Source organism: Motacilla alba, chromosome 2, assembly GCF_015832195.1.
Source record: "Motacilla alba alba isolate MOTALB_02 chromosome 2, Motacilla_alba_V1.0_pri, whole genome shotgun sequence".
Lineage (NCBI taxonomy): Eukaryota > Metazoa > Chordata > Aves > Passeriformes > Motacillidae > Motacilla > Motacilla alba.
The window spans coordinates 71,206,042-71,350,220 of NC_052017.1; the positions used below are offsets into that span (position 1 = coordinate 71,206,042).

The 144,179-nt window shown below is 39.6% G+C and overlaps 1 protein-coding gene across 5 annotated transcripts; it reads right to left on the minus strand.

Annotated features, from left to right (window-relative positions):
- Positions 1-6,861: 6,861 nt before the first annotated feature.
- CDH6 (cadherin 6) lies at positions 6,862-110,387 on the minus strand. 5 transcript variants are annotated; one of them, XM_038127393.1, is made up of 14 exons: positions 110,174-110,387; positions 66,017-66,133; positions 64,214-64,317; positions 58,607-58,963; positions 37,023-37,317; positions 35,521-35,640; positions 33,404-33,571; positions 31,714-31,901; positions 30,132-30,385; positions 24,268-24,404; positions 19,683-19,804; positions 18,243-18,360; positions 17,904-18,155; positions 13,604-14,094 (listed from the first exon to the last, which is right to left on the minus strand). In XM_038127393.1, the coding sequence occupies exons 4-14, from the start codon at positions 58,832-58,834 to the stop codon at positions 13,604-13,606; spliced, it is 2,373 nt and encodes a 790-aa protein (XP_037983321.1). In that variant the 5' UTR covers positions 58,835-58,963; positions 64,214-64,317; positions 66,017-66,133; positions 110,174-110,387. The 5 variants fall into 5 exon arrangements, with proteins under 5 accessions (XP_037983318.1, XP_037983321.1, XP_037983320.1 ...); XM_038127392.1 differs by lacking the exon at positions 66,017-66,133; XM_038127395.1 differs by lacking the exons at positions 64,214-64,317; positions 66,017-66,133 and adding an exon at positions 81,161-81,184.
- Between the last annotated feature and the right edge of the window lie 33,792 nt (positions 110,388-144,179).

The following is a 144,179-nucleotide window of genomic DNA, read 5'->3' on the forward strand; positions in this document are numbered from 1 at the left end:
ACAGGTATGTCAGTTTTAGGTTCTTCAGGTGCTTCAGGTTCTTCAATAGGTTGCATGAAAGGGCTATAAATGTTTCAGTAACACTAAATATTTGGTAAAATCAACATTTTTTTTCTCTTTGTAAATTAGTAAATAGTAAATTATTCCTTGGCTTGCTCTGTTGTTCTGCACAGATGTAGTGATTACACATACTGTAATAGGAGACCAAGGACTGAATTTCCTTCTCTTCTTTTCTTCTTAATAAACTAACTCTAAGAACTTTTACAGCCAGGATGTGCCAAAGTGTCATTTATTCATTTAAACTGTGCAGCCTAGTGTAACTTCAATGTAATTACTGTAAATCAGAACAAAGCTAACTTCATAAAGCCATGACATGGCAAGCAACATCTGATTAGACAAGCATCCTCCTACAAGTGCAGAACCATTGGCAGCAAAGGAGGGTACTGCATTAATCCCAGGACAATAATAGCAATTAATGCCATATTTACAAACTTGCTCCATCGGAGGGGACAGCTACAGGGCTCATTTCATTGAAATTGGCCTAATACAAAAGTACTGGTGTACCCCTCTGCAATAAATGACAAAATTATGTTCTGCTTAATTTCCTATTATGTCCTAGAGCATATTCACATTTGTGAGTTCTCTCCAAACCTTCTTGCTCTAGGTATTCTTATTCTGACTTTATAGTAAGTGATTTGAAGTTGCTACAGCAAACAGATGAGAAGTCTGATGTAGTAAAGCAGCAGGGTTTCTGAGGCCTGAAACCAACAGTATGTTTATTACAAGTGTACGTTTAGTCACAAGTACAACTCTCATACCTGAAGCATATCAGCATATCTTCACCAGTGTGGAAGTGTTTTTTTTAAAGTGACAGACTGATTAGAGTTTGAATCCATGTTCCAGACATGAAGAAAACAGTGCATGAATCTTGCCCAGATTGGTGTACGTTTCTCACTTTACGCACCAGGACTAGTGCCTTTAGTTTCCCTGATCAGACAGACTAAATAATCATCATATGCAAAGAAATTTGAAGTCAGTTTCTGAGCCTCCAGGTTATAGAAGCAAACATCACGTTTTTTGGAGCAGTCTTTAAATCTCTGAGCTCTCCTTGATCCCCCCTTCCCCTGATGGTTTATGGGAGAGATGTAAATATGGCCACTAACACTTTATGACAGTCCAAGCTCTATTTCTGTCAGGAACAGTGTTTCTCTAGCTGCCCCTTAACACTCCTTTAAATTTCCTTCAGTGGCAACCCTCTTTGTACTTAGGTGAGACAAACAAAGACTCTTGTCTCCCTCTTCCATGGCTGATAGTAGGGGAATGGAGGGGTAGCAAGAGAATACTAGCTGGCTGCTGTGTGCATAGGAAAAAGGTTTTCATAAAGCTACTTTTTGGGTCTTCCTTTCAGTGTTGGAGGAATGATATTTGTGTCTTAATTTCCTAAACTCAACACCCCTTACACCAAACAAAAATATGTGCCTTATTTGCCAAGGAGCATAGAAAGTGTTCTGGTGGCCTCTAACCCACTGCTGTTCCAAAGAGATTGGGCAGTGGGAAGGCAGCCTAAATGGGGAGCTGTTTTTCCCTTGAGTAATCAACACATCTTCTGCAGTTAGCATTTTCTCACTTCATCACAACATTAGTTCCAGCAATGACAGGAGTAACTTGTGCTGACAGTACTGGACATACAGAAAAGGGCTTTTGGAGTTTACCAGTTATTAAAAGGTACTTAGTGAGTGCCCAGAACTATCTGCATCAATGAAATGTGAATAGTCTATTCACACTTGCAGAGTGTGGGCAAAGCAGCTGTCTGGATTTCAAAAGACAGGAGAAAGTAGGATAAGACTGTGCAACCATTAGCATAACTTTTGTATATAAATAAATAAATAAATAAATAAATAAATAAATAAATATATATACACATATGGTGTAAGTATTTATGAAAGTATGTAGGTTATCCTCATAAGTATGAGGATAAAAGAAAGGAGATGCAAGAACAAGAGCTCAGTGAAATAAAAGTTTGAAGTTCAGCTTTGGTCCAGTTGGTCTGGAGGCTGGGTATGCAGGAGGGGTGACCAGAGCTGGCACAAAGCAAGCACTGCCTGCAGGAAAGACACGACCTTCCAGTGGAGAAGAATTGAGAGAGAGAAAGCAGACAGCTGACAGCTGACAGGGTTTGATGATGTTTCAGCTGACTTACAATGAAAGTTTTGTTTTGGTTTTGCAAGGTAATGGTTAATGGGCAGTAACATGGAGTTCTGAATGTTTGGCACAATGTTATATATGTCATGACCTTCCTGCCAGAGATCTTTGTTCACATGTGTTTATTTTATTTCACAGTCTTCAGAAGCAACATGTGTGATCTAAGTCCCTTTTTGCCCTCTGCTGCACTTCGTGGTGGTCATCAAACAGTTAATCTGCATTGCGTTTCAGGAGTCCCATCTCCCTTCTGCCAGGATCAATGATAAAATTTTGACTGTGAAAGTGAGAGAGCCCATGGGCCAGATGGATATTTGGTAGCAAAACATTTGAAAGGCTCTTTTTGCAATAAAGAGCTACACAAAGCACTTGCTCTAAAGACAAGCACCAATATCTTGTCTCCACGGTATTTGTAATCAATATTATATTACAGGTTGATTAAATACCAAGATATTAGAGCGGTGAATCTCAAAAGTGTATTTTTGACTTTTCCTTGATTCTCAAAAACAACTGTAGAAATTATTTAGAGAAATGTTGACAATACCAGAAAACAACAAAATCAAAATAGCTTCATAATCAATATCTCTGAAAAGGCAACCTTGGCAATGGGGAAACATCATTGAATCAGTACCTGGCAGGTGCTGCAGGTGGGCAAGAATATTATAACTTCATGGCCTAAATGTTTGGCCCATTTATCCTGTGCAAATAAATAGTATAACATGTGGAATAATTTCTACACATAGCTTCTTAGACTAGTATCCAGTGTGTGCATAAAAGGTGGACGCCGCTCAAAAAGGTGATTACATCCCTGGGAAGCCAAATAGAATGCTGTTAATCCATTGTCTTCACAGATGTGTAATAAAGGATATGTCTGGTGTGCATTTGACACTGGAACATAAAAACGGGCAAGCAAGAGAGTGAAGGCCATGTGAAGAGCCACGGCTAACCAAGCCGTAACTCACAGCAGGAGCAGGTGGCTTGGCCCTCTTGTCTCTGGATGACTTTTCCCTTTAGGCTGTTTGTCTTCAGAAACAGTCATTAAGTCGATGTCTGTTTGAAAACAAGCGATAAAGTCTGGGAGCAGTGTGAGAAGGAGGAGGCAGAGAGAACCTGGCTCTGTACTCGAACAGTCCAAAAAAGCTAGGCCATTCACAATGCCCAGCAGTGGCAAAACAAAGATGCACCTGCCTCCATTTTTTGTTCTGACAGCTCCACCTTGATTTGTGGGGATAAAAGTATGTGAAGCAGTGCCAGGCTGAGGAGTGCTCCCTCTGTGAGCTTGCAGAGAACAGACTTAGGGGAATGCTGTGTCAGAGACCAAGCCAGTCAGACGCACACTGTCTCCTTACATTCCTGTACCAGCTTACTCACTTTTGCTTACCAGAGCTCTTTTACTCAGTCCTGTCTTCAATGTTTTGTTACCAAAGTTTAGGTTTGTTCTTTGGGGCCATTTTTGGGTTTATTTTATTAGAGGAGGTTTGAGAGTTTGTTTGTTCTAATAAGCTGGAGCTGTAATTGGGAAATGGGTTAAGCTTGCTTCCAATTAAGATAATTGACATGAAATACCCAATTGCACTCTGAGAGAGAGAGAAATAAGTTCCCCAGCTGAGCTGTAGAAGAGAGCAGCTTTGCTAACAATGAAGGTAGAAGCAGATGTTTAGAAAAACATGCAAAAGCAATCAGGAGGGGATTTATACATTTGGTTATTAATTAAGATGCATGCATGAGCAGCCAGCCAGCCGAAGTTCTGAGTTAAGAAAGGCAGAATTCCAACAAGGGGTACAGCGAAAGCCATATTTAGGAGATTCCTGGAGTTTTAGTTTTTTTTGTTTGTTTGTTTGACTGGGGGTGGGGAGGGTGTTGGCTTGGGGTTTTTGGGGTTTTGGATGTTTGTTTGTTTTTTTCCTTCTGTAAAGGAGAAACAGCCCCAAAGGTTTTTGGACTTTTCAGGCTAGCATGTCCCCTTGCATACAGTCTTCCTTACTCTGTTCTCTTGATCATGATAAGTTTGTTTCTCTTTTGCTTAAATAAAGTAGGATATGATTATAAGGTCCTACCAGGCCATAAGTGTCTCCACAACTAGTAAAAATATAAATGGTTTTGTGTGCTCTATGGTTTGCCAAGGTCAAAAAATTTGTCATGAATATTGGAGCAACTAGAAATAGTGAGTGACTGGGGATTCTGATGATGCTCATGTTTACTTCTGTGTGGGGAATAAAGGAAGTGGAATCAGCCTTTCTGATTGGAGGGACAGAGGTGCTTGAGGATTTATGTGGAGATAGACAACTGCTGAAAAGCTGTTGTAGCAGTCAGTTTGGAGAAAAACACAGAGAGAGGGTATTTGCTAGTAACTGTCTGTACTACAATCCGGGAAAGATGTACTAGTGTTGGCAAGAAAGAGGAAAAGCTTCTAAGACATTGGATAAGAATATGTTGGTTTTTTTGGGTTTTTTTTTTGTTTTGTTTTTTTTTTTAATTTGTGCCTCATCCAACAAACACAAATTTCCTTTACAGCATTGAAAAGAATGTATGAGAGTAAGATTGGAAGAACCAACACTGAATTCACTTGGCCGCTTATTTAAGAGATCATTCCTGCAATTTTTATGCAAGAATTAAAGCATCTTAAATGTTTGCTCTTTTCTTGGTTTCTGTGGTTCGAGCTGTCCTTGAAATTCATAGACTCACTGAATAGCTTGGGTGGAAAGGGACCTTAAAGATCATCAAGTTCCATCCAAGGGGGACACCTTCCACGAGACCAGGTTCTCAGAGCTCAATCCAGCCTTGCCTTGAACACTTCCAGGGAAGGGGCATCACAACTTCTCTGGGACACTGGTGCAAGTCCTCCACCACCCTCACAGTAAAGAATTTCTTCCCAACATCTAACCTAAACCTACTTTCTTTCAGTTTGAAGCCATTCCCCCTTGTCCTGTCACCATCTGCTCTTGTAAAAAAATCATTTTCCATTTTTTTTGTCCCTCCACCTCCCTTCAGGTCCTGGAAGGTGGCAATTAGGTCACATCTTCTCTGCTCTAGGCTGAACAATCCCAATTCTCTCGGCCTTTCCTCCCAGGAGAGGAAGTCCATCCCTATGGTCATGTTGATGTCCCTTCTCTGAACTCACTCCAACAGGTCAATGTCCTTCCTGTGCTGGGGATCCCAGAGCTGGATGCAGCACTCCAGATGGGGTCTCACAAGACTGGAGCAGAGAGGCAGAGGAGGAGGTGACAAATTTAACAAGTACTTTAAAAAAGTAAAAGGCTGTTGGCTTTAATGGCTTGTCTAGCTGACTTATCTCTGTGACGACTTTGGTAGTATTAATGAAAGATGAATATTTGCGGGGGGTTGTAGTTGGTGCATTGCTTGTTGTGGGGGGGAGTAATTTTACACAGATAAACCTAGTAAATTAATGTTGGAAAACCAAATACATTTTTCCTAGCAGAAATGCTACCCTTTAGCTGAATTTTCTTTATGACTGAAGTAGTCTTTGACATAGTAAATCAAATAAGAAGTCAAAAAATATGACAGATTCCTCTATCATGTGAATAAAAGTGGTTCTTCTCTCAGCACATGTGAGAGTCTGGACCACCTTTCAGCAGGTGAACAACCAGGATGTCTTCTGCTGTTACTGCCATTATTTAGAAGATGACAAGCTCAATCTGATGTTTTGTGAATCCTGTAGTGCCTCTCTGATGCACAAAGTAACAGAGATGGGGGTCACTGCAGCCTCTCTGTTCTTGCACCTGCAAGTGTGTGTGTGTGCCCCTGTTGAAGGGAGTGGGTGAGCAGTAGATGCATCCTCCTGTACAGTGCCATGCTCAGTTTCCCTGGTTTGGTGTTCAGACAACGAGGTAAATAAAAACTGTGTAGACTTTTGTATTTATATCCTTGTGATCTCCTATTGCTTTTAAAAGCTGGGGGTTTTTCGGCCATTCATACAGAGGCTTTCTTCTGGAGCTTCACCAAAGATTGCAGGTGGATATTTGGGCTAATTTCTCATCAGTTACAGAACTTAGTCCTTTCATAAACCCTATATGGGTTTCAGTGCTAAACGGTTTGATTTTTGTGGTACACTCTAATGCTTTTAATGAAATATTACTTTGCTGTGACCTTTTCCACTCCTTCTTTGTCCTTGTCCTTTAAATATGATGGAATTTCTGGAGATATAGACAGCTCTTTTATTTAGGGAGTATTAAAATGAAGAATTTTCTCTGGAGGTTGTTCTTCTTACGTAAAAAGATACTGCAAATGACATTTGGACTCTCCATAACTGCAATGAGACTAAATTTTTTTTTAATCTCACATGATAAAAGACAAATAGCCGAACAGTGCTATTATAAATTATGTGATCTTTATATGCTTAAATAAAGGCATTTTGCACGCTTTACCTTGACAAAGCTTCTGCTGCCCTCCTGGGAAACCTTGGCTAGTCACAATTAGGCTTGTGATCACAGACTAATATCTTACTTGTGGATGATTCCTTCTGGAATTACACCACTCTTGGGAGGCCTCAATGATCACAGAATAGTGATCCTACTGCTTTTATAGCATGGTGCACACCAGACACTTAAGAATGGAATTTCAAAGACTGAGTCAATTTCGCCCTTTGTCTTAAAGTGATTGGAGAATCTTTTCAAAGGTTTATCTTTATGATAGTGTTGTAAATACATAACATAGATTGAGAGAATTAGAAAAAAAAACCAAGTTAGAAAAAACAATTTATTAAGTAATATCATATAAATAACTTGTTACAAAAATCAATTTGCAAAAAGGCAAATTCACTCTGTCTGTGAGAAATTGTTGTTCAAATTGGTTTCTCATCATATCCTTAAATTTCATTTCCCCTGCCCTCCCCAACCCCAAAAAAGAAGCCAGTACAGTGAACAGGAAATATAAGGGAGAGAGTGCACACTTTCCATCTGACAAAAACCCATCCATGCTGCAGAAGAGATAATCATTCCAGCATGGGTCCCTCTGCAACACAGGGAAGTTCTAGGTGTAAACCTCTTGGATGACAAAATTGTCACCCACAAATGTCTCATTGCTCTCTGCTGAGCAATGACAGATCCATCCAATGCTGAGGCTCCCTTGGCACAACCAGGGGATGACATCATGAGAGACTGTGTGGCTGGAGCATGCCAGCAAGTAAATCTTCCCAGGTGGAGGCATCATTTTCAATTTATGCTTGGAAGTATTTTTAATTTAAAAAAAAATCAATACCAAAAAGCATTTATTTTAAAGGGTTTAAAAAAATCACAAATTGCAATAGGAGTTTGCCAGATTGATTTCGCTCAGTAACACAGTTAAGATGCACATAGCATTTATTATAAGGCCTTTCTTTAAAGTTTAATTTTTCCAAAGCAATGAAAGTAATCACAGAATTAAAACAGTACAGTGATTCTGAAGAGTTTTTTATGTGTCAAAATGCAGAACGATTTTGTGTTTGCAGTGTTCTTTCTTTGTTGTGTTCACCTGAATGCTTAATAGTTCTATAAGTTTGTATCTTTAATAAACACTAAAGTAATAGATCATAGAAAACTAAAAGCTTATAGAAAGTGTCTCCAAGTATATTTACATAAATAGTGCAGTCTCATAGGAAAAGTCAAAAGCCCATGGGAATGGAAAGGATTTCTCTTTATGCTGGACTTATGCCTTATTTGTCAAATCAACTTCATGGTAGGAGAAATTTAAACATAGCAGCTCCTTTTTTTTCTTTTCTTTTTTTTTTTTTTTTTTTTTTTAAAAGCCAAAGATACATGAAGATAAAAGGATAAGGGCAGGTTCTGTAAAAACTCCTTTGAGATCCAGTAACTCTACACATAAGATGATAGCTTTGTGGCTTTTAAGTGCCATGGGCCTGCCTTGCATATGACTGACTACCTCCCCTCACCCCCCATGCAATTCACCTCCTGCTCCTCTTCCTGTAATGCTCAGGTCTCTGCCACTTGTACTTCCTACCACGGCTCTTGGATGCCTACAGCTGAATTTTATCAACCATTCAGGAAACTGTTTTTGTGTATGACAAACACAAGTCTGGGCTCAAAAGTGTAATATTGCAAAATGATGGGCAGGATCAAGATTGTTTCAGCTGGCTTAAATAAAACTGCTGAGGGCAGAGACTGGTATTAAAGCATTGTGTTGGAGTTCTGTGTTTTTCTCTCTTTCTGGAGCAACGCATGAGTCTGTAGACATTAAATATGCTTTTGTTCCTCTTTAAGTACAGAAACAATCTCTGAGAAAAGAACTCTTTCTAAAGACTGAACTGAAAGCAAAAAAAATTGTGGTTTTGACATTTATTGGATGAGGCTGCTGTTTCAGAGGTGTAGATGGGTTGGAAAAATCCTGCCTTTCACAGCTTATGACACTTCATCCTCACTGGAAGCAGCGTAATGACTGTTACTTTGTCAGCTCTCATTTGATGAGGCAGCTCAGACTGCAGAGTTAATCGAAATGCAAATGGGCAGGGGATGGCAGCATCCATTTGGGACAGTGGTCTTCTGAAACACCTCAATGCTTCTCATAGCCAAAGGAACCATGGAGAGACCTTTCTAACAGATGGTGGCAGGTAGAACTAACACAGTGGTGCTTGCAGAGCACCTGCTCAAAACCACTGTCAGACCTGCTCAAAACTGCTGTCAGGAATCACCCTGCAGAAGACCACCAAGATAGTTCTGCCACAGAAATTGAACATGTGCCTTTCTTTCCGAGAGATCTACCTGGAAACAGCCTGGATTTAAGTTGCTTGGTGTAAAAGAGACGTCTTTCTCCCTATCCATGCAGATCTCCCTCTGGTGTGTCAGGAAACCTGAAAGTGTTGGAAGTCCACTGCTGGTTCTGTTCAACATGGATAATTCTGCTTTTCAAACTGTACATGTGTAGACATACATTTCTAAAGCCATTTCTCTCTACTATACTTCTCTATGTTCTTCTGGGTTTTATGGTACTGCAGATTTTAATTCTCTTGGTTTTGTGGGATTTGTTTTGTTTTGTTTTCATAACAGAGAATTGGAAAAGCTGTAACTTGTAATGTAGACTGCTACTTCCTAAAGTGGATGTTCTGAAGGTTGCCTCTTCCATTCACATTTAACAGTGAAGAAACACCTGAAGCAAGACCAGACAAATATGTTTCTTAGGAAATAATTAGAACCATTTCTGTTGGTATGGGTGACACATTTTTTCTACTACCTATCTTTTCCAGCACATTTTTAACAGATATAACTGAAAAAAAATATAAACAATTTGGTTTTCTCATGGTTAGACACAATTCCATCTCTGTCAGGTTTGGGAACACATCTCAGTCCCGTGATACTGCTGGTAGAGCCTTGTGCAGAGCTCTCTGCAAGTCTTTGCCTCAGCTCTCTTCCAAGCACTTGTCTGCACAGAGAGATGTCCTAAAACAGCTGCACTGGAGGCACAGGCTGCTGTGTCTCCCTACACTGGTGCTGCTGTAGGATGGAATTGGATTTAACCTGAAGTAGTTTTCCTGGGGTACAAAACACCCCAGCAAACACCAAACAAAAACAACTCCCCACAACTCCCCAGTTTTCTGGGGAAAAGTGACTCTCTTGGGAGTTGAGATGAAACAGCTACTGTAGAAACCTTATTCAATTTCAAGTGTAGAGATGTTATTGTTCTTCAGTAGCATGGCTGGCATAGCCTACCAGATCCCTGTTTCATATTGACTCCATTGAATTCCTTGGCATCTTTTAATATGTTTCCTGTTGTTAGGTCAGATGATTTCCCAAATTAAAAGCCAACTGCATTTTTATCTCTCTACCTGGCTTAGCTAAGCTGCCTAATAATATTTCCTCTTCTGTGGTTGTAAGAAGAGCAGGCTTAAAACAGCCTTGAAAACCACTTCATAGCCCATAGTCTAACAACTGGTTATCTACAAATGACAATTGTAGCACTGTGTGAAAGCATTGTTAAATACTCATTTCTATCATCTAGCACGCCACCATGCAACAAAGTGCAAAGAAATACTACTGCAAAGGTTTGTATTCACTGCAATATGGCACTTTCAATATTTAGAATGCAGTACTGATTTTATAAATTGCACTTTGTGGTACTGCCAAGCAAGAAGAAAAGAAAGAATGAAACTCTCCTTGCTGTGTGAGAGATGCTAAATCTGTTTAATTTGCAGGAAAAAAAACAGACCTTAAAACCTAGATGCATAAACAATAATTTGGATGCAAGTTTGCCTCAAATTTTCTTAGAAGAATGCATTTGCTATTCAGGCACCATATTTTTGGTGACATAACATAATTTTATATATATAATATATTTACATAACAGGCACGAGTAGCCACTCTCTATTATTTACTGTGTCACTCAATGGACAAGCTAAAACCAGCTTTGAATTAAAAGGAAAAACCAACAGAAAACTTGCGCTTGGACTGCTACTAACAATCACTAAATCACTGTACAAACATAGGAAAATAGTTACAAGGAGTTCACTGATCCTGCTGTCTCATTATCCCACCCAAGAAGTGACTAATGCAGGCTGCTGACTTGCAGAGTGGCCCAGCCCCTTCAGGGCACCATAGCTGTCTTCAGCCAAGTGCCACCAACTCCCTCTTCCCGGTGTGCTGGAGGTGGCTTGTGGGGCTGAACAACATCACAGCCACCTCTGCCATCCCCTCCACACACCAATCTGTTTCCTTGAGCTTAAGGAAGGGAAGGGACAGCTCACTGGCTCACTTCGGGCATCCAGCTGGATTCTCAGCTTGGGGCTATTTGCTGGAGGCAACCCCAGAGTGAAGGGTGAGAGAGAGATGTGTTAGAAAGCCACTGGTGAGAGCCCCTGGAGGGATGTGCTGGCCCCACTGACACTGTGTGAGGGGAGCAGCCTAAAGCGAGGGACCTGTGGCAAGTGGTGCTGAGCATCTGCTGCTCCTCCACATGTCTGAAATCCAGATGGTCTCTCCTGTCTGCCAGAGCCAGCTTTTGGACAGATAGCTTCCTAAAAGTTCCAATTTCAAGGAAGCCATGAAGAGCTAGGCTTATAGCATCTTAAATTACTTAGGGGCCCTGAAGAGGATGTAATAAGGCTCTAGCCATGCCATTGCCATTATGATGGGTGCAAAGGCTCAGCACCCCACCAAGTGATGGAGTAGGGAACCATTTTCAGTTGAACTTAAACACTCTGAGAGGCTTCTACCAGGGAGGCTCTGGACCCTTGGAAACTCTGGGGCCCTCTGCTCCGAAAGTATCCAATCTATGGTGTTGGGCATCTGCAAGCCATTAGCTGCTGTGCCATACACCTACAGGTGTGTGCTGCTCAATGAGTCCTTTCCTGCCCAGCCAGGGCCACAGCATGGCTGGCTCATCCTCTTCACTCTGAGCTGGTCCACAAAATCTAAAATTCTGGTATTGTGGTTGTAAAAGTCTAATACTTGGGACTTTTACTGCTCCCATTAACTCATAAGGAGTAATGAATTCTAGGGATTAATTTTTATTGCCCTTAGTTTTCTGTTTATTAACTTTTTTTCCTTATTTCTCTTTATTTCTGGAGTAAAATGAAGCTGTTTAATTTTCAAAATGATTCACTTAAAATTTGGGGGGGAAGAAAATAGATTCATTCCTGTAATTGTGGTATTAAATACTGTTTCATGAAATAAATTAGAATAATTACACATGAGGTATTTTAAAAATAGTAATTCCTTCTTTCCTTGGCACAATGCCATGGGCTGCTTCCCTACTTTGGGACACAGGGCAGTGTTTAACTCCTGGAATCGGATGTCCCCATGGCAGACCCTTAGGGTTTTCTCCAGAGAGCCTCTCCTAGATGTCTTTGAAGAGCAGCCAATACATGTCTGAAAAACCAACTGAAATACTGAGTGGTGTGCAAGCTATAAAGAAAACTGTTTTGGCCCAAGATTATGGCAACTTCCCCCACTCCACACCTGGACAAATATTACTCAGCTTGGCAAAGCAGATAAATACACACAGAGAAACTTGTGGTTAAAATTTTACCTTTCATTGAAGTCTTTAACAACCCTGACTGAGTAGTTTATCTTAACTCATTTTTAAAAATGAGTTATAATTACACCCCCCTCCCCCTTTCATGCCATTCACTGGAATGACCATTATTTGTTTGTTCAGGGCTTGAGTCTAGAAGAAAAAAAAAAGGAAACAACTAAAAAGCATGAAAAGTTACTTCCTGTGGCAGAATGCCAGTTTTCCATGTCTAAAGCATTTTCCAAATGTCTTACATAGTTCTTGCAGCATCCTGATGAGGTAGGCATTATTTCCCCATTTTACAGATAGCAAAACTGGGCAGAGAGTCAGTCAGGAATCCACCCTGGACATCCAGGCAGAGAAGGTCAGGACAAAAATAAAAAAAAGTTCTTTCCTCCTCTGAAGTTGCTCCTTCTGCCCCAGAGGGCTGCAGCCACCTTGAGGTCACTCCTCCCCACCTGCACATGAGAACAGGCAGGAGTAGCTGGATAGGAACACCCTGACTACAACGTCTCCAGGACAATGGGCACCTGAACTGATGTGCAGGTGGAGGCCAACTGAGGAAGTGCAAGCAAAAGCCCAGTTATAATCTGTCCCTTTCTCCAAGTCATGACCTTATCTGGAACTGGATTTGATGACTTTCCCTGTATCACAAAGCAAGCCTTGGTTAGAATGAGTAAACCATCTAAGAATTATATACTGGGGCTACTGACCACACACACGTGCACACACATACATCTCTCCAGCAATGCTAAGTCCAAAGAATATATACAGAGCAGTCAATGAACTATATATATGTGTGTGTTAGTATGATTCAGTGCAATGGGGAAATGGTGAGTTCTAGAGAAACACTCAGGTTTAAATGACCATTAAGCCTCTCTACCCTCCTCATGAGTTAAATGCGTGCTTGATGTTCTTTTCTCAGCTTACTCTACTTGTATAATAAACCTTCATTCCATCACCACTACTTTTGACTATAATACATAGGGTAAACTAGGGTACCTCATTACATTGGGATGTGCAATACACAATCGACAGAGCAGTCGTCTGAGCTGAATAGTCTGAATACAAGTAAAAAGCAAGTGAGCTTAAACAGTAATATACTCCAATTTACAATATAAGCAGAACAAGAAAAAATATTGCTCCCCATCTGATCCTTTTTTTTCCCTCCACTACTGCTGTGCCTGTAAGATTGGCTTGGTAAACTGGATGCACTCAAAAAATAAGGATTTTGCCTCTTGGAAGCTCATAAAATGATACTAGAGAAAGTTTACTCATGGCTAACCCACACAGACTGCAGTCATTAGACAATTCAAATGGGTAGAATAGAGAACCCTTTCAAACAGCTGTGGAGAAACAGAAAGAAATAGCCACTTCACATATCCCAATGCTGTTTCTGGGAATGAGGAACAGAAAAAAAAGAGAAAAAAAAAAAAAAGACAACGTATTAAGAGTCTTTGTCACTGTCCATTGAGCCATACATATCTGCCAGCTTTTTAAACCGAGGTCCCCAGTCACTGAGGTAATCGTAATCCTGATCTCCGTCCGTAGTCACCGACTCCAACGAGCTGAGGGACTCGGCCACAGAACCATTACCTTCGTATGCGTAGGTTGCTAATGAGTCATACGGGGGTGCTGTTGGATCTGTATCATTCTCCTTTAACCTTTGGTTAATGAAATCTCTGACATCCGTGTTATCTCGCGCTGTTGCAGTCCGCCGCGGCAGAAAAAGCGTTTCTGGCACAATGTCTCTGCGTAATTTATTATCATCTATGGCTTCGGGATTCCTCAGTGTGCCAATATCAAATGCCTGGGTGTCTTCCTCTCCACCACCTTCATCGTTATAACTGACAATGTTGTCTCTGATGTCTTCTTTGGAAATTATCAAAGGCTCTTTTTTCCGCTGCCGTCTCAGTGCTGCAAACAGCACCACAGTAACTGCAAACAAAAACAACAGTGAAAGAGAAAGGGAAAGAAGGTTAATCCCCAACTCCATTAAAGCCTGGAGGAAATGCTGTGCCTCTGCTTGAGCTTGAAGTTTGAGAAGACGTTTTGAGAAACTGAAAACGTGCACATCAGATTTTCAAGCTGCGCTTGCTCTGCCTGTGCGTTATTTGGGAGATAAAATGGCGTGGATGCACAGAGGAAAGGAGATGTCAAGCTCGTAGAAGGCAAGCAGAGTGTCTTTTTGCTGGTAGGCACTTTGTTACCCAGAGTCATATCATAATTTTTGTCACCTTGAGAACAGAACTAGTTTCATGATAGCTAGGAAGGAGGAAACACTTTCTCCAGAATAAGTAACATCAGATATTTTTTATGTTGAACCCCTTGGACAATATGCGACTTCTGCTATGGACAAGGATGGTATCTACTGATCTTAGCTAAGCAGAATTTCAAGATAAGTAAATCTATGCTCCTCTGGGAAAAAAGCTTGGAATATGGAGCGTGTTTTCAGTTGGCACAAACTATGAGTTTTATTAACTTCCCTGGAACATTTTTACAATGTACATTGTCTTGAAAAGTACACAAATTAAATAATGGACTGATGAGATATGATAAAAGTATTTTTTTAATCTGACAAAGGCGGATTTCTAGAAGATATTTTATGCCCTTCATTTTAAAGTGTGTGTTTCCATACACATATTTTTCATTTATTTGGAGGGAAGGAATTCTTTCCATGATCCTGATGCAAATTTTAATGTTTTTACTCAATAATGATCTTCAGTAGTGACAGAGAAGCAGACACAGAACGTGGAAAGGGATATGGTCAACACTTTCCTGTAGAAGCTAGTTTCAGATTTCTTAGCTGTATTCTACATTAAGATGTAAATGGCTGAATATTGACAAATGAACAGTAGCAAGGAGCAGGGATGTATTTCTGCTGTCAGTGTTGCTTTGGTAGTCTGAGGTCTGCAGTGCCTAGCATTTCAGCTCTGCTGTGCAAACTCCAAGGAAGGACACATCTTGCTGTCTTTACAGTTTTTCATAGCAAAGCAAAGCAGAAATGCCTAAACTCATAGATATGAGATGATAAGGTGGATCACAATGATCCTTCATGTCAGTTTTGCTTCTGAAATGGCATGTGAGTCAAGCACAGTAACTGGTAACGAATTTTTCTTTTCAGTTCTTTCCTCAGTTGTAACCTTTTAAGGCCAACATCAAGGACTAAGGGTGTCCCCAGCCCAAAACTTTATTCCATTGAACTTTATAATTCTTAGTTTCCTTTGACAGGCAAATTCTCGTGGGTTTTTTTCTTTTGGTTAGGGAAGGTGGTTGTTTTTTTGGATTTTTTTTTTGTTGTTTCTTTGTTTTGGTTGGATTTTTGGTAGGTTTTTTTTGGTTTGGGGTGGTTTTTTTTTTTTTGTTTGTTTGATTTGGTTGCTTGTTTTTTTTTAATAATGAGTTCCCCTGCAGGATTGCTTAGAGCAAAATACTGTCTGTAGGTGTGCCCGAGCATCTTGTAGATTGACTATGGAATGTCACCATAAAGACTGGATAAAGTAGGAAAATGCTATGTTTTACCACAGGAATACTGTGAATAAGAAAGAACAGCTGTCAATATGAGTTGAAAGGAAATGGATGGTGAAGTTGAAGAATTAGGAGAGGTGGTTCAGATTGCATTAGGACCTCAGTCTAATGATGAGGATTTACTTATGGCATCACAGAAGGGTCCTAGTTTGAGTGATACTTCTTTGTGCTGCTATGCAAAAATGCAGTGAGAGATGACTGTCTTCCTCAAGAGCAAAAAGCAGTGGCACTGTGTGGAAGGCTGGTGAAAGGTGTGTATGAAAGAAGAGAGAAAATGGGAGAACATTTTGGGAACTTGAAAAACACAATGTCAGTTTGGAATGGGCTTCTGGAACAGTGACTGGTAGAATGGTCTGAGAAAGCACAGGAACGATAGATTTTACATCAAGGAGTTGCTGAAGTATCACATTACAAAACCACTGTTACACAGAACATGCAAGGATGAGACTTTGATAAATACATCACATGTCTGATATGTGGATTTTACTACTTTGTGCTGAACTTGCAGGAAAAAAACAACCCTCATAAGCTACATGTTGAAGTACATGACCTTTATTTGCATGTCTGTGTTCAGCAGTATCTGAAACCTCCTGATAAGATGATAAACTTATTCAAACTGCATATAAACCTAGCAATTTACAGGCACTTTTTGTTGCTGCTAAACTTTGAGTTGTGGTTCAGGTCTGCCCAGAGTATTGTTTTTCACTCAGTAGTGGTTGCACATTCAAACCCTGCAACCAACCTGAAAATAGAAAATTATATAGCTGAGTTAATTGAAAATCTGCTTATGGTGCATGGTGGCATGAGCAGTAATTGACATAAAGTGCTGCTTAGCACACAGAATCAATTATTTTCGATTGACATATAACAGGAAATCGTTTAATGTCAGATTGATATTAATGAGCACAGTTGTACTAACGAGTGCAAGACTACCTGCAGCATTACATTACTTTTTCTGGTAAGGAACTTAATACAAAGTGAGTTCAGCCCTTAGGGGTAATGATACCATGTTTTGAAAAATGAATTTAATGGTGAATTAAAGATCAGATTGTTATTGTGGGAATCTTTTCTGAAAATGGGATAGAGTTATTTAAGCAAGCCATGACTATATTGTTAGAGGCTGAGAACCATGGCCTCATCTTTGACTCATTACTGGAGAGGGAAATTTTGTTAAAAGAAAAGATCAGGACGACCCTGCAGTGGTGAGAGGTCCAAGGAAGATAGGAGTATGGTAAAAAGAAGTAGAATCATGAAGGAAGCATTTTGTTCCTGGCCCAATCCTACTGCTGTAACATTGGTCTGACTCCCTTCTTTTCTTCTATCATCCTAATAACACCTCCCAGAGAACAGCCTATGTTGTGTTGTACAGCTGTCCCCAGATGAACAGGTACAGATAATGGCCACGTGACCAACTATCTCTGTTTGCGGTACAAGAGGGGTGGAAGCTGGCAGGTATGTGAGAGTGTGAGAGATGTTGCAAACTGTCCATATATATATATATATATATATATATATATATATATATATATATATAAAGTTGACCACCTGTAAGTGCCATAGCCAGAGGCTTCTGCACATCCTCCACACTCAGGATCCAGCCTCTTTCTAATGGTGGCTGAAATGGAGGACACTGCAGCCTTTGAGAGAGTCCCTCAGTATCACTCAACATCCTTTTCCAACAGAAAAAAAGCACCGAGACTTTTTTCTCCTCAGTTTAGAAATGGAGAGGTAATTCTTCAAAACTTCAAATCTGTGCTCTTTCCATGGGCAACAGAAAAGGATGGACACTTGGAAAAGGTTATGAGTAATGTGTCTGGTCCTCCTCAAAAACCTCAATAAAGGATGGGATGGGATAGGATGGGATGGGATGGGATGGGATGGGATGGGATGGGATGGGATGGGATGGGATGGGATGGGATGGGATGGCATGGGATGGGATGGGATGAATGTCTCTCTCCAGGTGTCTCATTCCATTGAACAGAGTGTGGAGCCCAGCTGTCTCCTCTCCCTCATTTATTGCTAACTTTTAGATAACTAAGGTTAGATTGGTTGTGCCCTATACACCCCATCTGTAGCAGCCCTTAGAAGAAGAAGTACAATAATATATGTAGAGTATAAGACAATGATGTCTTTACTTTTCCTTTTTCCTAGTCTAGGAATAATCATTACAGCGATGCAAAATGACCATGAAAGGAACAAAATGTCTCTGAGCTACTTACCAAGTAATATAATGATGCAGAGAAGAATGGCAATAAGAGCCCCAGTGCTAAGACCAGTAGGATGAATCAAGGCTTCTGCATTACAGGACAGCATCTTTCCTCGATGGTCACAAGCACACACTCGAATAGTCACCGTTTCAGTGCTGCTCTGGATGGGGTAATCATTGTCTGATATTACCACTGGCAAGAAGTAGGTACTTGTTTCATGCCGGTTATATCTGGTTTTTCGAGTGAAAATCCCTGCTGTGTTGTCTGGAAACACAAAGCATGCATTAAATCTTCATCTGAAGACTGAAAGCAAGGATAAGATAATAAAGAAAAGTCTTCCTAGAAATTCACCTCTGTTGTCCTGTAGTGTAAAGTTTGAGCTGCTGGCTGCCTCAGGAGCTAAGGAGAATGAAAACTGATGTCCATTGTAAGAGTCATCTTTATCAACAGCACTTAATGTTTGTATCAGCTGAAACAATAAGAACAAAATTATCTCCTAAGTCAGTGAACTTTATATTTATTTATGTACTCTAAAAAAAACTGTAAAAGCAATCTTTTTATATTAATTTTTTTCTTCGGCTTCAAGGCAGATGATGTTGCTATGGTGAGCTCAAGAAAAGTCATTCACATGCTGCTGATGCTGTTTGGGGTCACCATACTATTATATCCTATACCATCAGGGAGTGACATCATGAATTTGAAAGCTGGCGGGAAAATCCTGTTGATTTCACCAGAAGGCCTGGGTTAATGCCACTGCAGATGGGTAGGAAACCTTTGCATGTGACAAGGAATAGAGATGAAAGGTGAGACAGTCCAAGCTGAATTTATATTTATCTACCCAAATCTCATGTCACAGAAATTGTTTGGCTGAATCTTCCAAATCATCTGCAACTCTGAACTACTTCACAATAGGAGTGGTAGACTGTTGTGGTGTGTTTTGTCCTATTAGTATGATTATTGTTTGATTTGTAATTTCCTTATGCTGCCTTTTGGTCTCTACCCCTTTTCCCAGAACTTCTTTTACTCCTCCTTTCATGAAATGCCAATCTCTCTATAAAAACTGCCTTCTCTCTCGAAACTTCCCTGTCAGTTTTGTACTTCTTTAAACTTCATTAGTTCACTGAAACTGTTCTTTTCTCTTGGGATTCTTCATTGGTTGATATTTGAATGCCCACCTTGTACGTCATCTCTAGTTTCTCCTGATTTGTTGAATTTTGTATCCTCCCCTATGACCCTCCCTTGGTATATAAACTATTGTCTGCCCTGAGATCAGGACCCTGGAAGAACTGAAAGGGGAAGCTGTAACATCAAATAAACTTATCCCAGGATCCGTGACTGCTGCCTCTGTTTTTGCGCTGTGCCTTTCCTGGCAGCTGGGGATCAGCGGAGCTGAGAAGGAACTGTAGCTCCTGTCATCATCTAGCCTGGACAAGCAACAGTAGACTGAGAACTATCTAGCAGGATACAGTTGTATCACAGACAGGACCTGTAACATTTACAGACATGAAATTGTTTTTGAAGGAGACAGTGGAGGCGCCTGGATAAAGCAAAGGATGAAAGAACAAAAATAAATCAGGGGTAACAAGGTGCAGTACAGAAAATAACATTCAAAAACATACCATCATGTCAGCTGGAAGAATACTGAGTGAAATCAGACACTGTGCAGCCACTGTTTAATTTTGCAATTAAGTCTGATGCAATGCAAAGTACACCGCTTGATGAGGTAATGCAAGAGTAGCAGCAAAACTCATTTAATTTGGAATATTTTCTTAGTACGAGCAGGCAACACACCTGTTCTGCCTTTGCGTTTTCACAGACGAAGGTCTCGTAAAACATGGCAAACTCTGGAGCGTTGTCATTTACATCCAAGACCTTAATGAACACGGGGACACGGCTGCTTTGTTTTGGGTTGTCTGAAATGACAAAACCAGAATGGAGATTTTATTTAGCCCAGTTACTGACTCAGGACGAAAAGGAGAGACTTGGTGGCTCAATTCTTCTCACTTTTAGAGCACTTCACTTATGTTCTGTTGATTTCTGCTGAGTGCTTTATGGGATAAATGTAGTATCATTACTCTAATTCTGTGTAAATATAGAGTTATGATGGAGCAGGAGTCCAGGATTTAGAAATTCCTTTGATCATTCCAAATGCAATTATGAATGTATGTGCGATATACATAAATATAATACTGGAACTAAATTAAATCTATTTATTAGCCTGACTCATACTGTTTGGTGGCAGTGAAGTATCTAGAACATATTCCCTTCCTTAGCTCTCTCACAGGAAGAGTCATGAGGATGAGACTGAGTGGGTTTTTCCTCCATTTGTTAAATACAATACTTTGTGCCCTACAAATCTTGTGGTACAGTTCCTTAAGCTACCATGATTATCATTATTTTATAGAAATAGTAACTGCAGCTGTGATCACAGATGCTTTCTAACCTGTTGTGAATTGTTTTGTCTGATGTTCTAGAGTAAATACTGAAGTGTATCAGCTGAAAAACATAAACTCTATATAAAACCTGCAGGTCCCCCTATGTAAACAATCTTTTTTTTAACCTATAAGGACTGCATAGTGCCAAGAGACTGAAACTGACAAAGATATTCCTGAGCACAGAATATTAGTGAAAATACTGTCATCTTTCTGGATAAAAATATAAACATCTGGAAGCACATCATACTGTATAGACCATTCCTTTTCCTGCTGGGAGAAGACAGGCTTTAGTCAAAATGATACACAGAATAAGGAAGAAAAGCAGTGGCAGTAACCTTGCCTAGGGCCATGCATGGTGAAATAGGCAAGATTCTGAGGCAAAAAGTCACACCATAACAACCACTGACTCCTAAAATGGACAAGATCTGGTCCCAAAGAAATTTGTCATCACTAATTGAAAGAAATCCAAGAGACACTGCCATTGATCTGTCTCCTTTGTGCTGCATATCACACAATATCTACCTAGGATTATGTGGGTATGGGAATGTGAGAGAGAGAAATATGAGGAAAAGAGTGTGATTGAGATAATTTTTTTAAAAATAAATACCTTCCCCTCTCCTGCATGAGGGTTCACACTGAATTTCCTATGTTGATCTCCTACCCATGTTAATATGGTTTATCAATGCATTTTAACCTATCATTCAAGTGAAAAAATAGTGCAATAAAATATAGCAGATCTAAGACTCTATATTCTTCTACAAGCATTCCTTATAGTAGCTTGCTGGTTTTATTATTATATTCATTCATTCTAGCAGCTTCTATTTATTCATTATAGTAGCTTGTTGACTTTTATTAAAGTCCTATTAATGTGTTTATCATCCTTTTACAAATGTGAAAATGCTTTCTCCAAGATTGGCATTGCTTATTTGTATTACAGAGCTCTGTCATTTGGACAAAATATTGTGCTTTAAGGCTCCACAGTCCCATTGAAGTTAATATGATTCCATTAGGCATAAACCTCTTTCTAATATCAGCCATTGGGCTAAATTCATTCGATGTATAAAATAACAGTTTATGTATAATATGGAGTGAGCTTAATTCTTTGCTAAAATACATCAATAAAAGTGTTGAATTTTTATAACAGGCAGAAATCAAAGGCATTCATTTGAAGTCACAGGACTATTGGCAAGACTATTTTGTAGGGAATACTTTTCAAACAAATATATTCAAATATATTGACAAACAAGTTTCTTCTCCTCTAAAGAAGGGGAATTGTTTTCTTTCCTGCTTTTTAAACCTAAACCTACATATTTTCATTTCACTTCTAGGTGCTTAAGGTTCTCACAATTTAAAACCATAATAAACAGAAGCTTGATATAAACTGAATTCATAGAATTCAGGCTCTATGAACATATGGCTCTTCTCTGATTTAATGGAAATCAATATACATTGTCAAGTCTTTTTTTTTTTTTTTGGATATTTTGTGTCATCATCTTTCAAATTATTTGTGCAAATTAATTCATTTAGGTTCATTTGTTAGCATTATCCCTTAATTACTGCTGGGCTCTATCACCATAGACACAAAAAACTGCTTAAATCTATTTCTTTGCACAGGCATATGTTTTCTGCTGAGCCAGCAATAAAACTGTAACAGAGGTGTTTTTTTTCCAAAATACAGCCTCATAGTCCTTCCAATGTTTGACTTACCCATAAATGTTAAGTAGCAAATATTAAAAATACTCTGGGAATTGTCTCTAGTAAATCAGCTGTAATTCTGCAGCTGTGACTCACTAGCCCTGTGTCCCCTGTTTTAATGCTGGTTTGCTGTCTGGATGTGGTAGATGTACTGACCTGGGATTTCACCAACTATTTATGTGCAGCAGTCACAGCATGATTGATTCTCTGGACTGCTGAGCAATTGCAGCTCATGCTGGTGAAAAAGGAGAACATTTAGAACTGGAGCAATCTACAGTTACTGATAATTCTAGACAAAGGGAAAACAACTTCTGTATTTTTTTTAACTGTAAAGTCAAATCAAGAGCAGTCATCACTGAAAGGTGTTTCTCTTTATGACTTTATAATTATTTTTTTCCTATATCAAAGGGAGCACCCACCCATTTGAAGGCATATCCTGCCTGTAACCTGACTAGATTATTTTTAGATTACTTCAGTGAAATATGTTTGGGGCTTGATGAGATAATGTCACTGAGAGTAATAAGTGATTCTATGGAATTTAGTGGAATGGGACTTAAAACAGCCATGCTAGAAATTTTTGGGTTTGCCAGAAACAATAAGCAGTGGTACTTTCCAGTTTAGTCTCTTGAGACTAGAATTTGTGAAGTGTCCTGGATCAGAAAAGTACATTTTGCCAAAAAAAAATTGCCTTTGGAAGACATATACCCTAGTTATTCCAAATTTTGTCTAGGCTTAGTAAAGCACACCCTGGGAAACAGGTTTGTTGCAGCCTGAAAGGATTCAGACTAAAGAGGAATAGTAATTAAGACAGAAGCCTGTGTCTGACACAAGAGGTTAAATTAAGAAGGTTTGGTGTGGTAGAAGGTCTGTGCTTAGAGGAGGAAGCAAGAAAGCAAATGAGTACTTCCTACCGATGCTAAGCTGGTTTTTGGGCAGTTTTCTATACTGCATGTTATTTCAGCCCAGCTGGGGTCAATGCAAGTGTTCTTGCTATTGTTAATGCTAAATGTTCTTGCTATTCTTTCCTTTTTAGGCATTTATTTTTCCCTTCTGCTCTACCTACAAGCTGCCTATAGTGTACAATTTTTGACCCTAGAACCCACCTTCAAGAACTTAACAGAAACACAGCCACGTGACTAACATTCAGTGTTTGGTGTGCTGAAATCCTATACCCAGCATTAAAAGGTGCAAACTTTTATGAGTAGGAGAAAATTATTAATGTCCTGTCATTCCTATAGGCTTATATCCACTACTCCTTCATTTAACCCCATTTGCTTACCTCAGTAACATTGTTTTATACTGGTTTTCAGTTTTAAAGAAGATTTATACAATAAAGATAGTTGAGTCAAGTAATTTTGAGCTTTTTACACTCTTTTCACTGTTAAGCAGGTAAATTGAACCATATAGACATAAAAAAAAGAAAGTAGAGCTTACATTATCTCAGAAAAAAATCAAAAGCTTTTTAGCCTCTGAGTTGCAGAGAGGCATTGTAACAGTCACAGAACTGGTGTTTATATTAAATTTATCTACCATTTCACCATAAACATAGGCACTGTGACTCTGCAAAAGCAAACAGAATTGCATTCCCTGACATTTGAGCATGTGATGCACTTATAGATAATGTATTAAAACAAAGCGGATTGTTTATTAAGGCCATCTCGAACACATGTCTTATCTTAGACCCCTGGCATTTCGACTTCTAAAATCAGCCTGTCTAGTGTTATCACAAGATCACTACTTTGGAACAATACTAAACTAAGTGACAGACTGATCTGTAGCTGCGGCTTGTAATCTCAAAAGATGCACACAAAAAATTGAGATGCATAAAACTGACTTAGATCTGGGTACCCAGCTCAGCCAAGCCACTTCAGCCTTATTTGAAAACATCAAGTCTGAAGGAGACTGAATTCAGCCAAGGAATGCAGTTTGGCTTTAAATCACCTGTTTTGCTGCATACCAGTTTCAGAATTCAACGACCACTTTCAAAAATTTAAAGTGGCTATAACTGATCAGAGAACACAGAACTGCCACCTTTTCTCCCTGCTAAGAGAGGTTACCTCTTCATGAACTGTGTCCCTAATAAACACAAAACTGCAGACGACCTCTTGCAGAGTTACTGCTTCTTCATTAGTATTGAGTGGGCTATCCATAAACCTGACATGTGCCCAGCTGCGCTTTCCACACACTCAGCTAGAAGGCTGAATTCATTACATCAGGGACAGGAGTCATATTTAGGTTTAACTTACTGATCTCTGCTGCTATTACTGTAATGTTGTGCCACAGCAGTGTTTCCCGGTCAAGGGGTTTGGAAGTGAATATCGAACCATTTCCTGAATTGATGTTGAATACTCTGTCCATATCAGTGTGACGATCTACAGAGTACCTGCAAATACAGAGACAGGGGTTAGAGGAATGCTTTCCTTTTAATTTCTAGGTTCTAAAACCATTTTCTATGACTAGACATCAAACAGCTAGTAAATGGGGTTTCCTTTTGTTTTCAGCACAGGCTTCAGAGTCTTTATGCAGTCACACAAAGAGCTAGTTCTGAGCTACTGGATAATGACACATGGGAGGCTTGATTTAGAAGGTGGAGTATTGTCACTGAATAAATGAATTGTTGTGGAATTTACATACCTCTGCGAATCATCAAAGCTTTGTTTTTAGTGAAAAATGTGAAGTCTGTGTCCTGAAAGATACGAAGTTTATTTTAAGGCTGAGTTCGTTTTTCCTTTATAAAACCCTCTTTTTATGGATTGATATTTCAACTGTTCCAAATCATTTCTGATACAAAATGTGACAGCTGGGGTGCATTTTTACTTTTCAATTCTCAGCATTTAAAAAGGTTGCCCTCCCAAACCAAGTCAGCACAGAACAGAAATTCATTATTTCACATATCACAAAAAGGTTTGTTGTAACTCATTAAAACTAACATTCTCAGCCCTGCTTGATGGTATCTATATGTGAAAAGGAATGCTAACAAGCTCTGGATGAGCTCAGAGTCTAAATACAGATTCAAATTTTCAATTTGAGCTTTTGCTTTTTCAGCTGAACTAAATCCAAGTTTAAAAGTAGAACTCTCCAATTCCCGGGAGAGAGCACTACCACCTTGATCCAAATGCTGTGACTTGGTTTCATCTCTCCTGAAGGGAAAATTCTTGCATAAATTATGGAGGTTTTTGACAGAAATATGTCTCTGATGTTGCCAAAGCAAGAATGCAATTGCATTATTCTGCTCTTGTTTCCAGCCCAACTGTGTGCTCATGTACAATGCAGGACAGATCCTTAGGAAGCCCAGTGTGCTCCCTTGGTCTCCTTGCACGCCACATTGATGGAGACAAGGCAGCTACTGCTGTCCCTTGTGTCCACACAAGGGTAAACACAACAGCTGAGCTGGTAAGCAGTCAGATAAAAACTGGGCTAGGAGAATGGCTGGCAGAGGTCACCGCCACCACAGAATTCAGGGGAATGCAGAGGCTGAAGAAAAATTTCTCTCCCCTGCTCTGCCCTAGAAGCAGCGCAAGACATGTCCTCCATTCTGTACAGATTTCCTATTTCCTAGTGCCTGTGCAGTGTCTTTTAAATTCTGAGAAACACCTTGCATGAAGAAGGAATGAAAAAGAACAAACTAGTTGAAATGTGGTTCTGCCAAAATTTTTAAATGAACTAACTTGTTAATTGTCTTGTAACTTTATTCTTTGCAAATAAAATGTGGGATATAATGCCTACAGAAAATTAGACTTATTAGGTCTTATGCCCAAATAAGAATTTAAGTGAAGCCTACCTTTCTAAAGGAAACAATGGCGAGTATTTTTATTATTTGCACTAAACTGTGTTTCTTTTTCCATGGTAATTCCTAGGGAAGCACCCAAATGACATTCAAAGGTACTAGCACAAAAGGCTAGCGTATTTTGGTAGGACTTGCATGGGCAAACTTTGCTTATTCTTCAGGAGTTCAGATTTAGTTTTCATTCATTGCTGTCACTTCACTGACAGTACTGCAGTTTTGGCTGTAGGAAGTCAGCTGTGGTGTCACTAACGTAGTTCCTTTATGTAGCATTGTGACATTACCATCAGCTTGAAAAGTGCTGCTTTGTCTAAATCTAAACAGCATGTGTAAAATTGTTGACGTGGCTGAAATACTTAATGGGAATAAGTTTATACAAACTGGTCTGACTCTTTTATATTTTGACTAAGTATTTGATATGGTAAACATTCATTTTAACTTTCATTCATTCGGGCTTTTATATAATATTATGTTGGTATCTTGTGAATTCAATTATTTTCAGATATTCTGTAGCTCATTTCCACACCTTTCAGCTGAAATACTTTGGTATTTTGCAGTTAAATCTACATTCTGTATTCTTCTTTGAAATGAAATATCAGGATTTTCCACAGTTTAGCTGTTCCAGCTAACTGTAATACTATGTTTCAAACTCTTATTCAGCAAGACATTTAAATAAGCAACTAGCTTTAGGCATGAGCTGTCTGTTCATTGGGGGTTTTTGCTTCAATTTTACTTTCACTCCAGCTTCATATTTTGAATGCACTTAAAAAATCTTACTGTCTTAGCACATTTTAATGTCTTGCTATATTGCAATCACTGTCTTTGAGAGATTTCCCAAATTCAATCTGTGGTACAGTATCTGGAAGAAAAAAAAAAAGGTTCTGGACTTTTTCTAAGATTATCAGGGCTGTAACACTGAGAGCTTCTTCTTCAAGATATTAAGGATTTTAAAGTACAAATATTTGTAAAGCCATATGTATATTCATTCATTTGTAAAGTGGAAACTCAAACTCATAAAAAAAAACCCAGCAGAGACAGTTTCTTAATGGAATGTTAATTTTATTTCTTCATATCCCGAAGAAAATACATACAAGGTCAGTGCATTTAAAGTATATTCCAATTATACCATTAAATCTGCTCTAGAAGGATGATTTTAATAAGCTAGACTGTCACTTCTATTTCTCAGTTTGCATAATCCAGTCTCTTTTGATCAAGGATTTTTAATTATCTTGAATTGGTGCTGATTCTGACTTCTGGATCACAACCTAGTAAGAATTAAGTAGACAACATCAAACTAATTTTTACATTTATTTAATGAAATTATGGGTGTGTATTTGTCAGACTTCAGGACTTCATCTCTTTCAAGCTCTGAGGAATTGACAAGCTAGGAATTTAAGAAGTATCTGTGTAGACTCCGGTCTCTCCTTGTACACAAGAGGAAGAAGGGAAGGGTAAAAGAGAGAATCTAACACATGCAAATACGTTGTCAGTAAAATACACAAACAAAATTTAGCCTTACATTTGTTTGCAGATCATTCTCATCTGGGGTACTTTAGTAAATCAAATCACAGCAGGAAGACAGTTGCAGTGACTGATGAACTTCATTATGCCTCTGAGGAGTTACTATAGCAAAAAAACTCAGCTAGCAATTTTAAAAGATCTGATGTACAATACAGCAGTGCTAGTTTCAGCATTGTTTTTTTATCAGTATGCAGAGGTTCATATTATTTTATGTGTAGATCAAACACAAGTAGAATGCAAAAATTTTTTTATAACACCTCTGGACTGTAGAATGCTGCTTGGGAGCATCTTAATGTTACTACACTTGGACACATATTCAAATATAGCCAAACATGTACTGGTGTATTTTTGTATTTTCTTAATGTCATATCAGAGCAAAACTTACTTAGAAGACTTAGACTGATGCAATTTAGCTCTGCCAATACACAGGTCACAAATGGTTCTGCAGCCTTGCAACCAGGGCAGATATCCGCTTTATATTTTGCTATCGCTTCATTGTCTTCTGATGCTCAGCAGCTTGCTGTCTAATGCAACCACAAGCCAGGAAGATTTGTGGGTCAGGAAGGGATGTGTGTGTGAATTTTTCATAATGCATTTTCATAATGATATTGTGAAGGTTTCCTTTAATGGAAGATCAAAGGGACTTTCATCTAACAGAGTTAGGGCTCAGTTTGTTTAAAAAGAGAAATCTTCACTCGAGTAGAGGAGAAAATGGAAGGTTTTCATTGTAATATCAAGTGTCTAAAGATTTTATTTTTAACTGTCAAGAAAAATTGACAAGCAAGTGACAAGTCATATATATACAGTCTAATTGCATCTTCCCCAAAGCTCAGAGTGAAAATTGGATTTAGCATCTCTATTGCATGATAGAAAAAAAAATTACGCTGTCTAAAAGATGCAGACTCAACCCATGCCCCTAAATTCTAGCAGATACCCAAGATATTAGCACCATAAAATTACATTTATTGCAAGTTAACATCTCTCAGGCTACTGCTCTCTGCTGATTTCCTTTCTCTCTTACTGATTCTCATGTTTTTTCTTGCTGTGTTTATTTCTATTACTCTAACCTCTTTCTGATTTTTATTTTTCTTCTCCTTGCACTTGGCTGTTGCATGCTCTTAAGGTAAAAAGTAGACAAGCTTTCTGCTGCACTGCATCAGTTTTGACATTTCTGCTAAATTTTGCTCAATAACTATCTGATACTAAAATATGCAAAGTACTTATACGGTATTAAAGAAGTGCCCTTTGAAAGTTAGATAAGTTTTAGCACACACATTCAATTAATAGCAAAGAGCCGGTAGGCAGTACTCAACAATGAACAGCATAGTCCCTAACCACTGTAAATCACTTATAATTAGGAGTTGGTGCTGGTGTGAAATGCAAATGGTTGTAGTTATCACCACAGGGAAGGAGGGAAGCACTCCCCTTACACTCCAGTGCCATTAGATATAAAAAAGCAGGTTCCTATGAAGACTGCAAGGGGCCTGGATGTCACCCCAACCAATTTTTCATCTTCATGCTAGCATGCCCATGTCCATGAAAATGTGCTACAGAAGATGTTCATTCTGTCCTGGGGCTTCACCAAAGTCAGCAAAACATTATGCTGCTTTTTAAATGACTATGCTCTGCTGGACCAGAATGCCAGAGAATTGCTGCATGTCATGATAGAAATTTAAGAAAGCTTTAATTAAAGTTAGAAGGCTTAGTCCTGAAGAAGAATTCATGTATAGGGTATGCTATGCAAACTGAAGATAGTTTCTGTCCAGAAACATTTTGGATTTAGCTTGTTCATCTAGCAAATAACCATTAAAATATTTACTCTGACAAGATGAGCTAAGAGCTTAAAACTTACTCATTACTTTAAGAAATCTTGATGAAAAATAATTGCTTGCACAAGTGTAAAGAATTGATTGACAAGATTTTTATTAAACCTGCACTGTTCTATTTTGATCAAAGGCTACTATTGAATTTTCAAGGTGCCCAACTCAGAAACCTGTTGAAAATTGACCTGGATTTAATATTGCTGCACTTTTCAATTCCTCCTCTTGCTGCCTTGTCAGTAGTAATTAACTTTAATTAAAGAACACAAATATTTAGAAGGTCTTTAATATTCTATCCAGTATGACTTAAGTACTCGAGTATGCACTGAAACAATACACAATTCACAAAAAAAGAAGACTTAGGTATAGCTACTCCAACCTTAACATTTCCTCCACTTCCTCTTAGAACAGTTTATTGATTCATGGCAAATTTAATTTATGAAGCTCATGACACTGACTCTTATCTTACAAGCCTTGCACTGATACAGGTAAGATCAGAGCCTGGGTGTTCCCATGAGCTGTTTTTGAGGCATTTCTACTTGTGATTTAGAAAAGATGAATGCGGCCTCTGTTAAACAGGTCTGGACAGAAGACAGAAGAAAAGGCTGTTGGATCACCCTCCTGTCAAATAGCCAAGAGGATGCACTGCAGTGCACTGGAAAATGTTAAAGGTGGAAGGAAAACACTAAGATTTTCTAAGTGGTCTTTTTGCAGTAAATTGTTTCATGGTAGAAATAACCACATACATTAGTTACTGAAGAGATTAGGATATAATTCAAGATGCCAAGGCCATGCAAACATATTCACACATACCTAAATACGTTCAAGCATAAGAGATCATTTACCATGTACAATACCCCATATTCAAGCATGCCCTACAATTCACATTGTTACAAGTGAGGAATTTTTTGTGTGTGCTGACATGATAGAAGTAAAATCAAGGCTGTAAAAAATTTACAGGCAAGTTGAAGTAGTATATGCTTACTTGACAGGATTCTTGGCAGCATCTGGATCCTGAGCAGTTACTGTTCCTATTACACTGTTTAATGGAACATCTTCTTTCACTTCCATTATGTATGCTGGTCTGCTGAACATGGGGGGTTCATCTACATCCTCCACCTGAATTCGGACTGTAGCCGAGTCCTTGAATGGCCCCAAGTACAGGAATCGAGGGTCCACATGAGTGTTGGTAGCTTCCACTTTGAGAATATACAAGTTTTTGCTTTCGAAATCCAATGCCTGGGAAGGAAAAAATAAAAAAGGTTTAGGAAGTCTGTGGAGATTGCTGTGATTCTCAGCCAGATGAGCAGGATGAATGGTGGGAAGTCATGGAGAGGCCTGTGCTAGATAACGGGAGCTTGAACTGGAATTAAAATGCCAGCAGAAAGGAGAAAGGGCTATATGCCCAGATAATACATTAGGAAGAAAACCACTTTTTTCAAGGAATTCTATGCCTGGAACTCCTAAACACCAAGCAGTTTTCTCATACAGCTTTACCTGTTCATGCCAGTTATTCTGTCATTTTTGGCATTTTGATGATTCATTACCTATTTCCTGCCCATAGGCACCACACACTAAAGGAGGGAAGATTTTCTAGGCGTTGCTTGTTTAGATACTGGCCTTCTGTCACAGAAATGAAACACAGTGGCATCTAGTGTCTGGATATCCAGGACCACTCACAAAGCCAAACATGATTTTATGATAGGCACACACTGTTAAAACTACAAAGAAACAGCATTTAGAGACTCTTTGTTACTACTTGGAGAAATGTGGGGACAGAGTAGTCACCCCATTTTTCCATTACATTGTAGAAAATTCACAGTTTCTGTCAGCAACAGACAGAAATATAAACAGAGTTAGACTGATATCATAATCAGACCCTGGAAGGCATCTCCTAAAAAACAAGTAATGACAGGTGTCGTACTGATATCAACAAGCAAGTGCGTGTTTGGAAAATCTACACAATGTCTATCTAGTGATGACTGAACTTGAATTGATGAAGGATGATATCTGTAACCTTATCAAGTTTGCCTGATAACCCACTGTAAACAATATTTCTCAAACCTTTTCTGACAACCAATGTGCAACCTAGTAGATGATGTCCACTGTGATCTCGCAAGGCACTGATATTTTTTTTCTAAAGCAAAAGCATGCTGATAGATATATTAAATTTTTACAAGTTGTGAGCCAAAAGAAATTTGTCTACGTACTTTAATATATTATAGCTGCAAAATCAACATTCTCTCATAAGGAAAAATAGGCAATGTGATACTAATTATTTCTGTGGTCTTAACACAGTATCATCTACTAAGTGAGCAAAACCTGTAAGCATCATAAGGAGAAAATCACAGCTGGATGGTAGAGCTTCCTTGAGTTTTTCTGTGAGTATATTCAGTCTGCAGAATTTTTCTTCAGTTGCACCCCACTTCCTAGGTAATTTACTCTCTCAGGTCCTCCAAAGTTTGTGCATTGCTTCAGTAAAGAAGGTACAAGAGGAAGGATATTTGCTTGCATAAAAGAAAGTTTACATATGTAGCGGCTGGGATTAAGTGTGTTAAGATGTGTACCTTTTTCACGGTTATAATTCCTTCCTGTGTGTCCTTGTCTGTGGTAATTCCAAACATGTCATATCCATCCCCCTCAGTGATGCTGTATTCAATCTCTGCATTTTCATCCACGTCAGCATCATTAGCTTTTATCCTGCCAACCGGGGAGTCGAGCGGTGTCGACTCAGGAGCTCTGAACTGGTATGTGCCTACAGCAGACAGAGAGGGAAATCTGGTTAGTCAGTCTCAAGGTGCTTTGGACACCATCTCTCAGTCCACTGTCCATGCTGGGACTGTGCAGGTGAGTTAGGAAGTTGCTGGGTCTTCCTGGGCCAAAAGCCATCAACTTCTGCCGTACTTTCATGTGGGTAAAAGTTACTTATTTTTCTACCTGTTTTCTCATACAGAGGATGGGCATTTTGCTTTGCTATAAACATGCAACTAGAGCAACAGTTGTCCCTTTTTGGATGTTCTCATGGTCTCTGTTGGCTGTATCAGAAGCGTGTACGAAAAATGTCTTAGGCAAATATTAAGAATTGTCAGAAGCTAGTGCAGCTTAGTAACACTAAAACTGAATCCAGCTCAAATACCTATTAAAAATGTACTACATTGAATTTTTTGTCAGAAAAACTTCTGCTTTTGGAGTGTTGACATTATGAAGCTGTATCTTTGCTTTTTAAATTGAAGACACTTATGTACAGAGATGTATAATTAACTCATTGGGTGCAGAGTGTTATATTTCTTCTTAAGTTGCTCTAATTTAAATGGAAACTCTTTGCCCACAGCTAAGAACAGACTTTGAACCTAAATGACAAGTTGCTTCCAATAACTTTCCCAGTGACTTAACTGCCAAAGCTCACTGATTTGTCTGATAGTATCTGCAATTATTTTCTCTAACAGCTGCTCTTGATTTTGACACACACTGACACAGCGATACATACACATCATACAGAGAGCAGTGGTTAGACAAAGTAAAAACGGAAAAAAATAGAGAGAGAAAGAAGGAAGTAAAGAGAGAGAAGAGGATGAAAGCTGTATCACTTTGAATCCCTTATGGCATTGAATGGTCATTAATAGAAATTACTTTCTAAGGGAGCTTGAGCAATTGATTCCCATAAGCATCTCACAGATATCTACTGAATTATTTGAGAGAGGGGAAGTGAATAGGCAGAAACACCTGGTATATTTATGTACATGCTTTTGGTTCTGTATGCAAAGAATATAGGAAAGGTCATTGTAGCAAATGCTTTCAAGTTATAAACACTCCTTTCTATAGAATTGTTCTTGGGATATTTTTGCATACTTAAATAAATTTGTTTCAAAACTTCAATGTATTAGATTACAACAGATACCTTAAAATGCAATCAGTCACAAAGTCTGAGAGAAATAGTAGTGAAGAGGAAATACAGATTATATTGATCAGTTATTTAAAAAGTAGGAAAAATAGAAGTTGTTTCTGCACATTAATTCACCTCTCAGACTGTCAATTGCAACTGGAGTAAAAATATTAAATATTCATTTCCCAGTTATTGCAATTAATCTTGGCATGATGCTATTGCTTAGTTATGTGTTCTCTTTTGCTTTCCCGAAGGAAGTTTGATACTTGGTAAATTCACAATAGAAGAAACAATATCCAAGGTGAACAAAAAACAAAACAAGAATCATTTTTGTCCATTTTAATGTGAGAACATAGAATGTAAGTATTCCATACTCTGTGGGAAGCGAGGTGGATTGTCGTTGACATCGGTCAGTGTGATGTTCACGGTGGTGGTTCCTGATAATCCACCCATCTGGCCTCCCATGTCTTTAGCCTGGATGACCACTTGGTATTGCTCCCTGTTTTCACGGTCCATATTCAGTAAAGCAGTTTTAATAATGCCTGTAAACGTGGAAATTAAACAGTGGGGAGTTCACAGGTCGTGACTTTGATGGAAATTCTTATTAAAAGAACAAAAAAAAATCTCTGCGCAGTAAGTAAACTTTGCCCAGTACAAATATTTACTGTTATGAGATGGTTCATTAAATTACAGATTTGTCATGTCATATCTCAGGCTCCTGCCTATGTGACAAACACAGTATAAGTGGTACCCAGAGAAAAATGTTCTACTTATTTGTGAGCACTGTTATTTTACATGAGTATTTACCCTCTTTCAGTTCCATGCTAAAATCTCTCACTGAACTGGAAAAAGGCTGTTTTTTCATTATTTTGACAGATGTTGTAAAAAAAAAAAAAAAAGTAAAGCTAACTTCAGCAAGACACCATTAAAGAGTGCAGCAACATTAAATGGAAGAAAAGAAATTAATTAAGAAAATTATGAGCATTCAAACATGCCTGAGTAGATATACTTCTGTTTATACTTTGATTGAAATGATTTGCCAGTTACTTCCTTCTTCAAAGGCACAAATAACAGTTATAAGACCAACTACTGCTGAAATTCGATCATTCAGATTTACCATGAAGCTAAGTGCTTGCATTCTCACTGGGCCTCTCAAGGTAAGAACTGACTCCTTTGTAGGCAAAAGGGGTGAAATTCAAGTACTGAAATCCATGACAAAATTCACAGTGACTTTGAAAGTGACATGTTTCACTCTAAGAGCTCTGCAATTGATTTCCATGGCAGGAAGATCAAGACTGTGGTTTACTTAGCTTCCCATCCCCCACACAAACCTCTTGAAAGAAGTTTATTACTGGTGAACTCCCAGCTACTTTATCCTTATTATAACTCTAGAAGAGTACCTACTTGTACTGTCCATGTGAGAAAAAATGCATGAGTGCAAAAATCCTGCCTTCTGTTATCTAATGCGTTATGCTTGAAGCTTCCCTTTGATCTTGGCTTTCCCTCTTCTCAGAATAATGTACACCCTTTCAGCTCAGGTTTCACTTTGAGACATATAGTTTCTCCTTCCTTTTCCCTGCCTGAGTCTCTAAGATTTATCTAAGAAACAATCCTAAACCTGATGAATTGTCTGGGATAATATTTTCTTTCCTGTAAGGATGCTGAGGATTTTTCTAGCTTCCAGCAACATAACACAGTGGATGTTTCCACTGAAGGAGTTTCTTGAGATGGTTTGTTTCTTCTTGGAAAACTTAGTCAAAAAGCTTGGGAAGAGACTCTCTATGTAGTCAGGCAGTCAACGGTACACCAGATTCAGTCAGACAGAATATATATGCACAGGTTCCAAAGCTGTCTGTTAGTCAGACCATTAAAAATTCCAGTCACTGTGTATAATTTAAACATCTTCCAAAAACAGAACTCAGAACTTTGGGATTCTATTTGTGATCTTCTACTTAAGCGCAACAGTCAATTTTACCTCTTCTATCATTACTCTTAATTAAGATTTCTTTCATAAAATTAGCATTAAAGTTGCAGATGCAAGAAATTATAATTACTTTAAACAACTTTTGAAGAAGCAGACGGAGAAAGAAAACTCACCTGAACAAACCCTCAGTCTTAATTTAGCTATTACTAAGATCTATGAGGAGTAAGCACTTTTCTCCACACCCACCTGTTTCTCTCTTTCATCTAAAAGCCAACCTATTTGGTTTAATTTAAGCATCCACTGCAATTTCTGTACCCACTGCTTGTTAAAAATGATTGAAAACTGGTTCACAACTAGTACTAATTGTATTTATTAGACTTTGCTGGTTAGATTAAAATAATGTAGGTGTCATGTTTACAGAAGTATCGGTCTATTAAATTTGTCAGATTTTGCACTGAGTAAGATGTAATCTCCTCAAAGTTTTTTTAGTAATATTTCCTAGCTCGGCTTAGCATGTCATTTTGAATTACAGACATCGTCACAGAATGACAGATAAGGTCCCCTGACCTGTCTCAGATTCGACAGAGAAATATGGTTGTCCCTGGAGAATGCTGTAGACAACTTTAGCACTGTTCCCATATGTAGGATCATCAGCATCAGTTGCAGTGACTTGCACAACAAAGGTACCTGCAATGAAAAATTAAAGAAAACAAAAATTAATAGACTTTTTTCACAGCCAAGACAGTTTATGATGTAGAGAAAAAAAGCAATTCATGTTCAGGTCAGACTTGTGTCAGGAAGTTAGAAACACTCTTATTTTGTAGAATTTTCTCTGCTCATAAAGGACATATACTCAAAATGATACCTGTCTTATTCTCAACTCATTCAAACACAGTTATTGATTGGGTATGTGGATCCTTCCTTCATGAAGGAAACAGAAATGCACCCTTCTCCAGATATTGTAAGCATTCCGAACTTGAATCTAGGTCAAGAATATACTTTTGTAGATCTACTCATACTCATAAAATATTTGACATGAGAATGTAACTATGGTTCTTCACGTGTTTTCTAGAAAAAGAAATGGTGTTGAATCTTAGGCAAGGTGTTAAGAAGCATAAAAAATTAGCTTAGATTTTGGCATTTAAAACCATTTATGAATAAAGTGTTCGCATATTAAAATGTGAATATTAGGTTCTCACTTCATCAGATGAGTTTTCATCCATGTGACAAGTCCCATGAATGAGGGAAGAGAGTATGCCCCAAAGTCTTTATTTTCATATTGCTTGAGCTTTATTTTAATCTCACTCTTGATCATGATTAATTAATGCTTCTCTCCCTGGACATTATCTCAAATTAGAAATGTGCTTCTTAGAATTCAACCATCCACTGCTCTCTGACAAAGAAATCAAAATGACCTCCCTAAGAATCAAAACCTGTCAACTTCCCAGGCAAAGATCTCATCTCAAAATAATTTTCCAAATATTTTTTTTTCTTGTCTTGATTTATTTTTACAGCTCAATATATTTTAGAAATAATAGAAAGATTTCAGTGGACTTCAAGGGACTTTGGAGCTCTTTTGCATGGAAAGAACAACAAAGGTCATAGGAAGTTAATGGCATATCTCAGAATGAATGGGTGACAGAAATGTGTACAACCCCGTCTGTACCCCCTTCTCCATTTTGTTTACCTTCCTGAACTAAGTAAGGGTTGCTGAACATATGTAGGAGTGGCATTGACACAACTGACCATGAAATACCATATTACTAACATGTATTAAACCCAGGTACCATGTAACAGAGCTCAACTCAATTTCATTGAAATTAAACCAGATGCATTTTTTTGTGGTACAACAGAGGGAGCATGTTTCACCCAGCTGACACTCTTGATTCCAGCAAATTGTTGCCACTATTTTCCTGGATTTTAATTTTTTTTTTAATGTCTCAGGTGCTTTTAGTCCAGACTCAAACAGCAGATGTCTCTATTCAACACCTGTAAAGTCTGAGCCCTTCAATAACTCCACGGAAAGAAGCCAGACCAGACACTGAAACCAGTTATTAGTTAGCACCTACCAACATCTGACATTTCGGGAATGCTGGCATTGTAAACGTCCTTTGTGAACATTGGCTCATTGTCATTGATATCATGGATCTTAATGATGAACTCAGATTCTGGTTCCACTGGTCTTCCAGTCCTTCTGTTTATAGCCTGGGCACGGAGTATGTATACAGGCTTTTCTTCCCTGTCTAGTCTCTTTGTGGCCTGGATGTCACCAGTGTTTTCATTGATAATGAAGAGGTCTCCTGCTCCATCTCCAGAAAGGATGTATTTAAGTGATCCATCTCCTTTATCCTGGTCTGAATGCAGCTGGTGGTGAAATGGAAATAATAAAAAAAAAAAAAAAAAAGGAAAATAAATAAATAATAGGGACACAATTCTAGATACTTTACTTTAACCGATATCATGATATATGCTTTTCTATCAGTAATACTCAGCCAGAAGGTTGCACGCTGCTTTTGGGAAATGAGTTGATACTACAGTAGAAGCAGTGAATAGACTGAGTTGTGTCTTGATGTCAGAATTGAAATGGTTGGCAATATTATAAGAAGTTGCCTGAGGATAACCATAAACTGAAGCTGCAGACCACTTTTCCAAGCTAAATATACATCAATCAAATCCAAATTCTAGTGACTTAGGTGGAATCCTTGGAATATATATGGCAATGATATCCTACAGTGAAAAAACAGTGTGTTTGGGAATTGCAGTAAGCAAAGAATTAGAAAGTGGCCAGACAAGCCACTTCTTAAGTTTAAATTCTGGGTGCTTGGCTCCGGTGCTGTGCCCCATGGACATTATGCAATATATCATATAATGCACAATAAAATAACCTACCAAATACACACACAGACAGCAGATAAATACATGCATTCACAGATCTGGCAAACTAAGGCCAGAGTCAGGCAGGTGTAACAGACCATTACAGCTCTGGAAGTGAAGAGATCAGTTGCCTTATCCAAAGGGGCAGAGATAAAGCTGAAACATGGTGGGGGAAAGGGAAAGAAAAGAATGATGGTAATTAGCATACAAAGCATATGCTGCCTGAATCATCATCTTTTATTTCCCTAGATGACTTCCACATCTCTTGGAATTCTGTTGAGCGACTCAAAAGGTGTAGCTGATTAAAATCATACCGTTATGGGTATTCCTTAAAAAAGCCTTATTTATTCCCCTGGCCCTAAAATCCATGCTACTCAACTACAACTTATTTTATTGTTACATTAGCAAAAATAAAAATTAAAAAAAATGAAACATTAAAATGGCTTCCAATGTGAGAGCATAGGTAATGAAGACAATGGGGGAAAAAATCTGTTAGGTAGCAGATTCCTGGAAATTGTTTCTTTCATAGAGAAAACCTGTTTATGAGTCAGGAGAGCTGGGTTTTCTCAACCATCTCTTTGCTTATCTTTTCCTGAATAAGAGTTAGGAAAAAAAACCCTGGCTGAGTGTTTTGCAGAACACTTAGCATTCCTGGATAGCATGCAGAGGACAGTAAAATTTGTAGATTTAAAGAATCTTGGCATAGACTCCAGTTGTGCCTGGCTATGCCCTACCATGCTGGAAGGGCAGCCTACAGGTCAATGTTTTGGGCTTCCTCCAAGTTTCTGCTCAAATCAGAAATCCACAGACAACACACTTGGTGGCACAGTGCTCCACTGTGTGAGCTTATGCCAATGATCCCTAGAGAAAGCATGTTCCGTGCAAAAAGTCTGCCTTTAAGGGCAAAACTCTCTGTCACCACACATTCCAAGACTGTCCAATAATACAAAATATCATAACTGTGGCATGGCTAATCATTAGCACACATGCTGAAGCACTCTTCTTAATTTTCTCCTTCAGGGAAAAAATGGGCATTCTGTGTAATTTTGCACGGAGCTCTTATTATTCTGTAATAAGAATAGCAATAAGTAGGTTCTGTGCAGAATTTTTCCTAAACAGTTTTCACATCCCTTCACAAAACCAGTCAATACCATTTGCTCTTTTTTTTTGCATAACAAAGTTTCCCAGAAGGCTCATCTTGAAATTTGGAATAGAAATTGAAGTCTCTTGAGTCCCATTCAGTCGGCCAATTTCCTTGGCCAGGGGGGCTAGAGGAATTATATTATTTACTAGACATAAGTTCAGACTCTAAAAAACATCTATCAGACCAGCTTGTTAAGAAGTCAGACTAGAAGTCTACTGCAGGAAGTAATTTCAATTAGTTATTTGAAGAGAACCTTCCTCAAAGGCAACCTGCAACAGAAAAGGCATGAAAATAATTTTTAAATTGTGTATTTTTATGATTGTTTCACATCAAAAATTCAACTTCTGTTTGCCTTGAAAGCCTGTTTAACTTTGTCTGTGTCAGAATGGGACAAAAACTGCCCTCAGTAACAGACTATCATTAATTCGTATGAGTCATGGAATAGTGCTGTTTTGAGACTTGGTAAAGGCTGAACTCCCAAGCTCATTTTTATCATCATTTTAATTAAACTTGGTTTCAATGAACAAAGTAGCAAAAAAAAGGTCAAGATAAAAAAGGTATTGGAACCACTGGGAATAGTTCTCCATAACATTCCTTAACTTGCCTAAACTACTTAAAGAACTAAAAATGGAAACTTGTATGATTTTTTTCCTATCAATTGTTTATTAAATTTCCACTTCTCCTTCAAAATTAACCCACTTGTGTAAGACCCACTGTGACTCTGTATACCAAGACAAAGTATATGTTGGTGTCGTGTCAGTGAGAATGAGGTGATCCTCATCCATGGTTCAATCTTTAGACCTCCATCTAAATCACTATGTTTAAAAAAAAATTCTCCCTCAGATAAAATCCTTTCCAGTATCTTTAGTTTTACAACTTTCCTAAGACATGACAGAACAAACTAAGTTCTCAGCTAGCCAGGCTGTATGTGGATTATTTACTGTGAGAGTCTGACCTGTGAGACGTCATGTCCTACATGTGTATTACAGAGAGCTGAGGCTGGCTGAACACTTGCTCTTCAAACCAACAATGAATGTACAGTATATCATCATGTGTGGCCTCATCAACCTGGCTCACAAAGGGTCTCTAAAAGCATGACTGAAATCTATTTGATTTCAGTAAAGGAGGATAGGTCTCGCCACAAGGTTTTTGTGGGATAGACCTGTATCACACCAGCTGCTTAACTGCTGTGACAATAACTATATTATCAAAATAGTTCGGATTTTGTTCCCTTATTTTCAGAAAAAAAAAAGTCATATATATTAAAAAAATAAAAAGCCAAGTAGATCTCTAGAAAAGTTTCTCACAGATGAAAAATTTGCAACATTCCCTTGTGAGGAAAAAATTTATATATATATATATATATAAAGATTTATTATTTTAGATTATCTGTCCTTGACTGTTTGTTTGGTAGAAAAGATCTACCCAGGCAAATAAAATATTCTTTTTTAATTTTTTAAGTGTCAGTTTATCTAGGAAGTAATATTTTGTTTGTGTGACCTATATGAAGAGGGAAATTGCTACTACTACCAGGTTAAAAATATAAATTTGCAAATAACATTAAACAACACAAAAAATAGTGTTAATTGAGTCCTGAAGAAAGGCCTGGAGGTGAGATGTACTTAAAAATACAGTTGATCGTTTTGTATGTAAAACTTAACACCATTGTGAGGTTATGAGGATGAAATGAATGGTAATAACAACCCCATTTTGTTTTTAAGTAGAAGTTATTTTTCACTACCCAGACATCTCATTGTGAAGAAAGTTTGCTGTAATGAAGTATGTGCATAAATTATACTGCAGATGCTTTTAGCAGGACTGTCACTAGCCAACACATGATATTATAGCTTCACTCTCTTTACTCATTTGTATTGCAAAAAGGTGTCCATTATCCTCTGCATAAACTTAGACAAATAAAAGGGTCATGGCAAATAGCCATGGGATAGAATGAAATGTTTGGGACACAACCCTCATGGAATCTGGGCTGCACCATATAAGCATTCCTCAAGACAAAGTTAGTGTAGCAAATTTTTTAAGGACTCCACTTTAGGACAGATTTTTTACTTCTGTTGGAACTCAGTGTTACTCACTGGCATTCATTTCAGTTGGTGGCTGAACTGAGCAATACCCCAAAGGTAAGCAAAATAGTGAAGAGCTAAGTCTATGCAATAAAAAGTAAATGCATCAGCAATTGCACTGTATTAATATTATAATAAATTGATTGACTCGGAATCTAATCTGGACACTCTTCTGACATTGTCCATCAATCACTGGCTAAGGCTGAGGATGAACGACAAATTAAAGATTTTACTATGCCCTAGGCATACTTTCACTCATTTTACTTTAATATCCCTGTGAAGTGAACCATCTGGTTTGCTTTTAATGACTTACAGTCAGATAAAAACTCTCCAGCCTCTATCTTTCTTCTGTTCCTCCCAAATGTCCTGGCTCAAACCATTCAAAAACATTTGCCTGGACATGGGGAAGGCTGCATTCCTCTTGAAGGAAGAGGTGTTTGAAGTACACTCAGGACTGGAGCAACAGTTCCCTGGATTGGACATTCTGCTTGTTGTCATATACATAATTATTTTAAAGTGAGAGCTGTTTGTTTTCTGTTTTTTCCCCCTTAAAACTAGCCACAATCTAAGAAGCCTCATTCTCCACAGTATCTCTGGCAGAGCCCTCCAAAATCTCCAAGGGTAGTAGCAATGGACTGTCTTCAGCACAACATCAAAGAAAAGGCAAGTGAAATCTCTGTTCCAAGTATTTTTACAGAAGCATTTTATTTTTATTTATTTCTGGGCTGAATATATTTACAGCATTTGTGTTCATCTCACATCATATCAACAGATAGCATTGCTTCATTTTAAAAGTAATACTCCAGGAAAATTTTATCAGGATTTTAAGAATTACGTTGGATCAATTCTACACACTCAGAAATTCCTTCAGCAAAGCATACAGGAAGAATTTAAGGACATCTCTGAAGTGCTTTTGTAGTAAGACCTAAAGTGCTGTGGTGGAGGGAACAGCATCTCCCCAGGAGGACAATGGCAGGGCCTGGCAGCCATGGCGTGTCTCACCACCCCAGGCAGGAGCAGGGCAGCCACAGGTGACCAGGACAGCCCTGGTACTGGATACTGGGAACCTCCTGGGAATGGTGATGGCTGGGCAGGGCTGTCAGGGGCTGGAGACTGGCCCTGCTGTGTGGTGTTTCTGGGGCAGGGCCATGTGGCTGACCTTGGGTCTTGGGCACTGGGCAGGAGGACAGGGACAGTCAGGCCTGGGCGGTGAACTCGGGGCCCTTTTCTCAACATGCTAAATTCACCTTGATATGAAACTTTATGAAACATCAGGACCAAAACTGAATAATGGCAGTGAGATCCCATACGTTTTAATAGGTTAAGACTAACCACTAACTTATTTTGTGTGTTTAAATGGAATACACCAGAGAGAAGCGCCTTTCTAGCACGGATATTTGTAACAAGGTTGTACTGAAAATGTACTTTTACAGCTGTGGTAATTAAATTCCAAAAAATTGAAATTGCAGGCCGTGACTATTCTCCAGAGTTAAATAACACCCCTCCTCTACCTCATTCTGTAACACTGATTTAAACAGCATAGTTAATCTCATTTGTGAAGTGGCTTTAGGTTATGAAAGGCAGCTGTAAATTGCAGTTTAGCTCCCACTAATGTCATATTGCTGGTTAGGATACCTGGCAATTCAGTGGGTAAAATAGTTTTCTATTCACCCTACAGACCAAGTTCCTTTCCCTTTTGTGAATATTACATGCTTGTTGCTGAATTTCAGAGCAGTTACTGAGTCTCTGCAAAGATCAAAGTCAATTGACCTTGGGATGTATACACTGAACCATCAACCTACAATTATGCACAAATAAGCTGCCTGTTGTGTCTTATTATTCATTTGTGTTTTTAAGAGTGACTTGATATTCTGGGGTTGGTGTGGTCCCATTTTTGTCTCCTAACACATTAATGAAATAGAGACCAACTATTAAAATAGTAAGCAAGCAGTTGGTAGGTAGCTAATGAAGGGAATCATGGTTTTACTCCTGGGAATATTCATAGAACATGATTTTGCTCCAAATTTACTATAGCCAAACACGTAAATACAGTCTAGAAATGAACAAATTCAACTAAATGTATTGCTTGAGGTTACACAGTGCAATACTGAAGCATTTAGAAAAAAAAACAAGGCATGCAAAAAGAGACTGCTAATGCTGTAATAGTAAAAGTAATAACAACTTTGCACTCTTCCTTGACTCTCCTGGTGATCTTTACCCCTACAGCACCAACAAAACTCCTCAATTACTATAATAACCAACTCCTTTAGTATCATCAAATAATCAGCACCAAACTTTTCACTCTATTTGGTGACTCTGTATTAAAAGGAAAATGTCACTGGCTCTGCACATTAGGTAATAAGTATTATATGTATTTTGGGGAAGTTTAAGTACACACTTCTTTTTAACTCACAAAAAATAATCCCAAAACACTACACACAGGTTCTATATCTCCATATACACAAAATATATCACGTATCATCAGGGCAAACAACTACAAATACAAATATACCTACAAATAATTTATTTCAAGACATAAAAGATGCTTTCTTCCAGAAGATATTCCAGAAGGTCCATGAAAAGGTCCAGCATCACCAGAAAAGGCAGATTTCCTATGGATGTGTGTACCATGTTTTTTTGGTCACAATCATGCTAAGCTCTGGATCCTTCCATACACCACATAGCCTACCTAACTCAGCCCTAAGCCAAAGTCTCTTGTCTCCCTCACATCACTTCATGGTTGATGATACTTCCTGCTCTGGCCCTTGTCCTGAAATCCTCTAGAAACTGTAAAATGGTGCTACTTCTCATGTTCCTTACATACTTTCTGGAGAAGAACCACCATGGGCCACAGAGGTTGGTGGTTTATATGTGTATCTATGAAAAAGCCAGCTGACAAGGCAGTCAAGGCTAAAAGTAGGTTTGTTTGCCTGATGTAACTACTGTTCTTCAAACTGTACATGAGATTAATGATTTTGACACCTTTATTCCTCAACAGAATTAAATTCCAATAAGTTAATGGACTATAGAGCTATTTAGAGGAGGCCAATGGGCAGAGATTGGTTCAGCTAGACTGCTGAACCTGATTATTAGATGGCTAGATGCTTAAAAATAATTTTGAAGACAATGAGAGAAAGATGCTACAGTGATTCCAAATCTTCTTGGTGCTTACAAAAACTAGAAGAGAAAGTCCCTTTCCATTCTTATATAAAGCAATTTGAAGATTATAATAAGATTTATATTCTATAGCATCAAAAATCAAGAGATAGACTTTGAAGTAAGGTTGAAACATTGCCATTTTCAAAGAAAATAAAACAATAAAAAAATAGACAAGATTGAAAAGAAAGGCAAACAGACATGCTAGCAGATCTCAGCACCATGATGCCATATGTACAGCTGTCAGGAACAATGCTTTCACACAGGGGCTGTGTTTAAACTGCTACCTTAGGTACTTAAAGTAGATTCACACTCTTTTGTATCTCCTTAGGAGCCTGAGATTTGCTGTCCTAAGCCGTCAGGAGTCTTCATTTTTAATCACTTTCTTGCCCTTCCAGATGTCACAGTTTATGGAGTAACTGAATGGCTTAACTATAGTAAGTGATTAGTTTAGTATAGTAAGTACAGTTCCTATACCATAGTTAATACATAAACCTGAATATGGCTCAGCGTGACTGATTCCTGAGTGTTTGAATTTACTAATGCAGTTTTATCTTGCTTGGTTCTCACCATATCTAACAAAGAAAAAGCTGCAACAGGTTCACAGTTCCTGTTGAAAGAAATAGCTGCTCTCAAGAGTAGGAAAGATCTTGTTTCCCAAACTACATGTGTTGTTCTAGTGCCAGCATTATGCTTCTTTTTTTAAGAGCCTCTGCCCACATACATACATTCTTCCTCATCCTGCATTATGCATTATATAATAATTCCATATGCTTTTGGGTTTTTTGTTTTGTTGTTTTTGTTGTTTTTATTTTTCCTAGACTCCCAGCCTATATACAGCTTTTGCTTGCAAAATAGGCACTTCTGAGTCCTCAGCTGAAAACCTGTTTACAATCTCAGTATCTTGTTTTCAAGTCAAGTGGATTCCAAAAAGAGCCCGTGAAGAAAAGGCCAGATATGGAGGGCTGATGTTCCTAGCTGGTTTTCTGTAATTGCTGCATTTCAATTGGCCTTTCTTCTGTACAAATGGACATGGATTTTGGAATGTTAATATTTTCCTACCTGCATTAGAAATGAGTAGAAAGATTTGCTATTTTCATTGCTATATCAAACTAGTTCTTTTAAACTAAAACACTCAGGTTTTTTTTTTCTCCTTCTTCTGTTCTTTCTCCTTTCATTTTATGACCATACATTGCCTATTAGATTTTTTTTCTTAATGACTCCTATTTCATGAACATTGCATTTTTCCTGTTTCTATTCCTTCCATTTTTAATAGCTCTCTTTTTATACTGTAGTATATTCTCATAATAAAGGGTAAAATGAAATCAAGAATCATCAAATCACTGAATATGTTGAGTTGGAAGGGACTTAACAGGATCATCAAGTAGTCCAAATCCTGATTGAAAACATTGAATCTATAAAAAAATTAATGAAATAGAGCACTGAAGAATTACTGAGGTTATAGGAGGTTCCTGCATTTTAGTGTGTTGGTTTCTTTGGAGTTACTGAAAAATAAACTATGTCTATTTAATTGTGCCTACATTTTTGATCCATCAGAATTAGTATAGCAAACCCAAGAATACCTCAAAACCTGTCTCATCCTATTAATATAATAATACATAGCAGGGTGTGTTTTTTTGGAAAGAAAATATCTGCAAGATACTTCATTTATAAAAAGCATATCAACCCTGGTTGCATTCAAACGGGCAAATTAGCAGAAAAATTGATATTGAAATAATAATAATAAAAAATGTTAAAGGATATAGAAATTCAATACTTGAACTATTAAACAAAATTCAAATGCTTTATTAAGATAACAACCTTGGTGCAGAACATGCAAAGGGTAAACCAAAATATCCTCTAAGGGTAACCTTTACCTTCAGTGCTGGCTTTTTAAAAGAAAACAAACAAAAAAAACCAGCTATGAGATTCAAGAACAACAACAAAAAAGCTAAAATTTCACCCATTGCAAACAGTGAAAAAAAGCTACAAGCATTCTGCAACAGCACTATCATCTGCAAAACATATTGTCCTGATATTAAGAACTGCAGGAGAATTTAAAAAAAAAAAAAAAGATGATGCTGTCTTTCTGCTTCTTGAGAGCATCAAAATGTCAGTCAACTTTCTCATTCATTCTCAAATGTAACAGTGACAATTTGTTTCCTCTAAATGAATGACACCAAGAGAGGTTAAAACCATTTTCACAGAGATGAACAAATTCAGAAAACGAACAGATTGAAAAGCACTAAGCATATTTCAAGATTCAGAAGCAACCAGGTACTCAAAAGGCAAACTGAGTATAAAACATGGTGGCATTTGATTTCAAAACAAATACAACACAGAAAAATCACTATAATAAGAATAGAGGGTGCTGGAGTGAGAAAAATAAAAATAATAAGAAATATAAAGGGCAGTGGAATAAGAATTTATCATGAGATCAGAGACAAGATGTAAGGTGTTCTCTCATTTTGGAACCTCAGGCTCACACCCTTCAGGCAGCCTGGAAGGTCCAGGCAGGCTGGAACTCTCTGTGAGGGCCATATGGGAGGCCACACGGCCTGAGACAGACAGGGACTACAGTTTGGCTGATGCTGGGATCCTTGGTTTAAGTAATAGGCTGCCCAAAGTGTAATTGGGAACCTGTTGTTCTGTTTTAAATGTATGGAGCTAAGAATAAACATCCATACTCTGGTGACTCACATCTTTATTACACACCCTTCAAAATCACAAATGGGTTTTCTAACCTGAAGTGCAAACATGCAGCCACAGCTAATCAGTTTTGCAAAAAATCAACTGGAATATGTCAATCCTTTCAACATTGCCTGAGACCTCTCAAGGCTTCTTCTCCCTCTTGGGTTCCCCAGCTGCCTCTGCTCTTCGCTGTGATTAAACAGGGACAGTGGCACAAGAGCTTTTGTCCTGTGCTGCAGTACACCAAACTAGCAAGGTACCTTATTCTGACGGCCCTTGTCTCTAGGAGCAACTGATTAAACAGATCTTAATGAATATCTGGCAAAGCTGCAAACTAGGTACAGGTTCTCTTGAGCTGAGTGCTGCTAAGCACTTCTGTGGTAATGCACTTTATTTGTCCCTCTTCCTATTATCTCTAAGTCAAATTATAGCAGGAATTTACAAAGTTTGCCCTTACAAAGACAAATAAGTCTTTAATTTGTAAGGAACAAGACACCATGGTGTCAAGTCTTATCTCTATACATACGGGCTCTTGAGTTTCATGTCCTTTTATCAAACTTCTTGCTTTTCTTTGAACTACTGTATAACACTAGAAAGAAGCAGCCTTCCTTTCAGACTCTAAGGAGCTCAAAACAATTCTGACTCTGAGTAATAACTGACCTCTTTCTTAAAAAAAAAATCATGGTTATATACTGAATTTTCCCAGTTTTACTTAGAGCAGCTGGGTTTCATTATGCCTTTGAAAGATCAAAGAGCTCTCTTCAGCTAAACAGTAGTGATGGTAACAATAGAGCATTATACAGACTTCTGCAATTACCCTCACAAAAGCGTGAAGATCTTGTTCTTCTCTCCAGGCAGGCCAAGGCAGTTTAAAATCCCTGTTTTATGCTTTTGGTCCACCTATTTAAACATCTGGATTTCTTTGTCAAAGCAAGAATTATTTCTTCTTGCCAGTGTTTTCAAACTGTGGGGACCTGGTAGATATGAGGATTTGCTTTAGTTGAGACATTGGCATTAACTTACTAAAAAGTATAAATGGCTGAGCCAACTCCAGACTTCTCACAACCTAGCTCAGGTACTAGGAAAACTCTCTTGAATAGCTGAGCAGAACAGTAGAATAAATTTTTAAAAAATATTTTATCTAGTGTATACAAATCAGTGATCAGGAATGATAATTCAAGCCTCTGAATTCTTGAAAGAGCTGTATGAATCATTTTAGGAGACAGACCTTGCTAGCATTGCAAATCTACCACATTAACTGAATGGTCAGCCATTGAATTCAAGTGTTAATATGACTTTTGTCACAAAATCCTGTTTGATCTTAGAACGCTATTTGATGCTTCTACATTCTCCCTGCAGTAAAATGTTATCAATGTCCAGTTCTGTATGTAATGAGTATAACATGATTTGAGAGCCTTGGGTATAATTTGTTTTATGTTTATGGAAAGACTGGGTATCATTTAACTGGAATCAAGATAGCAATATTGTGGCTTTGCCACTGCTTACTGTATTTAGAGGGTGGGGCAGATGGCCTCTCCTTAATGCAGCTGCAATGGCAGAAAATCTAATTGTTCTCAGGTTTTTGTTATTATCCCCTAGCTGCAGGTTACTGTCACCACAGGTTTGGATGCAGGTAGGTAGGGGAGTTTCTGAATTCCAAGGTTGGCCATATTAGCTAAAGTAGCATTTTGAGGTATTTTAAAAATTCCTTGAAAAGGAATATGTGTGCTCTCATATGAGGGGTTAAAGAAAATTAAGTGCCTGACTTGTAATGACATTCAATGGGAATACAAAGAGCTCATAAAGGATGCATGCCTAAACCCTTTTCTTCAATTAGAACTGTGCCTACAATTCAAGGGTGCCAAATTTCTTTACCCTTTTTTTCCAAGTCAGAGGAAATTAATTCGAATATCCTGATATCCTTCCACTGACTATAATGGGACTTCTGTCCTGTACTGCATTAGTTAATTAGAAAAGTGAAATCATATAGTAGAAGATGGCAGCAGGTATTCTGTTGAGATTAGAAAATATTTTTTTAAAAAAGAGTACATTCAGCAAACATGCACTCCAATAATTATTTTAGTGTATGTGCTTTAGTCTTTAAATTATGTGATGTGTATAGTTAGTGAAATAGGTCTGTATTATATGTCCAGATTTATTTATCTTTGATTTCTCTGGGAATTTACCCAGGGACAGTTGATTACTCCTTATCAGTGGTCCGAATTATCTGTTTAATCACTGACAAAGTATTTTCTTTGGAATCATGAGCTTTCAAAAATGCAATAATTAAACTGTAAGCAAATACAGCACCTTAATTAAAGTATATGAGCACATACATTTCTCATTCTGTGAAAACCTCTATTCTCCTGTGGCAGTACAGGAGAATCTATCTGAAAGATGAACAGCAAAACAAAATACAAAAACTCCCAAAACCTTGGCCTAATATCCAGAAATGTTTTTACTGGGATACAGTTGAATAAAACATCAGGCTTCTTCAGCAAGTAACAGCTTCTGACTACTCCCTGATGGATGCGCTTGAAAGCAAATGCTCATCCTTTGCTTACTGACAAAGGTGACCCTTTGATATTCTGAGTGCTTGATGCTGACAATCAAACCCTGAAATGTAAGTATGAATTTTATATGCTGTATAAAAGTGTGTGTGTCAGGAAGAAGCGGGATGGAGAAGGGAGGATACAGACAAACACTAAAACAAATGAAAACATTCTGTTTTAAATGAAGACTTAACAAAAATGATACTAATTCATAGCCACAAGTTTAACTGAGTCTTTAATCTTTTTTCATGCTTCTGTCATTTAGTTCTATAGGTCAGAAGCTGGGAAAATGAGAAATATTTCCATTCTGTTATGTTCTCCAACTTTGTTTCTAAACAGAAGTTTGTGTTATATAACCAGATAATAAAGGGTTTGCGAGACAGTAGATGCAATACAAAAAGCTGCACATTTATCTCTCAACAGGACCCTTTTGATGAAGACTCAACCTAGAAAAATGTTTATGGGAAATGTTAGCCAAGTCTGGAATTGAGTAGATTCTTCTTTCCAGTAAGTATTCCTCAAAGTGCCATTAGTGAGGCTGTGAAGGGACAGTTCAAGTGACCTGAATGCTGCAGCAGAATGTAGATCCTTACAGAGGCCAGGTCAGGAAGGCAAGGAGGTGGATTAGCAAATAATCAGGACATGTAGGTGGAGCTTTGCTTTGAAACGGGTGACAAATCAGTCGAGATCTTGAAGATAAGAGGACAAACCAACACAAGACATCACATTAGGTATCTGCCACAGACTGCTCAAAGAGATGAAGCAGATGCAGCCTTCTTTAGACAGATAGAGGAAACCCTGTACTCTTGGGGGACTTCAATCATTCTTATGTTTGCTGGAAGGGCAATATGTCTGAGTGCAAGCAACCCAGGTTTCTGCAGAATGTCCTAAGACAACTTCTTCACCCAGGTGATTAATGAGTTGACCAGAGGGTGTGTTATGCTGGACCCATTCATCATGAATAAAGGAGAACTGCCCAAGGATATAGAACAGCACTTTGCCCACAGGCCCCAAAGAGCCCTGAGTCAGGCAGAAAATTCTGGTAGAGTGAAACATTATCCACAGCAGAGAAAAACCAATAAATCAGGAGCCTTTTAAGTAAATTGGACACAGTTCCATAAAAAAAAAATAAAAATGGATGCATCTAAGGACAGTGACTGTGATGAAATGTTTCTTTCTATAATGCCTGAAAAGTCATAATCTTTGGGGAAGGTTCTTAAATTCTGAAAACAGGGAAAGTCACACCAATTCAGGTTCATGATCCAGGATAGCCTATCTAGAAACGCATATTAATTTTGACTGGAGAACTTGGAATTCCTTTGGTGAGAATACTTGTGTCTATGCTCTCCTAATTATATAATATCTAGTATTCATGAAAGGAAAGAATTCTCTCTGAAGCACATATAATTGCTGTGATACTATCAGTCTAAAAATTCTAAAGGAAATTGTTCATAAAATATTTCTGTAGGTAAAAGAACACGTATTTATAAGGTGAATGGTGTAGATTCTGACAGGATCTACCTGCAAATAGCATGAGGGTCAAGCTCACCTGAGTTTACAAATACCACAAATATACATGCAGGGGTTTTCTTCCACAGGCATCGACTCTGCCTGCAACCCCCTTGGCAGTTGTTATTCCCAAGATGTGAGAATTATGTTATTCCCATTCTGTGAGCAATTTTAGCCATTGTAAACAGCATTAACTGTGTTTTAAGCAACTGATCTGAAATGTGTAAAACTACACAAAGTGGAGAGGAACTATGAATGAATGCTCTGACACCTCAGTTTGCATGCCCTTTAAATCTCTGCCAGGGCCCTGATCAGCTTGATTGCAAGGGCTGTTGGGTACAAGGAAGTATGTCAAAGAGTCAAAGGTAAACATATGTTGTTTGGTTCTGTCTTTTGGGGAGAACCTTCCACTAATGACAACATGATGCTAAGCACAAAAGTTATACAAATTCTTTGACTGAACTTGATGTTGCCTTCCACCAAGAAGATATATAATGGGCAGAGATATGATAAAGATGACTAAATGATCATTATGTGAGCCTGTACAATGCATTAAAACCTCCTTTGTTCCAGCAGACATCTAATGTGAAACATCACTTAATGTTTCACAGAGACAAAGTATGAAATAAAGCCAGAGGGACGATATTCCTATAAAGAGAGACCATTTCAGCTGAGCTCTCCCTGCCCTGTACCACATGGCATAAGCATGCTGGGGATAGAAGGACTGCAATCTTCATCAGATACAACTCCAAAATAAACAACTCTGTTGAGAAAACAGAGGGAATTAGAATTTTAGCATAAACATTTGCTAATGTCTCCCCCTTGTCCTTTAATGTAAATTTCTAAACTTCTGGCTCACTCAGAATTTTATTTCTTCACAACCTGTGTTTTTATGTTTTGAGGTGGGCTTTTTTATGAAATTACAAGACCAGAGAGAAAGGAATGTTATTTTTTCCTTTTCTTTTCCTTCCAGAGGGCAATTCTTTCCTTTCCTTTATCTGCCACCTCAGACTTTCATGACAACTACAGGCTTCACTGCATCCTGAAGTACTTGCAAGTGCATGCTGAGGTTTCTTTCACCCCATTAATGGTGCAAGCAAGCCACAGTCTGCATTAGCGCATACAGATCAAGAGTAGGCATTCACATCACAACACATTTTCAGTTTGTGTTTTGAAATGTTACACTGACTGGCCACAGCTCTCAACCTGCTGCTGCCCCACTGTGAACTGATGTTCACCAGTGAGGGAAATGGCAGCAAAAGGAAAGGGAGTCACAGACAATATATTTAATTTAATAAAGAGATTTCTCTACGCTTTATGGTTTACTATATTTGGTAAGCCAACTGTAAATAACAAATGGTGGAGTAACAATGGTTGTCTTAGGCCTGAAAGAGGGATTTTATTTTTCAGCTATCCCTAGTCTTCAAAATTGATATTCATGATGTTGCAGCTTCATAGTGGGAACACCATTGTGCTATACAAACAAACAAGAAAATAGTAATGCAGCTCCAAATAGCAGTGATCTAAATAATCCATAATCAAGCATGAACTTCACATGTAGTCTCTCCCTAGAGGGGAAGATTAATATGTTCAGCTGTTTTTCTATAGCTGGAAGTCTAGGGACACACAATTCAGGACTATGTGCAGACTGCTACCAAGAATAGAACAGGATAATCTGTGAAAAGATGTGATCCAAAAGGTAAGCACTGGTATGGGTGGATAATTAGCATGTGGAAAACAAAATTGTTTTGTTTGGGACACAAAAATAAAAAACAAGAATTAACAGAAATATTGCCTTGAGGGTCCCAGGATTTGCTTTTTTTTCTGTAGGCGGAATGGGAAGAAGGGGAGGAGGTTCTGTATCATTACACTGTAAGTACCATCATGTGCCATAATGTAGGAAATGTGGTTTGTTTGAAACAGATGGTTGTAAGGCTCTTATATTGTGTAATATATTTGGATACAAGGATGATGCCAAGTAGATTCACAATTATGATGATCGTAAACATTAACCATGCTGTATTTCCTGCCTTTTCATTTTCTGAATAATATCCTTGCCCATCCCACCCATTGCTCATTATCTCCTTTCTTTGCCTCCGTGTGATGGTTTAAAACCTGCAAGCTGTTTCTGGATTGTCGGCGTGGGCCTCTAACCTCTCAACTGTCCCTCATTATGGAGTTATCTCTATTCCGCAGGGACCGACAGCACACAGAACTTCTACCAGTGCCCGTAAATCTTTCAGAGAGGAATACAAGACAAGTGTGTGCATGTGTGTGCAATGCAATACAGAAATGAAGGGCACTTGGGAAAGTCAAGTGCTGGAACATAAAATATGACTGATGGATGAGGAATAATGGAAGCGCAGATGCGCCACAGCATTTGTTCTACTTTTTAAGAGAATGACAAGTACTAGGCCTACTGAAGAGGGAGGCAGGTGACCTAATCATAGAAACTGGGGGGGGGAGAGGGAGGAGGGGCTAAGAACTTTGATTTTTTTTTTGGTTTGTTTTCCAATCTCTGCTGTGAAATTTCTGACTTTCAGTTGTGCGGAGGGCCGCTTAACCTCCCTGTACATCAGGTTTGTCACATGCAAAAGGCTGGTCTGCATTGCCTCTGGATGCAGAATGCAAAATCTAGACCCTGAGAGAGCCTAATCTAATAATCAAAAATGAATGGAAAATTCCTTTGTGATACTCTCTGAATAAACAGAAGTTACAAAGGTAACTTTTAACTTTAGGCATTGTAAAAATAACAAATAGTCACTGCTTGGAACAGGAAACTGAAGGCATCAAGTATATATCATAGTGAAGTTACAAGACAAGGAAAACAATTACTGAACAAGTGCCAATAAAGCTACATAAAGGATGTTAAAAGTGCAGATGGGGGAGTCATTTTAGTTTGACTTTTCGCATCTTGTTTTTTTGGGGTACAAAAATTTTAAAGGTAAGTACAGAACACTAGTGCACTAAAATCTGAGAGAAAGGGAAGATTTCTCTTGCTAGTTATCATGCCATCCAATTAAGATATGATACCTGTTAACCATTGGAGTAATGTTACCCATTACTTCCTAAAATGCTGAAAAGGCATGGACTGTATTAAATGACAGTAATTTTCTTTGTTTAAATAGCCCCTTGTGTGTGCTCACAGCCAGATAATTTTGCCTCAGTATTTTGTTTAGTCCCTCTACTTGCAATGGCTTGGAAGAGATTCTGCTTTTTGTTTCATTTGCTTCTGCTGAAACACACTGCTGTGCTTGCCTTCAGAATAGCTGTAGCCAGAAGTAAAATCATACAAAAAAAAAAAAAAAAAAGAAAGAAAAACACTACTGAAACTATACTGTGATAAAATTTAATTCATCCCCTCCACAAAAGCAGGGTCAACAGTACCTTAAATCATTCCTCGACAGAGGGGAATTCATCTTTCCAAGAGGTTCTTTCAACACCAAACAAAAAGATTCTGGGTTTGCCTACAGTAACACAGTATCCTTTTTGCTTTGCCAAGCCACATACCAGCTGGAGTTTGACTTTATCTTCCTTGAAAAATGGAGTTGTCAGCAGAGGTTGATTGTTTATGATGGGTTGTACAGGTAGTAACATCAGATAGCTTCCAGGCGAGCATACTGCTTGAACTATATGAACATCAATAAGACACAGCAAAAATGAAAAGTATGTCTGGAAGTTTCCTTTAAGTGCCAGCCATCCAGAGTGTTACAAAACCATTCCACAGTTGTGCCTCTTGTTACCAGGAAAGCGGATTGGTCCTTTCCATTGCAGACCGCCAAAAGCTGTTCTTGGGTTAACAAGTAAGATTTAAGACTTGTTCAGGTCTATCTTTAGTTTTAAAGAAAGTGGAATCCTATCCCTTCATGTAAGACTGATTCTCAGTTTGTGCTCTAAACTCAGTGATGGATGCCAGTACATGGATTTTATGTAGCCAGTGGGACTGCCATGTCAAAGCTGTCAAGTGCATACAAAGAGTAACTATACCTATGAGTATGATCTTGGAACAGGACAGATTTTTTTTTTTTCTTTTCTTTTTTTTTTTTACCCCTGGAGTATCTGAAGATCTCTAGGAAACACAGCATATATTTTTATATATAGTTGCACTACCACTTCATTGTTTACCTGTTATTTAAAGCTGCATTTACCTCAGCCCTTTCAAATTGTACAAAGCAGCCATGTGTACAACTAGATCTCTTTTAAAACCCAACTCAGATATTGCAAATTTTGGTTAGGTAGTACTTCTAGACACGTCTCTACTTTGATGCTCATGTAATTCTTTTATTTCATTTTTGGATTGAGTCCCTGCCAAGTGCTACAATTTCTGAACCAGAAGAAAAAATATCTTCAGGTTAAAATGTCACTGTGCCCATCAGTCACACTTCAATGCATAGCCATAGTTCACAAGTTATTCAGCAGTGCAATGAATAAATCCAGTCTAGAACTCTTCAAGTTCCTTGAGGTCTGAGACTAGAGTGACTGGGGATGTGAATTTCATCTCTTTTTAAAAAGACTTTATTTCACAAATATACAGGAATGAAATTCGGGAATACAAAGGATGGGCAATAAAGCAATCGATCTGGTGTCAGCGCCACAGCAAACATCAACTTGCATTTCTAACACTGCGAGCGTCTCATTGGCAGCTGCACATCCTTGTCCAGTGAGATACAGCTGCATATTTGGGCTGACAATGAAGTGTGAAGCATACAAAACTGGGGAGCACTTTTTAATAGCTGACAGTACCCACAGCTACCAAAACACAGGTTTCATATGTGCTTGGACAATTAACTCCTAAAGGATGGAAAGCTCTGGGTTCAATGAATAAAGAGTACACAGGTTATTGACAACAACAGTGCTCTGGTCTGTGACTCAAATGACGCTACAGCATTGTCTTCAGTACTGCCTTGAGCTCTGTCTTCAGAGAGACTACTTTTCTCTTTTATTATCCCAAACCTGAATGCATCCCCTTTCACTATTCTTTTCCTACGCTCTAAAACTACTATGATGCAAATCCGTTTTTTATAATTTAAAGAGTTACAGGATTTCAAAACTGTAATTTGGACATCTCATACAAATAATGTTGTTTTTAAGACTTTCAGAATAGACTTCTTACATCTCAAATTTTGATGTAGATGTTTGGATTAAACAGATGTTAAAAAAATGAAGAGGCAAAAGTGAAACCAGCATGAGTAAAATTTTTTTTTTTTTGTAGCTTATATAGAATATTTTCTTTTTATGGTTATGATGTTAATGCCTACCAGCTTTAACCACTAAACACAAAAATCCCAGAAGATTCATGTCTGCCTGTTTATACAGTAAGGCATAAGCACAATTTCCTTCCATATATATTGCTATTGTTTTAAAAGATTTTGCTGTTCACATTTCTTCTTTATATTCCTACCATTTTTAAGTCCATATTTAAGGTTAACATTTAGTCCTCTGAGAAAAAAAATATGCTTCATAAAAATGTTCATAACCCTCATTTACCCACATCAATCAAGTTTAATTGCTCAGTTAAATTGCCTAGTTACCTCAATTTAGAGACATTTAGATGTTTCTATCATTTCCCCTCACACCAATCCTCAACTTTAATAATAAAAGGCTGCTCCTTCATGCCTCTTGGCTAATTGTTCAGTTAAAAGAGTGTGAGCAGTTCTGGCATTTGAAAGATGTGTGAAAGGCCACTTGTCAATGGCTTAGGAACACAAAATCAATGACATTTATACATTATGTGTTGTTTCTATACTTTACAATAGAAAGTGTAACAAAGTACAAATAGGTGGAAGAACAACTTTTAAAAATAACATACATTTTTTAATCTTTCTGACTCCTGTTGAAACTGTCCTGGTTTTCTGGTCCAACTAGACCATTTTTAAACTGTCTCTCTGCAAACTTGTCCTGCAGGAATACTCACTTCCTCATGAGTCCCTCTGAAGTCAATAGCTTGTTCTCCAATTCTGCAGTAGAAAGAATGGGGGGCTGATGAGGTTTAATGTCAAAATTCACAGTGACAATGAGAGACTGTAGGATCACCTCAGGACCATACGTTTATCCTTGAACAAAAAAATCCGCATTATCCTGACTACCCTCAGCAGACTGTGAAACAGGAGAGTGTGTGGAGGACTGCTGACTTTCAATTTGTTGCCTTTTTTTTCATTCTTGACTCCATGTTTCATACCTGTTGTTTTTTACCCTTCACGGTCTCATTTTCTGTTTTTGTTTTTGCTCTATTTAAGTAAACTTTCTCCCAACTCTTATCCTCTACCCCTGTTTAATGTCATTTCCCAATCCTTTCCATCTTGATTCCTCTAAGTAAAGCTTCTGCTCCTTCCATCTCTGTCTTTCTAGTTATTTCCTCTTACTCTCTTTTGTTTTGGTATCTTTTCTTACCTCTTATCTTCCTTCTCTACTTTTCCTCTCTGAGGACTCTCTGCCTTTGGCCTTTTCCTGTAGATTGGGCTCAATGGTACCTTTCATGAATGCTGATTATCCTGGCTGGAGTTCTATGAGTATTACACCAGCTGAGTAGCTCTTCATTTGAATCATGCCTTGCAGCCATTTAGCAGGAAAGGAATGTTGCATCCAGCTTTGACTGACAGCTGACTGGCAGGCAAGAAAAGCAGCCACCATTTCTCATGGGAATGCTCAGAAGCTTGCAGAGGGAGATAAAATGTCAAACCACTGTGATCTGCAGCCTTTGCTAAGAGGCTTGAGAGATCAAACTAGATCAGATACAACCCCATTTTTGTTTGGAAAACCAAGCTGTATTGTTTCTGCTTTGAATGTCATCATCAGTACACAATTTCTGCATTCTGCAAGACGTATTCCTATAGACCGTAGCACCTTGGGCAATACAGGCTCTCTTTAGGCTCTTAACACAGGTGCATTAGCTCTACAGCTTACATAAAGTCTGTTACCTACAGGGGGCTCTGCTGCTCAGGGAGGTGGATGTTCTCAGCGTTAAGCTGTGACTTTTCATTTTACATTTCTTTTTTTACCCTTTCCCAACTGACATCATGCTCTGAGATTAGAAATTTTCAGCTGCCTGTTGCTTCTTAATGTATGTGCACAGTGTGCTTCAACCATGCTTTGTAGTAGCATTGCTGGTGGTGTGAAGGTCATGTCACTCAGTCCTCAGTGGCACCACAAAACCTCATCAGAAAATGGCTGTAGCATTGTTGTGTGCAGTGGGTAATAAAAAATGAAACAATTAACTTTTGCTGGGTAGAGAGAATACTCACCAAAAATGTAGGTACTGTGAATCCTAACTTAGATCTAAACCTCTCCTGGTTCATATAGTTTGACTTCAGCAAAATTAGTGAGCATGAGGGAAAACACATATTTCTGTTTAAAGCTAAAAATCTAGCCTATAATTAAGCTGCATTATTTCCAGACACAAAATAAAATGCAAAATCTTTAATAGAATTTCCAGTGATTTGCCATGGGACTTGCTGGTTAAATGAAGTCTTGTTTATTACATTCAGAAGCTGAAGTGCACTAACCTTTCCACTGAACGACTCCTCAGTAGAAGGTGGGCACACAGGAACACGAACTAAAAGTTGTAGCAGGCATTGTTCTTCCCTACTTGTTACTGCTGGCTTTCCAGTGCTTCTAAAATCAAACAAATCATGCATATGAAAGAAACTTACCTTGCCAACATATTGGTAGTCAGTTCCCGTGTATTCTTCCAATAAAAAGAACTGATTCCACATCCAGCTCCTTTTGGAACGATGAAGCTCTTGCCTGCTGTTTCCAGACAACACCAAAACCTTTTCCTTTTCTGGAAAGCCACTAGTCCTTTTGGATAACGGAGTTAAGAAACTTTGGTGGGGCTGACCAGCCCAAAACAGCAGCCAGAAGCAATGGTAAGTTCTCATCACGGCAACACAAGGAGGTCTAAATAATGATTTTTTTCTCTTGTCCTCAAATTAACCTACTTTACTGCACTAAATCCAATCTCATGCCGTCTTCCTTCTTTAAATAGTCTTTGCAGCCTCAAAGGATCTCTGAAAAGAAAAATAACAACTCTTTTAGCATTTCCAAAGGTACTTAACTGTCATCACTGCAGCAATAAGTCCACAAAGAGTAATAATGATTGTTGAAAATCTGGGCTGTTTCTGATTCAAAATGTTGCAAATGGTCCTACAAATGACCTGAATGGATCCAAATCGAGTATGGAGAAGGAGTCATGATGTTTGGATTCAGGGTGTGAGTTGGTCCCCTTTAACCCCATTTGCATCCCTTCATTGATAAAGGCAAGCCAGATACTTCTCTTTTTACTGCCTGAACTTTGGGATATAACTGATTACTTTCTGATTCGGGATTTTAATGAGGTTACCATACTACATTAAAGAAGTGCTAGCAAAACTGCACACTGTCTTCCCAGGAGACATTCTGTTGCTATAGTTATGCACTGAAAAGACTGGACTTAACTCCAGAATTTTTCCCTCACATCTAAGAAGTTTTGCCTTTGACTCCATTTAGAAAGGAGTCAACCCGGCTTAACAGGTTAGTGAAATAAATGTGTGTATTTATCAATATCTCACACATAATAGACCTGCTTGTTATTGCACAGGAAACGAAGTGGACACTTTGTTTTCTCATTATCTACTGCAAGAGTTTTGAATCTTTAAATACATAGTTAGGTATGTAAATGCTTTCACAAATAACTTCTAAAAATAGAAAACAAACCACAGCTAGTTCATTGCTACCTGTTGAGTTTTTACTAGCTATTGCTTCCTACTATTACAATACTAAATATCAGTGCACCTACAAAATAATTACAAAAATTATCTCTATCTCTGAATGCCGCATAATTTTCAACATGCAAAAAGCTAGATACTGTGAGTACCCAGAGTACTGTGGACAGCTCTTCAGTTTTTGAAAAAGCTGAAAGGTTCTATTCAAAAGGAAGAAAACATACTGTGTGTCTCAGGTAACCAGTCATAAAAAATGCCTAATGAACAGCTTTGGAACATTTTAGATTGTGTAGAAATCAGAATTAGTTGACGGAAACATTCCACAACATATACTTTTGTTGTAAACACTTCATTGAATTTTTAGTTCAAACAGATCTATAAACTCAGAGAAGGATAATTTGATTAATTTTAATTTTCTTTCTCACCGATGCTCTTTGAAAAAAAGTTAGGGTATTTTTTTCACCATTCTAATCAAAACCCAATAAATCATTCTGAACCAGCTCAAGATTCAGTACAGCATCTCTTAGTATTTGTAAATAAAGACTGTGGAATGACAATCTGACTATACTAAATGAAGAGAAAATTATCTGACTATACTAAATGAAGAGAAAATTTTTGTATGTTTCATTGTGCTTCACAAAACACTACTTGGATCATATTCTACATCAAAGATGAATTTTTCACCTATAGTATGTTTTTGTCTATTTAAAGGTGTACATTAGACAAAATTTAGCCTTTGAGCTATGCTGAAGGAGTTACAGCACCTGCCTCGGGTTAGCTACTCTTCTGGCTGTTGTTGTTCTTGGTAATAAACTGTATGAAATAACCTCAGGTCTCTTAGACTTCCTGTTAGTAAATCATTTTCTATAAAAAAATACCACTTAGCTTTTATATGAATAGTAGGTAATGGAACAGGACTGTTCAAACAATATAATTTTACTGTTTCAAAAGGTAAAATACTGTTAAGAGGTAACTTCTGTGTGAGAAGGACTAAGATTATTAATATTTATGAGGGAGAATGTAAATAATACAATTAATTCTGACATAGCGTAATTTCTTCTGGAGAAGAGGGAAGGGTTGTAGTTAGCTTTATTAATAGCCAGGGAAAGAAAACTCTGTCCTGCAGGTCATGGGAGCTGTGTCCACACACAGCTTTGAGAGTTTGTGAGAGAGACACAGACCCCTGGGTGTATTCACACATGCATGTAACCATAGACACAGAGAGAACAGCAAGACCAGAGCTGCATTCACAACACGACCTTCCCAGAGGAGGAACAGGGAAAGCTGGCATAACTAAGCTTTACAATGTGTTCAACAATTGCTTTCAGTGCAACTGATGGAGCAGTGGCAAACTAGAGTGCAGGTTGCTAGAGCAGGACAAAAGCAGCAGATTCCGCAGATTCAGACACCCAGGATAGGGAGAGCTGAGATGGCTTTAATCCTGTCCATGTCTATAGTCTCTTTTCTCCACCTTTTGTACCCTTCTGAGCCGTGTAAGGTCTTGTCCTCTATGGCTCTGCCAACATCGATTATTACTCTGGCTCCCATTGGACTTCAAGTGGACATCTTCCTTCATGTGGTATGAAGAGGAAATTGCGTCTCACACAACATTTTTGACTTCCATTTTCTTGCCAGGTTGCTCTGGGGGGATGTTGGGACCTGCCCAGGTGAGTTAAGTACTGCCCCAAGCAGGGGCAGACCTGGTGAGCTGCCATGTATCAGGACAGACATATCAGGGTGATCTGTGTTTGGAGGGCAGATGTGGAAAGATGTAGGGAGTACAGCACATGAGCAAACCTACTACTTTGCTATTGGGGAGGTCTGCATGGATTTTTGAGGCATAAGGAAGTGAAAATCATCACCTGACAGGCTCCTCTATGGCCAGATCCTGTAGTGGAGCTCTGTACCTCTGCTCCTGCACATAACATTTCCAGAGAAGTGCTGCCTGGACCAGCATTACCTAGATGGGATTTGTGCCAGCCTTTTAAAGGATCAGTCCTTCAAACACCAATTGCCAGGAAACAATTATTCCTGTGGGGGAATTTTCTGCACTTGAAGTCAGCTATATTTCACAGCTCTGATGTCATGGGAAAGGTTTTATAGCGGCTCATGCTGAATTATGGCTTACAAGAATGATATCATAGCTGTGAAATACAGCCCTTTACTCTTCCCTGCAGAGATGTGTCCAAAATGCTGAAAAAGGGCATGATCCTGTAATGTCCTTCTTGACTGCACAGGCTTCATGATGCAGCAGAGCAGCTAAGCCCCAGCAGCTTCCCCGTGAGTGGCAAGAGAGGAGACACACCTTTACAGACCCTGGCTTAAGTGTGCAACTGGGGTAAGTACCAACTGAATCCAGGCTGCCTCTGCCCTATGGGTGTTGATTACTCTTTTATGGGTCATAGTGATAAAATTTAGTAGAGTGAATAAAAAGGACAGAGCACTACACTCTGAGCTGAGCCTTTAGTAGAGTGAGCTCTTGTGGCTCTTAAACGCCATTTTTGTGCTCCAGTCCCAGTGTCTCATGCTCCAGAGAGGTCTCTGCAATGGAATAGTTTTTCTTGTGCAATCTCTCTTTATTTCGAAAACAAGGCATTCACCAGGGAGATTTTATTTTAAGCGTAGATGTGCAAATATAACTGATGGGACCCGGGGATGGGGGCTAGAATTTTTTTCTTCGCATTGCACAAAGTCAGGTAAAAAGAGGCACTTTAAACATGGCATTTCTCTCTACCATCAGCTGGTCAGGTGGCTGGGGAACTTGCTGTGTAATCAACCGTCAAGAGTGAAAAACAATTTTAGTGTACAACAGCCTCAGAAAACTGGCTTAGCTCTGCCAGCTCAAATGTATAGCAAATCTGGGCTTTTTTTACAAGAAAAGATGGAATGTGCACATCCAAGCTTAAAAAAAAAAATAAAATCCCAGTCTAACTTTAGCTATGGTCATAGTTAAGATAAAAGCAATGTCACTTGCAGCCACAGAACTTTCTTCAGTGTGACAAGTTGCAGATCTGAAGTTTATGTTCATGCCTCTTTGAAAGATTTAAACCTCAGACAATTGCTTAATCACTATAAGTATCAATTTCAAAATTATTTCCCCCAGGTGATAGTAGTCATAGTCAGCCTTTCTATTCACCCTCTTCAACACTTCATTAATGTAATGTCTTAATGGGAGAACTCAATGCAAATTTACATCCTTCCAGAGCAATATCCAAGTATTTCAACTATAAATCAAAAAGGAAATGCATCCATTGGAGTTACTCCTATGAATCAGGGAGCCCTGCCCTGGAGACGCCTTTCTGGCATAGTGACAGGCATCAGGTACAGATTCCTGACACGAGGAGCCCCAAAAGGGTTCCACTTCTGCTCCTGCTCAGCTCTGTGGGTTGTAATGGTCTTCCCAGCTGGTTGTTAAATAAACTAGACTAGCAAAGAGCCTTCCCATGAGAGGCATCAGCAAGGAGAGGGAAAACAGCTTTTTCTCATTCCTTTCTGTTCAACCCCATAGTAGTCACTCTATCAGCAGATTCTCAAAGGAATACTCTTTATAAAGTGTACCAGAGTCTGGACTTTAGGATAGTTTCTTTTCTGAACCCATGCATTCAATTATGCTCCTGTATGAATTTATACATCTGGATGTTATGGGCTGCTGATAATTACATTTTAAATAGCTTCTAAATAGGCTAGCAACTATTGTCATCGCTAAAGTTTTTGATACAACCTTTATTCAAACAGAAGTGGCAGTTTAATAGATCCTTTATTTCCTGGTCATCAAGGTAGAGTTTCATTGTTCGAGTGCTGCATACAAAGCTCTACAGGTTTGGATTAAGTACACTGGAATGAACATCAACTGTGTTTTGAAGAACTGATAATGTCCTGCTACTCTCTCACAGAAACTGAATGAGCCGGTGAAAGTTAATATTCACTTTGGCATCGCATACAGGAAACTGAGAATGTGAAATGTTTTAGGGCTTGAGGCATATTTTTTTGTTTGTTTGGGGTTTTTGTTGTTGTTTTGTTTTTGTTTTTGTTTTTGTGACATGACAAATTGCCTCTATCCTTATGGAGTTTGCTTAAGTTCTTACAAAAAGATGCATAAAGACAGAGAATAGACCCTAGTCTCTCAATCTAGCAGATTACACTATGAATGCATATGTATGTGTACCTTTACTGCCCCCAAATCCGGTCTAATTTAGAAGTGTTGCTAGAAAGATACAACTACTCCCTGTCTTCATCATCATATAAAATGTTTACCAGCAGTATCTTTGGAAGAAAAGAAGGGTTCTAGCCCGAAATCTCTAATTTATATTTAATTTTGTAGATGACGTGAGAACACATTAAAAATACTCTGACATCATTTTCTAGATGCTTACCCAATCAGCACCAATCAAGTCTGTCAGGCTAACTGAACCTGCTTAAATCCCAAACAATTCTACAGAGCCAAGGCAGTGACAGTACCTGGACTGCAGGCTCTGGATTCACAGCTTCCCTACGCGGAAGAATCACTTCCTAGTCCCCCAGCAAGACCCTGCAGTGAGAGGAACTCTCTGTACTCACGTAGTCTTGCTGGAAGGACTCTCCCCTGGCTCAAACACCACATGCAAGTGTTAAATCTGTCAGGTCTGTGACAGTGGAAGACATCAACAACTCATTGTCAAAGCCTGAGGAATCAAAGGTGAGGAAAGCATTAATGGGGGAGGAGAAAAATGGCTAAATAGTGACTTCTGCATTTACTGTGTCAGATGTGAGAATCTGGGGTATGGAATGAGGCATTCTAAGTAAGGATCTGGTGATCTGCTGCTTGGATTTTACCTTATTCAAAGCCAAAGGAGCAATGTCCAAGTCCCTAGGAGAATTTGAATTAGTCAGAGAAGCCAGGATGCTAGGGTGTCCTTGGGGCCATCCTACCTAATGTGAAGAATGTGATTCTGCTAGCCTGGAGGCAGATTGCAAGGAAATTATTAAGTCTCTAAGGAAAATCTGCAAAAAAAAAACTTTCTTATCATGGAGGGGGAAAGGTTAAAGTGACATTATTTGCTCAAAGAAAAAAAAGTATTCCAGCTAATTTAAAAAATAGAAGCTTCCAAATTTATCATATTCACTTCTTTTCAGAGTAATAGTCATATACTTTAATAAATCAGATTAATACATTTTCATACACAGCAAAAAAATTTATTGCTGGATATTTTCAGTAATAGCTAAGTTTCATGTGCTCAGAAGCTGTAACACTGCAGACTTGTCCATAATCGACTTGGACTTAAAACGCCGTTGTTGAATTTGAGCTTACTTTACAATTATGTCTCTCTTATGACCATTTAAATATGAAAGTCTTCATCTAATAATTTTCTCAAGTGTGAATAAGCTTTTACAGCACTGAAACTCAAATGTTTTTTTTTCTTTATTGTCCACAAGGCTTGCCTTTGTAAATATCAGTCATAAATAGAACAAAAATGCCACTTTTCCAGTGTAAAGATAGCTGATGAAATTTTAATCTTCTGATAACTTTTTTTTTATATCTTTGTTATATAAACCCATGTACTCTAGCGATCATTCCTGTAAATACACCACTGAAATAACAAAACAGAACAGAGCCAAGAGAGAATTCAAACTGAAAGATTTGTGGGTTTAAACTAGAGGTACTTTATGAAGACATCAAGTACACAATGTAATTGCAGCCAGCAGCCGTTGATTATAATGTCTTTCAAAGTCATTTTTTTTTATTCAGTTCTCTCAGCAGGAAAAAAGGTGCAGCACTGTAAAAATAACTAAATGCAGTAGAAATACTAAGATAACTACTACCTCCATCCTGCACTGGGAACTATTAACATGGTGGTTTTGTACAATACAACTGATTTAATCCTAGTGGACCTAGTGAGAGCACCAGGCCTCACAAAAGCACACACTGACAAAAGAGGGGAAGTGAGAAGTCTATTTCCTTCTTAAGTTCATGAATGGCCATGGCAAAAGATGACTGTATGAATTTATTCAATAGCCGTTTTGTGAACTGATGATGATATTTGTCTTTTCTCAGAGATTTTGATATTTTTTTCAGCTAGCATTTGGAAAGATCCTTAGTCTCATCTTGTTCCAGAGATGCCCACTCTCAGTCTCAGTAGTTAGCCACACTGGGAGTGTATCTTTTATCCACTGTGCAAAAACAGTCTCAACACATAAGACAGAAGAAAGGCACAGAAAAGGAAATCTTGTTTTCATTGAATGGCTGCACTAAGTGACATTCCTGTGGTCATTCAAGAATATCTGTGGAAGGGCTGGAACCTGGATGTAGATTCTTGAGGCTTACAGCAGTATTGTAATCACTAGGATATTCTTCCTTTCTGATGGAAATCTGAGTCATCGTACCTGTGCTTTAAGCAGCACGAGCAGCTTTGCACTTCTTGCACAATGCTGGACATTGGTGTAAGCTGGAGGGTTTATGGACACTGTAGCTGGAGCACCTGGAAAAGGATCTGGCATTCCCTGGGTGGGAAAGTAAGAGCAACAACCTTATAGAGGTATCACAGGCTGGTCATCTCTGTAAGAAGTGATATGGGAGAGGAAGGACAAACAGACAGACAGCCCTAGCTGATCTTGTCCTCTTTGTGAGCTACCTCTGGGTGGCATTAACACGGAGCAGGAGCTGGTCTTGCAAAAGGCCTCCAGCTTCTTCTGCCTTTGCAGGTGACATGGGGACAGGCCTCCACAGCATTTCAATGTCCCCCTGCAGCAGGAAGCACCCTGCTAATGCTGTGTTCTAATCTAAACCAGGGACAGGTATGTGACTAGCTGATAGTACAGACTAATACTGTAAATTACATTAAGTTGCTCCTTGATAGAAGACTAAAACAGCCAAGCAATCAACTACATTTAGTAGAAGAACAAATCAGTAGTGTTCCTACTGCTATGCATATTTGATACGCATATTTTTTATTCCTGATGAGTACCTTAGTGGCACAGAGTAGCAGATGTGCATGGAACTACAGCCAGAGTTTCCAGCAGTACTCAAAGTAACCCTGAAGCCATGAAAATGCTGTAGGAAAATCTTATTTCTTGTTGCAGTTCTTGATATAAATCTGCAGTACTGTCATCTCGTTGTGCAAGTTACTGTTTTTCTCAGACACGCAGTAAGCTACTATCAAATTATAAAGTTGTGGTTTTCCCTAACCCTTTTGTATTTTTTTATCTAGGTATGTTAGAACAGAGATCTAGCAGGCTCTTCAAAACAGGCATGTTGTCAAAAAGAAATTCAGTCTATATTATGCATCAAAATTTAATGTCTGAAAAGGAGCCTGGCCTTTCTATCCAGTTAATAGAAAGGCTCTTAATTGACCATCAAGTGCCTAATTTAAAGTTCTTTGTCTCCCACAGAAAAAGCTACATGGTCTAAATATCTGTTGTATTTCTGTTTAGACACTGGAACTGGGAAGTCTCCTAGACATGCTCTTAAAAGTGATCAGTGATATTTTAGGCTCTTCATTAAAAAAAAAAAAAAAAAAAAAAAAAAAAAAAAGCTCTATTTTACACAAGACTCCAGTTGAGAAAGGTATGGGATGCCACCACTTAAAAACATCTGGTAAGGACTTATTAAAAATCTTTGGACACATTAAAGAAAAAATGGTCAGCTTCTCCTTTAAAACTGTTTCTCTCACTCTCAGGGAGATACCCTGCTTTGCTTTATTCCACACACACTCAGCCTACCATTTATTAGGTATCTACCCTCATGCCATCTGAGGAAAATTATCCACAAATTCCCATAAATAAGACAGAACCACAGGAAACAGATCCTTTCTGTGCTGATCAGCAATTACTCAAAGCCAAAGTGTCAGCGATACTTTCCAAACACAGGAGAAAAATCTGGGCTTGCAGATGCTTTAGTGGCATTGCAGTTCTCCCTGAAGTATTGTAGTGTGATAATGAAGGCACAGGCTATACTGCCACATGCATAGCCAGGAATAAAAGAAAGGAGGAGGTAAGGCATCTTTTTCAATAGGCACAGACATAACTTCTCATCAAAGACTGACTATTTTTGACAGTAGCAATTAGGCAGTTCAATAACAGACACAAGTAAAAGAAAATTCTTTGACGGGTGTTTTGGGCAGAGTGCATATTTTTGTGAGATATGATATTAATTGCTCACATCCTGATTTATTCCTTTCAGAAGAAATGCAGATACTCTTAACAACACAACCATTTTAGCAAGTGAGGGCAAACAGGTAAGCAGAGCTCTGACAATTCTAATTTAGGCATTTTAGAATATATGCGCTTTTCCTATGTACAAAGGAGATTATTCTTTTATATTTTTAATTTACAACTGTCTGTAACTTCACATTTCTAGGATAGCCACAATGCCAAACAGGATGGCTGCTGTCTCTTTTATTTTTTTTCCTATTAGCGACCCTAATCTTTTCTGCCTACGTTTCACAGTTCCCTGCTACAGGGACTCTCCTCGCTACCCCTGCTCCCAGTGAGCCCCATTTCATCTGTGGCAGAGCAAAGCAGTTGTCTTTCTTAAGCAGTTTTCTATTCACCAGCTGCTGCTTGTATCTTCCTCTCTGCTAGAGGCTCAGTGCTCAGTTAATTTTTCCTGACTTCTTGACAGAAACATATGCTAATTTTCCACTCTGAAGTTAGGCGAAAACAAACGAGGTGGGACATAAGGTACTGGAACCTGGGCATGATAGAAATAGCTAAACTTTGACTTCGCATTTGATTGTCAGGAGCTTTGTTATCTCTCATAGACTCTCATGGCATTTACCAACGTGAAATGGGTGCAGAGTGCTACCAAATCAGAAATGCCTGCAATGCTCAGCCCATTGTGGGCAAGCAAACTCCATTTGTGCAAATATGCTCCAATGGGAGAAGTCAACTAGAAAATGCAGAGATGACCATTAAGACTGATTTCATTAAGAATGTGCTATTAAAAGAACTGTAGATTAGGAGGTCATGCCTCTTTTTTGATGAAAAGGTCTGTTATTTCTTTGATCATGATAGTAACTGGCTACACTAAAACACTACAGAATCTATAAAAGCTTTCTAATGTTGCCCTTATTAATTGCACAGCTTAAGAAGCTGTAGCAAAAGAGAGAAGAGCTAATGAAAATGTGCTGGTCTCCCTCCTTAGATCTTTTGATCCTACTTGTGATCTTGTTAAGGGTCTAGGTGATCTTCTCAAGCAGGGCTAGACTGGATGGCAGAGGGTGGAGACAGCCAGGACAGCCCAGGAAAGCTAGCATGAGGAAGCAGCTGCAGCAGTGAGAGGGACTGACCATTTCTGAGCGACTTCAGAGTTATTAGGACTGAAAAATGAGTATTAAAATAGGAAAAAGGCATGCTTGTGGTTCATTCGGGGTGAATAAATACCATGCTATGCTGGCAGGGATGTTCTAGCAATTTGACAAGCAGCACATTCTATTTCCAGAAGGCTGATATTTATTCATTGTTCAAGTGCATGGCAGAAGCAGCTACACTCAACCTGTGACTTCAGGTGAGGCAATAAACTTTACCACTTCAGTGTATAATTCCAGCCATGATGACTCATTATTTAACTGAGGTTTTGTGAACAGTGAGTGATGTTTCTGAAACTCTTGAAGTTTCTTGAATAGGAAACATGCATACTTGCTTTTCAAATCACTAATCTGAGAGGTGTATTTCTTCTTTGAGAAGGGCCTTTTAATATATTTTTGCTAGCAATTTTATGTTTCTCAGAATATGAAAATGTATAAAAGAATAATGTTACTTGTGACTGAATAGCTTCTGAAGTATTTAATAATGCCACTTACATCAATATTTCTTTGAAAAATCTTAATGAGTTGCTTAATTAGAAATACTGAAGAAATTTGAATGGCATAATTTAATTTTTTTTTCCTCTTGGTTCACCCAGCTCTATAGGCATACATTGTGAAAATCAAATACTGTACAGGTGGCTAACCTCTTTGCTTGTTTGGTTAAAGCATATTTCTCTCATGAGGAGCTTTCTCTGGGCATTGAAACCAATAAAATATATGTGATCAAATCCCTGTAAAAATGTTTTTTCTTAGGCATGGAAAAAAAAAAGAACATCAAGTCAGGAAAGACTGCAATCTGACTTGGAACAATTGGTGTTTCTGGTATCGCTAAATTCTTTGCAATTATATGTGGAATCTCTTTGGGATATAGAGAGTTTGTTGGGTTTTTTTGCAAGTGGAGTCTATAATGGAATTACTGCAATTTTCCCCTTGTGCAATGGAGACTTGAATATGGTGCTTTATTTTTAAAATCTATTCTGGACAGACTCTTTTCTATTGTTTTCCATGTAAGGGAACTGGAGCCATCCTGCAACTCTTAACTATATTGTTAATGGTAAATAACTATGTGATCATCATACGCAGCAAATTGGGGATTAGAAGCTTCTGGGACAGCTCTGCTTTTATGTTTTAGACAACTGAAGGAGCTAATCCTAAAAATACAGAATATATTATTCAAGTGGTTGTTCTCAGTCCAGGATTCAGTAGAACATTGCTCTGTGCAAGCCAATGAAGACAGAAAAATTGGCCTTCACTCACTAGAGTTTTTGGTTTTGATTCTGAATTAATTCCATGGAGTTGCCAGGATTGATACCCAAGATCAAAAACACTGGAGAAGTAGTCTGAGAGGAGCAGAACTAAAATAAATAATTTCTGTATGATTTTGGCTTTTTTTGCCTATAAACAGATGTCCCTGTTTTAAAAAACCCCGAGGAGATACTAATCTGGACAAGACAGACTTACTTTTGTTTCAGAAAATCCTTTTCATCAGGCATTCCCCTGAGCACTTAATGCTCAAGAAAATTATTTCCAGTAAGAAAAGAAATGCGACCACCTGAGGTGCCAGTATAATCTCTGATGTTTCCCTTCAAATCAGAGAGGGGTAAATCATCTATTCTTCCATTAATGGAAAGACTCCATGTGTCTTAAGTATTTTCTTGAGACAAACCTAAACTTCTCTGACACTTCTAACAGAAAGCAGTGAACAGGAACAATCAGCCTCAGTTTTGTTGAAAGTGTTAAGAATTTTGTGCCAGTAGAGCCAGCAAGTCACTCCTAATTTTTTAAAAATGTTTCTTAGTTCTACTGTAGCTTCTTTCAATTTTTGTTACTCTTACTGGAAAAATTTCTGTTAGCCTGGTTTTTATGACAGGAGCTTAAATGACCTGAACTTAAATACGATTTGAAGTGACTAAATGTTTGTTAACTATTTCCAGAGAAATAGTTATATAATGTTATAAAAGTTATATAATAGTTATATATATAATGTTGCATGGTTTTGCAACAAAGAATGCAATTAATTAAATCTCAAGCATTTCTAAAAATTTGACTTATTTGCACTTGTAACATGTTCCACTTCGGTATCTTAAATATTACATGCACTTCTAGTGCATTTTGACTGTCATCAGCTTGGGATGCTTCCTTCTGGACAGATAAAAGCCTTCTTCCTGTCAAGGTCACTTAGCTTTGATCCCAAGGTCCTCCCAGTTTCTGCTTTCCTGTTTCCTTCTCACCTCTAGTTATGGGCAAACTGATGTAAGCTGAAAATTGTCAAATTGTCCTGCAAACCATGAGTGTTTATTCACCTAAGGTACCCACACAGCCTCTATTACCAAGGAACTTGATCACTTAATAATCTTCACTGTATTTATTCTCAGTGTAGTTCTGTGAAAATTGTAAAGAACAATTTCTGAACATAGAAAGTGAATGCAAAGACCAGACCTTCAAAGGCATTTAAAAACCTAACTCTTACTGCAATCAAGTCGATGGCATTTAAGCCTCTTATACCGACCGTGACATTTTAGACCTAATGCAGAAACAGAAGACAATATGGACACAAAAAAAATCTGAGAAATTATTATAAATTGAACATGGATATACTCATTAATACATACATGTTTCTTTTTCATTACTCTGTAAGATTTAATGTTTTTCTATGTAAGTCTTTACAACTTTGCTTTCAATGATCTCTTCTTAAAGATGTAAGACATTTACAGTTTTATGATGTTTCCTGCCTGCTGGATTGAAGACAAGTTTAAAAACAAATTGAGGTTACACCAGCAGTTTATTAGCTCTATCTACACATTATCTATTGACCTGTCTTGTGACAAAATGTTATTTCTTTAGTTACATAAAAAAATCCATTATTTTTCTGTGTCAAACCGGAAATTAGATTCTTTCTCCTATTTAAAACCCTTCAAATTTAGCCACCACACAGGTGTTGGGTACACACAGGTAATGTGAGGGGAATTCTTCCCCAGTATTATGCGCCTCTTCTCCCTTCTCATAATCACTAACCAATACCCCTTTCTTCTGATTTACTGCAAGCTGTTTTAGCTTGTAGGTGGTAATATGACTGTTTTCCAAGTATGGGCAATTGAAAAGAAGTAGGGATCACCCAAGATTCCATCTGTCTATGGAAAAACAAGATTCAATCTACTTCAGTCTAAGATCGATGGTTTTAGATGTTCATTCCTTTCTGTTCATCTATGCCTGAAGTTTGTCAGAAATGTGATACATTGTCACTTAGTACCATATTCCAAGTGTTGAGTTTACATGTGCATGTATTTAAATATATATATATTTACAAATGTGTGTGTGTGCATATATACACACATATATATATATACACACATATACTTAAGCCTGTATCTGTGTGCTATACACTACTACCTAAACTGATAATGGCTATTGTAATCCTACTACTGTCAGTAGGAAATGAACTTTAATTTCAGTGCTGAATAGCTCAAGTGATTCCTTGATGTTAGTATTCCTTGATGTTAGTATCCAGAATAGGACACAAGCATTGATGTAATTGGCATGTGCAAGACTGCATCAACAGTACCAGTATGAGCACAGCTTTTATAGCCCTGCACCTCAGGAAATAAGATGTTACCATTGCTACTGAAAAATGGCAGATTTTGTTTTACCTTAACACTTCAGTCTTCACCTGGCCACTTCAGTCTTTGTCTGGTCCTGAGGTTGCATTAGCTTGTTTTGGCTAAATCAGCAATTGCCCAACAGATGACTAATATCCAACTTATTTTTGGTGTTATCTTCACTCTGTAAAATTTCATGGTTTTACCCTAAAGAAACTGCAGCATGCATGTTGTTCCAACACCTCTTAAGTGAGTAACTGGTAACTAAAGTTGGGCACCAATTAAAAAAGTGGTATTAACAGACTGCGTAAAAAACTCAAGCAGCCGCATGACTAAAGATATTCCTCCCAGTGAAGATTTTAAGGTGCTAATTATTTGCTGTTTCTACTCATAAGAAAGGTGAGTACCAACTCACCAGAAGATGATGAGTACCAACAAATCGGGTTTACTGTTAATGGGAATTAGGAATAATTAGATTATCTAATTAAGAGGTGTTGGAACAACATGCATGCTGCAGTTTCTTTATTAGCCTCATTGTAGCTGGACTTAGAATAACTGTTTGATTAATTTTGATTTTACTGTTGAAATAATAATTAGACTAACAATAAACTCTAATTGTCAGCTCTGCATAAAAGGTGTGTCCTCCTGTGCCATAATGAGATTTTGACTGTAATATTTTTTGTCAGATGGGCGATTTTTATGCAGCAGAAGTTTGGGAAAAGGGAAAATAATAAGTAGCAGCAAGGAGAAAGAGAGGAGTGGCAGCAAAGAGGCTTCTAGCTTGGCAGCGCTTCAGAGTCGGGACACAGCTGGTTATCCAGCTGTGATCCTGGGATGCAGCCAGACAAGGAAGACTCAGGGCACACCCCTCAGATGTACCTTTTCATGCATTTATATTAATCTCATGCCAGCAGCACTCTGACATGCCAACCATCAATGCAGGGTTTGGGTTCCAGCCCAGCAAGTGATTTGAGTGGGTGTCCCTCTCCTGTGCCATCCTCTCGGAGCAGCATTGAAGGAAGGGCACTGTGTGTGTCACGAGGGGTGTGATTGCTCTCTTGGTCACAAGATAATTTTTGCTCTTGAAGCAGCCCCTATTCTCAGCAGTTTTGCACTGCAGGGACAAGCCCCATCCCAAAACAGATAGCGCCAACTCATTAGTCAAGGCTGACTGAAATTTGGAGCCACATCTCAGAGGTGCAGCACGTATGGATGCCTGAGGGAGATGTGGATGAGGGTGACTTTAGGCAGCCCTGCTTTCTGCCATGCTCTGAGGCCTGAAGTGGCCTCTGACAAAGCCTAGGCAGTCCTGAGGAGCTCTGTAGTCACCACACCAGCATGGGTTTTGCAATTTAGCCTCCACCTTTCCAAATCCAAGACCAGCTTTGGACATGCGCTAATGGCTGATAAAATATGTGAGCAGAGCTGCTGAAATTCAGATCCTGTGCAATGAAGTCTGAGGGAACGTGTCCTTCCTGATGGTGTCTGGGGTTTCTAAAGTTCCTTTATCAGCTTCTTAAACAGATCCTCTGGTGAATACAGGGAATCTGGGAGTGATGGCTGGGTCCCTATTCATATCCAATTGCAGCAAAAGGTGTGACAGACAAGTTGGTTTCCTCAGTCATAAAAAAAGAAAAAAAAACATGCCTCACTGCTCTTGAAAGCTAAACAGGCAAAGAGAGCCTTTCACGTCAGTGGAGTTGCATACCCATTGAACTGACATGGTGGGGAAAGGGCCAGGATGCAGTTCCTGTGGGGACTCCCACTTAAAAGGCACTCAAGTCTGGAGTCCTGAATAAGCATATGAAAGAAAATTAGTTGTCTTCAAGGAAAAAATGGCAATGTCTGGCCTGCCTTGCCATTCCTTCTCAAATGTGGGAGTACAATATATCATTCCTTCTTAAAATCTGCATAATTTTTTAAGCCTAACATTTAGATTTATAAATAGTACAACTTCCCTCCTCCATTCCCCCAAGATAAGAATTCAATCTTTTTTTTTCCCAGAAGCCACATTTTTATGCATACTTATGGGCAGGCAAGGTTTGCAGAAGGTGACTCCCTACAGAAAATGTGTGGCTTCTTAATGTGAATTTGTTTCTGCATTGGCTGGAGGACCCCATAGTAATCTGGATGAAAACTTGCTGTAAATTGATAACAAGATATGATGTCCCAGAAAGTATATGCCAGCATAAAACATGAGGGAAAAAGAATCCTCATTCCATTTTAAATTAGCCAAGCTGTTACAAAATGGAGAGATTTCCCTTTGTGTTCTGAAGTAATTTATAAGGTGGGTTTTTTTATTACAGCTGTTTGGTGAGTGAGACGGGAAAGAGACAGATAATGGATGAATGTGATTTTTCTGACGTGGAGGGATGTAAGCACAGCTTGTGGCTGGGGGTGAAAGGAAGATTAATTGTCAGCTGGTCTATTGTGCAAAATTTTGACAGTCTTCTATGTAGTATAATGTGGAATCTACACTTTTTAAATGTCTTTTTCTTTCCCCAGATATATGTGAACATAATACTTGTAGTGCTAGGTGTAGCAAGAATTATATTAAAACCCAAAACTGCAGGAAGAAAATCAGAAGTAGAATGGGTCACTGCTTTGCCTCTGAACATTTCAGAGCCTGGGAGCAATGGGAAAGGAATGGCAGACAACTTCGGTTTGGTCAAACAGAATTTCCTTCTGGGTTAAAAATAGAGTGTGTGCTTCCATTGCATTTCTTTCACCCACTCTGAGGGGACAGTACCCCACAAACACTCCAGGTATCTAACCCTATTCCTAATCCGCTTGGCTGGGTAAAATCAACCTTGTGGCTGTGGGTCAGTCCTCTTCTGCCTTTTGCCTAAGCTGCACTTGTTTATTCATTATTAGCTTTTTATCCTGAATTGTTTCTAATTGCACTTTAAGGCTGCTTTATCCTACTTCATTTTCATCCTAATACTACAAGGGAAAAATCCATAAAGTCTATTTTAGACAAGGAAAAAAGATCTGAAAAAAATTTTAAACTGTGTTTTTGTACTTACTGTTATTTATAGCCTTGATCTCCAACCCCATGCCCCAGTCACCTCTGTTCCAAATCACATTAAGCTTTAACGTGAAAATCTTTAGGGTAAGATCATAACAAATAAATAGCTGTTTACCCATGAGTCCTTTCTATTGTTTCTCTTTTTTTTGTGTGTGTATGTGTGTGTGTTATAGTATCTCTGAGGTTTAATAGGATCAAAGTAATCTGACTTTTGTATTCTCATAGCTGGTCACAGGCTATATGAACATTTCTCAAATTCAGCCTTCCATCCAGGACATGTACTAGCTCTCAAGGAGGCATAAAGGAAACATCCCAATCCAATGACTGCTGCAGATGTGTTCAATAAAAGCAGAGCTGTAACTACACAAATTACCTTTGCTAAGCTGCAGGGTGCTGCAGAACTGCTGGAATGAGTTTCTCCCTGCCACACTTTTCATTCTCTCTGCTGGTTGCGAATGAATACAAATTAAGAAGAAATCCCCGAAAGAGGTTATAAGCCTACACAAATATCTTACAAGAGAATTGGGCTGCTCATGCAGGTCATTTTTTACATTGCAGAAAGTTTTAGGAAGAAAGGGATGTCACCTTAGAAGCCCGACTAGGGCAGGAATGCGAGATGATCAGACTAGCAATTTCATTACAAGTCTTGCTGTAATTGTTCTTTTAATTAAAGTCCCAGCTCTTGGAGACGGGTTAATGTTGGAGAAATTCCATTTTCTTTTAGGAAAACATGTTTCTAGTCTGATGTTTGCCAAACAATATTTGAAAATATAACCTGTGTCCTAGCCTGCTAGCTGGGCTCAAATGCAATGAAAGCTAATCTGAATGTACAATACGTTTTCATTGTTTGAGACAAAACACCTCTTGAGTGGAAAGCCAAACTAATACACATTGGGGCTGTGCCCCAGACTTTCAAACGTGGCATGGTTAATTCTGTATGTCCAAATTCAAGACCTGAATCATGCTGAGATTGAGAACGGCAGACGGAAGAGGCTGTCGTGGGAAGGAGGTTGTGGTAGGGGTGCAAAATACTTGTTGTGACCAGGAGCAACAGAGCAGTTGTAGCAAACTTGATCTGCTGCGTGTACATCCAGGACAGAGCAAAAGCACGCTTTCTGCCAGGGAGTGAAATGCTATGAGAGAAAAAATGCTCTGTTGCCTTCTACTTCAGAATCCAGTTTCTCGCACAGACTGATATACTTGATGTTTTGGCACCAAAATGATATTAAACAGTGCATTCAAAACTTTATAAAATGAACCAGGCCCTGGTTTCAGTCCATAGCCAAGCTGTATTCTCCTCAGACATCTCTATCTGGCCGAGGCTCAGGCAAGTTCTTTCACCACTGGCACTCTCAGCTCTGAAGGGTTCTAAGAAACCCACCTGCTTCTCTTGGTAGTGGCACAGAGAGGAACTGGTTATATTTTGACTTTGTGGAAGCAGGATTTTTACTATTCTTCCATACTTACAGGTGTATTTCTCCTAGCAACTATTTTGTAGAGTTTCTCCTGCTGCAGAAACCTGGGAAACAAGACCAGGAGTTTACCTACATGAGAGAAATATGCTGCCATAGTTGGTTTGCAAGTGTCATTTTTTTTTTCCCCTCTTATGAATTTGCTATGCACAATCAATTTCAAAATGCCATAAAAAGAGCCAACATGAAAGAAATTCAAAACCCTTAGTGGAGTGTTGCCTTTAAAAATAACAAGATTTTGGCTTCAGGCCAACCATGCTGAGAACAAATGGAAGAAAAATTCTTTTAAAATATTTAATATTACACAGTGGATTATACTGGATTACAAATAATCAAACATGTCTGTTTATTTTAAAAAAGATATTCATGTCAAGTGCAGTTCTGTAGCTTTCATGTTTGTTTTTTACTACTCACTAACATTAAAAAAAAACCTCTTACTGGCCAGAAAATATTTTTTTATTGCTCATTGTATTTTGCCTTTTTCTTATGCATACTCAAATTCATAGGATTTCTTACATGGACTACAAATTGTACTTTCTTCCTTCCCTACCTCATGAAACCTGTCACAATCCCATGGAAGACAGTCATGAAGTGACCTAGTTTGTTGGTTAGAATCATTGGTTGAAACATACCGATTTTATATAGTATCTGCCCTGGCATTAGGTAATTTTATGCCTTTTTTTCTCCCAAATACGGCTGATAACAGTTGCCACTTATGTAATTGGCAGAGTTTTAAGAACAAGCTTTAATAATTTGTCTACTTTTAAAAGGATGAGCACATCAGGAAGAATGGGATAAAGGAATGGAATAAGAGTGGCTATTATGTGGGACTTTTAATGGATTAGCGACATTCAAGGGAAAGAAGAGTGCAAAAGCAACTTTCAGATTATGGAAGTAATACTTGTCCAATCATTGAAATGAAACAGCCAATATGATCAGTGTTCCTGGACAGAGAATTTGGACCCTGAGGCTCAGTATTTAGAGCCTTTGAACCTCTTCTCAGCTGCCAGCTGACCCTGGTGGTGCCAGAATTCCCCAGGCACTTGTACTTCTGTCATGAAAGCCCTCCAGGTGCCTGCACTTCTGTTATTGAGAAAGGGCAAAATTATGCAAATCTGATGCAGGCAGGCAATGTTGCAGGCAGCTAACACTTGGCATGATTCACAAGCTAGACCCTCATTTTCCTATTTCCCCTCAGGAGCCTCAGCTGGGACATCAAACTGTGTCTACCAAATTGAAATGGCATGCAAGTCCATTTCCCACCTCCAGCCACTGTGATCTGGTGGGGCTCTCAGAGGAAAATCCTTTCCAACCGGGTTGTGCTGAAGCTGAGTACCACACTCTAATATTTATAGCACCCAGGCTGCCCATCTGACTGCACAATCACATCTGAGACCCTTCTCCAGCTTTTCTTTGGCGTGGTAGCAAAGGGAAAATTTTGGCTCAAGTTCTGTCTCCTGTTTATTTTCCTTTTCCCTGCTCCTGCCTAAATGGATGGAGCATAAAGAGTGCTGCAGCTCTACCTTACACAACTGAATGGGCTCAGATGGAGGAGCAAAGTCTTGTCCACATGTTCTCTCTCAGCTGCAGCTGTGTTGGCTTAGTTTTTGTCACCAAATGCTCATTTGTACACCCTGCCAGGAAAGGAGGTTGCTAAGCTGCACTATGCCTTAACCAATCTCAGTAGATATAAACTCATTGTAGCTTGCAGATCTCAAGGCGAACAGTCAACACAAAGGAGGTGAGGAGGGGTCCCAGGGAGGGGTCCATGTGAACAGTTCTGGGAAGGTGGCCTGCAGGTGTAGGAGTGAGGAGGTCTCCTTCACCAGCACAGCATAGCCGGAAGAGGATATAGGAACAAGACTTCAGCAACATCGAAGAATGGGGGCTAATGCAGCTTCTGAGGAGAACTGATGAAGGGAGTGAATTGTGCCTGAACTCCTGTGCTTGCTTGTATTTCCTGGCCTAGTCTGCAAGATGCCAATTTAGCTATTCAGGTCTAATAACAAAATGGAAAGCTTAATTATAAATGATGAAATGTTGCATTAAAGGTTAACAGAATGGTCTGATAAATAAATCTGTTGTTGCATTTCATCTCCCTGTTAACAAATTATTGGTTTGTCAGTTGTCTGCTTCCACCCTTCCCTACTTCCTGTGTTTTTTGTTTGTAATGCAGGTGGTTGTATATTATCCGTCTTTGAAGATAACAAAGTATTACTAAGACTTAGCTTACATAGCTTTAGCTAAAATATCTCCTGTTATGTTGTTGCTAAAACCACATCTCCCGCTTCAGTCATGCAGAAATGGATGAAATGGGAATCAGACTTAGGGGATTTAATTGCAGTGCCAAAAGGCAGGGAGAGCCCTGGGGAATCAGCACCATCTTTTAGCCTTCTGACGTTGACACCTGGGAAATTTGAGATGAATGTATCGGGTAGAACAGAGCTTGCACATCATCTCCATAAAAATCCCCACTGTTTCCAGTTTCACTCAACACTGTACACTTAGGCACTTCTGCCAGAGTTTAAAAGCACTTTATAGGCACTGAGAAGAGCCTTGCAACACATCTTTATGCTAAGTGCTATCTTTATTTAAAAGATTGAAGGGGAAGAAGAAGAGGGAAGGAAAGCCAAGAGGGAATAGTGCCGAGAGGGACTTATAAAAATACTTGTGCAAGTTAACTTAATGGGAATTAGGCACCCATCAGACTTCAATGCATCCCATGAAGGAATCTAACTCCTGTGGATGAACTCCCTCAGGGACTTTTGCAAGTCTCTTGAAGTAATATTAAATCTTTGCAAATCTCATACAGAAGAGTATGTCAAGTCTGAGCCAACTATGATTATGATTGAATGTTTCTACCTCTCACTGCAGTAAATGGGACTTGTGGCTATACAAGAGGTCAGCCTATCCAGCTCTAGGGAGATGACAGTGAGTCTGGGTAATCCAGAAGCCTACCACACTAGCTGGCCAAGTATGCTCAGACATGAAAGGCTCCACATGTTCTGACTGTGTGTTCAGGATCAATATTTACTTGGTAGTGAAGGTGGCCCTGGGTAGCCCACAAAAGACTAAGTCACCTCTGGGGTGACTTCCACATGCCACTCTGTAATTGAGCAGGAATTACAAGTAGCTCATCTTACACCAGTAACGAAGGTAGCACTGCTTCTGGGTGTAGGTTGTGGCAGGGCAGGGAAGGCACTGAGACACCGAAGACTACAATAAAGTAACCTGTTTCCTCTGAAGTCTTGAGATACCTGGGAGCTTTTTTGTGCCCGATTTCAGAAATGTTCAATATTTGTGATGCTAAGTTTTTTTCTTCCTCTCGTCTCTATGCTTATACATCACTTAGTGGTTTAGTCTCTAAACCATGTATTTCAAATTGCAGGATATATTTTTAAATTTCATTATCTCTGCAAAAATCAAGCAACATCTCCTTCCCTCCAAGATCTCAGCAAGACAGCTGGCAAATCCATGCCCACAGGCAAAAATTACAGAAAACACAAAAAGTATATGGACAACAAAAAATAAGGTAGGAATTCAATGTAGCATAGTGCACTCCCTGAGCACAACTGTAAAGCTAGCTCAGTATAGATGAGACCCTGTCAGAGCTTTTGAGACCTCTTCATACATTTTACAGTGTGCTGCAAAACTAGCAGGCTTGGCCCCAGTGCTTCTCTGATCACGAAACCAAGAGAAAAGCAATAGCAGAAATGAGAGCTGTGTCTGCTGATACAGTGAACGCTGTAGAACCTGCTGGAGCATTGCTGCTGCATGTATGATTGTGTCTGTTTGCTCAGGTGTGAATATATGTATTACCTCCCTTTGTTTACATGGAGGCTTTGGTTGCCTGTGTTTATACAAGCTTGTTCTAAAGGCTGGCACATCTCATTTTTGAAGCTGTGAATCCTGCAAATTCCATCCAAGCACACTGCCAGCAATCCACAGCTGTACACAGCAAGAGCAAGTGAATAAACCAAGTGTGACTAGAAGGAAAGCAAAGCTGCTTTGCTCTTGTGTGAGCTTTCTCTTTAGTTCTGTGAAAGACCCAATTTAGCAGAGCACTTTACTTTCAAACTGCATGCTTTTACTGAAGGCTGCTAAAGGACCTAAAGATAAAGATGTACCTGAACGCTTTGCTGAATCGGGGCCTAAAAAGGAGAGCACAACAGAGAAAATGTTGATCATTATCTAAGAAATGATGGGCTGGCATCATGCTGATAGAAGTACTTTTTCAGTGCACATAAAAACAGTAGGTATTACAGGTGAGGAATGGATTTCTGCATCTTATCTCTCACTCATTGAAACAAATGGTTTTATGTTTCCAGCAAGTTTATTTAACTTATTCTTTCCAAACAGGCATTTTGTTTTTGAGTCAGGTAGGAACAAAGGTGAATGAACTCTTCTGATTGTCCTGCAAGTTCAGAGCAGCCTTAGTCTTTCTCCAGTAACACATTTTGTTCTACATGTTGGCAAACAAGGAGTAGGATGTCTGTTTATCCTCTGTGCTGGAGACCAGCATACCATTTGTTAAGTACAGCAGCATTTCTGAAACTAGGAAAAGCAAACAATGTTCTGGGAACATAAATGTCTTCCCTGGTTAACAATTTCCCTTACAGAGAAAGAGAAGGGAGAGGGGAATTTGAATTTGAATGTGCCCCCCTCCACACACACACTTCTACACCTCCTGCCAAAAGATGCATCTGGTTCTATAAAAATCCCAGATCCTCTTGCATGAATGCAATCTGAAGTCATAGGTTTGCATAAGAACCAAATCCTCAGCCAGAGGGCTGTGAAGTATCTGTCAGTTCATCAGCTGGATACATACAGAGAGAGCTATTTAGAGCTGATGTTGCTGCTTGGAAGGCAGGGACTTGGTTATCTTTTTTACTTGTGCGCACCTGTGGCCTATCTTGCCTATTTCATAATGCTTCTTCTCACTTTTACATCCCCTTGTTTGAGCTAAGGGCAACTTCAAAACAAGTGGCTGATGTTTGGGTGCTCTGACCCTTGGGCTCGGCAAACCTTTACCCAGGGGCAGTGAGGCAGTGGTGTGTGGAGGTACTGCCTCTGGTGATGGGGAGGAAAGGACCTTCATGGAAAGAAAGTACAATCAATGTCTGGGAGAGAGGTAGTCAGCAAAGCCAATGGGAGTGCATTTAACCCATTGTTTTTACAGGGAGGTAGCTTGGGAAAGATTTGCTTTTATGAAGGAAGCACAAAAAGCACCATATGAAATCATAGGAGGCAAGATTCACAAGAACCTCCTACCCTTGTCTCAAGTGTGTATGCTTTGCTTTCATTTCTGCTTCAAACAAACTACAGGCTTTGAACAAAGATTCAGCTAAAACAATGCAGGTTAAGCAAAGAGGCTTTCAGAAATAGTGCATCATTGACCACACCATCCTGCAAATAACCAGCTTTGTAACAGAGGGCAATAAAACGATGACTCTCTACCCTTTTAAAAATAAAAGGAAAAATATAACCTTTTGGTTCCATTGTCTCTACATGTCAGCTACAGGTCCCTACACACTATCAGGATGTTACTAAGAGGAGACACTACAATGCCTGTAATGCTGGTGTAATCAGAATCTCTTTCCAGATTCAGGTACTGGCCAGCAAACTCGAAATTGCATCCCGCTGTGATGTTCTTTTCCTTATTCCACTGAAACAAATGGGGTACTGGTTCACTGCTGACTCTTTCTCAAAGCATGGTGTGTGGCAGTGATCTTGGAAACAGGTCCACGAGACAAGCTCTCCTATTCCTGCTCTGAAGTGCTCTAGCAGATTAAAAACAGTGGGATGGAGAAAGAGAGGTTGCTGAGCAGTTAATGGCACTAGAATGGAGAAATTGCATGTTGTGATGAACATTGCCAAAGTTTGTGACCTTACCTAGTGCATGTGGTGCTGATTATACCAAAGGCTGAAGCAGATGTGAGGGAAAATTGAGTTTCATTTCCTCCCAGCTACCCCAGGCCCTCTTTGGTTAAGTGGAGGATTATGCTGCTTTAGGAAAATAACGTATATATCTCTGAGTGGCTGTAATAATGATGTACGTTTTCCCCCAACCCAAGTAACTGTGATAGATGCAGCTGGCTGCAACCTATGATGAACACTAAGGTTAATTGGAAACAAGGGCACAGCAGTCCCTAAGTAGCATTATTCTGTGGTATATTCACATGCTGTCATTAGTTTTCCTATTTGTTTGACTTTACAAAAACACATAGCAACAAAATCTGAAAAGAACAGAAATAAGAGCTCTATTATACCTCTTACCAAGATAGTACTGAGGATGAGGAGGAGCTGAATTAGCCAAGTGCTTACTGACATTATGCTTCTGTACAGCCTAACGCCTCCAGGCAACAGGAGAGCACACTGTGCAGTGGCATTTGCTACGTCTGTGCTCTTCTGTCTCTTCTACCTGGTTTGTTAAAAGATTGATTATCATAACACTTCCAGGCAATGGCTATTTTATTATAGCAGAGTTCAACCCGAGTTAGAATTTGAACTCCTGAAGCATTGAAAAAAATATATATGGAACACAGGACTAGAGCTGTTGAGCAGTGTGAGAATGAGCACATGGCAGATGGAGTCTGATGCCTCTTCTCTGGAGGTGGCCAGCATCTGGTGGATGACCTGCATTTAGAGGAATGGTCAAAGATCCCAGCAACAGGCTGTTACGGGGATAATGTGCTTTCCACATGGGGAGCCTCATCTGGTAGAGTTACAGACTTCTTTCAGCTCGAAAAATCTGAGGTATCACGGACTTTCCAAAAGTAGTTATGGGGACTCTGAGGAATTGTCATTCCCAGTTTACTGTTTGTCCGCACACACACCTCTTTGGACACTAGCAAAGTTGGGTTTAGCATGATTATGTATAGCAGCAGTTCCTGCAGGACATATTCCTGTTAGATGAGAAAACCTACATTTCCTATACTCTGAATTTATGCATTTAGGGGTGGGACCATAAAGCTTAGAGCAGTGGAAGGTTCTGCATAGCAGCTGTAAGAGTAGAACACAGCAGGAATTACAACAGCAATGTGAATGAGAACCAATGAAACACAGATACCTGACAAACAATGCTTGTCTCTGCTGATCCCACAGAGTTGCACAAACATGCAAGACAAGCCGAGCCCATACAAGATGTGAAACAATATGCACTTGTCAGAACACTCCAAACAAAACCCTACCACACTACTCAGTCCTTGTCCAGCAAACAAAGCAGTATAAGACCTTTTGCTTTTTTATAAAGTCAACAAACCCATATCTATATCAAAATTATCCATGTTCTTATATAAAACTGATTTTTACAAGGTTTTATTTGAGTGAATGGTGACAGTACATGTGTATATTAGTATGTGTATAAGGAGGACTTTCAGTGTAAAGTATATTCAGATTACATGGAAAATTAGGTCCCAGTGATCAACCTCAAATGAGACCATAACTTCTAATACTTTTGCAAGATTTCAGGAAGAAGAAAATGTCAGATGCAAACCTGATTGCCTGATTAATACCACGAAAATGGCCAAATTATGATGTTTGGCCATCAAAAATAAATACACACACCAAGAAAAGTTACAAGTGTCTCTGCACTGCCTACAAGTAACTCTGTATGTGTTCGTTTTCACACTTGCACCCTTACAACATATTGCAAGCACATGAGGGAGAGAAGGGAATGGAAGCGGGGGCAGGATTCCTGCATGTTACAGATACTGCTAACAGGTTTTTTTTTTTAGTCCTTCCTCAACTTCCTCAAGACCTTCTGGTTGCTGTATTTCATATAAAAAAATTTCAAGATCCTTCCCTTGTTATCACTGATTCTAACAGCTATGTGTTCCCTGATGAGACTACTTTTTGGGCATATTCCTATTAGGACTCTTGAACATGTCTTTCTATTTGCCTCTTTTGGCTCCACTGCAACACAAAGCTGTAGGCATACTGCTAAATGAGGACATAAACTTTTCCAGACTTTTGCAAACAACTAGACTTCTGAAGAAGATAAATTGTTATTGCTTTTGCACTGCTCCTTTCTTGGGAAAAATGAAAAATGAAAAAAACACTGCCACTGTGTCAGTATTGCATAGAAGTTTATTGGGTGAGCAATAACATGTCATTGTCAATCGAACTAATAAGCAACAGAAAAGCTGGCAAGTAAAATTCAAGCTCCTGAAAATAATTTCTGAATCCATTTCACATTCATATATTTAATTATTCATTAAAAGAAACCAGAATGACTGAAAGGATCACAATCCTTCCCAGTGTGCCCTAAAAATTAATCAGATATTAACTATGCTGTGGTGGGTTTTTTTAGTGGAAATGTAGCAAGGAAGTAGGAAAAGTATAGGTACAGTTTGAGGGAATGCACCTGTAAGTCATTATTGTCGCGTCGAAGATTTCAGAACAATGTATTTCCTGTATTTCAGAAAGGAGTGTCTTGACAGGGATGTAAGACTTGGACATATATCACCATGGTGAGGAAGATTTTGCTTTTGGCCAGTATCAAACCAACCTATTTTATCATGCATTTTTCAGCTCACCAGTATGACATTACATGATTCAGCAGAAAGCACATGGTAAAAGCTCCTACATGGTTGCAAAGCACTGTGGCTTTAAAATGAGTCCCACAGATCTTTTTGTCAATGCCTCAGACTTCTAGAAAGGATTACAAAGCTGACACTGCACAAAAGCAGCATAGGGGAGCCTCACTCATGCTAAATTGTGGCTTAAGAGCAGCTTGGGGAGCAAAGGTAAGGTTAAAGGTGACTTTATGACATCCTTATATACTACTAGTTCTCTGTCAGTTTCTGCCAGGTCATAGCCTTGATCACTTCCTTTACTGCAATGTTTCTGCCATTTTTCAACTGCCTCTGCATCTTATACTTCAGGTCTCAGGTGGGTTACAGGATGAGGTGAAGGGTGAACTGTGCTCTCCCACAAGCTAGATGTGTATTACGTGGAGACTTGTTCTTACGGAAGGGCTGGAATCAGTGTCCCAAATGACTTCTTCTAGTGCTATGGGAACATAGGACTAGAAAGTACACTAGAAATTCAGCAATATTTAGCATAGTCTGAAGGCTATTTTAAGTTGTGCCAGCTGCTAAACACAGCAGGGATTCAACAGGGTGATAAAGGACATTTTAGATGAAGTCCTGACTTACACTCTCAGCATGGAGGTAATACAAAAATTGCTAGGAATGCTCTGCTCAGTCTGAGAATTCACCTATTTTGGAATAAACTTTCCAGGGCTGAGTGAGGGCAGATTTATACTAGATGAATAGTGCAAATCTACAGTAGATCTACATCTACTAGATGAATAGTGCAAATCTACAGTAATGCAAACAGGGTCTGAATGTGGAAAGGGAGTAACAATAGAAGAATCATTTAAATCCAAGGATTGATATTTCAGACCCAGTTGGCTGGAGGCTGGGCTTTTTTTTTTTTTTTTTTTGGTATTTGATTTTTTATTCATTAAACTGTTAACCCATTTTCAATCCCTGTTAATGCAACTCAATTGCATCAGTGCTTTAACAAGCTGTTAAAGAAACCATCATATCGAAATGGATAGGCAAAATTGTGTCCATATTACTGCACTTTTACTCTAAACGTGGGCATAACGTAGTGAGCATGATATACTGCTCCTTCAATACTCTCACTATGGGTAGTAAAAAGCAAAGAAAGGCTGGGATGTTTGAGGGAAAATCTCTAAGCTCTGAGCTTTATGTGTGATTCAAAAGCCAGAATTTTGAAATGACACTAGGCAGCTGTAAATTGAAGCTGTGAAAAGCAGCAGTGCATCCAGGTAAAAGAGCGCTGCCTTGTCACAGGTGTTGAAAAAAATAACACTGAAAAACTTGATGAAGGGTTTGATGGTGTCAGCTCTTGTGACTACTTGGGCTCAGGAGCTAGCTCAGGCAAGGGCTGTAGTCAGATGGTGGAGGCATCTTTGCAGGGCTCAGACCAGATCAGGTACAGGAATTCAGATGGAAAAATCTGTCTCCACACTCGAACACAGCGAGGTCCGCCCAGGTGCCGCTGATCCACAAAGCACACTTCATTAACTTGTCAGTGGAGAATAGTCTGAGTTTGTCCAGGCACCAAACTTAATACTGTGCTCTATCAATTGCAATTGCTGGTAGCAGCATGATGACATTCAGCTGGTGTCTAAAACCTTTCAAGCCACTTCCATGGCGCTTTCCTGTCCCATGGCTGAATGCCTCCCCTGTTCACGCTCAATAGAACAAGGGGTATTTTCAGCCCCCCCCCCCACCTGCCTGTGCTGTGTTTGCTCCGTCAGCTCTCCCTGCATGGAGGCTCCTCTTCTGTTAGGGGATGTGCACTTAGAATTGCCCTGGCACTTGACATCCCCTGGATCACACCTACGGGCTGTGTGGTACCTGGTGGTACCTGGGCCCTCCGGGGCTGGAAACGAAGCACAGCCCAAGGGGGTGCTCAGGCCTCCCAAATGTGACTGCACTACGCTCTGAGAAAAAAAAAAAAAAAAAAAAAAAAAAAAAAAATTGAAAGCGGTGCTTCGGTGCATTGATGTTCGCATTTGATGCCAGGGCTGAAATTCCGGTGGACTCGTGCAGCATTCCCAGGCGGGAGGTGCGGGACCCGGCCCCGGCTCCCGGCCCCGCTCCCGGCCCAGCTCCGGCCGCGGCTGCCACGCGGGGGAGCTCCAGGCCTTGCCGCGGCCCGGGACTCCATCGGCCTCAGGCTCGGCCCGCCGATACTTGGGAAAAAAATAATTAAATCGGTGCTTTGGTGGGATATCGGCAAATAATTTAAGAGCAAAAGGGAAAGGATCGCCAGTGTTAAAGAAAACCCCAAACGCAAATCAAACAAACAACCCCCCCCCCCCCATCCCCTTCACTGATACACATTTTAAACTACAAACAGCTAATCCTTACACTATTTCCTAGTAAACTATTCAACTGTGAGAAAAAAGGGTGGGCTTTTTTAGCATGTTAAACAGCTCAGCTGGAAGCAAGGAAATTAGCATTAGGTGAAATATTTGTGGGAGCTTAATACAGTTAAAATATTTTATTTTCCCTGAGTTAAGACATTGGGCACAACTAACCATTTCTAATTAAGCAGCCTAAAACAGAATAGCACACAGCATGGAATAGTGCCCAAACAGTGATGGCCAAACTGTGATGACCAGACTGTGGAAGGAAGAGAGACCAGCTGGGAACATGAGGTAAATAAATTTCTGATACAAAACCATTAAACTATTACAGCATGGAAAGGCAACAACTGGATGAAGGAATGAGAAGGAAAAATTACGCTCAGAACTGACATAAATAAACGCTGTTCTCTCCAAATCCTACCTGTTACATGTGAAGCTTTTGTTCATTTAGATGTGCATCATATTGCATCACACAGCTCTGCTACACAAACGTGTAGTGGAATGCATTCCTTTCTACTTATCTGCCAAACTTAAAACTTCCATCTTTTTTTTTTTTTTTGAGATTTCCATACAAAAGAAAGTTAAATACAATATACAGTAAGAAACATTTATTTATTTTGATCTTTGACTTGAAAATTGCCTAATCAGGGTGTCACCAGACTATGATTATGTGCATTTTTATTACTCTGGATTTTTAAAAATTGTTTTTTGTAATGTTTAAAGTTTTTGTTCTCTAAACAGTTGACACTGGAGTGGACAGTCATTGTCTGGAGTGGGGAAGAGAGGTAAAATTTCTCTGAAATGGATGAGGTAATGTTTACAGACTCATAACCAGGCTGTTATTGGTGCTGTTGTTTGCTCTTCAAGGTTGGGTTAACAGTGTAACTGCCATGGTGACTCTCTGGAAACCTGGAAATGCAGAACAGCACTTTAGCAACTAAAAAAGACTGAAACCTAGTGCTAGCTTACAGTTCTTCTCATAGCTAGAAGAAATATTCGGAAGAAATCCTGCAACCTCTGAGGCTGTCTCTATTTTCACATTGATAATTTATGATGACAATTTTCTCAGGCTTTGTAATGACACCTCAGGTGGACTGTCTTGCTCACAACACAGAGCTTGGCCACAATGGGGAAAAAAGTGCATCACAGCCTCACATGTAGAACCTGAAAAACCTTAAGATACTCTGATACTTTTGGGTGCTAAAAAGCAAGCTCAGAGTAGCTTTCCAAATGACAAATGTTTTCCTTCGAGCCTAGGATGAATATATACATCAGCAGCTATTTTTCAACTGCTACTTTTTCACAGTTCAGCCAACTTTGAATTATTTGTGTTGGAACAATATCTTAAAGAGACATAAAAAGGTGTGGGTTTAAGCTACACTGTCATGACGATCTTCCTTGAGATCATTGCATGTAATGATTAGATCTTCCCTAAATCTCTGAATGATAAGCAACTGGCTATACATATAAGGGCTTCAGACTGTGTCTCTAAAATTATCTATGTGCGTAACTATTTGCAAGATTGGGCTTGTCTAGGCTAACTTGCAGGCACCAGAGTTAATTCTCACTCTAGCTTAAATTAAAATTTTTTTGCAGTCGTCTGGTACCTTCAGAGCTTTGCCTTGCCAGTACAAAAAGAAGCAGCGACTTGAAATGCAACACAGTTGGAGAAAAATTCCAAACTCCTGAGATGAGAGAGATTTGCATTGATGCACCTGGCATCCACACCTCCCAGTTCCAGGGAGCTGGCTGTCACGCATTCCTGCTCTGCTCCCAGCCCGGGACCAGGCGCTGCGCAGCACTTGCTGCCTGCCATTCCGAGGAGCCGTGCTCTTTGTCTGCAGCTCCGCAGGGCTGCGCAGCCAAGGGCGCTGAGGAGAGCCCCCAGCTCTCCCCGGCGCTGTCAGCAGCCCCGCCGGAGCAGCACCTCATCCATCCTGCTGATGGGCTGCTGCTGCGGGATCTCTTCCTGGCGCCGGACTTGGCGCTTGCACGGGTACCAGCCAGCGCCGGGACCTGCAGCAGAGCACTGAGCCCCTCCACAAAGATGGTCTTATCACCTCGGCATCAAAATCAACACTACCGCTGTCAAACACTGCCTGGGAAAGACATCTGCTATTTAAATGTATTCTAGCAGATGAAAGGAATGGAAACATAAAACCCAAACACTTCCCTTTTTTCCCAATGTAATCAGTATTTTTAAGCAGTTTATCTGCTTATTAATAGGAAGGTTTTAAAACATTTTGCTTGAGCTGACATTCTTTAATTATAATATTCACACTGCTGAATATGCAGTCACACCAGCAGAAGCTCTATTGTGAAAGAACACGCAGATTCAATCTGTTTCTTTCTGTGAATTTTTCTGACTTGGTCTTATTTTTCCATTCATCATTATATTTTTGTTTGCTTCTCACATTTCTTTTTAAATGTGTGGGTTTTTTCCTCTTACTCTGTTGTTCCACTTGAAAACACCAGGATTAGCATGCAGATGTTTTTTTTTGATCAGAGACTTTTTTTTTAATCATTTCCATTTTCCACAGTCTATTTGGGTAGCTGGGGATTTTTTTGTTTGTTTGCTTTTGACCCTGTTTTGTTGGGTTTTTTTTTTCTTTTCTTTTTAATGTGCTCCCCTCGTCTGAGTGTAAACACCTTCTGTTTGCTATTGTTTTCTTAAATCAGCATTTTAGAAAATTAACTTCTTCTAGTTAAATAGATCATGAGCTATGCTAACTCTGCCAATAATCTAAGAACTTCCATGTTTTTAGTGCTTTGATAACTGTGAAAGCTTAGGTCAAATGGTTTAGGAAGGTTTAAAAAAAAAAGAAAAAAGAAAAAAAAGGGTAAGGTTTCAGCATGCATGTTGTTTGTGAAAAAATTGTGCTGTAATACCTTCAAAAATGGCTTTTAGAATTCACGTAAGTTACAGGATTTACTGAATATAGATCAATGAGAAAAGAATTCATATTCCTTGCCAATAAGAAAGGACCAACTTCCTATTTTTTATTTAATTAAAAGGAATGAGCTCTTTAAATGAGCTCCAGTTGGAATTTTGGCTAGGTCGTTATCTGCAGGCTATCGTTCACAGGAGTTGAATTACACTTAATTTTTAGAAAGCTGAGAAGAAAAAAAAGACATTCAGCATCTTAGCCCAGGGAAACTGCCATCGAATGCTGCTTTAAGAACAAGAAGCAGAAAGAATACAACCCAAGCCGTTACCACCCATGAAACTTGCAACATCCACCTTTTATAAATCTATATTATAAACACTGAAGAGGTTCAGGAATACCTTCTCTCTTGCATTAGAAGGAGTGATCAATGGATTTTACAGGGCTGGTATTTCAAGATCAATTTTTAATGTCAAGAAACTAAAGTTGGGGGTGGGTGTTCTTCCATAACCCTGAACATTTCCAGTAACTAAGATATCCACCACTGCTGTGTAGTGACTGTATATTTTTTTAAGAATGTCCGTGCCTGAAGCATCCATGGACAGGAAGCTCATCTCCACACCATCCCTTACAAGGAAAGGCAAAATTGCCTGCAGTGACATGTGCTGGGCAAGCTCAGAATGCCATGAACATGTTATCTGGGGGCATGGCCAAGACAACAGAAACTCCTGTTCATTTCCAAAGTTCATGCCTAACACTTTGTAGGGTCCCTCTTCTCCAAAATGCCTTTGTTCCCTGAGCGGCCACAGCAATTGCATCACTGTGTCCTGGCACCCCGAAGGAGCAGCTCCAGGGCAGCTGCACAGAGCCTGGAGTTCAGTACTGAGAAAGCACAACATGCACAATTTAGTTACCTCTTAGAAAGTATCTGCCACCACCTCTTCCGTGCAGTAGACTTAATTCCTGGAAAGGCTTATTGGTTAAAGTTAAAAAAAGATTATATTGAAATGTGAATTGTCCCTTGAAGGTTTTTTACAAGTAACCAAATGCAAAACAAAACAAAACAAAACAAAAAAAAAACAAAAAAAACCAACCAAAAACCAAACCAAAACAAAAAGGACAGTGCTTTTTACTTTGTTTCTAAACACCTTATTAAATATGTGTAATTTTTTAAAGTGTTTAAAAAGCTATCTTTTTTCCCACAAAACAAAGCACAAGGTTATCTATTACCTGAAGCTATAATCAAGTTAATATAACAAATCTGTTTTTTCCCTGCAATCCTATTTCTTCTTGCCCAAGTAATCAATTTTTGGTGACATCACATACTTCAAGGAGAAAACACAGGATGACTCTGCTACAGCAGTACAGCAGAGCAGCAAAGAGATTTTTTTTTTTTGGTCTTGCTCTGCAATATGTAACTGAAAATGCTTTGGGGGTTAGTCAGCTTTCTTTAAAGCAATGGCCATTAAAAAATGTTTTCCCAACCCTTTTTCTGTGTCCTATCATGTACAGACAAAGGCAGAAGTCCCTGTAGCCCTGCAGCCCCTTTGCACCAACAAAGCTGAAGCAAAGGCAACGCAGGCAAGATACAAACCTCTCCCAAGCAGGTGTTAGTGGGGAAATGTGGATGTGTGCCATCTCATGGGAGGGACCTGGGTGCATGAGGTTATAGAGGGATTATCCTTAAGATGCTACCTTCTATCTTGTAATCCAGTGATTTTCTTTCCCAGCACAGCAGTTTATTTCAAGAAGAGCACAGTTTAGCATCTCTTTGAACATACCATTATTCCTGAATGTATGGTAATTAGTTCCTGCTTATGAAGCACTCGGACACAGAGGAACATGCAAGTGTTAAGTGTCATTATCATTCACCTTTATTTAATACATTTCTGTTTTATTTAGCTACTTGTGACCAAGGCATTCATGTGTTTTTGGCCAGGCTGCACATGGATGAACTAGTGAGACCACAGGAATGGAAAAGTGGAGTCCTGATATATGCCTTGCTCCAGAAAGCTAAGAGATAAATTTGCTGGTAATAAGCAGCTAGTTAGCAAGAAATTATAAATGCTTTTAATTAAATTTACTATATTGCGAACCCCAAGTCTCCAAAGTAATTGTAAGCTGGACTAACTTAAAAATAACGTGAGACCATTCTTTTATATTTTTTTCCTTTGGTAGACTTCATGTTTTCAAGGCCTTCTTCACATGCAAGAGCCAAGGATTTAATTTTTTTAGTAAAATCCATTAGTAATACCATCCTTACCTTAACAGGTCAGAGCTTTAAGGAAATCAATTCTAAGAGTGGACAAGGAGTGATATACACAATAAATCTTCAGAAGAAACAAACACCACCCAAACCCTAAAATATTTAATATTCATTAATTCTAGTCACATGAGCTGACAATTTCCTTAAAATCTATGAGTTAAAATCTCAGCCTTGCAAACTCACAGAAGTCCACTGAAAATGTCACCAGGATCTCCTGGTGGAGAGTGGGGGACCAATAATTCAATTTAACAAAGAGTAATTGTAGTTCCTGTCATTTGGCCAGACAATCTAAATGACAGAAAACAGGACCATGTCCTTTTATAAATTTCATTGGGTTTGGCTTTTCTTTTTTCCTTGGAAGAACACTGATGTGCTTGTCTGATTAACTGAAACTTAAGGCTGAGTTATAGATCTGACTTGGATTTAAGTGGAAGAAAAAGATATCTGTATGGGATGAAGAGATACATGCTTTATAGGTGCATATACATCTATTTGTGCGAGGGCAAAAATCAGCTCTACTTACAATTACATGCCATATAGTCTTTTTTTTACACGCCTGTGCTTCTGTTGGGGTGCATATCTAAAAAGCTTGTGCACTCAGACAATCGTCAAACCCCTGTGTCCAGGTCTGCAAATACCTATTCCAGTGAGTCATCACCAGCTTCATGAAATAATTTTCCATTGTAAACTTGCAAGTGATCTGCTCTGGGGTATAAAGACCTTAAAAGGCAGTGATAAAACGCACTTTAGGAGAAAAAAAATTGAACTCAGCATGAGCTCACTCATGAAAGGAAGGGCACTGAGACTCAAACCTCAAGTTATCCAATTCCTTCTTTAAAACGTGGTCTCTAATGGGTGGTTGCAAAACTGTATTTTTTGTGCTCCTTTCCTGTTCCTCCTCCATCAGAGGAGATATCACAACTTAAAGTTCTACACTCAAATTTAAAAATGTAGCCTAAATACATCAGGTACATATTTATGTACTGCAGGTCTTTCGCTGTATGACTAGAATGTGAGACAAGTGAATTCCACCCTGAGATTAGAGACTTCCCTGTAGTTCTCTGCAGATATGAGAAAACACAGACCACAGGCTCTTAGAGCAACTCAGGGGCCCAAAAGTACAGGACATTTTTCCATGATAAATCAGCTACCTCAGAATGTGCTTTTTCTTTTCCCCTTTTAAATTTTCTTTATTGGTGCAATGCTTCTGCAGTATAGACACTGTCAGCTTCAGAGCTTGAAAGTTTATTTGTCCACAGAACAGATAATGCAGAAATAGCAGCAATGAAGAGTTTATTCAGCCCACCTCACCAAGGAGCCTAGAGATCACTTGGCAGTGCCATCCTCCACGCCACTTTTGCTTCTGGTTCATGGGCCAGCACCAATGAAGATCTCAACAGATGACGCTATTAGTATAACCCACTACTAATTATCTTTTTTTTCTTTATGAAAGGGAATAAAATACTTGTTTTGCTTACACAGTCCTGTGAAGAGCCATTAGGTGGTACTAATGGTGCTTTTGACTGCTGGCATCTGCTCTAGATGTGGTTCGATTAGGGGCCTCGAAGGCAGAGGGCTTTTAAACACCCTTTTGCTTGCCAATCCCCGGAGGAACAACAACTACATTGGTATCAACGTACTGAAAGATGTGTGACACCAGCCAGCAAGCCAGGTACCCTCAATGGCAGAGTAACACTTTATTGAAAGAGACAGGCAAGTGAGGGCAAGCTGTGAAATAAAGATGCAGAATTTCTTGTGAGGCCTTTTAAAATACTCTTATTGAACTACCTTGTCCAGGTAGGATTATTTAAAAACTTTTGGAGAGTATTTTATTCTGTCCAAGAATATCACTCCCCCAAAGTGATTTATCAATCCATCATACCGTGGGGAAAAATATAAATTATAGGAGTGTATTTTTTTTTTTTTTTTAAATAGACAGAATTTTAAATGTAAAATACAATCACTTCCTCTGCAAATTCTTACCCTTCTACATTGCTTGTGTTGACATTGTGTATTTTTTTCCAGTGCCAGTGGCCCCTGAATAGTAATGATGTAGGACAAGCCAAACAGTCACACAGTACTTGTCCTGAGCAGGACTCTGGGTAAAATGTTCATTCCTGTGTCTACAAGAACTGGTATTATAATTACAATCTTTTATTGTATTTGGGGCTTTTTTCCCTGATAGAAGAAAACCCAAAATATCCTTTACAGTGTGAGATGGTTGCAGATCATTTTCCCTCTTTGCTTGTGGCTTTTAAAGAGATCATTTCTGCGAGGAGCTAGGATTCAGCATCCTATTTTTGGCACAGTGTCCACGCTTCTGACTTTGCATGGGAAGGGTTAGAGCTGAGAAAGCAAAGCTGAGTATTTATATCACATAGGTATGTGAGCTGCGCCTAGAGCCAAGCAGTACAGAAGACTTGCACTGTATAGGTAGACACCCCGTTCTGCACAGTGGACAACAACCAAAAGGCTGCCTCTGTGAAAACATATTCCGGCCTTTTGGCATCCTTTCAGACAGGCAGAAACAATGCATAGCCCAAATGCTCCAAAGCATCCTCTACTTTGCAGTTGCAGAGGCCTGTTCTCTAGCTGGTAAAGGCAATGACAGTTCCTTAAAGTTACTAGAGTTAGACATGGATTTACTCCAAATTAAGGACTTGGCCGAGATTTTTTTTTTTTTTTAATGCATTAGCAGATGGCAAATATGCACTGAGCACAGAAAAACTACTGGTTTTTGAGGGCAATGGTTTCTTGCAATGCTAATTTGGGGCTTTATGTTTATGCAAGCTAACCTGGAGGGACACATTTCAGAGCTGGGTTGAAGCCGCAGAAAGACTCAAGCAGCAAAGTGCAGAATACCAGTAACCCATTTAAAGCCGGGTGTGTGAATGCAGAGTTGGGTGTCTGCTCGTTCTGAAGAGATTCAGAAAATAAGGCAGGAGCAGATGTTAAGAGATCACAACTTTATGTATTTCCCTCATTCAGTCATGTCAAGATGAGACCATTTGTGAAACTTTCAAAAAAGGGAAGGTACTTGGCTTTATGTTTGGATTCCGGCTAGTTGACACTCCACTGCAAGCTGATGTCCACATAAGAACATTTTAGAGCCCTGTTGTGTGGTGGAAATCAACTAGTAAGAAGCATCCAAAAGCAGATGTTGAGAGATGTTTACAAACCAGGTGCTGACAGATTGTTTTCATCTAGCAGTCCTTTTGACAGATATATCTGCAAACTGTGATGACACAGACAACCTTTCCCTCTAAACTCTGTTAACCTTGCTGCAGAAAGTAACCTGGGATAACCACAAAATAGCTATTGACCAAGGTTGAACAGCTTATGTACTTCTGACAGTGTAGTCACAGAATAGGAATAAAATGAAAATCAAAGCTTAGAGAAGAGGTCATTTTCCTGGCAACAATCCTACCCACAAATACAGGGGATGTTATTCTCAGAGCAAAATTTATCCTGAAGAAAACTGAAGTCACACAGTATGGTCTCCTGTGACTCCCAGCAAATATTTTGTGTTTCACTTTTTATTTCTTACTTCTTTCTGTTATTTTCTTTAAAGAAATGTGATATTCTGTGTTATGCCTGATACCATGCTGTTCCTACACATAAGACATTCTTGTGTCTGTCTTATGGTCAGACCTGTTTTTTGGTTTTTTTTTTCTATTTCTGATTCATTTAAGGAAACCAGGAAGCCATTTTTGTGAGTGAAAAATCACAGACCTCACCTGCAAATTCTGTGCGCAGAAGACTCAAAACAGGGGCTACAGAATGTCTCACAATACTGCAGGTCTTCAGCTATCTTTTTTCATAAGTATGCTTTAATTGGACAAAAGTGTAGCTGACATGTTTAACTTACACATCTATTAGAAGGCAGAACTCACTTAACCACTTTCTTCTAATATGATTTCCTGTGAAGTTAGCCATATTTTGGTCAAATAATCCTGCAGCAAAGACTGATTTCTCTGAACATATTTGCCAGCTGGGACTCTATTAGGTTAGAGCACTGCTTCCCACAATTAGGACCCGTGGACATTAATGTCATACAAATAAATATGTGTTGCTGTAGAATATATTTGATAACTAATTCACTGCACAGATTAAGTAGAAACTATCCACCCACACTGTTGATTTCTGTGTCTCTGGCCACAGAAGTCCCATGATATTGTTCCTGCTCTCCGGATACATGGCTGAGGATTTTTTAATAGGAGAGAGAGAAGAGAAAGTGGGGAGAGCTGACTGCTCTAAGTTCCTGGGCATGTCCACTGTTGATAATTTATTCATGCATTTTCTTCTGCTTCCGTGGTCTGGTTTTTCAGCTCATATTTATCATTACAGCTCCTTGGAAGTCAATGGAATAATATTCGTTTGTCTTCTTTTGACTGAGAATATGACTGGATAAAATTTTAGTCAGAACTGAAGAATAAGCTAGAAACCTTGAGAGTTGTTAATCCAGCATCTAAGGGGCTTATTCCTCTCAGGTACTGCTCCCTGATTCAGCACAATCTTTTCAGCATTTGTTTAAATCCCTCTGTCAATAATGACCCACAAGCACAGGCTGAAGGCAAGTGTCACAAGAAAATATTCTGACTGCAGTTCTTGGAGTCTTTCTAACAGCAGATTATTGAAATGTTAATGCAGCCCTAAAACTTAAATTCAGTTTAGCACATCCTGAAAAGCCAGGAAAATGGGAAATCTTTATCTGAATGTGGTAATGCTTGGTTTTGCTCTGAAGAACCAGCAGTTTTCAGATTATAGCTCTAGTATTTTAAAATTTAGGAGCCCTTAAGACCAAGACAAAAACTATGCTATTGGTTGTAAGGACAACCATGGACATGCTGAGGGTTCAAATAAAGTAATGAAGATCCTTAAATATCAACATTTCTTCAGAACCTTTTAGTGTCTTACTTACTAGAGAAGCTCAGGAAAACCAAATAATGTCTCCCTTGCTGTGAGCCAGGGGAGTTCATAGCCCCTAGCTGACAATCTTTACCCTTAGCTCTACATGCTATGACCACCACTTCCAGCCCTTGGTGAAATGAGTGTTAAATTCACTGAAGAGTATCAGAAATGGAAATACACAGGGAGAAAAAAAGCAAAAAAGCCACACAATTTTCTAAAGCAACTGAACTTGGAAAAGACAGACAGTAGGGGAATTAGGACAGTTTGAAAAGAGGTAACAGAACAGGCCATTGTTACTATTTTCTATTTGAACATTAAAACAAAAATAAGTTTAAAAAATCTTAGCCAGAAGTAGAATAATTTCCACTCTTCTCCACTAAGCTACATGTCTTTGGCCTGATTTCCTGTACAGGAGAGTAAGCAAAGTTTGGCCAGCAGATCTAGGTATCTACTCCTCACCCCTTTCCCACCTGGTACCATGCTTCTTTCTGGGCTGCCTCCGTGAGAGCAAAGAGCAACAACAGAGCTCCTTCTCTGTTGCATCCCAGAACATAGCAGCAGAATCACCCTCTGCTCCTCTCCCAGCAGAGGTGGACCAGAAGCAGCCTCATAAGCAGGACTGGGAGGCTTATAAAAAACTGAGACAGTGGGACGGAGTTGCTACTGGTTGCACAAAGTGAATGTCAAACAGGAAAATTCCCCTGTGGGAAGGTATGTCAGGTGAGCCTTGGTCCTGTACATCTGGATTTCACTCCCCGAAGTAATGTTAGCTGGACATCATTCAGCTCCTGATCTAGGAGATCTCAGCCTGACCGCCAGCTGCAGATCAGTCTCAATGGACTTCACGGACAGTGAAGAGCAACTGAACCCAGCACGAGACAAAAGCCATCACTTTGCAGGATCAAGCCCATCACAGGATGCAAGAAGCAAGTTATCCCTCTGACACATGTGGGGATGAGGTACCAACCTTCAGCACAACAAATTGGTGCCTGGAATATTCACAAAAGCAACATTTCCAAGGCAGCAATAATAATAATATTAAAAATAATAAATAATGAAAATATAAACCTGGGTATGGTTTCTCTTAGATGCAAATCAAGATTTAAATATAAAAATGATAGGCTTCTGTTAATCCTTCTTAGGAAGTCATAAATTGTTAATCAGACCTTAGGCAGTGTTGTTTAATACCAACTTTAATAAAATAGCTGCCTGAAGCAGAAAGACAGTTGGGATCCTGACTCTAAAACTTTGGTAACCTCATCCACTTTTTTGTAGCCTGAGGCTCTTACACTACCATTGATACTAACTCCTTTGAAATGTGCTCATTTTTTAGGTTGCTAAATTATTAAACACCTTATTAGTTGAAAGATTAGATGGAAAAAAGTCATCTCTGTATGACGGAAAATGGATTGGAAGAGGAAGAAAAAGTTGAGGGAATATTTACATAAAAGATACAGCTCTGTTGTTGATATACAGAGGTAATCCATAATCCATAATTCATTTAAGAAATGAACCCATCAAATTACATAACTACGCATGACAAATTGCTACTGTTGAACCATCCTACAATAAATTACAAGGAATCATTCCTGTCAAGAGTGTATTTTGTTTGAGACTAAAAAAAGCAATGTCGCTACAAGGTTGTTTTCCCTCTTGTTCCATAGGATTTGTCTATCACATACAATCTCTCACACTTCCACCATATAATTTGATTGGGGTAGAAAAAGCTCCTTTGTGTGGAGTAACCAAAAAGTCTCCAAAATGAAAATTACTTTGAAAATTGTGAGAAAAGGGGAAAGGATGAAAAGGAAGAATGTTTCTTCCTCATTATTTCTTAATACTATTTGTCAGTCAGGTGAGCAGGTCCTTAGAGTAAAAAATAAGAAACAGTCATTTCCTGAAGTGTGATGTCTTTTTAGTGTATGTCCAGAGCAGCTTGTTAGCATACTAATTGTTTCATTTAATATGCAATACAGAGCATACTTACTACTTTGAAGTGCTTATTCATGATGTCATGGATATTAGTGTATATTTCTTAATTACACAACAGAACAATCTTTCCTCTTTCAACCTACACTTTCTGCTGCTCTGATTGGTTTCTCTAACTAGCCAGAATAATCATTTTGCCACACAGAAGCAGAAAAGGGAAAAAAAAAGTAAACAATTTTAAAAGCCATTTTAATTTAATAACAAATTGGAAGCTGTATTCTGTGTTAAATTAGCACTGCAAGCCTCATATCAATTCAAGGCAAGATTCCCTGTTCGTTACTGCTTAATTAATCAGTCCTGTTTCCATCTAAATGAAAAGTTTTCTCTCCTCCCTATCATCTCTAACATCTCATTTCAGGCAGCATATCAAGTTAATCTTGCTTACATTGGCAACTTATTTATAATGGCTCAGTTCAATTATTTGGTTGGAGCATGGTGTTAATAACGCCAAGGTTGCGGGTTCAATCCCTGTATGGGCCATTCACTTAAGAGCTGGACTTCAAGATCCTTACGAATCCCTTCCAGCTCAGAATAGTCAGTGATAATTCATCCTATCCCAGTTTCCAGATAAACTCTGCTTGGTCTCTGCTTTGTTTTGGGCAGCTTGAAGTCAATGGTAAAACAGCAATCACAAGAGCAAGGTCATCCAGCCTCATGATGAACCCCCAGTTTGATGACAAACACCTACTTCCAACACACTGAAGTCTTTTGAACTTTTGGTTTCCTGGTGTGCCTTGTCCTTCTTGAGGAAACATGGCACTTAGGGACACGGTTTAGTGATGGACTTGACGGTGCTGGGTTAAATCTTGGACTTGGTGATCTTAGCGGTCTTTTCTAACCTAAAACATTCTATGATTAGAACGTGCACAGGGCTGAGCATAGAATTATTATCTTATAAAACAACAGATGAATATATAATGTTCCCATGGAAGAAGACAAATCTGTAAGGGAAGGAGAATATGGGAAGTTGGGTGGTATCTGAGAGCATGACCTCATTAACCTTTATGCACCATATCCTGGAAATAAAGCTTCAATAATCATGAGTCCTGCACTACCATCAGTAGTGTATATAAAAAAGTACCAAACATTCCACCATGTCACCTTTGAAGGAAGTGAAAAACAGGACTTGAACACCATCTGGTTATGCTGACCCCACCACTCCCAGAGCTGGAAACTGCTGCTGCTTCCATAATCTGGTACTTTATACCACCACCAGCAAAGTACACTAACAGTGAGACTTAACAAAAGACCTCTGGTGTTTTGGATTGCACCAAGCTGGCCCCAGGCAAACACTTACTGAAGATGCAGTTGCTCATACATGCTAGTCTCTCCACTTGCCTTGCTCAGTTCAGCCTTCAGAAGTAAGTTTTCTGGCTGCTCCTAATGCTGGGATACCGCTTGCCCGTGCCAGGATACCTATTGTTAACACTGCGACCTCCCCCAGGCACCACCACGGCTCCAGCAGCTCCATCCACAGAGACCCACAGCCTCCGAGACGTAACAGATACTTGCTCGGGTCAGGGCTCGAAACTAAATCTGAGCCTGAGGTGTCTGCATCACATGAAAGCTGGTTTTAATGCCAGCTTGACAAATATAAATACTTCTGCAGTAGACACAAAACACACCATATTAAGTGACCATTCCAAGAGGATGAAACCTGTTCTTCCTGAATAATTCCAGTATTTACTTTTGCTCATCCAGGACTCAGGATGTTATTGCAATAGGGAAGAAGGATGTGCAGCATATTTTAACCTTCTAGATTTGCAGCAACCAGCCTCTGACCTCACATTTACCAGCCTGGTTGAAATTACAACCTGCTGCCAAGGAAAACTCTGTCATACATTAAAGTAACTCCAATATCAAGTAGCTTTGAGATATCTGACAAATGAATTATGGTAGATTAATGAGAAGCTGCTTCAGAAATCCTGCAAAAGAGACCCTTACATGTTACAATATGGTAATGCATTTCATTTAATAGCAATATAAATTATGTGCTGAGAAAAGTGGGAGCCTCTTGCGTTGTTTTGTTGTGTTTGTTTTTGTTTTTTTTTTTCCAAGAGGAACAGAAATCCTTCCTATAAATCAGAGTACACACTTCTGTTTCTGATGGGAAACACCACTCTGAAAAGCACTGAATTTCAAAGCTGCTTGAGATTAGATTGCCTGCAAAATTGTGCTTATGGCTGTAAATATTAATAAATATGATACACTGGGCCAGCTTTTTTTCAGATGCTTATGCTCTGCTTCCTCTTAAGTGCAGATGACCTGAAGACACAGGCACCAGGAGGAAGAATCTGAGCTAAGAATTGGTTTTAGAGATGCAGCACACAGTGACACTTGCACAAAGGAAGGATGTTCCCATTACATGCCAGCAGAAACAGCCAGGAAGTGAAAATCTCAGTCCAGTCCTCTCTATCCCTTCTGCAGCTCCTGATGGGAGCTGACAGAGACTGCAGAGAATCCTCCTCCATGCTGTACAGATGATCCAGGGATCATCTGCTGGCATCAATGGGAAATTATGGTTATTCCTTACATAGGTTTTCTTTCCATCCCCACTTAGTGTAGTCTATTATTTAGGGATACAAATTATATTAATATTTGGCAGTCATGTTGTAGTCACTATGAAAATAATTTCAAAGTTGTAAACATTTCATTACAAACCCTGACATCTTGATCAAGAACAACACTCAAATATTCAAACAACCTTGTAGACTTCCGTGCAGTTTATTGGTACTTTTAAAAGCAAACTGCTCTGGGACCAGGTATGATAAGTCAGAGAGAAGAACATGCCTTGTTTATGGCAGAAATAACTTGGTAATTATCAGCAGTGAGAAGGGAAATACCATAGCAGAGCATTCATATTATTTAGACTTAAATGGAGTTTAGATGAAATACAGGGCTTTATAAAACTGGTTGGCACAGCATGAATTGCTTAAAGGGATGTGGCTGGTGGACTTAAGAGTTGCTTCTGCATCTTTTTCCCTTTCAGCCCTGACAGCTAAATTGAGCACCAATTTCACAAAAGAAATTTGCTGCCTGAAAGAGATTCTACCTCTATATATTCCTGCTCTGTGATCTGCCAGGGCACTCCTCACACTATGAAAGTGAGGAAATAGGTTCTCTTGAATTCTTGTAGAGCTTGATCAGTTTGTCAGGCCAGCTCCAAAAGCATTAGGTCATAGTAGGTGGCACAGAGCTCAGGACCTGGTACTGCTTCAATCTAAACTGGCCACATAACTTTTAAATTTAATGCGTCTTTTTTATGTGTCTTTTTCTACCTCTCCCTCTATTTTATTTACACTAAGATCAATACCTGTGTCAGGGGTATTGGTGTACACCATGTCCTTATTCAAGTAACTTCCCTTTGACTCACCTTCCTATCTATGTGCTAGGAATACTATCCTTAGATATTTACAAAGCAGGGGTGCTTTGAAATGAATTCATGCAGGCATGGACATGAACAAGAGGTAGTGTGGTATGACCTCTGGCTGCCCCAAACCACAGGGAGCAGCATGCAGAATAGGCAGCCTTTTATGAGATTTCTTTTTTATCCCCTTCTCTCCCACAGGCATAAGTAGGTGGGAATGTATGAGGCAGGGAATGGTAAAGAAACTCTGTGGCCAGTCCAACTCGGCCAATGCAGAGAGTAAGGTCATTGCCACCTTGCTTGGGGACAGCTCAGATTACTTTCTCCTGGGAATAAGATACTCAGTCTTGTCTCAGACAGTTCTGGAGCTACCCAGCTTCCCCCCCCTTCCCCACCACAGAAAACATGGCTGAACAAACAAGCAAAAAACATCCAGAAAATCCTTTGGGGAGAGATTGTCAAAGCAGATGCAAGAAGCCCTTGAGAAAAATAATTGGCTTTCTTTTGGATGAAAAAAAGAGACCCAAATCTGACTTTTCCCCCCATCCATTCTTTGATCAGCTACAACAACTGAAGAGAACAGGAGAGAGGCAGGCGGTTTGACTGCAAGCTGTACTTGCTGCAAGAGCCAGGTTCAGCATCCCTGCTGTGTTATGATCTCTTCCTGTGACCTTGGGCAAGCCACTCACCTTCATGGTGATTTGCTTCCCCTGCTGTAAAACACGGCCAATTATACAGGCCACCCTCACAGTGGGGCCATGTGGTGAAGATGTGGAATTCTGGAATACTTGAACAGCTTTTGCGTTAAGGCCTCATGTCAATGAACTACACCTTGTCTCTTACTTGAAGTGAGACTCCCAAATGTGCACAGAGTATCTGTGGGTTCTTTTGGGGTTTTTTTGCAGACTACAATAAGCTATATCATTTTCTATTTGTCCACGAAGGTACTTGTGTCAAACAATGATTGCCAGACTAATGACACCCTAAAGTTACAAACCACCAGGCACTCAAAGCGAATCAATTCCGTGAGGAAACAGATTTCACCTGAGTCCTCAGGGCAAAACTAAAAGCAACCATGCTTTTAATTATTTTTGCTATGGTATTGGATCTAAGAGGATGAGGGAGGAGGAGACATCTTTCTAAGAGAGAGGGTTTTCCCTAGAGTCAGTACTGTCAGTACAAAGCACCAGTGCTGCAATGCCAGCACCCCAGCTGGGGCCCACTGGCACAAGTGGTTCTCCCACCACTCCAAGGCCTCTCATGAAAGTCTGGATCACCATGACCTTCAATGCTAAGTGGAGTTACCATCAGAGGCAAGTGTTCTCTTTAAGTTTGGTGTTACCCTCACAACAAAGCAGAGCTACATGGTAATGATCGTGTTGTTTAAGCAGCCTTTGTGCTTATAGAAGCTATTAGCTGACAATTGTAATGAGGGAACAGGCAGCTCTGCTTTCCACCAGACAGGCACGAACCTGCAGTACCTGGGGAAACTTGACTAGTGTTTAATTTTTGTGCTAATTTTCAATTCCTGCTGACCCTTCTCCTAGGTCCTCCTGCTCTGACTCTGTGATTAGATACAGAAGTGGGAATGCTGGAAAGATACACCACCTATTATCTCAGAGGCAGCTGTAAACATTACAGCATGATAATGAAATTAGTTTAGCTGAGAGGAATTACGGTACCCAGTTAGTACAGGATGGATCTCATTCACAAAGTGCTCTCTTCTGTACATTGCGGTGTGTCACCAGGGAAGAGCTGAGGGGTTATGATGAGTATTTATGTTGCAAATGAAATCTAATTGTCACATTCTGGCTAGAATTTTCTGACAATATATAAATATATATGCATATCCTGACAAGTCGGACTAATTAACCCATAAAATATTTGCCCACAATGCCAGAATAAAGCCATTATTGAACAGGTTACTTAAAACATAGCAAGGCTGGCAGTGTTCTCGAACGGGACCAGATGGAAATGTATATGCACTTTTTGTCTGTGCGCCTGGTGCAGAGGAGGGTATGGAGAGGGTGCCTTGTGGCTGGGTGTGAAGAAACATAATGCAGCATCACTCTATCTTGGATGTTTCAGCACGGTGCTATCAAGTGCTCTGGCACCATCACAGTTAAGCAATCACTTCTTTGCTTAAAGATTTTTTTTGGAGATCCAACATCCTAACTCAGGAAGGACACCATGCCAGTTGAGCGTTTTTCATCCAGACAGGGCTCACAGGCTCCCCTCACCCTTCTCCCATTGATCCTCACTGCTGCTCAGAGGGCTGCAGCTGCAGAGGAAACTATCCTTTTTGGTTTGTTTTGAGAGAGCAAAGTACTCAAGGAGCAGGCAGCTCCACAAGACTGGATGTACCGACGAATAGCATTAATTCACACCATTCTGTAAACACTCCTGAAATTCAGTTATCCTATTTTCTTCTGGGAATGCTCTGACTAACAAACAAACAAAAGCATAAACTCAAATATTTACAGTCTTTGTTTGGGCCTTTCAGTGCCAAACGCACAACCAGGAAAATAAAGTGGAAGACAACAGTGGCAGCCAGCCCCACCTGGAATAAGAAGATGATCACGGATACAAAGATGGATAAACCTGCCTGAAATGAGATGGGGAAGTAGCTGATGGGTGATCAGGATCAGGACACATAGCAGTGTCCTAGAGAAGCTTGGGAACCTGAACCTGGATGGAGTCCCAGCACATATCAGCCAGTCACTGGGGAAGAAACAAAAAGAGATTCTTAGGCTGAGATTTATGGCATAGAAAGCACAACTGGATGTGAAGTACTCACACTCAAACTTTTAAAATGCTTTTATCCAGCAGTTTCCTCACCTAATTCCACTGCAGCAACACTCACAGTACAACCCAGAGAAGATGATTTTTCTGCTGATGTTTTGTATTAATTACGCATTCTTCAAGGTGTTTTTAAAACAGGGACTAATAATCTGCCCTGTACCTTTCGTTAAGCAATAAAGACAACTAAAAGCTACATTTATTACTAAATGTTCATACTACATTGCATCTCTCCCCATCCCAAATAAAACAAGGCAAGATGCCATACCTTTCTCATCACACAGCATATTTTTTTTCAGACCCCTTGGAAAGGTCTGCTATGACTAAGCATGCAGCATGAGCAAACCAGCTGCTACTGGATTTTTATCTCAACCAGAACACATTTAAACTTGAGAATGGTGTTTATAATGCAAACTGAATCCTGCATAGAGTCAGCAGAAGAGATTTGTTCTGTGTGCCACAGAACTCTTCACTTTGTGCACAGGATGGGAGACTCACTTTAAAGATTTACATTGGAAAGATCCTATATTTGGCCTCACCATGGCAGTCAGGATAACCTCAACTGAGTTTATCAGCCCTGTTTCTAAGAGCTATGAACCCAATAAATTATATAGGAAAAAAGAAAAAGGAAAAAAGAAGTAAACCTCAAATGATGCAAAGCCTTTGAAGACAGAGGAACAGTTACTGCAGCTAACTAGGTTTCAAGGGGTTAATGAAGAAGTCTTCCTAACAACCAGCTTCCAGGGCAAAGCCTTTCCCACATGCTTATGATAATCAAAAGATACTGAAAACCAATTCTACTTCATTCTGGTATAATTGCAGCAGAGCCACTAGAGGAATTGTAACCATTATGTAAGATGAGGCACCATCACAGTGGGGCCTGCTGCTTCAAAAGCATTCTACCCACTCTTTTTTATAGATTTCAGCTACCTTTCATTTTAGTAATTAGCTACCATTTCCAAGGAGATCCATAAGTAATTTCCTGCACATCTTGAGCCAGAATGCTGCAAGATTGCACCAGAAAGGTAACATAATTTAAAAGCAGGCAACAAAGGGCAGGTGACACACTGAAAAGTTCAGTTAAGCATGAGACAATCACCACCATTTCATTTAACAACAGATAAATGTTGCTTGACCACCACAAAGCACACAGGCAACCACCAGAAAACCCAACTGTGGTTCCTTCCAAACCCCAAAATACTGCAGGAGTCTGTTAAGAAGCAGCATATCAGCGTGCTGAAAACTTCTTCAGTCAAAGCAAAAATGATAAAGCACACTTGAGGGGACAGTGGACTGGAGAGAGGCTCCTGTGCAGAGGAACCCAATATGCCCTTGAGAAGAGGGCTGCTCATTTAGAGAAGGATGTCAGCTGGTGAGAGCACAGGCACATTCATAACTTCTATCAAGTTCACATTAGTTTTGAGATCTTCTGCAGAAAGCAGGGGAAAAAAAACCCCACATGTGTATGTTTTGCTTTGAAGGAAGTGTCTCAACTAAATATTATTGAAACAGCAGATGGCAAAATGCAAACTTTATGAAAGGGAAGGCTGCCTTGAGCGGCAGGTTACTGCTTGCATGAAAGAGCTGTGCAAGGGAAGAAGGGAGGGAGGAAGGGAGGGAGAGAAGAGTCAGAAGTTAAGATGCACATTTCTAGCCGAACAACTTGGTTAGAAAATGATGACCGTGTCTATAAATATAATCTTTAGAGTGCTGGCATGGAGATATGCAAGAGCTGTGAACTGGTGTGAAAATTAAAATACCTAGAGGGACTAATAAGTCCCTATGGGGACCCCAGTTACTTAAATGGCTGCAAAGGATAATTGCAGAGAGCTACAACAGGACTGAATCAATGCCATTTTCCTGGGGAAAAAAAAAAGTATTGCTGCTCTGATTACGTTATTCTGAAAAGAGTGGCTGCTTTCCTCTTCCCTCTCTCAGCTCAAAAGTCAAGTGCAAACCACCAGAAATATGTCCAGAAAGATTATGGTGCAGCTGAAAGCCAGAAGTTGATGAGATTATATATTTACTGGTGCTGTGTCAGATAACATCTGAGAGGAGAGGAAAAAAAGATTCAGCTTTGCAGTCTTTATTAGCATGTTTGGGCTCTTTACAGGAGCTATCCAATTGTGTCATTGCTGCCAGGCCTTTAAAACTGTATATATCCATGATAAAGGAATCTACTTAATCTCGATCACAAGCTTCTGAGCCCTACCCGACTCTCCTGTGACATGCAAACTTATTGCCTTTAAACAGGAATTAGAAAAAAAAAGAAATTAACAGGGATGCACCATTACCCATAGCATTATATCGCTCAGGAACAGATGTTAATCAATTTTATGGAATGTTTTAAGTAACATGCAAGTACTTTTTTAAAGAACTGTCTGCATAATAGAGATTTCAGCCCAGCAAATACAGGAGATAAGCCTTTATCTTGACTGGGAGAGCTGTGTCTATTTTGATTAAAACCAAGGAGGTCTGCACGATCAAGCAATTTTATTGCCTTGAAATTATGTCATTTGCAGAATGGTACTACACACAGTCCTGTGTCAAAAGAGAATGGAAATAACCTTGCTCTTGATTGTAACGTTCTCCTTGCACAAATGTTCATGCATGTAGCTCATGAGGTACACATGTAGGATGTACATTCCATCCTCAGAGATTCTTGAATAGACAAGAACTGCTGTCTTTATTCCAGCTGTGCTAGAAGAACAGTAAATTTGGAGAAAGGACTGACCTTACACTCTGTAAGTAATTTGTGCTACTCAATCTCTCATGCACTGCTAACAGAACTTTAAAATCCCAGAACACACACTAGTAAAAGGAAAAAGGTGTCTATCTTTCAGATTTGTATAAAAGTAGTAGCTGTGCCGTTGTGCTGGGAGTAATTTCGGTCGTTAAACTTCTCGAACCTTGAATGTCATACATGGAGTTACTTAGGTGACCATCCACTTGCACTTAAAAAGTACTGCATTTTACTCTCCGTAAAATATGGATTTTATTGCAGCAGTGACAGAACTCCTTTCCACAGCCACTGACCTCTACTGCTATTGCTTATCTCTTGACTCGACCTTCTGCATAAGAATACACAGATGTAGTATGCAAACTGTTTTCCCTGTGCGCGCATGTAAGTAGGTGTTACATACATATGAATACATAAATAGTTCAACCTAGCTGACACAGAAAGTATGTTACCAGCTCCTTAGAAACATTTACTACACCACAAAATTCAGTACTTGCTTTCTGCAATTACCCAACTTCTTTCCTGTAAAAATGCCTATACGCCTACCCTCTTACTTCCACCCCCTCCAGCACTCCTCAACCCGTTCTTTTATCAAATGAAAGACTTCACATTTGTCAATTCCTGTAACGTCCCCCGATCTGCTCGCTCTGCCCCCTTCTTTTCACTGAGGGAGCGCCTCAATTCAACTGTGCTCTACATTCAGTTCTGCACTTTGCCTCGGATTTCGCTCGTGATTCGAAGGGCTTTGCCCTGTATTCATTTCAAAGCAACTAGGCAGTATCAAGAAACAGAGACAGACTTTAAAAATTATTACGTTCTAGTTATTCATCCTTTTGCTGTTGTTATTACTAAGTATTACTGTTATTCTCTTCCAAGCACACACGACCCTTCTCCCGCTCTCACCACCTCTCCTCGCCCGAAGTGTCTTGCTGGCGATGACAATTCCCAGGAAAACGCCGCATCCCTTCGCCCGACTTACAACGCCGGCAAACGTGGTCCCCACACGCCCCTGAGCGTCAGGCAGGGCGCGGAGCCCCGGGTGGGGGTCACCCCAGCGCGGCAGTGGGGACAGAGCCCTCCGCAAGACAGCTGCCAACTTTGCAAAATAAGTGCTGTCCCTCTCCTCCGTCGCCCCCCACCCCCCCTTAATTAGCATTCCCAATAAGCACGGCAGAAAGAATAAGAAGGGGGGGGGGGGGGTGGGAAGCAGAAGGCAGCTGGCTGGTGAGAGCTCCAACTTGCCCCTCCAGAGGTGCAGAGCCGCATCTCCTTACCGGCACGCAGGGACGACGCGGCCGAGCTTCGCTGGGGTCGGCGGCGCGGCAGCGCAGCTCCCCGGCCCCTTCTCCCGCCGCTCAGCTTCCCCGCCTCGCACTAGGGCTCCCGCTCGGCCAGCAGCACTTTTTAACTCCGGCATGCAGGCAGCCCGAGCCGAGGGGGCTCTCTATCTGATTGGTTTCCATTCACTGCTCCTGATTAATAAAAAAAAAAAAAAAAAAAAAAAAAAGAGAAAGGAAGAGGGGGAGGGAAGAAAAAAGAAAAAAAAAAAAGCCAAACTCCTCCCTCTCGGCTTGGCTCCCTGGCAGGCGCGCACACACACCCGCACATACGCGCACCCGCACCGCTGGCGCCGGCGCTGCGGCTGCCGAGGCTGCCGGAGCTGCCGCACTGGGGCCGGGGGGGCGCGGAGCGGGCGCGGAGCCGATTCCTCCGAGCGGCCAGGGATTTGCAACTGAATGCGGTGGGAGGGCAGAGGGGGAGGGTTGTGCCAGCGAGCCCCCCTTCCCCCCCGAGAGCAGCTCCGTGCTTGAGGTGGAGAGCCGCCAGCTTCTTCCCAATCGTTTGGTAGCGATAGCTAAAGCGGAATAAAATCGGGGGAGGGGGGATAAAGAGGAGGCAGAGGCACGCTCCTCTGTTGTGAACTGTGTGTTTGTGCTGTGCGGCTTCTCATCCTCCGAGCTGGTCTTAAGTCCTTCTCTCGACATCTGAGATGCCCCGCTGCTCTTTTCCCACACTTCCCAGGAAGTTCCTGGACTTGATGAATCAAGATATTTCGGTGAATTATTAATGGAGATGACACTTCGTGGTCGCATGTGGCGGTTTCTATGTGAATGGAAAGCAGCAGAGGGGGATTTTCCAGGTGCCTGCGTTTGCTTGGTCCCTCTCTTCCCAGAGGGCTCCCCACTCAGGAGGTTATGACTAATATTAATGCAGAACATACTGAAATCTCAGCTTTTGCTTTTTGGACTCATGGAGCCCTCTGCACACATGCATTTTGTACAGTCTCTCCCCCCCCACACCCCCCAACCACCTAAATACAGCCTGAAATAAGGCTTTGTGTTTTCTTAATCTGTATTTTAAATTACAAGGTGGAAATTGCCAGCCCGTTTATTTTTTACCTGACAAGAGTCCACTCCAATTCAGCTGCACGGTGTCCCCTTAAGATTCATAGGAAATGTTGCAAGAAGTGAAGCTCTCTGCCATTTGCCTCTCGCATCTCCACTGTCTTAGGTTTGACCTTTATGATTTTTTTTCCCTGCTAGTAAATCTAAAGTCATCTTGTTTTTCTTTCTTTTTCTCTTCCTTTTTTCTTCCCTTGCTCCTATCCACCTTCCACAATTTCTACATGTTGTATGTCTTACGGATGGGTCTGTCCTGGCTCTAAGCCATCTTTGTGTCCTGTTTCTGGACTATTTCAAGGCTTTTAGTTTAATTTAAATACCCTGAGCACCAGGAATTCAGGTAGCAATCTTGCTGCTTGTGCTCAGTGCTGCAGCACCATGTTCGCAGCACCATATTCACAGCACAGCTGAAACTGGTGCTGGGCTTGTTGTAAAATGTGGACTATGTAAAATTTTCTCAAGGAAGGATGTTCTTTAATGTTTGATTGTTGTTTGACTGTCAAGATCAGTCAACAAGAAGGGACAAATAATCTATGAAACGCAGCTAACAAGCATGCTCTAAGTGATGTCCAGGTGTTAGAAAAACAAATTACTTGTTGGTAGAATTGCCTTGTTAAGGGTTAGGGCCTGACATGATACAGTGATCTTGGACCTAGGGGAGGGTTACCAGAGCTTGGGAAGAAGGATGTTCCATTAGTGGACACAAAGAATGCAGAATTTCTGGACCACAAGGACAAGTGGCAAAACTCCCAAGGTAAGGAAGAAGCTAATAAAGATAATTCAGCAATTGTGCTGAAATAAGCTCCAACTGGGTAAAAGGTAATTCTGGCAGGCAGAGATCATGACTGCCAGCTCACGGATCATCGACCCAAGAAACCAACTCAAGAGAAAGGTTGAAATAAAGATTAATTAGCATGAGAAGCAAGAGAATCATTAACCAATAGGAGATGGGATACTATCTAATAGAGAACTATGTCACTTGTCACCAATGAACACTAACTCCTTTGTTTGCTGAAATGTATAAATAGTTAAAATTTGAGAGCTGGTGTGCTTGATTTGTGGAATACCACCAAGCACCCAGGCTTGTGCAAATGTGAAGACTCTCTTGAGTGTGTAATTATTGGTTTGTTGCACACCAGGTAAGAAATCTGATTTTTGTGGACAACAGCTCCTTAAGAAAGCCTTCAAGCTATTTCCAGCAGCCACTGTGCTGGCAGAATTAATTATTTTAAGGTCTCTATATGATACTACAAAAGGCAAAGTAGTGTAAAGAATCTGCATTCTGCTTTATGTATATTTGTGAACTCAAGCAAATCACCCTGAAAACCCACTGAGGTACCACTGCCATTATCTGGCCATTTTAGTCTTTCCATGGCTGAGATTTTCCCAGCCTGGAGATCATTCTGGTTGCTCTTCTTTGAACTTCCCCTAGTTCCCTCATTATTTTCTTTTTTTTTCAGCAATGACAGGTCAGGAACTCAGTGAATATTTGCAGAACATTCCCATGGGAGCTTTCTGGACACAGTCTATCTCTCTTTATGACAGACCACATTTGCAGGCTTTCTTGTTCCCTGCCATATTGCATTGTCGATTCACTGCCCACTCTAACCCTGAGGTCTCCTTGGGCATTATTCATTCCTAGATGCATCATATTCTGATTAGCCTTAGTAAGGCTGCTTTTATTATTTTTTTTAATTTAATTTAATTTTTATTTTCTCAGACAGAGTAGAATTAATAATTTCCAGGAAGTACTTCTGTATTTTTGTTAAAAAGGGAAAGTTAGTGCAGGAACTAACGCGTTGTGTTCTCCATAACACGTGCATAAGATATTTTCTATGTCTTCTAATCAATTATATGAATTTGTGGTTCGCAATTTGAAGTCCATAGCTATGTGAAGAAAACTTCTTTCATTTTTGAGAGGTATTGTCAGGATGATGCTTTTCTTCCTCAGCCCTCTTCTATTGACAGCTATAATGATAATAGAATTAGCAGATTAGATCACATCACTAGCCAATGAAGAGTCCTGTATAGCTGATACATTAGCTGAGTGAAAGGCGCAGCTAGGATTGTGAAAATTGATCAAGATCGGCTGAAAACAACTTCCATACCATGAGGTGGAGAATATAAGAAGGTTCAAAGAAGAACTGAATGTTCATGAATCTAAGACTGCAAGACTGAAAATGAGACAAACATTGTTTGCAGCTCTTGAACCAATCTTGTGTTTGAAAATGAGAATAAGTACTCAAGGTAAAGCATTCTGTCTCAATGCCTGTCTTGTCTGTGGCTGTTCTCTTAAGCGAGCATTCCTGCCCATGGACTGACAAGAATTAGCCAGAACAAAGATCCCAAGTGCAGCTTCTGCCTCTGCAGTCTCTGTGGAATGCCCAAACCCTTCTGACTGTGACCAAAATGTCCCTGAGTCTCAGTCACCAGCACAAAAACAAGATGCAGTGTGAGCTAGGAATATATGGCTATATTCTTTAAGCTATTTAGGTGAAATTCCATTTCCAAACAACAGGAGATGTCTGTGTAGGATTTAAAGATTAAACAGCCACTTATGATTCACAACAAGCTATAGTATCTACAAAACATTCTGAATGTCTCACTTTGTAACTCTACACTTCAGGGTTTGCCCAGCCTCTTCCAAAAATAAAGAGGGGCCTTACTCTGAATTTATAAAGGGGAAACCTCAGTCTAAGAAAATGTTTCTTCCCTCTTTTCTAAGTTTTTTTTAGTTTTTGGTTTTTGTTGTTTTTTTTTTTTTGGGGGGGGGGTTGTTGGTTTTTCTTTTTTTTCCTAGGGGTGGGGAACCTTGCTTTCTCAAGCTTGAATGACACATCTTTCAAGTCTTTCAGCCCAGTGCTGTAGATCTATACGCAGCGATCAAGGATTAGCCAGGCAATTGTAAGGATTGAGATAACGTCACATTTTACCATTCTTCAAGCAAGATGTGCTTCTCGCAGCACTGAAACAGCCCTGGTGTCTTCCTAGTCCGAGTGTGTTGCAGCTACCTAAGAAACAGGATAGCACAAACCACTTTCCAGTTTTCTGTCAATTCATCCTGGTCTGCTTGGCCACTGGAAGAGTAATGGTTTGCCCAAAGGATCCCACTGATTGCATGCAGCCCTGTGTAGCACGTTTGTTCTCAATTTCTGAATAGTTTTGTTCTTTGTCAATGTCCTTCCAGTGAGGCCCCCAAAACTGTAGGAGGAGATTATTCCAATGAATCTGAATGCCTTGTTCTAATTTGAGTTTGTTACATGTTTTAGCCCCTTCTAGAAGTGATGAAGAAGAGCAGCAGATGGTTTGATTGGTTCCTTCATAAGCCTCATGAGGAAGGAACTACTCCATTTCTGCCTACTCCATAGATATTTTAGGGTGAAAAAGATTCCCACTGCGAGATACAAAAGAACAAAGAAGCAAAATGTGAATCAGAGCTTGCTGATTTTGTGGAAACACTATGAAATCTGCCTGGTTTTTCTTAGCTTGCTGTCTGAACCTCTCAGCTGCTTCTCAAGTAGGGAACCTGATACTGCAAATTCTTGCAGTTTTATGGTTTCTTGAGTGTCTGTCTTTCCCCATTTCAGTGGTGTAAGTCAGGGAATGATAGTCATTAGAAAATAGTAATAATATTTTTGGTTTATCCTTGAAGTAGTTGTATTTATTCATTAATAGTGCAGTTCTTCTGAGCAAACTGGAACTTCAGTCTTTTTGTCAAGGTTGAAGATGAAAATTTATTTTCAAAACTATTCTGGAAATTTGATTTTCCAGTCAACTACCATGGTAGATATTCCTATGCTTCTCTAGATACTGTTTCAAAGAGACACAGATTTTCTTTAAGGAATAGCTTTACTTCTGAATTGAATAAACCTGACCATCATGGTCTGTCACCAGTTTTTTCTCCAGTGTTTAGTCCATGCCTTTTTTGCCTAGGGATGGCAAAAACAATTTCATTTTGGATTAAACTCATACTGAAACAGATATTTTCAAAACTGTCATATACCTCTGAATTTCTTAGCTCTCTTAATTCCAGTGGTATTAAAATATCACAGGAACAGCTGTTGTTGTGTTGCTTGTGGAATCAGTAATTACAGAATTGTTTTGTGAAAGTAACAAGCTGAAGGGTGGCAGGTAAGTTTCACACACAGATAGTTTAAATAGGTTCAGCTGAACCAAACCTTTGTGTTTCGGGGTTCACCCCTCACTCATGGCAAGCAACCAAGAAACTCTGCTGTTAAAAGTAATACAACGGCATCCTTCACCTTTTGCATTCCCAATATGTTGGATTGATCATTCCTGACAGAAGCATAAAAATGTCAGTGTAACAAATAAGATGGGTAAATAGCAGCTAATGCCTGGGGAGTTTCATTGCTTCAACAGGTACATGAAGTTATAATTGCACTAATCAGAATTCTTACAAGCAGCCAGCACTTCAGCTTGCCATAGAAAAGGCCTGAAAGGACAGAGTCTTCTTCCATGCAAAACATCATGGAGATCAACTAAACCTCAACCAGTATGGTCTTTAAAAATGAAAGCTTACATCATTAGGATATTGAGGAGCCAGCACACATCTGCATGCAAGAGATGGCAGCAAATGAAAAATCAGATTCTATCCCTCTAGCTGAATAATCATTATACAATAAAATCAGTTCTTGACCAAATTCCACTTTACGTCATCCAGCTGCAGTCAGAATCCTGCAGTCAGAATAGCTTCCCTGGAACTAATACAAAAGGATATCAGTAATAATCTGATGCTGCTATTGTAGGAGTTGTCAGTCATGGGCACTAGTCAGAATCTGGAGATACTGCCCTTTTCCACATGCTATGTTATTGTAGCAAGATTAGAAGGTAATGCATATTTTCACATCGGTCAAAGTTTTGGATGCTTTGGGAATATTTTACAAGATACATATAAACATTTTTCAAGAAATACTTAATTTTCTGTAAAAATATCCTTTAATTTATTGTGCAACCTGCAGAACTCTTCTACATGATTGCATTTGTTGTCACAAAGCCACACTTTGGCCAAAGAACCTATTATTTATTTGTGTGAATCTAACGTTCTTACCAGTCCCCTGTCTGTTTGTATCCATCATTCTCTCCTCTCCAAGGGCTCAGAGTTTCTGTGTAATTTACCATGGTTTAACCAGTTACTTCTCACTGCCTGAGCCACAGTGACTGTCTGTATGTACTGTCAGATGGTAGAAAACACCATGTAATTTGATTTTGTCAATCCTTTTTCACTGTGGACTGGGCTAAGAAGAATTATCTTCCATGTGTTCCTGGCTAAAAGTACCTCTATGAACAGGTACTATGCTTCAGCTGATGTAGGCTACTCACTGTGCAGTAATAACTTGCTTGTGAGTCTGACATGAACATACTTTGTGTTTTAATAACCTCTGGAGAAATAACTGTCTTTTCTACCTCAGCTTGCACAGTACCTAGTACAATGGGAGAAAAAGCACTAAAAAAGTCATGCAAATAATTAATATGTCAAAATCACAGTGTATTTTTCAGTAGTGCACACATACACACATCTATTTGCAGATTTCCCGGCCCAAAGGATTTGTCACCTAAATAGAGATGAAAGGCAAATGCTAAAAAGAAAAATGAAGAGATGAAGTGAGTTCAGATTCATGCTGTGAGTCAGTTCAGATCTGGGGATAAAATTCAAACCCGGGCTCCTACTCTGCTCTAGCTTAAACCAGTATTTTATCCTCTTATTCAGAGTGCCTGTCATGGCTGGTCCCTACCAAAGGTTTCAGTCCAGGTGTATCTTTTCCATTTTTCAGATAAGTATTGCTGAGAACCACAGGTCACTCTTTTCCCCCAGGCTGATCAGTTCCTCCTTCTCAGGATTAGGGTTTAGCCTAAATCTTCATTTTTCCTGATAACTACGTTGACACATACACTTTTCTGTCAGTTAGGCTAGGTTGTTTACACAATGAATAGTAGATAATTTTTGAATAGTTTTCTAAAAATGGTCCTTGCTTTCCCCCATCTCCTCCACTTTTTGATTCATATATGTTCCTTGCATGGCTGCAGTGACCTGTAGGGTTTTACCAGCACTGAATTCTGCGACACACCCACACCCACCCACCCACTCACCCACCCACAAACCTCCCTGACACTAAGGGTGCAAATGCACACTGCATTTTTCTTGACAGAGCAGTTTAAGTCATTTCCCCTTCCTCTACCTGTGGGCTCATCATTCCTGCTTTTCCCCCTGCTCACCTCTCTCCAGTTTTGTCATCAAAACCATCAATGGGATGTGCTGTAACCTGGGCCCAGAAATCAATGTGGTTACAAATGATTCTTGACAAAGTTAGTTTTGTAATTTGGACCATCTTAGCCACCTGTTGAAAGTGGTAAATTTGAGCAGATTGTGAGCTACTGCACCTTTGTGTATGTGCAGGAGAGTGGTGGTTGGGGGAAATTTCTTTGACTGTGTCACTGGGAAAAATGTAGTGTCATATTACACATTAAGAGATACATTCCCTTTTCAGGAGAAGTTGTATAGCAACATAGTAATAAAAATGATGAAAAATCCCCAGGATACTTGTGAAAGATTGTTCTCTAGCTATATACAGAATTCGAAGTGACCTGGAGTTTTATATTAGCATTTACTTGAGCTAATGAGTGGATCTGCTGATGCCTTTCTACTTGACAACTGATATTGTCATCCCAGAAGAAACAAACACCCTTTGCATCACAGCTTTGTGGGTTCTTTTCATGCTATTTGCTTTATCTAAGAACATAATTTGCTATTCCTGATGTTTGGCTGAAGGCAGGGGCTCAGCAAATTTATTTTTATGACATTTCACTTGGGCTATTTTATTCTTCCCTACTATAGGTCTTTTTTCTCCCCCTCCTTCTTCTTTTTGGAATTCCTCTCATCAGGTTTGTCACAAAAGCCTTCATCTGAAGAGTGCAAATTGCAGATCCTTCTGCCTTTCTTTGAAGCCACCAGGCAAACTTCATGATTCCAGTTTGTGAAGTCCAGTGACCAGGACATTTTTTTAACTTTTTTGTCCCTATCTATTGTGACTGTAGCACTTGTTACTGTAGGAGATTGACACTAATCTCAGTCTGCATCATAAGAAAGCAGGGGTATTTTGGATTTAAGTGGATGTCTGAATGTCTAGTGAAAGTGTGATTGCGGCTGAAAGTGTACAAATGTTTATGCAGTGCCTATAACTACATATACTTTTCTTAGAAGCCTGCAAAATTTAAAAGATTCCACCTCATCTGCTTCCATGCTGGTAATTTGTAACCCCTCATCCTAATCCTCCAGGGTTATTTACATGGTTGCCCAGTCATCCTGTATCCTGCATCCTCAAGCCCTGACACTTTCAAGGAACTTGTAGAAACCAGGAGCCAAACTCTTAGCAGAAATTTTTATGACTCCCTTCAAATGGAGTTGCACAGCTACCCCACGTGTGACATTAGAAGTAAAGTCCCTAAGGATGAGGCAGCTCACTAATGGTTGCTATGAAATGCAAAGGAAATATTGAAACTGCATAATGCAGCTGGCTACTCAGCCTGGTGTTATTATAATTTTGGGCCATTTTTCCTTGAATGAAGAGAAGTATTCTTGCCTCTGTTAAGGATTTCCAGTCAGAAAGAGATGCAGGGGGAGCCTTTTATTTTGCATTTAATGAGAATGGTCCCCACTAGGAAAGAACGTATTGTCAGGACCTTTTTTATTTACATTCTCAATTAGTAGCGAACTGTGATAGTAATTCGCAAGAGAATTAACACACTGCCTTCTGCATTTCACTGTCTTCTTTTCCTGTAGCTATTTCAGGAACTGCAATGCTGTGGGATACACCTAGATCCCATTAATAGGTGCTATACTGAAAAGGAAAAAACTAAACATCCTCTGCTATATCCTCCTTCTAACCTTTTATTCAGCTGGCGTTCTATTAAGATAGGAAGTATTTTAGCAGGAATTAGAGTGATGGCAGTGGACACTTGTAGGAAAAGACCATCTCATAGTGTAATGAAAATAAGTAAACTAGCAAGGACCCATAATTATACGGGGGAAGACAGTAGCTGCTTTGGGATTCTTGTTGGAAATCCTAGTTTATTGACCTAGGTTGCAGCCATGCAAGTTACTAGAAACAGACTAAACTTAGGGCACCAGAGTAGTCCACCCAAGTCTGGAGTGTTCACCTTACATCTTTGTTCAGTCAGGACTCAAGGTACTATTGGGATTAGCACTACAGTAAAGCTCCACTGCAGACTATGAAGAGTTAAAAAATCCTGTTTACATGTTCTCCTTGAATTGGGTGAGGAAATATTTCCTGAACCCACAGGCTTTGTTTCACACTTGAAATACTGTATAGCCTATTTGAATGTTTTTGTAGTGCTTAACATGAGCATCTTTCACACAGTTTACATTACTTTGACTTATGGAAGTCCCACTGTGGAGGATTGGGAAAATCTAAAGTTCTGTATTAGTAAACCCATGACAGAAAAAAGAGGCAATTATCTCTTGTTTTAAAAGCTCCAAAGTGTAATTCTTGCAGTTAATTCCTGCAAGGTTCAGAAAATCTAGGGTGAATTTGGTTTGTGGTAGATATTTACATTCTCTTTGGATCAGCTATATATTATATATAGGAACACTGATTTCAATAACAGTCTTCTATTTAAACTTGCAAATCAAAGAGACCCTATGGGGCATCTGATGTAAATTAGTGAACTGTTGTTCGAGGTCCAGCTGAGTATCTGATGCTATGGATAAAAATAGGTTTCTTGGCATGTCCTTAAAAAAAAGTTTATAAGGCTTTTTATTACTAGAATTAATTTCCCCTTCTATTTTCTCCCATATGATTAGTTATATATTAGCTAACCACCACAGCAAGGAAAATGCCCAACAACTATCTGGAGACATAAAATCAGCCTAATGTAACAGACAACCAGTAGGAGCATAACTCATAGGAGCTGTGGGGATGGGGCCTTCAGGAAGAGCCATAATTTATAATTGGCCACTGTTCATCTGACAAAAAAGAGAGAAACTGTGAGTTCAAAAGGGACTTCAAAATGTGAACCTGTCAAAGCCTGTGCATTGTATTTGCTCTGGATGGTGCATTAACATCTCTAGCAAAGCTTATGCTATTTTGAATGATGGAGGTCCTACTGTGTAGGGCTGGGGAAAAAGAAATAAAGTTCTGTATTAGTAAGCATGTGACTGGAAAAAAAAGGCAATTATCTCTTGCTTTTAGAGCTGCAAAGTACAGTGGTGGTAGCTTCTGACAAGAGTAAACTAGATGTGCACAGCTTAAAGGCAAACTGAGGACATGCAGATGAAAAGTTCAGCCCTTTCCTCATCCCCCCCTCCTTTCTTTACCCACCCTTGTGATCTCTTTACTACAGCTGGAGAGAAAATCTGGGGCACTTGTTTCTTTCATTTCTTCCAGATTGTTATTTTATCCTCATTTTTGGTAGAGTGGTAATGATATCCAGTGGCTGCTTAGATGAATCACTGATAGATATTCCTTAGGGATATTCCAGAAAAATGCATTCCAGCCAGGACTTATTTCCTAAGTCGCAGCATGAATTTGAAACCTATACAGTCTGCCAACAGTAATCAGCTCCTGTCACTGGTCAGGTTTCCATTATTTTTTCCTTGGCTCTCTTCTTCAGCCCTTCTATTTTATCCACCTGCACCAGCAATTAAAGGCTGCAATGAATCTCTAATGCACATAAGGAGGCAAGAACACACGGAGAATCCTTTCTTACCCTTGCATTTAATCTACAGAATATTATGATTCTTTCTGCCCTTTTTGCACTTAGTAGCTTATGCTGGCTTGGTTTGGGATTTACAAGATACTTCCATTTCTTTTCTTGGGTAACTTGCAAGAGAAAACCTGCCTCTCCGAAATCTGCAAGGAGTAGGGGCATAATCAACAGAAGAAAAACCCCACCTGAAATATTATAGTGAAAAGACAGGTGAGCTTTATTCAGAGATCCAAAATCTTGAAATGAAAAGTGACATGTACAAAGGCTCTGTATCCGTTAAGGAGGTGAATACTGCTTCTGAAAGCACAAAGTAATCTCACCAAAGTGTAGTTTGTGTCACAAGATGACCAAAGGGCTTTGGAGAGGGTTTGTCCCTGTTACTTCTGAGCCAGTCATCAGAAGTTAAGCTGAGTTTGTTACCAGGATTGGTTTAGAACTGGCAACTGATTGTCACAGGAGCTGCCCTAGACACATTGCAACATTGCTCTGCAAAATCTCCGAGCTGCGGCATTACCTTTTATGGAAAAGTTCCCCTTCCAGTACGGCTTTTGGAATGGCACAGCAGCTCTCCCTCCTCAAGAAGGCCTTTCCAGTTGGCCTTCGCCGACTGTGTCAGCTGCCAGGTAGAAAGCAATCCATCACTGCTTTCACTCTCTTACACAGCGGGCAAATTTTTAAAGGAAAACGCTGTTAGAGTTGGATGAAAATAATTTCCCAAGCTTGCGCGACGATGTATCTATTGCCATAGCAGCACTGAGAGCTCCTGTGGCCGAGCTGATGTGATGTCAGGTGAAAGCTGCTGGGCTTCCTTGCGTGGGCCCATCCTCCTGGCACAGAGCTGGGGCAAGCCAGGCGTGAGGCACAGGGTGGGAGTGAAGCTGCCTTCACACCAGCCTTGCCCAGCCTGTAATTCTCCACTCCCAAGCAGTGGATCTGTGGGCTAGGTTGCTGCAAAACAGACATCTGGCCTGGATCAAGAGCTGGCTCACAGTTGCTTTTTCTTTGGTTGTTGAACAGAGCATAGATACACAGTATTGAATGATGATATGTTGGTACAGTGGCTGCATGCTGGCTATAGGGCCACAGGCAATTGCTGATACAGCCAACTGGTAAAAATTCACCCATCATCACTGGCCGAGTGAATTAATACATCACATCCATGATCTATGTTGAACTCTGAAGCCAAATGTACTGTATTGCCAAAGCACAGTCTTGGTATTTTTAGGATTTTTGGTAAGAGGCATCCAGGTCCTAAGGCTTCAGAGGTTGAGGAGAGTGTAATTACTTGTTATGTTTGGGAAGGATGCTTGGGAAATGCTGAAGACTGCATTGCAGTTCACCATCCCAACTCCTCCAGCTCTGCTGACACAGCTCGATGAGAGCTGAACCAGTGAGGTAGGTCACTGAAGTTATTTTGCTGTAACTTCTCAGGGTAGCTTTTAACCCCAAGCATTTGAGTGATTTGGTTTACAGAGCAGTCAGATAAACAGTTGCTGTGGCTCATCAGGAAGAGCAAGGCTGCAGTGTGAAGTGAGAGGCAGAGTGGGTAAGTGTGCTGACCCAACCACTCTGAGCTCTCTGGCAATCCCTCTGTCTCAGAGTTGAAGAATATGATGTATATTTTGCAGCACTGCTCCCAGAGGTATCATAGGAACAGCTACTTCTCACTGTACAGTCTTCATCTTAAAATAGAGCAGGCTAAAAGATGTTTGTTTACACTAAAACAAAAGCTCTAGATGGAGCAAATTAGCCCTGTGGTATTTAATTTCTGATTCAGGCTCATCTATGACTCTTCCAGTTTCTCTTCAATTAAAAGAGCATGTAACCGCACGTAGACATTTAGCCTAGTCAGATTTAGACAACATTAAGACTCGGATGCCAAACTGCTTGTACTTTTCAGTGGCATTTCGGTGGTAAACTCTTATTTCTTCCTTTAAAATAATGACAGGATTCCAGGCAGTATTTTTCTCCCTTTTATTTTGTGAATGGTTCTTATATTAAAGGGGTCAGGTAAATATATGATTCTCCCACTAGTATTGCAATAAAAAATCCATAAACTATTGGCACTTTTGTAACAAAAAAAGCCACACACATAAAATTTTTACCAAATCCTAGCCAACTAGTACATTTGCAGGGTGCCCTGTTATGATCAAAACCTTCTGTTATCATCTCTGTAGGAACATCCCAATGAGTGCACATTACATTACCCCCTGCTGGGGATTTTCTCTCTCATGTCTCCTGCTTGGGGCTAAAAAGATTGTAAAATGGGTGTTCAGTGTCCCACTGAATTAGCCAAAATCCCAGATTAGAAAGCAGCGATTTCTACTTATTTTAATCAACTTTGTACCAGTCTTGTTCATCATCCTTTCAACAAAAGAATTGTTTATCCCATTTTTTTTATTAGATCTCAAATTAATATCTTCCAGAGGAGTCACAGAAACTAATTGGAATAATAAATGTACTCATATTTGCTGATGTGGTTTAGCATACTACGATTCAGATACAGTGCATATGAATAGTACTTAATAAAAGTTTGCCTGATGGAACACAGTCTAAAAAGATACCTCTTTTTTTCTTTAGATCTGACTGTAGTTATGTGAATTTCTCATGTTATACTTCCCTCTGCCTTTCTAGGCCTTTGAACTGCTGATGAGCAGAAGGCAGAGGAGGTAAGGTCACTCTTCCTTTTCTGTTTCCCTGTCATCATCATCAACTGATGTAGTTGCAACAGAAATGATACTATTCTTGTTTGTTCTCTCCTCTGAGACCACAGAGAAACTCTTCTGAATGTTAACAAAAGGCTCGAAGTATCTGTCTGGTATGTAGAGAAAGGCCTCTGTCATCCTGTTTCCTGCTCCTTAATATTGAAAGTAGCTGCCAGAATCATAAGCCCAGCATGGTGGCAGTTGCCTCACACAGTAACTCTGTTTATTTTGTCTGCATGAAGCTTTGAAGTTGGATCTTCATGGTCCTTTAATCATGAGAAACTCATTGAGTTTTGAGACTTCATTTTCAAACACTGAGTTATCCAAGAAGTGGGATGAAAGATATGGTGTGGAGCAGACAAAAGCTGAAAAACACAAATGTGATGTCTTCTAATTGTTTACTTGGATGACCATAAAGTTGGGAAGTAGACAAACTTTCTTTATCTCTCATTTTCAGTGCTTTGTCCTCTGTTATTATGTGCATGGTAGATATATTGCCACCTATCCATGCATAATCTGTTGCTGTCACCAAGGTGTTCTTGGGCTGCAAGGCACTTTTTTTTTGTGTTATTTTCTTTGTAATCACAGAAAACAAAAGCTTGCCATGACTACTTTGTAGTGAAGAACAAAATCCTTTTCTGACTGTCTTTCCATATTACCTTACCACATTCTGTTTGCAGAAATATGTGCATTCTCTGGAATGGACTCACTAATAAGGTGCAAATCCATCTCCCTGCTATGTATCTATTAATTCCTACTGATATTGTATAGATGTCTTCAAATCTAAAAAAAAACAAAAAAAAAAAAAACCAAAACCAAAAAAACCCAAACAAGAAAACATAACTCAAACCCTATCTTGCTTTGTAAATAGTCACCCTCCTTCCTTTATTAGCAATTTTTTAAATCATAGTTTGAAATATTATCACTTGAATCAGTTATTACCAATCCCATTTTTGACTCTGCCCCATAGTATGCTCATGAGAGTCTACCTGTACAGTGTTTCACTTTGCTTTTTTTCATCTCCACCTATGAATTAAAAGAAAATTCAAGTGTACCAATGTGTTTTTCTGGTATTGGTATGAATAAGTGCAAGAGTGACTGATAGGTCAGGAGGTCATGCTGCCAGCCAGAGGGACTTGACAGGCTGGAGAAAGAGGCTGACAGAAATCTCAGAAAGTTCAACCAGGAGAAGTTTAAAATCCTGGACCTGGGGAGAAACAACCCCATGCACCAATGTACGCTGTGTGCCACTCAGCTGGCAGGCAGCTTTGCAGAAAAAGACTTGGAGGTTCTGTTGAAGAATAAGTTTAACGTGATCCAGCAACATGCCCTAAGGAGGCTAAGGTTATCCTGGGCTACGTTCAGCAAAGTACTGCTAGTGTGCAGAGGGATGTGATCCTTCCCCTTTATCTGGTGTTTGTGAGACTACAAATATTGTGGATGCAGCACTGGACAACTGTCTCCAGGTGATCCTGCTTAAGTAGGAGACTTAGACCAGATTACCTCCAGGGGCCCTTCCAGCCTCAACCATCCTATCATTCTGTAATTCTTTGATTTGGTTATTCTCCTGTTTAATCAGGCATAAACAATCTGTAATTGTGCAAAGTAACCTATTCCAAAATATTGCCCCTGAAAGACGATCACCTAAGAGAAGTTTCCGTCATTTGCCAGGACAACTGCTTTCACTCCTGCCCTGCCACTGCATTCATATCAAGGAAATTTCAGCTCTGCAACAAAGTTTAAACAAATTTCAAGGCTTCTCCAGTTCTGTGAGGCCTTACCAGTTCCAGTTCAGGCCATTACCAGTAGTCAAGGCGTATGAACAAAGGGTGAAGTCGCGCATTTAGACAGTGATATTTATTGGTGAGGTTATGCAGCTTTACATACTGCTGCAGAGGGTGGAGTGGCAACAAGGTTACCCAGGTCCCTTTCCAGCTGACAGTGCAGCTCCACAGTAGAAAAATGAACTAGTAATGCCTCTGTGGCAGGAGTGGCATCTGCCCAAAGAGTGCAGTGCAAAGTACTCCAGCAGATGCCATTATCTTTCTGCATTTGCCTATTCACAGGAAATAGAGAAACGCTTCCCCTGTTCCCCTGTCCAAGGATCTCTGAGGAATCAGGCTGTAGGCTGCCAGTTGAATTATACTGTAGAGTGAGCTGAACAATACAATCTTTTTTTATATAAAGCTCTATAATTTCCAACCATAAATTTAATTGGAAATTTTAAGGATAAGAGACTACTAAAAGTGAAGTGGTTTAAAAGTTATTGACTGAAGTAAAAAAGAATTGTGAGCTAAACAGGGATCTCAATTGCGAAAAAGAAAATTAATCTATCTATTTAATTATTTGCATGGGTAATATCATAATATCTGAGCACTTTAGAGGTATTATGAATTTTCTCAGTTCACTGTAACTTCATCAGAGGAAGTTCATGTTCTGCTCTGAAGTGGGACTCACTGAAGGTGTGCAACACTTCTGCCATAGAACTATTTATTTTGGTAACTGCCCCTTGACAGATTCAAATTTACACAAGATTTCCTGTATGTTAGTTTGTTTTAGTTTATGTTCTAATCAAAATTAGGTTTAAAGTCTACAGAGCATTTTGATTTTAGAGGAAATTCTTCAGTTAAAGAGGTAGAGCACCCTGAAAAGTCTTGCTCATATGGATTCTCTCCCCTTTTGTCCCACTAGAGGTATTTAAAACATACTCTTCCATAGAGTACAGTAGTATGGACAAAATCAGAAGAAAAAATTTGAAGGGAATTTCATAGGTGTGATACACGTTTACAAGCCCTCCTCTAATGAGAGAAACTGCTTCCAGATAAGGAAATTCACTAATGGCACAAAGCTGGGAGAAGTGGCTAATACCCCAGAGGGATGTGCAGGCCTTTAGAAGGACCTCAGCAGGTTGGAGAGATGGGCAGAGTGGAACCTTCTGAAATTCAACAAAGGCAGGGTCCTGCCCCTGGAGGAGAATAACCCCATGGACCAGCATGGTCTGACCTGCTGCTGAGCAGCTCTGCAGAGAATGACTTGAGGGTCCTGGTGGACAACAAGCTGGCCATGAGCCAGCAGTGTGTCCTTGTTGCCAAGAAGGACAAAGGTATCCTGGGGTACATTAGGAAGAGCATTGTTGCCAGCAGATTAAGAGAGGTGATCCTCTACTCAGCCCTGATGTGTCCAGTTCTGGTCTCCTCAGCACAAGAGAGACGGGATGCTTCTGGTGTGGGTCCAGAGGAGGGTGACAAAGGTGATTAAGGGACTGGACCCTCTCTCTTACAAAGGAAGGCTGTGAGAGCTGAGCCTGTTCAGTCTTGAGAAGGCAAAACTGAGAAGAAATCTCATCAATGTCTATCAGTATCTAAGGGAGGGTGTCCAGGCTCTTCTCGACAGTGCCATGCAACAGGCAATGGACAGAAACTGATGCACAGGCAGTTCCACCTGAGCACGAGGCAGAACTTTTTTACGACCGTGCACTGAACAGATTGCCCAGAGATGTTTTGGTGTCTCCCCCATGGGAGACATTCAAGGAACACCTTGACACAATTCTGTGCCATGTGCTCTAGGATGACCCTGCTTGAGCAGGGAGGTTGGACCAGGTGACACTGTGCGGTCCCTTCCAACTTGACCTATTGTGTGATTCTGTGAAATTATTCTGAGCAAACTGTGCTACTTCAATAAATGTCTGTCAGTTTGCAGTGATTCACAAACTGCTGGACTTTCAGCCAAGGAGCAATTTCCTTTCTGGTTTTGTGCTTTTCCCCTACATTATGTGTTTAAGTACTCCAAAACAAGCATGTTTTGGGTACCAAAATATTATACATTAGAAAGGAGGAAGAGTGAAATGTGTTCACACAGTGCTTGGATTCTCATTGTTCCCAGTGATTTCAAATGCAGAAGCAGTTAGCAGTTGAAAGGGAAAGGGAAAAAAAACAGGTGACAGAGATAGAAGAATGCAGTGGATAATCTGGCAGTGACACTGGAGGTTAGAGTGCACATTGATGTGTCTGAAACGCTGATGCAGGTGGGTGGATTTTGAGTTTTTTCAGATATGTTGAATATAGAGTGTTGCTACCTGGGGCAAACTGAGTATTCCAATCCCAGACAGGTGGGAAGCATGCTTTTCTGAAGCCTTTCTAGGTTATGCTAACTCATTATGTGCAGATTGGCCCATGTGGGTGTGTGTGTGCTGCAGTCATACATATTGCCAAACTCTGGGATTAGAGATAATGGATGAGAGAGAGAGAGAGAATGAAAGCATGTGGATTTATATTCAGACTTTATTCAGGACTTCTAGTCTACTGGTTCTGCTGCACTGACTACATCTGAAAAGTTATCATGAAAGGACTAGTTTGGGTTGGAGTCAATTCAGTGTGGGTGAATAACCCACACTGACCTCTATGTTAAGTTTATTGTGCCTGGTACTCACACTAATTGGGTGGAAACTTGATTAAGTGCCTCCACACTGTGCTGAAGTCATGGGTGAAGCCGCAATGTCAAGCCATACCTGGAGATCTGCTAATGCCAATGGGAAGGACATCAGTGGACCAAGTGCTTGCCTTGCAGTGAGCAGTGTGAGGGCCCAACACTCACCATAATGTTTGGCATCTACAAAATTCCAAAGCTTTTGCTTTCTAGGATTTTTTTGGTTTTATTGAGAGTAGTTCAGACGGCTATGTTTTGAGCTAGTTACAAAGGCATCATAATGCTACCTCAAATCTGGGAATCTTAGCGACTGATTTCAGCTGGTACAGTCTCTTAGATATATGGACATACCCCTCTTCTAGAAGGAAGGTAGCCTAGGAGCCTGGGAGGCAAGCCTTCTGTCTTAGAAGTGGGTGATTTGAGGTTGGAGAATTGTATCTTATGGTTAGGTCACAGCCTTTCAGTGATCCATTCAGTAGTAAGATCTTCTTACCCTGTCATCTCTTTTCATCAAACTCACAGGAATTTAAGACTGTTGCAGCCTCTACCCTTTGTTCAGCTTGTCTAAATTTGGCCAATGAGTTCAAAAGTCATGCTAAGAACAAGCTCTTGGAGGGATGAATATCCACGCAAACAGCAGTAGCACTTTGGAAAACAGATTTGAAAATAGTATCACACTATAATAGAAAAAGCTGCTTTGCTTTGTGTGGTTTGTGGAGCATAGTAATGGAGTTGCTTGCATGTGATCTGTCTGGGCAACAATTTCACTGAAGCAGGATTTTATAAAATTTTATGGAGATAGAGCTCATTTATTTGTGATTGGTATGATAACTGAAGCATTTGTTTTAAATTTCCAGAAATCGTAATTCCTGGATATATAAATTCACCTGGCAGTCAAAACAGCTATTGGAAATCCCACCAATGTCTTTTTGTTTTTAATCCCATATCCAGGCGAGAAGCCAAACTGTTCAACAGTTTGGGCACTGAGCTTTCTGAGCGCAAGAATTGAGTCTGTGCTGGGTCCAAATAAGCAGTCTGTTGCTGCTGTCATTTTATATGGTCAGTTTTACCCCTACATTGCACTCTTCAATCCCCACAGCTGCTCATTTTAGTGGTACCAGTGCTGACTCAGCCGTTGGGAAGAAGTGGTCCTGCCTTCATAACGAGGCAAGGAGGCATACAGGCAGGAGGAGTGGGTGTGAAGCAGCCTAATCCACTCTAATCGACCCTGGTCACCAAACTGTAGGTCATTAAGAAATTATGGGAACATCCCAGCCAAATTTAAGGAAAGAATCTAGCAAAAAGGCTCCCAGAGGCTCTTGTGAGTGCTGTGAAATTGTACTTATTTCAATGAACGGCCTGGGGTGGTCTGTCCAAACCTGACATGAAATGAATCTGACCTGATTTACGTGAATAATTTGAGTCGTAAGTTCTTCCAACTGACGACGAAGGCTCTGGCAAGAATGATCCCATCATAATTTATCAATGAAATGGGCTTCCCGCATGCAGAGTCAGCAAGATCGCTTCCTTAGCCTGAGTAACACATAATGTTACCTCTTGCTCGGTCAGAGGTGAGATACTGCTCTTTTGGCCTCATTGAGCTCATCGGAGAGCCTGGGGGTTATTTAGTTAGAGTTTAAATAAAACTCCACTGGAAAGCCATTGCTGCTTTGGGACTTACCATTTTTCTCAGTTAGGTCTATTTCTGTGAAATGCAGTCATGCTCTCAGATGTTCTTTCCAGGCTTTTTATATGGATAGTCATGAAGAATTTAACTAAAGCTGAACGTGGGTTTTTGTTTTAGTCTATGAGTTATGTATCTATAGTTATACTATGTTATCTTATACTATATAAGTTATCTTATACTATGTATACTTATACTATTTAAGTTACCTTATACTATGAATTTATCTGTCTGCTTTTCTATGCTTTCTAAAATTTTTTGGTTATATGAAAATGAAATGTAATTTATTAATTTTCTAGCACATTTTCTAAGCTATTACCTCATTTGATTCACGGTTTTCTCTTCATACTGTTTTGGCATGATCTTGGTATAAATTTTAATGTTTCACATACGGATGCCAACATTTTATTAGCCTTTATGAAGATTTTTTTTCCTGCTACTGGAGAGTATGCTATATTTCTCTCATGTAAGCATTTGCAATATCTTAGAATGCTACAGTTGTCATGGAGGCAAAATTATTTATTTCAATAGTCCCTCATTCATCAATGCTTAAAGTCACAAAGGCCACAACCATCAGGACCTTAGCTTCCCTGACTGCCTGGGAGACCCGCCTCTCAAATAAGAGATAGTCACAATATTGTTCTTGAAGTCTGGTTTAGAAATTATCTTCATTGATACATTTGCTATTTCAGTTAACTAGTGATATGTTAGAATCTCTTCTTTCTGAAGAGATTTCCATCTCTTCTCAGAGGTTGAACTGAGCCCCCAAAATGAAGAGGTTTTCCTGCTGCTAGTGGAATGTGGAAGCCTCCTCATGTCTAAAGGCTTTGCTTATCAGGACTGACTGTGTCTCTGTTTGGCTTATGTAGACCCATAAATGTTCGAGCTAATTTTTGAATTAATTTCTCCCTGATAAAGAAACAATTTGTGACACCAAAGACACCAGTTGATACCACAGCACCAAAGATGCAGAGTGATTGGGAGTGTTTCTTTTTACTTTGATCCAGCATAAGAGCCAAAAAGAGAATAATGTACAGTTGAGTACTCTTCTTTTCAAAGATTCTATATGCTGGTGGGAATGACTGATCTCCTTCATATTTTCTAAAGCACTGATAATTAGGACATGGTGGGAATGCTGCTGTTAAGCACCATATAAAGCCTAACCACTGGCAGTCTTTAGGACATGCTCAGCAGATGAAAGGAAAACAATGGATGAAAGGAAAACAAACCCAGAGTTACAGATGGCATTCAGCTACACACTGTGGACTTTTGCAGGAGAGATTTTTCTTGCATGCATTCAGCATGCAAAATGCACAGCCAGAAGAAACACTGTCAGCCACTTCTTCTGACCTCAGTAATCATGCAGGCCACAGGAAATTTCTAATTGACTTATCATCTGAACTTGTCAGAAAAAAAGACATACCACCCTTACTCTGAGGCACTTCCAGTGATGGAGATTCCATTCTAATATTTCTAACACTCTGGTAGTTAATTATCCTTACTGATAAAAATTTCTGCCTTATGGCTAATTTGAATTGTGTCTAGCTCTGACTTTCAGACTTGGACTTTTCTTCTGCTTCTCCCCGGTTTTGATCAATCTTACCTATATCCCCTTGTTATAAGGCTAAGACATGTCACTACAGAGCATGTGATTCATTGAATATAAACATCCAAGCAGCTCTTCTCATAGCCTTGTCAATTTAGTGTCATCCCCCAGTAATGTGGACATTTGAACAGGACAGTATTCTGGCTGTAGTCTCACACAATGCAAAACACCTGTATGCTATACCTTAATCTCAGCTGGGATCCTCTTGCTTATTTACCCAACAGCAGCACGAAGAACGGATTTTGTTTAGCAGAGGATTTTGACAGAGCTGAATACTGGAAACTGTTAGTGGCTATCACACAGCTTGAATAGAGTACTTAGGTGTTTCATGAGGCATTTCATGGCTTGTAAAAACATGTGGCTAGTGCCATGAATAGTGTGTATTTGCTTTTCAACACTCTTTGAACACCTCTGTACAGGAATATGTCTTCCCTTTCTAGTTTACCATATATTCAGCTCTTCTGAGCAATTTGTATACAGTCATGCACTTCAGTATGTTAGTTACCCTGGATTAATCACCTTGCTGAAGCTTATCTGGTGCTCTCCTGATTCCACCTCTCTGATAATAATTGCAATGTCTACTTCAAGGGCTTCAAGCTTGAGATGTCTTATGCTTGCTACTCCTCAGGAACACCGACAATCCTAACATTATCTGTTCCTCATTTGTTTTATAACCTTGCCCTAGAAAGTCTTCATTTTTTTGTTTTTTTCCTCTTACCAGCTTTAACCTGGAAGTGAGACATTAATTCCTCTGACTCAGTAATTTACTCCTTAAGTCCAAGTTTCTGCATTTGTGTATAAGAGATTCGGGTCTACAAAAATAGCTCTTATGCATTTAAGCTTTGTTTTGTCAACACCCAGTCATCTTATTCCTTCTCTGAGTTTGTTGAGCTCAAATACAAGGAGGTGCTTGTTTTAAAGCAGAGAGTTTTTCTAAGGGTGACATCTTCTCTGCCCAGGGAGCCCCTTTTCTTTGGAAGGAGGATAATAAGAGATGTCTTTTCTCTTGTTGTAGGCCTGAGGGTTATGTGGCTTGTGGACCTGGGGGTCTTTCTGCATCTAAAGGGCTCTGCAGCATCATCTGGGCGGGGATTGTTAATGTCTTGATCAGGAAAGGTTATGGTGAGGGAAGTTAGGCAGGACAATTGCAACACATCAGTAACTTGCCTTTTTTCCTTTGCTTTCCATTACTAATTTTACAAAATTTCTTTGAACTATCATGGTGCCTTTGGGGAGTTAAAAATTAGTCTGAAAATATTTATGCCCTTTTTTTTTTTTTTTTGAGAGGGAGATTTCTAGGACTTTCTCTTCCAGCTGAGCATAACAACAGCTTTTGTCTTTTTATTTTGGCATTTTCACTTCTACTCCCAGCTGGAAGTGGGAAATAACCCTAGCAAATGAAATTGAACAATAACAAGGACAAAAAGGGGAAAAAATAATAAAATAAAAAGAGTCACAAAGGGTTCAAATGTTGTGTTGTGTGTCTTCCTCCTGAGGTGGGTCTTGATCCTGCCAACTGTTCCCCTGTAAGAAGGTTTATGCCTGTGGGTGCTCCTGCTGAGTTCAAAGTTGCTCACATGAATAATTGATTGCAGGGTCTGGGACATAGTTTGCAATTCCTTTTTCAAGAAAAGTTCATTATCATCAGATTTCATCTTGCTCCAAACATTGCTGGGTTCAGGACAAGTAGGTCAAATGGATACCCGTTGGGTTTTTTTTTTTTTTTGTTGCAGGAAGACCAAGCAACTGGCAACCTGAAACAGTGATTTAATAATAAAAATAACAACAACAACCACAACAAAAATGTCACTGTCACTCTGTTGTTGGGGTAGGGTTTCAACAGAGTTGAGAGCTTTGAACAGCTTGTTCAACAAGAGTTCAAGTCTCTGGGGAAGGACAAGAGCTCAGAAAAGCTTTATGTTTTACAAATGTTTAAGTGGTATTATTCATAACATAATACACTACCCTGGTGTGTGCTTCACAGTTCTGCTGTTGCATCTTCTGCCATATAGTTTTCCAGAAATCACACATCTCCAAATTTATATTCATGGTAATCAGAGCAACACAGAGAAATTAGATAATAATTGAAGTGGATTTAAGCTACTTCAGCGCAAAGGGCCTTATTTGGATGTATTTTTAGCAGTTAGTGTAGCATGTTGATACAAAACACTAACTCACAGAGGGAGAGAGAGGAAAAAATAGTGTGGAGTTGTAGAGGACATGAGAAGGAAGAAAAGAACAAAGGACTTCTCTCCAGTTGAATGCAAATGGAAATGACCCTAAAGATTCAGGGAACATAGGCTTTCTCCCGACAATGAAGATTTTCATGCAGTGAAATCCATTTTTGAGACTCATTAGCAAATGCTGTGATCTTGCTTATTTTCTGTAGCAGTGTTTAGTTGTTTCAGTTTGATTAGGAAACCTCTGATATGAGAGTGAATCAGGAGCTATTCCAGGTATTTCTGTAATTGCTTATCATGTTAATTACAAATGTTTGAGTACAACTAGTTTGCTCTGGACTTGATTTTTCCTGCCTTTCAGTTGCTGCTTAGTGTATGTGTTAGTTAAAAAAAAAAAAAAAAAAAAGATAACTTAAACTTCCAGAATGCTTTTGTTCTAAAAGAGTTGAAGATTTACAGAATGATGGATTAATTTAAGATGTACTATCAATAATGATTGAAAAACAAAAGAACCAGACTATCTATCTATTGATCACCTATCCATCTCAAGGTCATCTGTCTCAGTCAGTGTTGCCAGTCTGTTTTGGGTCTAATTACAGTTCCTTCTGCATGGCAACTTCTATTTGCTGCTTACTGGTTAAGGCCTTGGTTGCTGAGAAAAAGGTCCTGGAGCTGTTCTCAGTCACAGTGACGTGCCAGTTTTGCGCTGCTCTGCATGCTAAACTTCATATTACAGAAATGAGAAGATGCAGTAACCTACCATCCTTGTGAGAACTTCATAAAGAAAAGCATTTGTCAGGACTCTGGTAGGCTGGGGAAAAAGCCTATGTTTGGAAGAGAAATGAGACATGTGGAAGAAAGTTGGTGTCATTTGGCATAGGCACCTGGCTGGTTTGCAAGACTACAGCAGCCATTGACAGCACTCATAAAAAAGAGAACAGGCAGTAGAGCCTGGACAGCAGGACAATAGAGAACACACAAAATCATTGTTTATCACAGGCTGGAGCATGTTTCTTGATCTAGTTTTATATCCCTAACTGGTTGCAATATTCCTATTAACTGGATACAAAGACCCATTTTGGGCTTTTCCTCATCTAGAGGGGACAGCAGGTCAGGGAACTAGCAGTTATGAATTTTCACCTATACCACTGAAGTTCTCTGGTTTATGATACAATTAACATTCTAATACAAGGAAAATATATTTATCACTCAACTCTGTCAAGAGATTAAATATTGCTAATGAGGAGACTCTACCAAATGTTCCTTCGAAAACTTAGTTCTGTTTTGCTCAGTCATAGCTCTAGGCATCATCACCTGTTCTGCCAAGCAGGATCATGCTGTACCATAAGAGCTTTTCATTCTCATTTCCATAGCACTGTCTGGTAGGCAGGAAAGATCTCTGAAGAATGAATAATATTTAGTGATCCAATAGCACAAGTGTAGTTAACTTAATCCGCAATATCTTGCAGCACCTGCATCATCGCAAGCACTCCTGTGTGCTTGGATGTCTTCTCATCAAATAAGCCACCTAACCAATCTTCTATGTGTTTGAGTTGTAATTCATTGCTCAAAATGATCTCTGTGAGGCTGTTCTTTGGCAGGGAATGCTCTCCTGCATCTTCTCCTGAAGGCTTCTTCCAAGGGGCCAGACAAATGAGAAGCTGATATTATCCTGCTAGGTTGGATCTCTGTCACTTTCAGTAAGCTCCCGGACCTCATTTTTAATTACTTATTTTGGGGGAAGATTATAAAAGAAGAGTGGCTGAAGTCCAAGCTTGTTCTTTGTCCTGCATCAAGCGCTACTTGTTGTGTGGTGCTGAGACCTTCTGGTGTAACCTCATAGCAGGATGACTGATTTCTAGCAAACAGTAATCTTGCACATTTACTTGTTTCCCAAGTTTGTAAGAATTCAAATGTCAGCTAAATCTGAGGAGACACTAAATGTTTTTCCATTTGATAGTTGGTATTATAGGAAAGGAACATGGGATTTCTGAATTAAAAGGGGAAAAGTCTGTTCTAGTTCAGGCAGGGTTTTTTTCATCATTTGTGAGTGTGAAGTAGAGAGAAGAAACTATTTGCTTTTTCTTTTGATATTGACGTAGTCACACAAGCGTTCCTTAGTTGCAGACTAGAAAGAACTGTAAAACTTTTAAAAACCAAAACCTTAATTTAAATCTTAGCTAAATGAAAATTTTCAAGCATGCTTTTGAAGAAGAAAAGGCAAGCTCTGAAGGCTTTTTCTCTCTGTATGCAACTATCAGTTCTTGCTGTCCAAAGTATTCTCTATCAGCACTTCAGTTAAGCCTCTGTGGTTCTGCTGGCACTAACATTTTTCATTAGATTTCCCAGCGTTTGCACAGCACTGATTCACCTCTCTTGGTGATAACAACAGTTAGAGGGGCTAACTGGGACTAGCTGCTGGCATTTTAATCTTGCTCAGAGCAGGCAAGAGTAAAAATCCTGTCACTGCCTAGCCTGTGCTTATCCTCCCTGTGGTGAAACTCTGCTGTTGGCTAATGCTGCAGAGGTTTTGAGAAACAGCTCATATTGTGAAAGTCTCTTGGCCCTATGACAAAGGAAGAGACCTTCATTTGACAGGTTAAAATGTTTACAAGAGAACACAGGTATATATATGAGGGAATAAGCAGACCCCGAAGTAGCCTGAACAGGTAAAAGGAGAGTTTCCTACTTACTCTGGCAAAGAATGAATCTGCAAAATCTGAACTTTGATATTTGTTTTGAGAGTTGAATAGATATTTAAATGAGATAATTTCACTTTGTGGATTTACTGGAGCATAAGTTAACCGTTTGTCACCTTTCCTATTAAAAAAAATACAATTTCCATGGAGATAAAAAGAAAAAAAAATCAGAAGACTTGCATGAGGATACTTTGCTGAGATTAGTGAAGACTAAAGCACACAATGTGATAAGAATAGAATTGCTGGAGTCTGCTCTCTTCTCAGTGGGTGCCCATTCTCTTCTTTTCTCAATATGCATACCCCCCATAAATGTTAATGGCAGCTATTCACAGACAAGAAGAGCCCCACAGACTCCAACATATGCAACTCCCATTCACCATAATAAGCAGGGAGGTTTGATTCTCTTGGTGCCAGACTCAGGTCTCTCTGAGAACTTGTGCAAATAAGCTGTGGGTAGAGGCACCCAAATAAGTTTCTACAGAGGAAGTGAAGCTGTGAATTTGCAGTGTTTCAGCAGCTCCATGGTAACATTTTTGCATGTATGCCCTTGTGCCATGGTAATTGTAAAGTAACTTGAGGTATTTCATCCTTCTGTGAAAGAAAAGAAAGTATAAAACACAATGCATTAATCACAAGTTTAAGAATGTGAAGAAAGGAGGTCGATGTACTGCAAATTTATGCTTTAACTTGCCCTGCAAAATTCTGTAGGTGCCTATGGACTGAGAAGAGACCTGGACAGATTTAGGTATGCAACTGAGATGGATGAGGGTTTGAAAAAGGGGTTGATTATGTGATAGGGAGGCCTATTTTTTGAGGGTGTGAATTTCCAGCAGCTCATAGATATCAAAATGTGGTTACAGACTGTCTAGTGACTGGAAAATAAGTGTACTCTCATCATGAAAGCATTAAGAAAACTGATGTGGATGCTGTGATTGTAGGATCTTGGAGAGCTGAGTTTTTCAATTCATCCTGTAATGAGAGGTGAACCAGGGGTCCATGGATGCTGTCCAGAAAGGATGCTGACAGAGAGAAACCAAGGTGATCATGGGACCCTGGGAAGCTGCATGTAGCACATCCTTTGGCTGGCCCTGAATTCTAACACAATTAAGCTGTTGTTGAACATTAATAGGAGTCAAATGCAGGGATCAGGTGAGGTGAGATCCCTCTGCCTGTGCGTGCAGAGTGCTCTGACACAGGGTTTGGTGGATAAGCTTGACACATTAGGCATGGCTTTTCTTGGGAGAGAAGATGTCACAGTACCTGCAGCAGCAATTTGAGCAGCAGGGACTGGGATACACTCCTAGCTCTGCCAGGGTTTTGCTCCATTACCTCAGGCAAGTTGCTGAAAACTGTCATCGATTTTGGGTCTCTGGGTTTTTGAATGCCCAGCTCAAATAATCTGGGGTCTGACTTTCACAGGTGCTTTGGTACTGCAGTTTTGATTGACCCTGACTGATATCTAGGGCTTGGCACTTCTGGCATATAAGGCTTATCTGGCTCACCTGAGGTGTTCTGAGCCCTCTCTAAAAATGCTGTCATGATCTTACAGTGACTAAGCTCGCTGTACAAAATCGATTGTGATTGTGATATCTGCCAAACACAAGTGTCCCAGCATGAAGCATAAATAACATTAAATCCTTGCATTGGAGATGCTATATGTGTAAAATATTAATTTCTTGTTCACAGTCTAAGTATGAATTTAGTCTTTACAGATTTAGGTAGTTTTTTGCCACAAGTAAGACAGTCTACTAAAACCAAGAATTTCATTTGGTGTTTTGATGGTGTCCTGTTGCAGTCATCAATAACATTGCAGATAGCACTGGAGGGAGAAAAGGATGGGAAGCCAAATATCATTAATAATAGCTGCAATATTATCAATGTTAACAAATTATCAGCTGTATAAATTTTTAATTAATAGGAGTATGAATAGGGATTTGACTGTCAACAGGCATCAGTATTGATGTGTGTGAATGAAGCATGGCAAGGCAAAGATTGTTGGGGGGAGGATAACTCAAACCATGCAGCTGTGAAAGACAGGTCAGCATTTTCTGGACCAAAAAATACCCTCATGGACAAACCACATCTCAGGCTTAGCCCTCTATAGTGAGAAGGACTATGAATCTTGGTGAGGTCAAGCAAACATTTTCATTGTAAAACAGAATATATTTTGTTTGAGATTTTACTGCATTTTATGCAGAACTCTCTTTTAATTACAACAATAAAAAGGCATGTAAGAATTTGGGTGGGAATATGGAGAAAGAGGAGTAAATAGGTCACCTCAGGCTAGGGACCCAGAAAGGAGGTAGGCTACTGTAGTCAGGTGTTTCTTTCTACTACTTTCATTAATTGCAGCAGTTTCTGACAAGCTACTTGACAAAAAAACCAAGAAGCCAGTTAATTCAGTGAAAGTCCAGAGTAATGATTCAAAGCCTAGAACAATATTATTTAGCTTAAATGAAATCCAAATATTTGAAACGTAAAAAAAAAAATCAGTAAAATCTTTACATATCCCTCTTCTGCACAACTTGTCAAAGTTTTCTTTTTGTATGATTTTCTGAGTGACTCTGATTTAAAAGCTTGGATTTGTTCTCTGAATTACAGCATTTGCCTTTTTTTTTTCTTGAGGTTTTTTTTTTTTTTTTGAGTTTGTTTTTTTTTTTTTTTTTTTTTTACATTCTGCTTCTGTGAATCCTCATAAACAACTTTTGTCTTTGGGTATCCTAGGAAAAAAAGTGTTGCATGTTTTGGGATTGTTGGGTTTTTGTAGCTTTCTCTTTTTTCTTTTTTTGTTTCTTTTTTTGTTTCTTTTTTTTGAGAAAAAAGTCTGGATGTAGAAATAGAGAGGAGGAAACATTCTATGTACCACAAAGCACTGCTTTCCTCTTTTTCCAAGCTTTTTCTCAGCTTGGAAACTTTGGAAGCCATTTTTGTCTTCTTTCTGGAATGGAATCTTGCCTTACTAGTAGCTAGTAGTAGCCTGATTTATTTTAAGTGTATGGACAGTATAAATGCACCAATTATGGATTAAAAATATTAATACTAGAGTATCTTTCCTGTTTAGTAGATTATACCAGTTTTTCTGTTCTGCCATTAATAATCTAAAGATTAAAGCTTTTTTCACTTTTCATTTGAGGAGATCAAAATGCTTTAAAGACATTAGCTAATTCTTACGCTAATCCTGGGAGATTCGACAGTGTTATGATAATCCTTTCACAGATGAATAAATTGAGATAAGAGGGAGTCTAAGTGACTTTTCAAAGTCACAGATATAATCAGTAGCAGAGTTGGATATATAACCTTGAGGTTCTGATTACTGTTTCTATTTTACAGACTATATATATTTTTTTCTTTATGCATTGCTAACAATAACAGTGAAAAACTATTACCATCAATTATGTTTATAATAATAATGCTTTTATTTATTTAGTGACTCCCTGCCAAGACAGTCAGGGTGCTGCTCCAAAGACAATTAAAATGCAATTACTGTAATAAATAAACAACAATAATTAAACCATCATAAAATAAACAATATCAAGAGCAATCAAAACCACTAAGTAGCCAAAGTTAGTCCAATTGATAATGGATCTGAGTGACTCATTTGTGAGAAATTGCATATTTAGTGATTTTTTTTTCTTTTGTGAAAAGATGTTTTTGTTGCAAGATTATAATTTTCCAGCTGCAGTTTTACGTCCAGCCCTTGAATGAAAGGGGTTGGGGTTTTTTTGTTGGGTTTTTAGTTTGTTTGCTTTGTTGTTGTCGATGGTTTTTAATGTACAGCTATTTGCAGTTTTATGATGGTGCTAAATGATGACTGGTCAGCTAAATTATATGAATTACATGAATCACACCAAGTAAATAACTAGTGCAGTTCACTGAATGGATCAGCCATACATAAATGTCTGGACTTCAAGCTCCTTGACCTAGGAAATTCAAAGGGCATTTAAATTGGAAGACTAGTTGCTTGTTTTCCATATTGACTTCTGTACAGTTTATCTTACACTCTTCAACTCTATTTGCAGTTGCTTTTAGTGAACGTGTGTTTGATGACATTAGTTGATTTTAGGGTTGACCAACCTCATCCCCTGTCTGTCATTTAGCAACAGTGACTGAACATTGCAACGATTTCTGTTTATTGTCTTTTAACAAGAGACCAAATTTTTGTAGCATTGAAATGGCTTTGAAGATATTCTTTTGGAGAAAGGAACTTGCTAGAAACCTTTTGTTTAGACTGTGCTAAAGCAGTTTTAGGATGCTCAAAGTTTCCAAGCCCTCAGGGTATTTTAGCCTTTGTATCAGGCATAACATCACCATCTTTATGGCAGGACATTAAAGTCCATTCTTGCTACAAAGGAGTGATGACTGGGGATAGTAAGAACAAGACCTGGGCATGTGGGAGGAAGACAAAACTGCATGGGTTGGGAGGGGAGGACAGAGATCTGGTGGGGCTGAGTTAAGGTGAGACAGAAGGGAGGACAGATCTAACTGAGACAGTGAAGGAAACAGGTGATTTACGAGATCAAGACAAGGCGGATAGAGTTGGGAGGCCTCATGGAGAGCACATGCAGTGCTGGGTGATGAAGAATGGTGAATAGACTGGGAATGGGGAAGCTGGATATGGCACAGCAAGAGACACAGGGCCCTGGGTCTAGAAATTAGAGGCTGTGCATACAGCGAGATGAAGACTTGGTGGGCAAGCAGGTTGAAGGGGACATTAGACCCCAGTCAAGTACATGGCTGCCCTAGGAGCCAAGGGCAAGGAAGAGACAAGATCAGGCTTCTGTGGACTGGTTTAATGAGAAAAACCCACAGGCTTATGAGTAGTAGTAGATGTGTCTGAGCTGCATTGGCACACTCCCTTTCTGAGCCAGGTAGCTCATGAACAGATCTGAGCAGATATCTTGATTCCTGAAGGTCAGTGCTCCACCTGGAATCATCTGCCACAATGGGGTGTTGCATCCCCCTTCAGCATGTGCCTGCAAGGAGGACAGCAATCTATTAATGCAAGCAGCAGCTCCATTAGCTCAGTGGCAAAATCTGTGTGCTGGCGGGAAAGCCTTCAACTCTGCTGATGACCTGCATGAGTTTCAGGAAGGCTCCAGATAATGAAAGTTATGCCTGTGTATGTTTTATTGTCTTTTCTATTGTTTAGTTATTTTTAGATAAATTTGGGACCGTGCATACACAAAATGATACTTTAAAAAAAAATTAAACCCATGTTTTGAACCTTAAGAAGTGTCAGGATTTAAACTTTCTCTATGTGGGATTAGCATTTATATCAGTTCTATGTTTATAAAATTAACACGGTAATACCATATGCAATTAGGTGTCCTTTGCACCACTCACCATAAAGTCCTTCCCCTATTTAATCTTTTCCTGGTCCCTTTCTTCACTTCTGTATCCCCTTGCATTCTGTACCAATTCTATGTGGGATCTATCTCCTTTCTCTGCCTTTTCTCATGCCTCCTGATAGGGCAGCTATATTCCCCAGGCTTCCTGGATGCCAGCAGTAGGGGCACCAACAGCACAGGAAAGACAATCGTGTGTATCTGAATCAAAGCAGTCATTACAGAGAGAAACCATACCTATGACCCTTGGCTTGAACACACTCCCTTGTTCTCTGCTTAGTAGTACAGGCAATGCCTCCATCAAGCACAGGAGTTGTGAAAATCTCCAGCACATCCTGTGAAGATTCTTTGGGGAATTCAGCTGCTAAAATCAAAGCAGCCTATTGTAGATATGCACGAACACCACTTTTTCAAAGGCTTTTAACTTGGCTACATTTGGACTAATTTTCATATAGGCACAACCCTGATTTATTCCTTTTTCTCCCGAGACAAATTTCTGGTCTTTGCCTAATGCTCAGTTTCAGGAGAGAATTCCAAGGAAAGGATTGTCATGAAGAGCATAATGTATTTTCTCATTAGCTTTTCTCCTTGGAAATGACTAAAAAGCATTGCCTGAAATCTTGCAGGTAAATATATAAATAACTGTGCAGATAATGGGCAAGTAAAATTTCTGCCAAACAGGTTAAACTGGGTAAACTTAAAAAGCCGCTGAATCGAGGGACTCATAGGAGGCTATGCAACTTGGCAATATTAATGAGTATAATAAATGGTACCAGCTTGATCACCCATTAGAGAAGGGCAGACATATCTCTATGGATCAGTGTAGCACAATGCAGGGATTTCTAAGTTGGCTCAGACCCAAGCTGGTAATTTCACTGAGCACTGATGTGAATGCATCACTTCTGTCACTCGGCTCCACACTATGTACACACCGAGGGTGTCAGCTGCAGGTGGTGCCAGCCCAGTTATCTTGTGACACACATGTGACATACATGTGACCTCAGAGATCTGACTAAAGTCACATGGAGCACATGCAGCAGAGCTGAGAGATGAAAACATTTTTCCTGAGCCCCAGTGTAGTTCTTTAACTATGGAAGCTGAGTCATCTCCCTCCAGAGCAGGAATGGGAGCACCGTGATTGACATCCCCACAGGTGAGCATTCTTAGAGCCCAATCTGGTCCAGCTGATGGGAAATCTTGACATCCCTGGCATGTACATCTGCTTCTCAGTGAGGCATCACAAAAGGGTTTTATCAAGGTGGGGGGAATAAAAAGCAACTCATGCACCTTGAACTGCTTTCACATATCTCTCAGCCCACCCAAAAGCTGGTTGAGGCAGTCCATGAGGGAATGCCAGCAAAGACGTGTTGCCAAATACTCTGCTTTTGTACTGTGTCCTGGGAGACAAGCAAGCCAAGCTCTGCAAGCCAATGCTGTAGGAACCCCAGGCTCTTCCTTTAGTGTTGCCTTAATCTAATTTTCTTTTAATAAAATTCTATGGGTCTTGGGGTTTTTATTCCTTTTCAAGAAGCAACAGAGAAAAGATCTCCTATTTGATCCTGCTGATGTTCACTTTACGACATCTGCCATCAGCACTGCTTGGACATGTCCCTTTTATTTGCCATTCTCTTTCAAGTGCTGAGGTGACTTTGATATATTTCTGTCTCTCTCTGTAATGGCAACAGAATGGGGTGTTATTCTCAACCTGGACTTGTCATGATGAGCCTTTTATTTCATTAAAGTCACATTCCTTTTCAGAAACTGTTGCCTGAATTGGAGTTATTTTGCTTGGACTAAGGATGAGTGTGTACCAAGGACAGCAGTGTAAAGTACAAGCATCTATAAATGAAGCTTTGATTGGATTTTACCCAACCCCTTTAAAATTCATATATGATAATCAAAATGGTGAGTGGGAAGGGAGCATTGCATCCTCTTCAGTTTATTGCCCTCATGTAAAAGCTCAAAATAAGAATTGTAACCAGCAGAATTCCAGCATTTATATTTCATGAGAGAAACGTCCTTGTGTAAATATTGGTTTCTTTAATGCATACACTTCCATCTCTTTTTAAAAGCTCCCAACTCAAAGAGCATCTGACAGCATTACATGTCTCTTTCTAGGCAGCAATGAAAATGTGCTGATAATTTGAGCCCTGGGAAGAAGTCTGTTCCCCTGTGAATTTTACCAGTCACACTGCTCTGCCATTGTATTAGATCACTGCTGCAGTGCAAGAATAGCAGCTCTCTCCACATTTTAATAGCACCTCTCTCAGATCACATCTTACTGTCAAATAATCACCTATTCCCAAAAGGCTGGAAATTAATGATGGCTGAACCCATCAGTGCTAGCCTTCTGCTGGTTATGCAGTCCAGATCCTGAAAAACCTTTTTGCAGGGAATGACTCTGGATAAACTGCTCGCTTGGTTACTCTGAAGTACTCCTTATCCGCTCCATCCCATTGTCACTGGCCGCCTGTGGTAGAAAGGATTCTT

Bases quoted from the DNA above. Each gene is read 5' to 3' on its own strand.
- CDH6 (XM_038127390.1), bottom strand. From the start codon at position 58,834: ATGAGAACTTACCATTGCTTCTGGCTGCTGTTTTGGGCTGGTCAGCCC. The intron at 37,318-58,606 runs GTAAGTTTCTTT...TTTCACCACCAG, and splicing joins ACTACCAATATGTTGGCAAG to CTGCATTCAGACCAGGATAA. The intron at 31,902-33,403 runs GTATGGAATACT...TGTCTGCTGTAG, and splicing joins TCCACCTCGCTTCCCACAGA to GCACATACCAGTTCAGAGCT.